The sequence below is a fragment of the Pipistrellus hanaki genome (assembly GCF_964339955.1).
Source record: "Pipistrellus hanaki genome assembly, chromosome: 19".
NCBI classification, from domain to species: Eukaryota; Metazoa; Chordata; class Mammalia; order Chiroptera; family Vespertilionidae; genus Pipistrellus; species Pipistrellus hanaki.
Window position 1 is genome coordinate 644297 of NC_140521.1, and position 105217 is coordinate 749513.

General features: G+C 64.8%; 4 protein-coding genes across 9 annotated transcripts; 2 read left to right on the forward strand and 2 right to left on the reverse strand.

The window, feature by feature from the left end:
* Positions 1-2593: 2593 nt before the first annotated feature.
* On the forward strand, positions 2594-27905 carry TMEM132C (transmembrane protein 132C; the record flags this gene model as incomplete). Its single annotated transcript, XM_084868454.1, has 9 exons — positions 2594-2687; positions 4925-5951; positions 9212-9382; positions 14846-15026; positions 21142-21285; positions 23688-23893; positions 24316-24595; positions 25401-25592; positions 26613-27905. The coding sequence occupies 9 exons, from the start codon at positions 2594-2596 to the stop codon at positions 27837-27839; spliced, it is 3522 nt and encodes a 1173-aa protein (XP_084724580.1). The 3' UTR covers positions 27840-27905.
* A 6173-nt stretch (positions 27906-34078) lies between these two features.
* SLC15A4 (solute carrier family 15 member 4) lies at positions 34079-43484 on the reverse strand (the record flags this gene model as incomplete). Its single annotated transcript, XM_084867436.1, has 8 exons — positions 34079-35030; positions 35638-35796; positions 36284-36439; positions 36569-36737; positions 37260-37337; positions 37584-37749; positions 38568-38869; positions 42951-43484. The coding sequence occupies 8 exons, from the start codon at positions 43482-43484 to the stop codon at positions 34876-34878; spliced, it is 1719 nt and encodes a 572-aa protein (XP_084723562.1). The 3' UTR covers positions 34079-34875.
* On the forward strand, positions 43483-58155 carry GLT1D1 (glycosyltransferase 1 domain containing 1; the record flags this gene model as incomplete). 6 transcript variants are annotated; one of them, XM_084867440.1, is made up of 12 exons in its annotated part: positions 43483-44018; positions 51367-51515; positions 52182-52287; positions 53173-53224; positions 53409-53445; positions 54333-54389; positions 54628-54723; positions 55720-55769; positions 56504-56547; positions 56685-56805; positions 57215-57313; positions 57699-58155. In XM_084867440.1, 12 exons carry the CDS (start codon positions 43483-43485, stop codon positions 57867-57869), a joined length of 1518 nt encoding a protein of 505 aa, XP_084723566.1. In that variant the 3' UTR covers positions 57870-58155. The 6 variants fall into 6 exon arrangements, with proteins under 6 accessions (XP_084723566.1, XP_084723570.1, XP_084723569.1 ...); XM_084867444.1 differs by having other exon boundaries at positions 43835-43945; positions 53068-53224; XM_084867443.1 differs by lacking the exon at positions 43483-44018 and adding an exon at positions 47263-47337 and having other exon boundaries at positions 53068-53224.
* An 8399-nt stretch (positions 58156-66554) lies between these two features.
* Positions 66555-101877, reverse strand: LOC311613506 (transmembrane protein 132D-like). Its single transcript, XM_084867478.1, has 8 exons — positions 100965-101877; positions 97514-97660; positions 81704-81887; positions 72750-72893; positions 70781-70986; positions 69945-70218; positions 69241-69432; positions 66555-67967 (listed from the first exon to the last, which is right to left on the reverse strand). Exons 1-8 carry the CDS (start codon positions 101750-101752, stop codon positions 66759-66761), a joined length of 3144 nt encoding a protein of 1047 aa, XP_084723604.1. The 5' UTR covers positions 101753-101877; the 3' UTR covers positions 66555-66758.
* Between the last annotated feature and the right edge of the window lie 3340 nt (positions 101878-105217).

The following is a 105217-nucleotide window of genomic DNA, read 5'->3' on the forward strand; positions in this document are numbered from 1 at the left end:
TTATTGTGCCGAGTCCTCAGCACGTGGCCCGGCCGGTGGCGGTAATTGCGTGGATACATCATCGGGGCACCTGTCACCCAGCCTCACCTTCCTCCCGCCCCTGAGCCTCGCACCCTGCGCACTCGCTCCTCCGAGATCCTTTTTCATCCTTGATCTCTCTCCCTCTCTCTCTCTCTCTCTCTCTCTCTCTCTCTCTCTCTCTCTCTCTCCCCCTTTCTCTCTCTGAAATCAATAAAAACATATTTTAAAATAAATCAATAGAGCCCTAACTGGTTTGGCTCAGTGGGTAGAGCGTCGGCCTGCGGACTGAAGGGCCCCACGTTCGATTCCAGTCAAGGGCATGTACTGTGGCTGATCAATGTTTCTCTCTCATCAATGTTTCTGGCTCTCTGTCCCTCTCCCTTCCTCTCTGTAAAAAATCAATAAAGTATATGGTTGTTGTTTTTTTTAAAATAAGTAAATAGAAAAAATAACCTTGGGTGAGGATTAGCCAAAGAGAAATACAACGTGTGTGCAGGGTGTGTGTGTGTGGGGGGGAGGGGGGGTTAAGGGTGGATTGGAGGTGACCCCTCGAGTGTGTCCAGGGCAGAAGCAATGGCACCGGGTCTGGGTGTCAGGACCAGGAGCCACAGGGGAGGGTGGGGGTCTGGGTGCAGGGGGTGTGGGGACCTGGGTGCAGGGACCGGGAGCCGCAGGGGGGTGCGGGCCTGGGTGCAGGGAGTGTGCCAGCCTGGGTGCCGGGACTGGGGAGCCGCAGGGGAGGTGGGGAGCCGCAGGGGGGGTGGGGAGCCGCAGGGGAGGGTGGGGGTCTGGGTGCAGAGGGTGTGGGGACCTGGGTGCAGGGACCGGGAGCTGCAGGGGGGTGCGGGCCTGGGCGGCGGCGGCGAGGAGAGGCCGAGGTCTGGGCCGCGTCCGGGGCGGGCGGCTCCGGGCTCCGCTCTCCGGGTTCCCTTCGCGGGAACGGAGACTGGCCGTCACGGCAGCTGCGTCCGGAAGCGCAATCAGGAGAAGCTGCAGTCAGCACGGGGGGCAGAGGGAGCTCGGGAGGAGCCGCTGATGACTCTCTGGCCCGCAGCCAGGTGCTCATTTCCATCCCACGTACACGCACACGCACACACCTGCACACCCACACACGCATGCACGAACAAACACACACACGTGCACGCACACATACACGAACACACATACACATGCACACCCACACACGTGCACACACGCACACACACGTGCACGCACACATGCACGAACACGCACACACATGCACATGTACACACACATACGTACACACACATGCACGGATGCACACACACCTGGGGCACACACGCTATTTTTTATCTGTTGCACAGCCATCGCCACCGCCTCTCATCAGCGCCGCCCCCGCCCGCAGCCGCAGTGTTTGTTCTCGAGAAGCGATTGGCCAGTTTCCTGCCAGCAGCCGGGCCCGCCTGGTCTTGCCCCCAAATCCAATTTCTCCGAAGAAATGAAGGATCCGTGTGTGTGTGTGTGTGTGTGTGTGTGTGTTCGATCTCATTTCAAAGAGTTGCCACCCCTCCCCCTCCACCCCTTTCTTCCCTCTCCCTCTCTCCTCCCCCCCTCCCTGTGCCACAGGCCAGGCTTGGGGCCGAGGTCCAGCGTGAGGCCTCGCTAATGGGCGGACAGCCCCCTCCACGGCCAAGGTCAGGTCTGGGACCGAGGGCACTCGGTGAGATGGACAGAACGTGTTAATGAGTGAGTGAATGAGTGAATGAATGAATGAGTGAGTGATTGAATAAGTGATTGGATGAGTAAATGAGTGAGTGATTGAATGAGTGAGTGAATGAGTGATTGAATGATTGAATGAATGAGTGATTGAATGAATGAATGAGTGATTGAATGAGTGATTGAAGGATTGAATGAATGAATGAGTGAGTGAGTGATTGAATGAGTGAGTGAGTGATTGAATGAGTGAGTGAGTGAGTGATTGAATGAGTGAGTGATTGAATGAGTGATTGAAGGATTGAATGATTGAATGAGTGATTGAAGGATTGAATGATTGAATGAGTGAGTGATTGAATAAAGGAACCATCCTGGCCGACATCGGTGTCCCGGTGGCCCGTGACCATGACCTTGGCCGAAAGGTCACGTCCCCGGAGCCCATCCCGTCCCGGCGACAGGGGCCGTGTCTCCGGCTCCCTATCTCGGGGTCTCAGACTCAATTTCCGGCCGACGGGCCGCGGGCTCCCGGCTGACGGAGGACACAATATCCCACGGACGGCGGCAGATAAGGAAAACGGATGCGGGAGGGAGGCGGCCGGCCGGGCTGTCAGTGACGGGGATGGACGGGCCGCTGTCAGCGAGGGCCGTCCCCTCTCCCGCGGCCGCGGGAAACCGGAATTGACTTTTCCAGATCGATAACCGTTACTCACCGTCTGTCTCCAGGGAGACGGGAGGAGCAGGTGAGCGGGGATGAGTTGGGGGGGGCGGTTGTCAGGGCTGAGCGGGGCCGGAGCCACGATTCCTCCCCGTGGCCGGAGCTAGCGTGTCGGGAGGAAATACGCCGCAGCTGATGACGGCCTCCGCTCCGGCTCTGCGCTCCCGGCTCTGGGCTCCCCCGATGGGGCTCCCAGAACCTGAGCTGAACTCACCGGAGCCGCTCCACGCGGGGCTGGAGGCCGGGTGCGGCCGGGGGTGTGGCCGGTGTGCGGCGGGTGCGTGGCAGGGGGTGTGGCCGGGGTGTGGCCGGGGGTGCGACCAGGGGTGTGGCCGGGGTGCGGCATGGGGTGGGGGTGCGGCCGGGGTGGGGGGTGCGGCCGGGGGTGTGGCCGGGGGGTGCGGCCGGGTGTGGCCGGGGGGTGCGGCGGGGGTGGGGGGGTGCGGCCGGGGTGTGGCCGGGGGTGTGGCGGGGTGCGGCCGGGGGTGTGGCCGGGGGTGGGTGCGGCGGGGGGTGGGGGGGTGCGGCCGGGGTGTGGCCGGGTGCGGCTGGGGGTGCGCCCGGGGGTGCGGACGGGCCTCCTGCAGCTCCTGGGGGCGCCGTCCGTGTGGACAGCCACGGGGTCGGGGTCGGAGGCACGTGGACGAGGCGGCAGTGACCCGGGCCTCGCTGAGGAGGAAGCTGGGCCGCAGGGGGCTGGGCCGGGTGACAGATTGTGGGAAAGGCGGAGGCGGGGGCCCTGGAGACGGGGCTCGGGGCCACCTGCTGGTGGGTCCGCCATCTCCCGCGGCGGATCCCGAGGCCGGCCTGGCCGCGAGGAGGGCCGAGCCTCCGGGAAGAGAGGGTGTGAGGTCATGCAGAGGCGGGAGGAGGCGGGGCCATTCTGTCATCGCTGGGCAGAGCTCCCAGCGGGTCCTGTACGTGCAGCCGTCTGCCTGCCAGCCTTTCCGTCTGCACGTGGACCCGTCTGCCCACCCAGTCATCTGTCCGGCCACCCATTGTTTCATTTACTCATCCCCTCACCATCCATCCATCCCATCATGCATCTGTGCATCCGTCCACCCATCCATCGTCCATCGTCTATTCATTCCTCCATTAATCACCTCTTCAACCATCCGTCCCTCCAGCCATCGATCACCTTGTGTGAGCATCCATTCATCACCCATCTGTTCATCCACTTATCCATCCATCTGTCCATCCATCATCCATCCGCCCATGTATCTACCATCTTCCTCTCATCCATTTATTCATCTATTCGTTATCTACCTATCTATCATCTATCTACCCATCATCCATCTGCCCACGTCTCTTTCCATCCTTCTCTCATCCATTTATTCATCTATTCGTTATCTATCATCTATCTATCTATCCATCATCCATCCACCCATGTATCTACCATCCTTCTCTCATCCATTTATTCATCTATTCATTATCTATCTATCTACCTACCTACCTATCATCTATCTATCTGCCCATCATCCATCTATCCATCCATCCACCCATCCATGGAAACTCAAGCTCCAAGGAGATAAATTCTTGCCAAACATCACGTGATTAGACCAGCCCTAGACCCCCCTGTGGCCACACTTCCCATCCAAAACCGGCGGTGGCAGACCACACTGCCTCCTGGATAATGTCCGTCCGTGTTAGCTCCCACCAGCAGGTCAGCGGCCGCTGGCTCCGTTTCCGGTCAGACACAGGCTGGGGCCGCGGGCTCACTCCCCAGTCCGGGGCGAGCAGAAGGAAGTCCGTGGATGTGTGGCTCTCACGTCGATGTGTCTGCCTCCCCCTCTCTCTAAAGCTCAGTGAAATAAAAGACTTTGGCAAAGAAAAAAAAACACAAAAAACACGCACCCCCCTCCCGCAGGTTCTGAGTGTGTTCACCTCACACGCCTCCGTCACCCCCTGCATGCCCGATCTCAGGTCGGCCGCGTGGCATTGCCTCCCATGGAGCCTCGGCTTCCCGTGTTTCCGTCTGAGGCACATACGTGTTTGGGAGCATGCGGGGTCCCGGAGGGGCTGGTTCCGGAAGGATCCTGAAAACGCTGCCCACGTGGACCCCAGCGTGTTCCCCCCTCGTTCCTAAAGCACGTACGGAACCCCACTGTGCGGCTCAGGGGCTGAGCAGCGACCTACGACCCAGGAGGTCAGGGGTCGGTCCCCGGTCAGGGCACAGGCCCAGGTGGCGGCTCGATTCCCAGTGGGGGGCGTGCAGGAGGCAGCCGGTCCATGACCCTCTCCCATCATGGATGTTTCTCTCTCTCCCTCTCCCTTCCTCTATGACATCAATAAAGACATAGATCATCACAGCTGAAATCGGTTTGGCTCAGCGGATAGGGCGTTTGGCCTGCGGACTGAAAGGTCCCGGGTTCGATTCCAGTCAAGGGCATGGACCTTGGCTGCGGGCACATCCCCGGTAGGGGGTGTGCAGGAAGCAGCTGATCGATGGCTCTTTCTCATCGATGTTTCTGGCTCTCTCTCCCTCTCCCTTCCCCTCTGTAAAAAATCAATAAGACATTAAAAATGATTTCTATGAAACCAGGACTCCTCGGCGCGATGACCGTCCTGTCTCTCTCTCCTCTCTCTCTCCCTCTCTGCTGCCCGCAGGGACCGAGGGCCGCGGGACCCCGGACGCCGGCCCCGGGTTCTCCTCGCCGCTGTCCTACCTGCCCGTGAGCCTCCGCGTCCTCGGGGCGGACGCCGCCTTCCTCCTGAAGGGGGCGCCCCCGGGCCCCGCGCCCAACGCCAGCCTGCAGGCCCGCGTGGAGTCCTTCTTCGCCTTCCGCGCCCGGCGGCCCCCGCTCCTGCGCGCCAGCCTCGGGCCCTTCTCCGCGGAGCGGGCGCTGCCCCTGGGCCCAGCCTCGACCTCGACCTTGACCCCTGGAGGCCCCAGCGAGACGGCCCCGCTGGGCTGGCGGCTGCGCGCCCACGTCCTGCAGGACAAGGTCTACCCGGGCCGGCCGGTGGCGCAGGTCCTGTTCCAGGTGCTGGGCCGGGACTGGGCGGAGCCGGAGCCCTCGGACCCGGAGCCGCTGCCCTGCCTGCGGGTCTTCGCCTTCCGGGAGGCGCGCGAGGTGCGGGCCGGCTGCCGGCCGCGGGGCGCGCTGGCGCTGTGCGTGGCGGAGCTGCGGCTGCCGCCCGGCTGGTTCGGGGCCCCGGCCGCGGTGCCCGGGCGGCGGCGGCCGGCGGGCCCGGAGGCGGGGAGCCCGGTGGAGCTGTACTACACGGTGCACGCGGCGGACGGCGGGCCCGGGGGCTGCGCCGGCGGCGGCGGCCTCAGGACGGGCAACGCCGTCCGCGCTGGGAGGGACGGCCGGGGGGACGGCCGGGGGGGCGGCCCGGAGGACGCGGCGCGCCCCCTGCGCAGGGCCGGCACCGTCCGCCTCTTCCGCGCCCCGGACCGCGGCGACCGGCTCCACGAGCTGCGCCTGGACGGCCACGTGGCCGTGTGGCTGCCCGCCCGGCCGGCCAAGCCCGGGGACGTGGTCACCGCCTCCGTCACCGTGGCCGGCAACTCCACCGTGGACCGCTTTTCCCTGAGGTAGGTGTGCGGGCGGGCGGATGGGCGGGCGGGCGGACGGGCGGGCGGACGGATGCACGGCCCGGGGCTGCGGGGTGAGCTGAAGCGCGCACCCGGTTAAGATCCGGCCGAAAGATAGAGACGACCCAGATGGGGGCCGTGCCCCTGGCCTGAGGGCCGTGGTCGGCAGACTCATCCGCCCACAGAGCCGGATACCAGCAGCACAGCGATGGGCGTTTTTTGGAGAGCCCCGTTCTTTACACGTAAACTGTGCAGGCGGGTGCGATTGCTGTTGACGTCATCAGGGTCCTCCTAAGCCGGCCTTTGCTGAACACTCCAGGGGCCGAGGAGCCGCGGGCGGGCTCGGAGAGGGAGGCGGCCGGCGTGTCTCCAGCTGTGGGCTCCGTGGGGCCGGGCAGACGCCGGGGCGGGCCCAGCGCCCGTGGGCGGGGGGAGGAGTGAGGAGGGGGGAGAAGAGCCCGCTCGCTCCGGGGCGCGCGTGAGAAAAGCCGGGGTTCGCCCTCTCGGGGTCCCCGGCATGGGTCCCGTACTGCCAGGCAGGGGGCGCCCCAGGCTGGTGAGCGCGGATCGCCATGCCGGAGGCACGGGCCCGGCATGAAGGCAGTCACAGGGGTGTCCGTCACAGGAGCAGAGAAAGACCCCGGCCGGCGTGGCTCCCTGGTGACCTATGAACCCGGAGGTCAGGGTTCGATTCCGGTCAGGTCAGGGCACAGGCCCGCGTGGCGGGCTCCATCCCCAGTGCAAGGCGTGCGGGAGGCAGCGGGTCCGTGATTCTCTCTCATCACGGATGTTCCTCTCTCTCCCTCTCCCTTCCTCCCTGACATCAGTGAAAAAAATATATTTAAGAAATCAGACTGAGTCCATTTCCAGAAAAAAAAAAAAAACCACAGCAAACGGGTCAGTGGGTCCCCAGGCCCCTCGGCCACGGCCACGGCCACGGCCACGGCCACGGCTGCTCGGGGACAGAAATCACCGAGACGCGGGAAATGCTGGTGCCGCCACTGCCGGCTTCACGCCCCAGTTACTTCCCGCTTCTATCGGCTTCCCTTTCCTTCCCTTCCACACATATGTGTCCAACACAGAACACGTATGTGTCCAACGCACAGCATTTCATCCCACAGACTCTGCGCTGCCTGGCGGGGCCCCCTCCCTCCCCCGAGCTCGGTCCCTCTCGCTCCCCTCCACCTGCCCGCCCTCCCGCCGCCGGGGGCATGAATAGGCAGGACTCTGCGGAACAAGATTTTTATTGAAAACAAAAGCGGATGCGAAGGCTCCGTCTGCGGCTCCTGGGGCCGCCTGAAAGGGCCATTGAGCTCCGTCAGGGGCATGTACGGCAGTGGCAGGCCCCTTCCCAGCGGGCCCGGCCGGGGTGCGTGTAGGAGGCAACCCCTCGATGAGTTTCTGTCTTTCCCTCTAAAACTCAATAGGGAACTGTCCTCAGGCGAGGATTTTTTTAAAAAGAAAAAAAAATTCACAGTTTTGGGAGAGAGGGGGACAAAGGTACAGGGAGCCACAGAGAGGGGAGGGGGAGAGAAGAGGGAGAGAGAGAGGAGAGGGAGAGAGAGAGAGAGAGAGAGAGAGAGAGAGGGAGAGAGGGGGGAGGGAGAGAAGAGAGAGAGAGAGAGAGAGAGGGAGAGAGAGAGGAGAGAGGAGAGGGAGAGAGGGAGAGAGAGAGAGGAGAGAGAGAGAGGGAGAGGGAGAGAGAAAGGAGAGGGAGAGAGAGAGAGAGAGAGAGAGAGGAGAGAGAGAGAGGGAGAGGGAGAGAGAGGGAGAGGGAGAGAGAGAGGAGAGGGAGAGAGAGAGGGAGGGAGGTCGCCCAGGTCCTGGTGGCCCCTGGCCCCGGTGAATTTAAATGTCTGCTTCCTCACTTCCTCCCGGCAGCGGGCTGTGCGGAACCTCTGATGCTCACACCCACAATTCCCGCCGAGGCAGGGAGCCGCCGCCCGGGCCCCCCCATCCATCACTGCGGAGGCTCCGGGCCGGCGGCCGCTCTGCAGAGGGAGGTGATAATGGGATTTTAGAATCCGGGAGGAGGGAGAGGAGGGGGACACCCGCTCCCGCCCGGAGCCGCCGCCTCTCTGCGCGACCAGCCCGGCCCTCGGCGCTCAGAGGATCACCCGGGACAGGGTCCTCCGCCCCCCCCCCCCAGCTCCATTCCCCTCTGTCCTTCCCCTCCCCGGCGGGGGGGGGGACAGCTTGGCGATGGTTTTCAGGGAGTGAAAGGGGGGGGAGGGGGAGAGAGAGATCAGTTGGTTGCCTCCCTCGCTCTCCCCGAAGTGGTTACTGAGGTGCATGCCCTTGACGCCACATTGAACCCCAGACCCCTGTTGGCAGGCCACCGTTCTAACCCCTGGGCCACACCGGCCAGGGCCAGACTGTCTTTTAAAGAAGGCTCCAGGGCCCCGGCCGGTCTGGCTCAGTGGACAGAGCGTCGGCCTGTGGACCGAAGGGTCCCGGGTTCGATTCCAGTCAAGGGCACTCACCCCGGTTGCAGGCTCCCTTCCCACCCCCTTTCCCTGAGGGACACAGAGGGGCTGACTGTCGGGCAGAGGGCACGGGTCCCCGGGGGACAGGACCGGACCTCAGACACAGGACTGAGCCACGGCTGAGACACCGGGGAAATTAAAAATATACATCATCCTGTGTTAATTATGCAACAATACGGCAGCAACACCTTTTATTAAAATGTTTATTTTAGCACAGCCGGCGTGGCTCTGTGGTTGAGCGTTGACCTATGAACCAGGAGGTCAGGGTTCCATACCAGTCAGGGCACAGGCCCGGGTTGTGGGCTCCATCCCCAGTAGGGGGCGTGCAGGAGGCAGCTGGTCCATTATCCTCTCTCATCTTGGATGTTTCTCTCTCCCTCCCTCCCTCCCTCTCCCTTCCTCTCTGAAATCAATACAAATATATATTTTTAAATAAAGAAACAGCTGAAACCGGTTTGGCTCAGTTGATAGAGCGTTGGTCTGCCGACTGAACGGTCCCGGGTTCGAATCCGGTCAAGGGCATGGACCTTGGCTGGGGGCACATCCCCGGTCGGGGGTGTGCAGGAGGCAGCTGATGGATGTTTCTCTCTCATCGATGTTTCTAACTCTCCCTTCCTCTCCCTTCCTCTCTGTAAAAAATCAGTAAAATGTATTTTTTTTAAGTAAAGAAGCGGGAGGAGATGGTGGCAGGGGCAGGCGGCCCGGGGAAGGCGGGCCCTCACCCGGCTCTCTCTCTCTCTCTCTCTCTCTCTCTCTCTCTCTCGCTGTCCCCAGGGCCAGGGTGAAGAAGGGGGTGACGGTGCTGGGCGCGCGGCCCAGCGAGCCCGGCCAGTGGGCGGTGCGGCAGGAGCGGGCGGCCGGCGGCGAGCTCGGCACCGGCACCGGCACCGGCACCGGCACCAGCACCAGCACCGTGGTCTGCCAGCGCCTGGGGCCCGGCAACAGGTAGGCGAGCACCAGGTAAGCGCCGCCCGCCCCTCCGGTCCCCGGGCTGCCTGCCCCCACCCCACCCCACCCCTACGTCAGGGGCCGGACCGCTGCCATGACGGTCCCCGGGGGCAGGGCGCGGGTTCGGAGCAGAGAGCGTCAGCGAGGTCCTACTGGGCATCGCCCAGCTCAGGAGTTAACATACATTACCAATGCTGAAACCGGCATGGCTCAGTGGATAGTGTCGGCCTGCGGACGGAAAGGTTCCGGGTTCGAGTCCGGTCAAGGGCATGTGCCTGGGTTGCGGGCACATCCCCAGTGGGGGTGTGCAGGAAGCGGCTGATGGATGTTTCTCTCTCATCGATGTTCCTAACTCTCTACCCCGCTCCCTTCCTCTCTGTGAAAATCAATAAGATGTATTTTAAATATATACGTTAACCAGAAAAGAACAGAGCAGGTATCGGGAGAGCAGAGGGCCCCCACGCGGGGCAGGCGGGAGGGAAGCCGTAGGAGCAGGTTTTCATCCTCTGGCGGTTCCCTGTCGGCCCGGCGTCACCGCAGACACGGCCAGGCCGGGCGGGGGGAGCGGACAGGCGGCGGGGCGGCCGGGCGCCCGTCTGGGGACGATAACATTCACGCCCGTCTGAGCGCCTCCTCCCCGTGGACGCGTGGCCGGACCCCGTTCACCCTCATTGTCTCCGGGCGGCGAGCACGCTCCCTCCGCCGCCCGAAATAGAACCGTGGCTGCCCGGCGTCTCCTGCCAGCGCCGCCGGAGAGACAAAGGAGAGAGGGAGCCGGGCGTAGAGAGACCGCTGCCCCGAGCCCAGGCCTCCTTCCTGAGCCGCGTTCCTGTCGGACCCGTCCCCTCCTGCCTCCATTCCGAGTCCCCGTCCGCAGGGAGAGGGAGCCGGGCGCAGAGCGGGAGCCGGGCGCAGAGAGCCTGCATCTTTTTTTTCTTCCATGAAAAGAAACGCATTTCAGGAGGAAACACTGTGTTCTCCCCGAACATACACGCCCGGGGCCGGCCCGGGGGCTCCGGGGCTGAGCATCGACCGAGGACCCAGGGGCCCCTGCCCGGGTGGCGGCTCCATCCCCCGCGGGGGGCGCGCAGGAGGAGCCGGTCCAGGATGCTCTCTCGTCGTGGATGCTTCTCTCTCCCCCCCCTCTCTCTTCGAAATCAATTTTAAAAATAAGGAGAAATGAAAAAAGTATAAAACAAAACAAACAGACAAAACCCCAGCGTCCGAAGCCCAGAGAAGAGGCCGACAGCAGAACGCCGTCCCAGCGCCGGCCGCCAGGGGCGCTCTCCCCCTCGGAGCGGCCCCTCCCGCGGAAGCCCCCCGGAGCCCGGCTGATCCGAGTCTTTGTGGGAGCAGAGGCTGCGTTTGGGATGGAATGTAGGTCACGCCTGGAAGCCAGACAGCTGCCTGCCGCCTGCTCCCGCGCGGGCGTCGCTGATAGTCATCGGGGGGCTCCCCGCGCCCCGCACGCGCCTGCCCCCACCCCAAAGGCCTGGCCAGCTGGGGCGGCGTCTGGCCGGTGTTCAAGGCCGCGCTGAAAGGTCCCTGTCAACGGGAATCATCAGCTTCTTCCTCGGCCAGCCCTCCCTCCCTCCTCTCCCCTCCGCCCCAGACCCGCTCTCTCCCCATTGCCCCCCCCCCCCATTCTTTCTCTCCCCTCCAGAACATTCTGCCTCCCAGGCCTCCTCCTCCTCTGATGATGGGTTATCAGGTGAAAGCAGTCCCAAACCCATCCCTTCCTCCTGGAGGGAAATGTTACGTTTCTTTTCATTTTTTTTTTTTAAATAATTGAGACAGCTATTTTTATGTACGATATCATGCCATCTGCAAATAAGGATAACTTTACTTCTTCTCTTCCAATTCGGATGCCTTTTATTTCCTCTTCTTGTCTAATTGCAATGGAGACCGCTATTTTTAAATCCAAACCGTGTCCTAAAAGCACTGCTCTGAAATGGGATTTCTTTTTTGCGCATGAACCCTGCGGGGGCGGGAATCGAACCTGCAACCCGGCTACGCGCCCTCTAGTGCCCGGGCCAATGCCCTGGCCGCGGAGATCACCGGCCGGGCAATGACAGGAACCTCCAAACGCCCCGAACCCATGGCCACGCGGGTCCGCGTGAGAGAACGCAGCTCGAAGTCCGTGTTGACGCGCTGACACGTTTAAGATCTTGCCTTGGGAGCATGAACCCGCCTGCCGTGTTCACCAGCCCTCGCTCCTTCGATGACCACGTGTTCCGATTGACGGCACACGCCCTGTCTGAGCGGCACTTCCACACGGATGCAGACGTGGACAGTGGGGTCTCTGAATGGTCTGCCCAAACAAGAACAGTTCTACTGGGACGGTACCCACCAGTGACCTGACAGATGGGGGAATGTGTGGCTAGCGACGGACATCGCTTTGAAGGAAGCACTTTTGAGGTTCCTTTGATCAGAAAATCTGCGTTATGAACAGTCTAGCCATTTAAAATGAGCTCTAGCTGCCTCTGCTGAGCTGGGAAGTTCTCTAGGAAATATTGCAAAGAGAAGAAAAACAGAAAAGAGAAAACAGCCAGGCCCCAGCCCAGCCGCGCGTGTGGCCTGCTCACGCTCCAGGTTAAAAACGGGAAGAACCCCGGCCGGTGTGGCAGACTGGAGGGTCCCGGGTTCGATTCCCGGTCAAGGGCACAGGCCTGAGTTGGGAGCTCTATCCCCAGTGGGGGTTGTGCAGGAGGCAGCCAAGCCATGATTCTCTCTCATTATGTCTCTCTCTCTCTCTCTCTCTCTCTCTCTCTCTCCCTTCCTCTCGGAAATCAATAAAAAGTATATTTTTAAAATGGGAAGAGATGCTGCCCCATCCAATTTCATGGTTGAGCCTTGAGGACATTATGCTCAGTGACATGAGGCAGACACAATAGGACACACTCTGCGCGATTCCACCTCCGCGAGGTGCCCGGAGCCATCAAACCCGCAGAGACAGGACGCGGTGGAGGGGGGCGGGCGGGGGGAGGGGGCGGAGTTTAAATGAGACCAGACGGAGCCGGTTCTGGAGGGGGACGGCGGAGCTGTGGCTTTGGTGGCTGAACCGGCCACCTTCCTGTCACGTGTGCTCGGCCACAATTAAAAGTAAAACACAGGCACGCGGTGCACATGGACAGCCCTGGGGTGGGAGGGCCGGATGGGGGCGGGGGAGAAACTTTGTATCCTTCTCTGCAGCTGTGACTGTTGCTCCTGTGTGTGCGTGCAGGGTAACAAAGCACCTTTTTAAGCGTCAAGAAATTGCAAGCGAACCGTGACAGTAATCACACCCGCGGGCAGCAGCTGCTGCGGGTGCACCCTGCGTGCTCGCGTGTCCTCGCAGCGTGGAGGCGCAGGCCCGCGTGGCCGGCGGACACGGGGAGGGGTGTGCGCCGCAGGCCTGTGGAGGGGCGTCTGTGGGGCAGGCGCGGGCCCGGCGCTCCGAGGTTAACGGCTAACGGCTAACGGCGCTGCGGCTGCGGGGAGAGGGGACCCGCTCCACTCCTCCTCTCTCTCCGCAGCAGGCAGAGCTGCCCGCCCCCCCACCCCCACCCCTTTGTGCTGCGTCTTTCCTGGCTGTTCCCTCCCCCTCTCCCATCCCCTCCTCTTCCTTTTAAGAGAAACAATCACGGCTCTGGTGGCAGGAAGATTGCGGCCGATATTAACCAGGCGCCCGAGTGACAGAGGAAGGAGATGGAGAGCCGGGGAAGGCGCGTGACCGTGAACCCCTGTGTCCCGCACACACACACACACACACCCCGGCGCCGCCCCGAGGGCCTCTCTGGAGCCACGTTCAGGTGGCCGGGCCGCGGCTGTCCCTCCCCGTGGGCGCAGGGACATGAGGTTGGGGAGGGGGTGCAGGGCCAGGGACCGGGAGACCCCGAGTCCAAGTCTCTGCGCCACGTTTTCCTCCCGCAGCGCGGCGCGCAGGGATCCGTTAGGCCTCGGAGGGATCCCGGTTCGATTCCCGGTCAGAGCACCGTCCCGGGGTGCGGGCTCCATCCCCAGTGGGGGGCGTGCAGGAGGCAGCCGGTCCATGGTTCTCTCTCATCATGGATGTTCTTCTTCTTCTTCTTCTTCTTCTTCTTCTTCTTCTTCTTCTTCTCTCTCTCTCTCTCTCTCTCTCTCTCTCTCTCAATATATTCCTTTTAAAAATAAAAAGTAGCCGAAACCGGTTTGGCTCAGTGGATGGAAGGATCTGAAGGGTCCCGGGTTCGATTCTGGTCAAGGGCATGCACCTTGGTTGCGGGCACATCCCCAGTAGGGGGTGTGCAGGAGGCAGCTGGTCGATGATTCTCTCTCGTCCATGTTTCTGACTCTCTCTCCCTGTCCCTTCCTCTCTGTGGAAAATTAATAAAATATATTTTAAAAATAAATAAAAAGTAGAGGTGCCCTCCGGACTCGGGTCCCTGCAGTCCCGGATGCGGCCGGACACGTGAGCCGGACTACCCTTGGCGTCCCCAGCCCGGCCTCCCGGCCACGCGCCCGGCCCCGGGGTCTCCGCAGCCAGCGGCCACGGGCGGCTGGGCGCCGCTCCAGACGCGTCTGTCTCCGGTGACGCGCGGGGTCCCCGGAGCGCGTCCCTCCTGGCAGGTCTCCCGTGGACTCCGCGCTCCGCGCCCTCCTGGCAGGTCTCCGTGCGCTCCTGTCCGCCTGGGCAGGGCTGATAGCGCCGCAGGCTGCCTCCGCCTCCCCCCCTGCTCTGGGGAGACGGATGCGCACCTGCCTGGGGGGGGGCGGGGGGACAAGCGGGCCTGGCGGGGAGCCACCTGGTCCCCAGGCAGCTGTGCGGCGCCTCCTAGCGGCCAGCCCTGCGATGCGCAAAGGACAGACCTGAGCCCAGGGACCCGCTCTGGAGCAGGAGGAGGCGGGTGTGGCGGCCGGGGAGGCGGGGATGTGAGGGGAACGCGGGTTAGAAGGCAAGGGGGGGAGCGCGGGGTCTGTGCCCGAGGGGCCCGGGGGGTGGACTGGAGAGGAGGGAGGGCCGCCTCGGGGAGGAGGGACGTGGAGGAGCGACGTGGCTTTCCGGCTCCGGGGGCCGGCTGGGGGGGGGGGTGTGGTTAGGAGCCGACTGGGGCGCACAGAGCCGGGCTGGGGGAGACGGGGGGGGGGGGGGCGGGAGGGGAGGGGGTTAGGAGCCGGCTGGGGCGCACAGAGCCTGGCTGGGGCAGCAGACCCTCCCCCGGGCACACGGCACTCCCCTGAGCCTCACAGACACCAGGTGCGCCCGGCTGCCCGGCTCCGTGGGGAGCGGCGGCCTCTGAACCCGGAGGTCCCGGTTCGATCCCTGTCAGGGCGCAGGCCGGGGTGGGGCCTGCAGGTGCTGCCCCAGCGGGCGTGTCCTTCCTCCCAGATCCTGTCCCGGGAGGCCGGGGGGGGGGGGCAGAGGGGGAGCAGGCGCCTCCAGAACCCCTCACGCCCTCCCCATCCCCCCGTCTCCCCCCCCCCCCCCCCCCCCCCCGCCAGGAGCAGCAGCGCCCCGTTCCGCGAGGTCGCGCAGCTGAGCCTGGAGGTGGCCGGTGGCCTGTCGGGCCCGCAGCCGGTGGCCTGGCAGCTGGAGTACCCGGGCGTGGGCGCCGCGGGCAGCGCCCTGTCCCAGATCTTCGTCAGCGCGCGGGACCTGGCGGGCATCGTGCCGCTGGCCACGGTAAGGCGCGCGCGGGGGCGGGCGGGCAGGCGGGCGGGCAGGGGTGTGGCCGGTGGCCTCCGGGGCGACTGGAGACTCACAGGCCCAAGGGTCACGGCCCGCCTGGAGGGGCGCCCTGTCCCGTCCAGCCTTCCCAGGCGGCGCTCCGGGGAGAACAGGCCCGGCTCGGCCTGCGGGAACCCCCCCCCTCCCCCCAGCGGGCAGGCAGAGACAGGCGGCCAGGCCTGGGGTGCTGCCTGAAGAGGCGGAAACTGGTTAGTTCTGTGCCTCAGGGTCTCTCTCCAGAGTTTATCGTTAAAATGTATTGGTATTGGCTTCAGGGAGGGAGAGGGAGAGAAGCATCCGTGATGAGAGAGAACCATGGACCGGCTGCCTCCTGCACGCCCCCCATGGGGAGGGAGCCCGCCACCCGGGCCTGTGCCCTGACCGGGATCGAACCCTGACCGCCTGGTTCCTAGGTCGATGCTCTACCCCGGAGCCATGCGGGTTCGGTTCTGGTCTTAACGGTGATGGAGCCTGACGGGAGGGGAGAAGCCCTGAGGCTGGCGGGGGCCAAAGGCTTGCGTTCATCCAGGAGGCCAGCAGGGGGCAGCAGGGAGCCCGGCTGGTGACCGCGCTGGCTGGGGAGAGGGCTGCCGCCTGGCCCACTGCCTGGGCGCCCAGCCATCTCATTACTCAGACCGGCGTTGGCTGGTGCGGACCGGAGGCCATTCTGCATTTTTCCGTCCCGCTTTTACAAGGAGAGGCGGCCGGGGAGCGGCAGGCCCCCCTGATTGCATGTAAGTCAGTAATTAACGGGCCGCCGGCGGCATGCATCGCGGGGTGCGCGCTCCGCCGCCGCCTCCGGTGACCCCTGTCATTTTCTTCAGATTTTTCTTCTTCTCCCTTCTCCCCCCTCCTGTTGGGCATGAGCCAGCGCGCCTCCTCCTGACCGGCCTGTGCTTCGGTCCCGTTTTAAATTCTCGCAGCGTCCGGATGAGATGCGATGTCTGAGCCGCGTCTCCGTGGCTCGGAGCCAGGACGCACCAGAGGCATTTATTTAAATCCGGGATGTTAGCGGCCTCACGATGCTCAGCGGCGCGGCGCTGGGAAATGCCAATTAAAGGGCGTGGAGCCCGGCCGGCGGGGCTCAGGGGCTGAGCGGCGACCTAGAAACCAGGAGGTCAGGGTTCAAGTCCCCGTCAGGGCACAGGCCCCGGCTGCAGGCTCCATCCCCAGCAGGGGGCGTGCAGGGGGCAGCTGACCCATGATTCTCTCTCACATCCATGTTCCTCCCCCCCCCCCCATTCTCCCTTCCCCTCTCTCTAAAATCAATGGGGGAATGTTCTCAGGGGAGGGGGAGAGGAAACCTTACTGATCCAGCCAAGCACGGTGCCGAAGGCGGCTGGCCTTCCATGGAGAACTTGCAGGAAGGATCCGTTTATGAAATGTATTCAAAGGCAAACCGGTGGCGACGGAGGTCAGCCGGGCGCGGGCCTGGACCCCGGGCGGAGCAGAGCTGAGCTTCCGAGGGAGCCAGCCCGTTAGAATGGTTGCCTTGTACCATGGGGCTGTGTTCCCCCAAAGGCGCCCTGGACCGGCCAGGGTGTCGGGGGCGGGGCTGTGACTGGTGTGGATTCAAAGAAATCAGGGCGGTGGCGCATCGCCCGCCTCCGCCACGAGGGGGCAGCGTCCTCCATCCCTTCTGCGGCGGACGGTGCATTTTACTCTATAATTTTGCCCGCGGAGGATTCCTAGGGGTTTCGGGTGGATCTGGGGAGGCCGTGATGAAGGGCAGCGTGAACCCCGTGCCAGCAGCTAGCGTGGAATTCATCAGGCGCCGGAAGTGGGAAGTCACCGGCCTTCATTCCTTAGCATCTCTCAGACCCCATGCCCCATGCCCCATGCCCAGGCCTAACCTCAGCGCCCGCCCCTCTCCCGGCCCGACCCTCAGACATCCCAAGTCCCGGTGGCCACTCTCCCCTTGGCCCGCATTACCCAGAATTCATTCCTGGGCCCACAATCCCCAACGCCCCTGGATAAAAGCTGAGTGGGGCCGCAACCGGTTTGGCTCAGTGGATAGAGCGTCGGCCTGCGGACTCAAGGGTCCCGGGTTCGATTCCGGTCAAGGGCGTGTACCTTGGTTGTGGGCACATCCCCAGTGGGGGGCGTGCAGGAGGCAGCTGATGGATGTTTCTCTCTCATCGATGTTTCTGACTCTCTATCCCTCTCCCTTCCTCTCTGTAAAAATCAATAAAAGTAAAAAAGAAAAAAGCTGGGTGGGGACCAAGCGATGCCGCCCCCTTCCTCCCGGAAGTGAGTGCAGATGCCCTCTGAGGCGGTGGCAGCGCCGCCAGGACACTGTTTCCCGGGAACACAACTGTCACGGCTCCCGCCGCCCTGCGGCCTGCAGGTCTCCGCCTTCCCGGCGGGCGAGGCTGCAGAACAAATACGATAAAGGACGTGTCTCCGGGCCCCGGTGCCCCTGCTCGGCGCCCTCCCGGCGGGGGCTGCTGGGTAATGGCCCCGCCGCCGCGGCCGCGCGGGGAATTGCTTTCTTTGTCTTAAATGAGCGCCGCCGCCCGGCATCTCCATCCCGCATTAGCGGCAAATTGACGGGTAAGTGAGCCGGGCTCCCGCGCCCCCGATGGCGCTGCGAGCGAATTGGAAGTAAATGAGGTGGGAGCCGCGGCTCCCGGCCCTGCGGAGCCTGGAGGATGGGTCGGGCCGGAGCCGCAGAGCTGAGCGCGGGGGGGTCCTCAGGAGGGGGCGGGGGGCCTCAGGATGGATCCGCTAAATGGTGGACGGACGGCGGGAACGGCCCGCAGGGAAGTGGGGGTTGAGGCTGGATTGTAACTTCCTGTGAGCGAGGCGCTGAGCAGGGTCCTGGGCGGTGGACACCCACGGGCCTGGCCCTCCCAAGGTCACCTCGGCCAGACCCACGACCTTGGCGGTCTGGCCGGCCCAGCACCCCCGCAGAGACCCGCGGAAGAGCCGCATGAAAAAGTAATTGCTTCGCTGGAAAGCCATGTCCTTGTAAGAGCCATGTCATCCCGTGCATTTATTTTTTAAAAAGTAAAAATAAGCCCGCAAAGAAACCAGGAGGTCAGGGTTCGATTCCCGGTCGGGGCACAGGCCCCGGTTGCAGGCTCCATCCCCCATGGGGGTCATGCAGGAGGCAGCTGATCCCTGATTCTCTCCCATCATGGATGTTTCTATCTCTCCCTCCCTCTCTGGCATCAATAAAATATATATTTAAAAATGAAATAAAAAAACGAAAAGGGACATTTGGACACAGAGAAGGATGGATCTGCCAGCGGCGACACCAGGGAGGTCCCCGTCCACCCCCCACCCCCCAGCCAGAGGCGGCGAGGGGAGCCGTGTCCTGCGGGTCCGGAGGGAGGCAGGCCCGCCCACACCCCAAGTCCCGCTCCAGCCCCAGCGCGGAGCGGGGATAACCCTCCGCGCTGAGCCGGTGTGTGAGGTTCACGGCAGCCGCAGTGGAGGGGGGAGCGGCGGGAGCATCCGTGATGGTGATGACGGCTCTGACCTGCGGGAGCGGAGCCGGGCCGCCGTGATGCGCTCCGGGCGGCGGCTGCTGGGCCGAGGCGCGGGGCGCGGGGGGCGGGGGGCGGGCTCTCCACGTCCCATCAGGACGCTGCCCGCCGGCGGCTCCCCGCGGCTCCTCCTCACGCACTGCTCACCCTGCGAGCTTCTGGGAGGCTCTGCAGAGAGCCGGCCCCCCGGGGAGCCGGGCCGGGGCGGCTCAGTGGACAGAGCCTCGGCCTGCGGACTGAAGGGTCCCGGGTTCGATTCCCGGTCAGGGCACAGGCCCGGGTTTCAGACTTGACCCCTGCTAGGGGGCGTGCAGGAGACAGCACTCCGGGGCTGGAGGAAGGTGGTCTGAGGCCGCTGCCGGGATCCTGGCGCGGGCAGCCGGCCGGGGAGTGCGATCCTGCGACACGGGGCTCCCCGTGTCCGTGTCCGGCGTGGCTCCCCGTGTCCAGCGTGGCTCCCCGTGTCCGGCGTGCCTCCCCGTGTCCGGCGTGGCTCCCCGTGTCCGGCGTGGCTGTCCGTGTCCGGCGTGGCTGTCCGTGTCCGGCGTGGCTGTCCGTGTCCGGCGTGGCTGTCCGTGTCCGTGTCCAGCGTGGCTCCCCGTGTCCGGCGTGGCTCTCCGTGTCTGGCGTGGCTGTCCGTGTCCGGCGTGGCTCTCCGGCAGCAGTTCTCAGCGTCCTCCGGGTCAGAGCCGGCGCCCGGGCTTCCCTCCTGTTCGGGGCTGCAATATTCCTCCGCGGGCGCCCAATGCCTTTCCATCCGTCTCTTCTCCTGAGAAGCCGAGGGCGGTCACGCCCTCTCCCGGTCTGACATCTCTGTGGTCCCTCCGCCTGCCTCAGGCGTCTCAGGCTCGGGATGTAAGCCTGCTCTTTAAAAAAAAAAATGTTTTATTGATTTTTTATAGAGAGGAATTGAGAGGGATAGAGAGCTAGAAAAATCGATGAGAGAGAAACCTCGATCAGCTGCCTCCTGCAAGCCACTGGGGATGTGCCCGCCACCAAGGTCCATGCCCCTGACTAGAATCGAACCTGGGACCCTTCTGTCCGCAGGCCGATGCTCCATCCACTGAGCCACACCGGTTTCGGCTCAGCCCGCTCTTTATCCGTTTAAAGACGCGTTTGTGCCAAGACCGGTTTGGCTCAGTGGATAGAGCATCGGCCTGCGGACTGAAAGGTCCCTGGTTCGATTCCGGTCAAGGGCATGTACCTTGGTTGCGGGCATATCCCTGGAAGGGGGTGTGCAAGAGGCAACTGATCGATGATTCTCTCTCATCAATGTTTCTGACTCTCTATCCCTCTCTCTTCCTCTCTGTGAAAAATCAATAAAATATATTAAAAAAATAAATAAATAAAGACGCGTTTGTGCCACCACAGAAGACGCACAGCCGGTTTGCATGTCCGAGGGAGAATCCAATAACAAGGCTGTTTGCTCAGAGCCCCGGTCTCCCTGCAAATTGGAAACGACGGAGATTGAAAGGCCGGGCTCCCGCGGACTCTCTCCGGCGGAGCACGGCGCCCCCTGGGGGTCGTGGGAGGGGGAGGCGCCGCCGGAGCGGAGAGAAGCCGCTTAGTCACGCAGGGGGCCCCCTGAGCGGGTCGGGGAGGCCCTGAGCGGGTCCTCCGGTGTCTGGGCTCCGGCTCAGAGGGCCGCAGGGAGCAGGGGCCGGGCGCCCCCTGCAGCGCCCCCTGCAGGTCAGTACAGGGTGTTCGCGCCCTGCCTGCCCCGCACCCGGCTTCCTCCGAACAGGCTGGGGCCCGGCCCAAAGCCAATGCAACCTCATACCTTTAAAGTGTGCGCTGGGCCCGGCCTGTGCGGTTCCGGGGCTGAGCGCCGACCTAGGAACCAGGAGTTCAGGGTTCGATTCCTGGTCAGGGCCCAGGCCCGGGTTGCGGGTCCATCCCCGGTGGGGGGCGTGCAGGAGGCAGCCGGTCCATGTGTCTCTCTCACATGTGTTACTCTCTGTCTCTCCCTCTCCCTTCCCCTCGCTCTAAAAACCAACGGGAAATGTCCTCGGGTGAGGATTTTAAAAAATAATAAATATTTTCAGAAATATCCCCGGGTCCCTCCAGGCCGTCTCTGAGGGCAAGAGGCCTTCGGCTGTGCTCTGCGCAGTCTTCCCCGGAGCAGGAGCCGCAGCTTCCCCGCCTCCCCCCCTCCTTCCCCCTCTGCCCCCCTCTGCCCCCCTCTGCTCCCCCCATGGGCACCGGCTGCCCCAGGTCTGAGCGCGGCGGACGGCGCTGCCGCGAACCGGTGAACCCGGTGCCCAGAGAGCTCGCGGTTCTACGGTCTTGGGCGTCTGTCCCCGGACGGCGCGGTCCCCGCTCCGGAGCTGGGGAGGAGGGGGGAGGGGGAGGAGGAGGGGGGAGGGGGAGGAGGAGGGGGGAGGGGGAGGAGGAGGGGGGAGGGGGCCTGGGCGCCCCGCCCCCCGCAGCCCCGGACCTGGCCTCTGTCCCCCAGATGGCGCGGTCCCCGCTCCGGAGGTAGGGGGGAGGGGGAGGAGGAGGGGGGAGGGGGAGGAGGAGGGGGGAGGGGGCCTGGGCGCCCCGCCCCCCGCAGCCCCGGACCTGGCGTCTGCCCCCAGGACACGGAGCTGCTGAACACGGCCGTGCTCACGGGGCAGCCGGTCGCCCTGCCGGTCCGGGTCGTGTCCGTGGAGGAGAGCGGCGCCGTCACCGACGTCTCCGAGGCCGTGGAGTGCCGGGCCGCCGACCCGGCCGTCCTCAGGGTGAGGCTCTGCGGGGGCGGTCCGCCCGGGGCGTTCCCGCCTGCGAGGGAGGGAGGGAAGGAGGGAGGGAGGAGGAGAGAGGGGGAGGGAGGGAGGGAAGCATTGATGAGAGAGAGAGAGAGAGACATTGATGAGAGGGGGGGAGAGAGAAGCATTGATGAGAATCATTGATGTGAGAGACACAGCCATCAGTTGCCTGCACACACCCTGGCTGTGACCTAGGATGGAACCTGCAACTGGTCCGTGCCCTTGATCAGGAATCGAGCCCGTGACCTTCCAGTGCATGGGCGATGCTCTGACCGCTGAGCCACACTGGCCAGGGTTCACGTGTGTTGGACGTGGAGCACGCCACCATGGCGGCCCCGGCGGGGGCCCTGGACCGCGTGTGGCGAGGGGCGGCCGTGCCGGACGGCAAAGGGCTGACCTCTGAGCCTGGCTCTGCCCCCTCGGCCCCCGGTGGCTGCTCCGTGCCGCCCTGAGCTCCGTGGGGAGCCGGGGAGCGCTCCTGCCTTCTGCCCGCCCACGCCCACAGCCCACCCCTGTGTCCGGTGCACTACAGGCCGGGGCCGGGGTCGGGGGACATCGCCCGCGGAGGACCCTGCCCGGCTGCCCCACCCCACCCCCGTCACCGGGGAAGCCCGGGTGCGGGGACCTGGGCCCACACTCGCGTGCGCCGGGCGGGCCGAGGGGCGGCGTGGGGAGCCCCGCCCGCACCTGCTCTCCGCCAGCCTCTCCGCCAGCCGCTGCGGTTGCCTTGACAACACGCCGCCCTGGGGATGCTGGGACCGTTTCTGGCCACTTAATTCTCCATCGAGGCCGCGGTGGTTTGTTTGTGTTGTTATCGGGAGGAATCAGCGCCCGCGGGCTCCGGCCGTGTGTGTGTGTGTGTGTGTGTGTGTGTGTGTGCGCGCGTGTGTGTGTGTGTGCGTGTGTGTGTGAGTGTGTGTGTGTGTGCGTGTGTGTGTGTGTGTGCGCGTGTGTGTGCGTGTGCGTGTGTGTGTGCGTGTGTGTGTGTGTGTGTGTGTGTGGAGGGGAGTCCCCCAGCAACCCCTGCAGCCTGCGCCCTGAGGGAGCTCCGGCTGGCTGCTGGCCCCTGACCCCTGGCCCCTGACCCCTGACCCATGGCCCCTGACCCATGGCCCCTGACCCCTGACTGGCGGGGTGTACGCTCTGCACACTGTCAGCAAAACTGAAACCAAAGAGGAAGATAACAAGATCCACCCGGGGAGGCCCACGGGGCAAAGCAGACGCCGAGGCAGCCGGTTGGGGGTGGGTGGGGGCTGGATGGGGGCGTCTCAGGGGCTGGATGGCTGCCCATCGCTCCAGCCCCCCAGCCCCCAGCCCCCGGCCCCCGGCCCCAGCCCCTGGCCCCCAGCCCCCGGCCCCGGCCCCCACCCCCAGCCCCTGGCCCCCAGGCTGGCCTCTGCACCAGCAGGACCCGGCAGAGAACTCAGATCTGAGGGCTCAGGCGTCCGGCCAGTAACAAAGCGGAGTGCCAGGTCCCCAGCACCACGGTCCCTGCAGACGTGTGTGTACGTGTGTATGAGTGTGTGTGTGTGTGTGAGTGTGTGTGTGAGTGTGTGAGTGTGAGAGTGTGTGTGAGTGTGTGTGTGAGTGAGTGTGAGTGCGTGTGTGAGTGTGTGTGTGTGTGTGTGTATGTGTGTGTGTGAGTGTGTGTGTGAGTGAGTGTGTGTGTGTGAGTGTGAGTGCGTGTGTGAGTGTGTGTGTGTGTGTGTGTGTGTGTGTGTGTATGTGTGTGTGTGAGTGTGTGTGTGAGTGTGTGTGTGTGCTGATCCCAGCCCTCCCGGAGCCCTGCAAACGCAAGTGCGGGGGGCATGGGGCCCAGAGCCGCTGTCCATGGTCCTGGGAGCCGGGGGATAGGAGGGGAGGGGGAGATGGATGGGGGAGGGGGAGATGGATGGGGGAGGGGGAGATGGATGGGGGAGGGGGAGATGGATGGGGGAGGGGGAGATGGATGGGGGAGGGGGAGATGGATGGGGGGAGGGAGGAGAGGGCAGGGGAGGGGGAGGGGGAGACGGATGGGGGAGAGGAGAGAGGGGAGGGGAGGGCAGGGGGAGATGGATGGGGAGGGGGATGGGAGATGGATGGGGCCGGGCGGGGGGGGGGGGGGGGGGAGCTCCCGGCTCTGCACCGCGGCTGCCCGGCCAGGGGGCGGACAGACACATCAGCAGCGTGGCCTTGGCGGTGGGGCTCAGGGTGGAGCGCCCGGGGCGGCTCAGGACCGGCCTCATTAACCCAGAAGCCTTTGCTGCAGGGCGAGCGTTTCCGCCTCAGGAACCGAGGTCCCTGCCCCTGAGGAGGAGGCCGGCCGGAGGGAGCGGACTCCAGAAGTGCGCCCAGCCGTCTCCACGTTCACTCCCCATCCCCGCTCTGTCCCCCAGGTGTCCGACCGCTGCGACCAGGTCTTCGTCAGCGGGAGGGAGGTGAAGGGCCAGGTGGACGCCGCGGTGACCTTCGCCTACCAGCACCTGAGCGCGCCCCTGCACCTCACCGTGTGGGCGCCCCGCCTGCCGCTGCACATCGAGGTCTCCGACCCCGAGCTCAACCAGATCAAGGGCTGGCGGGTGCCCGTCGCGGACAGTAAGAGGTGAGCCCCGCTGGGGGCAGGGGGGGGGCGGGGGGAGTGCGGGAGACACACCGGAGCATGGCCGTGGCTTTGATTGTCCATCATCACATGAGAGCCGCCTGCGCACAGTAGGTGCTGCTGTTGTCATGGTGATCGCATGTCCTCGGCCTAACCTCAGCCCTCTGAGGAGACCAAGGCCAGGGGACCCAGCTGGCAGGAGGGCCACCGGCGGCAGGGTCAGCGTCGGACCCGGGCCCTGAGCGTGCCTCCCCAGGAGGAACGAGAGGCGAGTTACACGTCTGTTAGCCCCGTGGCCCCCGGGGAACTGGGGTTTGGGGTTCATTTTCTCCTCCTCCTGGGGGTGGGAGTAGCTGGGAGCTGGACAAGCTCTGTGACGGTCCAGTGATTGGATAAAACTCAATTGCGCCCCCTCCTGCCCGCAGGCCCACGCCCGCCCGGGAGGAGCAGGAGGAGGACGAGGAGGCGCCGCGGGGCCGGGGCTGCGCCCTGCAGTACCAGCGCGCCTCCGTGCGCGTGCTCACCCGCTTCCTGGCCGAGGCCGCGGGGCCCTGGGCCCCGCCCCGCCTCCTGCTGGGCCCCGACTGGCAGGTGGACGTCACCGCCCTGGTGGCCGCCTCCATGAAGCTGGAGGCGCCCCGCGTGGCCTCGCTGCTGGACGGCCGGGTGCTGGTCGGGCGGGAGCCCGGGATGACCGCCATCCAGGTAGGCGGCCGCCCGCCCGCGGGCGTGGGGGGCGCTGGGTGGGGGTGCCGGCGAGGCGGGCGGGGCCCTGTGGCCAATGCTTGTCCCCTTGGCAGCTTCATCCCCACCCCTCCCTCTCGGGACCCCGCCCCACCCCGACACCCCCACTGAGCACCCGTGTCCCCGCACTGCACCCCCGAGTCTCTCTGTCCTGCTGTCACTCACCCCACAAGCTCCCTCAGCGCCCCGCGGCCCCTGACCTCCAGGGGTGTCCACAGGTTGGGGTTCCAGGACAGAGCACAGAGCCAGGGGGGGTCTTTGCTCTCAACTCCCACCTTACCCACTCTCCCTTTTTATTTTGTTTTAAAATATATATATTTCTATTGACTTCAGAGAGGAAGGGAGAGGGAGAGGGAGAGAAACATCCAGGATGAGAATTATCCCTCCGCTGCCTCCTGCACGCCCCCTACTGGGGATGGTGCCCTGATCAGGACTCTAACCACGGCCTCCCTGTTCACAGGTCAATGCTCCACCGCCGAGCCACGCCGGCCAGGCCAGAATGGGGTTTTTTAAATATATCTTATTGATTTTTACAGAGAGGAAGGGAGAGGGTTAGAGAGCTAGAAACATCCATGAGAAAGAAACATCGATCAGCTGCCTCCAGCACACCCCCCCGACTGGGGATGTGCCCGCAACCAAGGTCCATGCCCCTGACCGGAATCGAACCCGGGACCCTTCAGTCCGCAGGCCAACGCTCTAGCCACTGAGCCACATGGGCCAGGGCGATGGATCTGTCTTGTGTCCTGCCCTTCCCCCGCCCCTCCAGGTACTGTCCCCTCTGTCCGACTCCATCCTGGGAGAGAAGACGGTGACGGTGTCTGAGGACAGAGTGTCGCTGACGGAGCTGGCCGTCCAGCTGGTGGCCGGGCTGTCGGTCAGCCTGCACCCCAGCCCGGAGAGCCCCCAGGTGGTCACCGCCGTGGCCCAGGCGGACGAGCTGCTGCGGGCGCCCAAGCAGGTGGGAGCCCGGAGGGGGGGGAGGGGCGGGCGGCTCCCGGGCCTGGTTCGGGGGGAGGGGGAGCGGGTGGGGGCGGGGTGGGGTCTCAGAACCCCCTCCTAGAATGCAGGCCGAGGCCCCGCAGGCAAAGGCACCGTCTCACCCACGGGGACTTGGGGTGGACATGGGCCACAGCGTCCCCATCTGCCTCTTTTATTTATTTTATTTATTCTAAATAAATTTCTATTGAAGTCAGAGAGGAAGGAAGAGAGAGAGAAACATCAATGAGGACGGAGAATCATGGACTGGCTGCCTCCTGCACGCCCCCTGCTGGTGGGGATCGAGCCTGCAACCAGGGCCTGTGCCCTGACCGGGGATCAAACCGTGACCTCCTGGTTCCTAGGTCCACGCTCAGCCCCTGAGCCAGGCAGGCGGGCCTCTGGGTTCTGTTTGAGGGTGTCTGTTTGCAGGGTGACCGGAGGAGCAGGTGCTGGTAAGTAAAGGCCATCGCTGACCTTCTCCTGTGGGCCAGGCCCCTCAGCCAAGCCCTTCCGGGTCAGCAAAGTGAGGGCAGGAGTTTCTCTTGAGCCTGAAGCTAAAACTGCCTTCAGCTCCCCCAGCTGGTGTGGCTCAGGGGCTGAGTGTCGACCTAGGAAGCAGGAGGTCAGGGTTCGATTCCCGGTCAGGGCACAAGGCTGGGTTGGGGGCTCCATCCCCAGTGGGGGGCGTGCAGGAGGCAGCCGTTCCATGATTCTCTCTCATCAGGGATGTTTCTCTCTCTCTCTCTCTCTCTCTCTCTCTCTCTCTCTCTCTCTCTCTCCCTCCCCCTTCCTCTCTGAAATCAATAATTTTTGTTTCAAAAGTTGCCTTTAGCTCAAAACAGTCTGCATCCCACGGAGGCACATCTTGGGGTGACTCTTTAGTGCTGTGGTCTGGAACTGGAGGGGCTGTAAGAGGGGGTGGGTGTCTAAGAGCGGAGCCCCCCCCCTGTCCCCTAACGGGTTGTCATCTCCCCTCCCGCCTCCCCCCCCCCCCCCGCAGGAAGCCGTGGTCAGCACGTGGCTGCGGTTCAGCGACGGCTCGGTGGCGCCGCTGGACGTGTACGACCGCCGGGACTTCGCTCTGAGCGCCTCCTCCCTGGACGAGGCCGTGGTGTCCGCGCCCCCGGCCCGCGCCCCGGGGTGGCCGGCGGTGGCAGCGGCGGGGGAGGGCCAGGGCCCGCTGGTGCGTGTGGACCTCAGCATCGCGGGCACCTGCCAGAAGACCCGGCGCCGCAGCGTCCTGGCCAGCGGCGTGGGCGGCGTCAGGGTCCGGTTCGGACCGAAGGACTCGGAGGAGGACGCGGAGGGAGAGCCTGGGAACCGCGCCAGCGGCCGGCGGCCCCAGGGCGCGGAGGTGGCGGAGCGCGGGGGCCCGGAGGCGCGAGAGGAGGGCGCGGCGCGCCGGGACGGTCCCACGGCCGGGCCGCGGCTGGACCCCCAGACGGCGAGGAGCAGCCGGACGGACGGGGCGCGGCCGCCCGCCGCGGGGCAGGCGCACCGCATCCCGCTGGACCTGAGCCGCTTCCCCGCGCAGGAGGCGCCGGGGGCGGCCGGGGCGGCCGGGGCGGGGGCGGCGGGCGGCGGCCCGGCCCCCGGGGGGCCCCGCGGCCTCAGCGACCTGGAGATCGGCATGTACGCGCTGCTGGCCGCCTTCTGCCTGGCCATCCTGGTTTTCCTGGCCAACTGCGCCGCCTTCGCGCTCCGGTTCCGGCGGCGCAAGCAGCTGCCCCCAGAGGGCGCCGCCGCCTCCGCGGGGACCGCCGGGGGCACCCACTCCCACGACTGGGTGTGGCTGGGCCACGCGGCGGAGCTGCTGGACGGCGCGGGCCGGGGGTCCCCTCCTCTGCCCCTGCCACCAGCTCCACCCTCACCGGCCCCCCAGGGGCGCACCGCCACCCTGGACCTCGGGCCCGCGCGCGGCGAGGACCCCAGCCGCCTCCTGCGGACCGGGGGCGGCTCCCCGAGGCGGGCCCAGGGCCAGGCGCCCCGCGCCGCTGCCCACCCGGGGGGCAGGCCGGGCCCGGACCCCCGGCCGGAGCCCCCGCCCTCGCCCAGCTCCGGGCGGAGGAAGGTCCAGTTCACCAGCTTCCCCGGCGTCTCCCCCGAGACCGCTTCCCCCTCCGCCCCCAGCGGCCCCGAGGACGCCCCGTGGGTGTGCCCGGACCGGGGCCTGGGCGCCCCCCGCGAGCTGAGGGCCCACCTGGACCGGTTCCGGGACGCCGTGTAGGACCCGCTGGCCAAGGGCCCGGGCCCGGCCCGCACCTCGTCCCCGGAGGCCGCCTAGGTGCTGGGGGGGGGGGGCCGGGGGGGGGACCAGGGGCGCACAGGGGGGGGGGGGGCGCAGGGGGCGCGCTATGGCCCATTGGACGCCGGGAAGGGGCTTTGGTTCTGTAACCGGGGTTTGTAGCCGCGGAGGGCTGGGGCAGCGCCAAAGCCGCGGGAGGAACTCTGGGGGCGCGTGTGCCATGAATCCCCACGGACAACACAGTCAAGCTACCAAAAATGATTTGTTTAAAAAAATGCAAAAAGGCAAATAAAAAGGGACGAAAAGAGCCACCTGTGGATGTTTCTGAGAAAGGAGCGTGGTCTACGCCAGGGCGCGCCCAGAGGAGCTCCGTGTCATTCGGCGCCCCTCCCCCCGTGGGTGTGGGCGCGGGCCAGGCCCTCCCGGTGGGGCGGCTGCACCAGGAGCCCCCGAGACCTTGAGAAATGGAGACTGAGCGCGTGCTTGTTAAACACGTTTTCTCTCAATCCGCATTCCGCTGAGAAGTGCGGACCTTGCCATCAAAGAAAACGCGGTAATCTCAAGAGAAACATCAAAAGTGCTTTATCCAAAGCAATGTCCATCGCCAGCCACACATTCCCCCATCTGTCAGGTCACTGGTGGGTACCGTCCCAATAGAACTGTTCTTGTTTGGGGCAGACCATCCAGAGACCCCATTGTCCACGTCCGCGTCCGTGTGGAAGTGCCGCTCAGACAGGGCGTGTGCTGTCGATCGGAACACATGGTCCTCTGAAGGAGCGATACAGCAACACAGCACACACACCACATCGCATGGATATCAGCATGTGTGTGACTCTATGTATTGGGGAAATCCGCATTAGTAAGCAGTACACCTGGTAGGTTGCCAATCCACTATATTTTTTAAAAATATATTTTATTGATTTTTTACAGAGAGGAAGGGAGAGGGATAGAGAGTTAGAAACATCGATGAGAGAGAAACATCCATCAGCTGCCTCCTGCACACCCCCTACCGGGGATGTGCCTGCAACCGAGGTCCTGCCCTTGACCGGAAACGAACCCAGGACCCTTTGCTCCTCAGGCCGACGCTCTATTCACGGAGCCACACCGGCCAGGGCTATTCAGATTTTTTATTTTTTATTTATTTATTTATTTTTTTTAAGAAAAAGGAAAAGAACAGCTGTTGGGGAAGCCCTGCTCCGGGCAGAAACCCGTCGTGTTTCAGGGAAGAGAGGCAGGTGACGGCTTGGAGGGGAAGGGGGAAGGATACATCCGGGAAGGGGGCGTGGCCGAGGGTTCGAAGGTAACACGGTATCAGCGACGCCAAACAGTGTTTCCGGCGGTTCCTTCCGAGAGCGCCGGCGGGTGGTTACCCTGTCCGCGTCCCGGTTACCTTGGTTACAGCGTCCGCGTCCCGTTACCTTGTTACCGAGCGGATGCTCCCGGATACAACGTAGCTTTGCGCCCCGCACAGCGGTTTCCGTTTTAACAGCCGCGTTTCCAAGCGGCTCCATCTCCGTATTTCACAGGCCCCCGAGCGCAGTTCTGACCGGCCCGGCGCCTGTCCGACCTGCCGACCGGCCGACCGGCCGACCTGCGCCCGGGACCTGGGAGCTGCCGTCTCCCCCGAAGGAAGTCCTGGACCTGGAGCGGCCGCCGGGCGGCCCTCGGCCCCGGGAAAGGTTTCTGCGGTTCGTGCTGTGTGCGCTCCTGCTGTGTGCGCTCCTGCTGCTCGGAGGTTCCGGGCTCAGCGGTCGCGCAGGGGGGCTGGGGGGGGCGGGTTGTGGGGAGGGTTGGGGCAGAAGGTCGGACGGGGCTGTTTTGGGTGAAGCTCGGGTTGTGGGGATGCCGCTCACGTGCGTAATGCTGGCCCGTGGGGGGCGCTCCGGGCGATGGGGGCGGGGTGTTCACAGAGCCGGGTGGCCTTCCTCACAGGACCGTTAGACTCAGGTGATCCCGCTTTTGGCCGGACAGTCCCGATTTTTTACAATTTGTCCCGCGTCCCCGGCGTTTTAAAGAAGTCCCGATCGGCCGCCTCCTGCACGCCCCCTCCTGGGGATGGAGCCCGCTACCTGCCCCTGTGCCCTGACCAGGTTCATACCGGGGACCCTTCAGTCCACAGTCCGACGCTCTATCCACTGAGCCACACCGGCCGGGATGTTTCATTTCTGCCCCGAGTTACACGGAAACCGCCCGCGGCTGGCCTCGGGCAGGGACCTCAGGGTCCCCTCGGACCCGCCGAGCTGCTCAGTTTGGAGACCCGACCCCACGTGACAGACGGGGCCGCGGGCTGGGAGCATCCTTCTCAAGGTCACGGCGGGGAGGTCACAGGGTCAGGCTCAGGCCCCTGCCCGCGTCTCCGGAGACCGTGGGCTCGGTTATTACACGGATACAGGCTTTTCTCATCGACTTTCCTGCGGTTAAATTTTTTAAAAATGTAACGACACAGACACACAGGACGCAGGTCCAGTTGTTGCCCCGGAAGGCGGACGGGGCCGGGGAAATCGCGGGGGAGGGACCTGGCCTGGTCCCGGAGACGGCAGAGGCGCCGCCGGCTGTGAGGGGCCGTGGCTTACTCCAGGCCGCAGCCCATCTGGACAGGAAGCAGCTGGAAATATGACTTTTAAATGATTTTTCCAATTTTAAAGGCAGCCCGCAAGCACTGTGAGGTTTTATTAAACGGCCGGCGTCACCTCTGCGGGCGCCGCGGATCCGTCCTGCTGGGCTCTGCCCTCCGCGGTCTCTGTCCCCCACAGCGGAGGCCGAGAGCTGTAATTAATTTAAGCGTAATTAACCCGACGTTTTCCTCAACAGAAGGTGATCGGATGCCTCGTGTGTGTGTGTGTGTGTGTGTGTGTGTGTGTGTGTGTGTGTCGGGGGGGGGGGCGCGTGGTGGAGCCCCCTGGAGGGGCCCCACAGGGCCGGGAGGTGAAGGATGACAATGCAGCCCAGCCAGGCCAGTGTGGCTCAGTGGGTAGAGCGCCCGCCCGCAGACCGAAGGGTCTCAGGTTTGATTGCAGTCAAGGGCGTGTCCCTCCGTTGCAGGCCGGATGCCCCGTCGGGGTGCATCCCGGGCCGGGTGCGTGCAGGAGGCAACCATGGATGTGTCTCCCTCCCATCCCTGTTTCTCTCTCTCGGTGTCCATCCCCCTCCGTTCCACTCGCTTCTAAGAAAACCAGTGGGAAACTGTCCTTGGGTGAGGACTCGGGAAAAATAAAATCACTCAAGGAATCCAGGCCAGCCCTGGCGCCTGGAGGGAGGGAAGGCCCGGGCGGCCGCACGGACTCAGCAGCAGCGCCACCTGCTGGCCCAGGAGGGCCTGGCGGCAGCTCCCAGCGGGAGGCCCGGGGCAGGGGGCGCGGCAGGGGAGGGGCAGGTGTCGGGAAGCCCTGTGTTCAGCCCGGCCTGGGCCTGGCGATGGCGGACCGCCCCCCGCCTTCCCCCTCCCCCGGAGGCTCATGGCACGGGGTGTCCAGCAGACGCGTGACCTTCCCGGTGACCTTGGCCGGGGACTCCGCGGGGCTCCGCGCTCCGCCAGCGGGGCCTTTGCGTCCTCAGGAGGGAGCCTCCGCGTCCTCATTCCGGGGACGACGGGCCGCTGGCGCCGAGACCCGGAGGTCTGCGCCCGATGGAGCCATCTGCTTTTTATTGAACGCGGCTCGGTTTGCGGCGACCGGGACGTGTGGATGTTTTAGCCATTTTTATCTTTGTTTTTTCCTTCTGTCAGGGACAGTGGGAGGTTTGTTGGGCCCCGGCTGGTGTGGCTCAGTGGACAGAGCGTTGGCCTGCGGGCTGAAGGGTCCCGGGTAGGAATCCGGTCAAAAGCCACAGGCTGCAGGCTTGATCCCCAGTGGGGGGCGTGCAGGAGACAGCTGGCCTATGACTCTCTCTCCTCACGGATGTTTCTCTCTCTTCCTCTCCTCCTTTCCTCTCTGACAGCAATGAAAATCCTCCTAGCTCATACAGAGGGAACAGGCTAACTGACCATCACCCATCGCAGAGACGCTGCGCCCACAGCTGAGGCCAAGTTCTCATCAGGAGCCTTAAAGCCATCAGCAGGGACCTGAGACCACGCCCTCCCCCGCCCCCTGGGGCTTCACAGGGGACCTCGGGCCATGCCCCCCATCCTGGCGCCGGGCCGGGGCACCTGAGGCCACGCCCCCCACCCTGCAGGGCTTGACGAGGGTGGGACTGGCCGGGTCTGGATCTAGCCCGATAGCCCAATTGGGGGGGGGGGCGGTATGGCCGGGTCTGGGTCTCAGGCGATTTTGAGGTGCGTGTGGGCGGGCGGGGACTTGACTCTGGGCCCCGTGGTGAGCCCCCGACTCTGACCGGAGGAAGCTTTTCATATGCATTTTACTCATGTCCTTTCACCTCCGACACTTCTGTTATAGAGGGCAAATGGCAACATTAAATTATTTCCTCCGGTGAACCCCTTTTAACGTGCACGGATCTCGGGCACCGGGTCACTGGTGTTTAAAATAAAAACTCGGCACCCGTGGGTGTCGGAGCGCCGGTTCGGAGCCCTGCCCGCCCCCGTCCCCAGGGGCTTTCTCAGCTGCGTCTCCGGCTGTAGCACTTCCTCTGAGCCCACCCCCAGGCGGCTGCGGACGGTGCTGGTTCTGTGGTTCAGCTGTCATTCTGATGTGGTTGAGGGAGCGGCGAGAACTGGCAATCCCCTAGGCCTGCGGCCGGCAAACCGCGGCTCTCTGGCCCCTGGAGTGCGGCTCTTCCACAAAACACCACGGCCCGGGCCAGTCTGTGTGGAAGACGTGGCGTTAGAAGTAGTTTTAGTTTAAAAAAATATGGCTCTCCGAAGACACGTCTATTGTGGTGCTGCTGCTGTTTGGCTCTGCGGACGGCTGAGTCTGCGACCACATCTTGGTTCCCCTTTTCGAGGGGAAAGAAGGCCCCGCCCGCTCTGCCCACCGGGGAGCCCCGCCGTCCCCCGCGGGCCCCGCAGACGGTGCGAGCTCAGCGTGTGGCCGCGGGGAGCTGGCGGAGGGCGGGGAGCGCCGGTCAGCCGCGCCATCAGCCGCGCAGTCTGGCCTGGCCAGTGAGCGGGTCCCGGGCGGGGGAGGTGAGCCGATCGGCTTCTCCGTCAGCCGCCGCGTTCCAAAGCCGCCAGCTGCTCCCGGGCAGAGATCGATGGCGGGTAATGAAGGATCAGAGCATGGAGATGATTAGGGGGAGCGGGACCCGAGGCTGTTCTCAGGAGCTGAGAGCTTCCTGATGCACAGGATTCCTGCGTGGGAGGAGGCGAGAGCGAAGGAATTCCAGAGGCGTGTGTGAGTGTGTGTGTGTGAGTGTGTGTGTGAGGTGTGACCGTTACAGACAGCAGCCGGCCTTGTGTGTGTGTGTGTGTGAGGTGTGACCGTTACAGACAGCAGCTGGCCGTGTGTGTGTGTGTGTGTGTGTGTGTGTGAGGTGTGACCGTTACAGACAGCAGCCGGCCTTCCCGCCCACGGAGCACAGCTGGGCGGGCAGTGAGGCTGGGGTCGGGTTTAGAAGAACCGAATGTGGAGGGAAAACAGCCTACTATGTGCTGAGCTCGCCTCCTGGGCTCCAGAGCCCGGCTGAGCCCTGCCGTTCTTCACAGGTTAGACTGACCCCAAATGTTTGTGTTTTTTTTTTATATGTTCCTATGGATTTTTATAGAGACAGAGGGAAACAATAATGAGAATCACGGACAGGCCGCCTGCACCCCCCTCCACTGGGGATGGAGCCCCAAACCTGTGCCTGTGCCTGTGCCCTGACCGGAATGGAACCGGGACCTCCTGGTTCCGGGGTGGGTGCTCAGCCTGAGCCCCACGGCCGGCCGAACTGGTGCCTCCGTGTGTCTGCTGCTCCGGCCCAACAGCCAGGTTCCTGCACTCTTTGCTCCAAATGCCCGTCTTCCCAGGAGCTCGGCGTCCACACGGACATTTAGAACATGGCTCAGACGCCGCGGTGCGAGCAGGAGGGCCCGTTGCCCACCGGCTCTGCCGGTGTCCCCGCCTGGCCCCCCAGGGCTCTGGTTCGGGGACGGGCTGGGCTGCACCATCGCCGCCCTGGGGCCTGGAGCTGAGCCGTGGGCGGGCTCCCAATGGGCGGTCGTTTCCGGGCGCCCTCTTGCGCCCTCCGGTGCAGCTGGGAAAGGCGGACCCTGAGGCCGGGGTTCAGGGACCGGGACCCCCACGTGGCAATGCCGGTGGGCGGGGCCGCGCACAGACCACGCAGGGACCGGGTCCTGGGCCTCGGGAGGAGGCATTTTAATAACAAGCTTTTACCAAAGTCCAGCTCAGAGGGAGTTAACAAAGTCAGGCCCAGAGGCGCGAAAAACAGACAGACGCAGCCGCCCACGGGCCAGGGTCACTGTAAACTGTCCGCGGCTCCTAACTACACAGATTTTGTTCAAAAGATCGGCTCCTTCCGGCCCGCGACGGCCTTCAGTCCTGCGGCACCACCGCCAGCACCACCGCCAGCACCACCGCCAGCCGGGCGGCTCGGCCTGGCCTCACTCAGCGTTCGCCGCCGGCTGGGCCGGGCCGGACACACGGTGTAACGGTTTCCTGGTTCGCCTCTTACTCCACTGGAAAAGCAGCGCCCACAGCTCACACACAGGGCGTGAAGCTGCAGGTGAACGGCCTCCGTGCCCCGCGCCGGAGGCCAGAGGAGCGGCTGGCGACCGCAACCGGGCCCGGCGAGTCCCCCGGCGTCCGCCCGCCACCGGGCCCTCCGCCCTCCACCACGAGGGGGGTTCGCTCCTCAGAAAGAACAGTCACGTCACACGCAAACACGCGTGCGAACCACGAGGAGCCCGGCTGTGCACTCGTGGGGGCCTGGCCCGGCGGCTGCGGGAGGGCGCGTCCCGAGGAGGCCCCTGCGCTTCGGCTCCGGAGGCCCCGCGGCAGGTGCGCGCAGCAGCACGCGCCCGTCCGCCGGCAGGGGGCGCGCCGGTGGTCAGGGGGCGCGCCGGTCGGCGAGGACGGCGGACGCTCGCGCCCGGTCCGCCCGGGTCAGGCTGGCACCGCAGCTCCGGTCAGGCCCTGCGGCTGCCGGGCGTCCCGGGCGCGGAGGCCCTGGCGCGCTGGCGGTCGTACCGGACGGACACGAGCAGGAAGAGCAGCAGCGTGGCGGCCTGCACCGCGGCCAGCAGGAAGAAGTAGTAGTTGAGGTGGCAGTCGTTGATGTTGCCTGGAAGGCAGGGGGGTCAGCTGGCCCGGGCGTCAGCGGGGCTATGTTTCAGGGGGCCCCCGCCTCGGCCGGAGCCACCTGGCGGCACCCAGGCCCAGGGCGTCTGCGGCCCGCCCCCCAGGACAACACCCCTGGGACCATGCAGGCCGGGCTCCGGGCCGGTGCCCCTGCCCAGGAGGCCGGGCGTGAGCCCAGGACCCGGTGTGCCTGCCCGGAGCCGACGGGCAGTGAGTGGGCCTCCCTGTCCACTGAGTCCGGGGGCACTGGCATCTGAGGCCAGGCATGTCCTGCAGGGGGCGCCCTCTCTCTCTCAGACCCACAGAGCAGGGAGCCAGCTCAAAGCCTGCTCCCAGCGCCAGGGAGAGCCAGGCCCAGGCGGGGAGCAGCAGCCTCTCCTCTGAGTGTGTTTACCCCAGGACGCCACCTGCTGGTGGGAGGGGGAAGCCCTCCCGTGGACAGAGCAGCAGGTGCAGCCAGGCCGTGGGGAGGAGGCCGCCAGGACAGCCAGGGTCCGGGCTCAGGAAGTGCCCCGAGGAGACCCTGCCCGTCCGGCGTTCCGTGGCAGCCGCCGGGGACCCTGCCCGCCCGCCCGCCCGCCGGTCCTCACCGAAGTCCGTGTGGCTGCTCATCCAGCCGATGGCCCGGGTGGACACGAGGGCCAGCAGCCCCGAGCCCACGAAGGAGCCGACGCCCGAGAAGAAGAAGAAGAGGCCCATGATGGCGCTCTGCATGGCCTTGGGCGCCGCCGCGTACGCGAACTCCAGGCCTGGGGGCGGGGGCGGGGCGGGGCGGTGTTTAAGTGCAGGGGGGCGGGGCTCCGTGCAGCAGGCGCCGCGGTCACTCCTCCGGGCTGGCCCCGCCCCCAGCAGCCCCCCAGAGGCCCCCGAGGAGCTGGGCCGGCGAACAGGCTTATGGGAGGCAGCTGCGCCGGGGCACTGAGCCGGCACCACGCCCTCAGGCGGCACCACGGCAGCCTGAACGGTGCCCGGCGAGCGGACCAGAGGAGCCGCTCCCCTGGGGCCCCGAGGGGGCAGCGCCGCCGGGCGGACAGGCTGCCGCCGCTGCTCTCAGCCGGACCCTGAACCACAGCCGCTCCACCCGTCCCCCCGGCCCTCAGGCAAGAAACCAACCATGGGTTTATCCTTAGGACCAGACGTGCGGCAGCCCCACGCCTCCCCGCCCCAGGCCTCCCCGCCCCAGGCCTCGCCGCCCCAGGCCTCCCCGTCCCCAGGCCTCCCCGCCCCAGGCCTCACCGGCTATGCTGGCGAAGATCTCGCTGACGCCGATGAGCACGTACTGGGGCACCTGCCACCAGATGGGCAGGTCGGCCGCGAAGTACACGACGTTGCCGATGGTCTGGTTCACGGTGCCCTCCCGCACCAGGTCCAGCCGCTTGCTCTCCAGGATCCCTGCCAGGACGGGGGGCGGGATTCCGTGACCGTGCGGAGGGCCGGAGCCCGCCGAGCCCCCACGCCCGCGCTGAGGGCCAGCACCGCCCGGACCCCCGACCCTGCTGGCCGCGCCGGGCGGCCCCTCACCGGCGGCGAAGGCGGAGCACATGACGAAGAACATGCCCACGGCGATGCGCTTGAGGGAGGAGGGCAGCAGCCCGTGCCGGCGCAGCACCGGGTCCACCAGCTTGTCCTTGAGCGGGATCAGCAGCAGGATGAGCACCGCGTCGAACATGGTGAGCCAGGCGGCCGGCACCTGGGAGGGGGCGCTCGGTCACCATCACGGCCCGGCGAGCGGCTGTGGGGGGGGGGCGGGGGGCTGTGCGGCGGGTTGTGCCGGGGGCGGGGGGGCCTGTGCCAGGGGGGCAGGGGGCAGTGCCGGGGGTGGGGGGCTGTGCGGGGGGGAGGGGGCTGTGCGGGGGCGGGGAAGCTGTGCTGGGGGACGGGGAGGCTGTGCGGGGGGACGGGGGGCTGTGCGGGGGGGCGGGGGACTGTGCGGGGGACGGGGGACTGTGCCGGGGGCTGGGGGGGCTGTGCAGGGGGTGAGGGGGCTGTGGGGGGGCGGGGAAGCTGTGCGGGGGTGGTCCCACAGGCCCCCCCCTCCAGGGAGAGGCTCAGTCCGCCCTGAACAGACACGGGACCCGGTCCGGACGGCCCTGCAGTTCCTGTCCGGGACGTGTGGGGAGAGGGACCAGCTGGGCAGCCATTAGCGGGTGGTGACACCGGCAGCTCATTAACGACTGACCCGGGAGCTCCTCCTGGGGTCCCCGCCGCTCACCGTGTGCGCCCTGCCCGCGAGGCTGGGGATCTCCGGGATCCGCAGGTGGAGACTCTGCAGGACGTACGTGGTCTGCATCTGGGGGCACAGGCAGCGTTGGGTGCACCGGCTCGGCCCCTCCCCACCCCCTGCAGCCTCTCCCGCCGGCTTGAAAGCAGCGGACAGTCTGTCAGCCCATCACCCCGAACCCGTCCGGAGACCGACCGACGGAGTCACCCCCAGGAGGAACCGGGGGAGGGGCCCGGGACCACAGAGGGAAACAGCAAAGCCTTCCGTCAGCAGAGGCCGCCCAGGAGCCCGCAGCCTGGCCCCCGGACCACCCACCTGGAAGTACACCGTCCAGTAGGGGATCAGGGCCAGGAACACGGGCACCACCTTGACCAGGGCCCGTACGTCCTCCACGGTGTCCTCCGGGAAGGGCCCGCCCCGGGACAGCTTACAGGAATCAAACAGACCGTGTTTAGAGGGCGGCCGGGGGGCGCTGCCTCCGCTTGGGAACAAAAGGCAGGCGTTAGTGTCTGCCCGGAGCCCGCACGCTGCCTGGACCCCGCCGAGCCCCGCCCACGCCCCCCCTCCGGCAGAGCCCCCAGCAGCAGGCAGGCAGACTGGCCGGGGAGGCGGCTGGGGCGGCCGAGAGCGTGCCCGGGGTCACCTCGGCCTGCCCTTCCCCGGGGCCCACGAGCAGGCCCCGCCCGCTGGGTGAGGACGGCCCAGCCTGCCCGCAGCTCCGTGTCCCAGCGAGCACCGGCTCCGAGCGCCCAGAGGGGGGCTCTCCTGCCGGGCCTCCCCGTCAGCGAACCAGGAGAGGACACTGAGTCTGGGGACCCAGGACGGGGGCTCTGGGGCTGCACGGGGAAGCCCTGCACCCCTCTTCTGCTGCGCCCACCCCCTGCCCGAGCCCACAGGGAGCTCTGGGTCACGCCCGTGCTGACCCTCGGGGGCCACTCTCCGTGGGGCACAGGGAGGCGCCCTGTGAGCCGAGGCCAGGCCTCCCGTTCGGATGAGTTCGATGCTTCTTATTGGACGGGAACCGCCCAGAGCCCGCTGCCCCCGCCACGTCTCCCTCCCTCACGGCCACGTGGCCGGGCAGGCAGAGCCGTGTCCACCGGGAAGCTCACGTGCAGGCTGTGGCCAGCCGTGGTCCGTCTTTAAGACGGGGGACACCCGCCCCCCTCCCTGCACGGACAGGAGGGTGAGGGCACAGACACCCCCACCCGCACCCCCACCGGCCCCGCTCAGCCAGCACCCAGCCCCCCGCCGGCGTGAAAGGTGCTCAGACCGCGGTGCCCGGGCCGGGGGCCGGCTCACCCGCCGGGGCCGGGGTCCGCGGGCGGCGGCCGGCGGCGGCGGCGGCAGGAGTAGGCCAGGACCTTGGCCACGTCGGTGAAGGCGCTGCCGTCGGGCGGCTTGGTGACGAAGACGCTCAGGCCGGCCAGGAAGGTGAGGAAGGCCACGCCGATGCAGACGGCGGGGATGGCGTAGCCCGTCACGAAGCTCACGTTCTGCTGCACGTAGGCCACGCCGCCCAGCGCCACCAGCGCGCCCAGGTTGATGCTCCAGTAGAACCAGTTGAAGAAGCGGCGGGTGGCCTCGGGGCCGCGGTCCTTCACCTGCGGGAGCGGGGGAGGAGGGGGCTGAGAGGCACACTCAGCGGGGGTTCTGCTGTTTGTTTAAACATTTCTTTTTATTTTTTTAATATATATTTTTTTGATTTTTTTACAGAGAGGAAGGGAGAGAGAGAGCTAGAAACATCGATGTGAGAGAAACATCGACCAGCTGCCTCCTGCACTGGGGATGTGCCCGCAACCAAGGTCCATGCCCTTGACCAGAATCGAACCTGGGACCCTTCCGTCCACAGACCAACGCTCTATCCACTGAGCCACACCGGTTTCGGCTAGGGCATTTCTTATGTGATTACTGTCGTCACAGCTCCATTGGAAGGCTTACAACCCACCAGGGCCTCACAAAGGGCACCTGCACCCCATCACCACCCCATCCCCCAGGTCTGCGCTCTGCGGCTCTTAATTACGCTTCAACCCAGCCCGTCCGTCCAGGTCAGGAGACGGCTCAGCGCCGCCTCTGACACCTGCGGGGACACCTGGCTGCCCTTAAAGGCGCCGGCTCACAGCCGCTGCAGACCGCCCCTCACCGCCCTGACCACAGCCCGGAGAAACCTGGGGCAAAGAGGAAGCTGCGGCTGGAGCCAGAGCCAGAGCCGGAGCCGGAGCCGGAGCCGGCGCGGGGAGGCAGGCTCTCCTTGGGCCCGAGAGGCTCCGACAGGGAGAGGGGGTCCCGGGAGACTCCGCCCCGATCCCTGGGCCCGGCACACGCAGGCCCCGGGGAAGAGGCGGCGGTTTCTGAGGTGCACCCTCCCCTCGACAGACGCCGGAGCCCAAGGCGCAGGCCCACGGCTTCCCTCCCACGTGGTTTCCACGTCTCCACGGACACGCAGGGTGAGCCCTCCACCGGAGTCGCTCTGGCCAGTTTCACTTCGTAAACTCAGAATCAGGAGCTGGAGGCCGGGCTGGGCTCACCCCGGGACTGGCCAGGCTGCCGTCCACGTTCAGGGTACGAAACGCCGGGCAATCTCTGCTCCAGGACCAGATCGGAACCCTGATCCACGTTACAAGCTCCTCAGTAACAGGCGAGGCTCCTCACGGAGCCCGGACGGCCAGGGACGGTCCCCACAAAAGCATCCTCTAAGCCAGCGGTCGGCAAACTCACCCGTCCACAGAGCCAAACACCAACAATACAGCAGCTGAAATTTTTTGACCCACATTTTTTAACGTAAACTTCTAACGCAAGCCACTTCTTTAACCTAGACTGGTCCAGGCCGTGGTATTTTGTGGAAGAGCCACACTCAAGGGGCCAAAGAGCCACACGTGGCTCAAAAGCTGCAGTTTGCCGACCCAGCTTTAAGTATCCTTGAATGGATACTCGAACCCGGACTGTTCACAGGGCTGGGAAGTATCTGCCAGCTGCACTCACACAGCGGCCACCGTCTCGAACCGAAATTCCACTTTTTAAGTAAACGCTCCCCCTCCCGGGTCAGGACTGGACCCGGGCCCCAGACCGGATGCCGGCATGGCGACCGCGTCAGCCATCTGGAGGGACGTGCTATCCTCTGAGACAGCTGTTCTGGAGACACGTTCATTTCAGCGTCACAGGCTGGACTCAAACACGCTGCCTGGAGACGGCGAGGAAAGAGGAACTGTGAGCAGAGAAGTGGCCACAAAGACAGAACTCAGACGTACAGAAAGCCTTTTTGGGGGATAGGGATGGGGGGAGCTTAAAGGGGAAGGGCCAGCCAGCGTGAAGCCACAAGGAATGCAGGACGATTCGTGGATCCAGTGGCACTCGGTCCCACGGACACGCTCAGAGCCTCTCGCCGGCGTGAGGAGCGAGCTCCCGTGGCCCCCGCCCGCCGGCCAGGCTGCTCCAGCCTCCGAGCGCCCCTCGCCGGAGAGGGCTTGGGAAGCTCGGCCTGGCGAGGCCCCAAATAACCCGTGATTTCTGGGGCGCACGTGGGGCGCCCGGGGTCACATGCCTCGGCCTCGGAGCCCCGGGCGGAGGGCCCGGCGTCACTCCACATTAGTCACATTACATCACCGGCCCTGCCTCAGCTGTCACATGACCGCTGGGAAGCCGCCCCAGGACCAGGCAGGCAGGCAGAGAAAGATGGGGGGGCGGAGTGAGCCGGACAGCTGGCTGCTTTGGGAGAATTCCTGACAATGCCCGAGTGCCGCTGCCTTCCCCGCCGGGAAAATAAAGTCTTTACGGGTAAAAGGAGCTTTTCTTCTCTCCGGCCACGATGCCAGGCCCCGTCCATCCGGGGGAATGTGTGACCTCCGGGGAGGTCGGCGTGGGGAGCACACGGGCGGGCCGTCTGCACAGCAACCACTCACCCCGGCTCCCACACCCCCCCCCCCCCCGCCCGCCCCGGCGTCTCCAGGGCAAAGACGTGCCGGACGCCACGGGCAGCTTCCCGCAGAGGAGAAGGGCCAGGACGTGACAGACGGGCCGTCCCAGACCGACCTGGCTGCTTCTCCCCAACCCCATCCCGTCCCCACGCAGCCAGCCGGGGCGCAGAGCAAGGCCTGGCACAGGCCCTGCTCCTGCTCCTCCTGCTCCTCCCCCTCCTCCGTGTTTGTTAGGAATCGTGACTCACAAAAAGGCACAAACAAAAACAGCTCTGCCCTGGGGAACGGCCAGCCGAGCTGCTGCTCGCAGAGCCGTGGAGCCATCTGCACCTTCACGCCCACAGCCACGTCCCACCGACCAGGACCCCGCGTCCCTCCGCAGCCACCGGCCACCCCGTCCCCTCCCGGGCCCTGGCGCCATGAGGCCACTTCGTCCACTTCTGTCCTCCCAGGCCGCCTGCTCTGGGCGTTTCCCACGAGGGAGCTAGCCGGGGACCATGGGCCTCTGGGCCGGCTCCCCGCAGGCAGCATCGCGGTGTCAGCCCACCCCCCCACCCTCCCCTAGCAGGCGCGGGGCTTCCCTCCTGTTCGGAGCTGCATACTATTCCACCGTCCATCAACATCGCCTTAACTTTTTTTTTTTTAAATATATTTTATTGATTTCACACAGAGAGGAATTGAGAGGGACAGAGAGTTAGAAACGTCGATGAGAGAGAAACATCGACCAGCTGCCTCTTGCACCCCCCCAACTGGAGATGTGCCCGCAGCCAAGGTACATGCCCTTGACCGGAATCGAACCCGGGACCTTTCAGTCCGCAGGCAGACGCTCTATCCACTGAGCCAAACCGGTCCCGGCCGCCTTGACTTTTTATTAAAAAAAAAACCTCTCACTCGGAGAGAACAGTTTACAGAACAAGCCTTTGTACCAGCTTCCTGCCGTCCTCACACCACCCGCCCGCTCTGGCCGCCAGAGGCCTCCAGCTGGTCTGAGCAGGGGCGGCAGGGACACTGTGAGCTGAGGGGCCTTCCGTCTGGTCAGGGCTCCCGATTCTGCTCCTCGGCGGGGCGGGGGGGAGGGCCAGGGCGTAGCCCACACTCCGCTCTCCGCCATGGAGACTGAGCCAGGATTTCACATCACTTTCGCTCTCACGAAACGTTTCTTTTCCTTCCCTTTTCCTTCCCCCTGAAGCCCGAGCCCCGTGCGTATTCTTAGCTCCGAAAACGGGAAGTGCCCTGATTTGCCTGGCAGGCGGCAGAGGCCCCATCTCTGAGAAACGCAAATCAGATCGGATCACTCCCCGAACGGAAACCCACACACGCTCCCCCCTGCACTGAGCACAGACCTCAAACTCTGTGCCCAGCCGTCCCCCTACAGCCCCGGGCCCGCCGGCCACCTCTCCTTCCACGTTTCTTTTCAAAGCGTTTGATGCGTAACCTCGTGTAACTTCAGGAGGCAGAAATGGTGAAGGATGGGTACATGGACGTGTTGCGAGGCGACCTACTGTAGCCACAGCAGCAGCAGCAAGGGCTCCTTCCCTTCCCGGCCCCAGGGCCTTTGCACCGGCTGATGTCCCACCTGGAAAGCTCCCAGGATGCCCCGCAGGCGCCCAGGCCGAGGGCCCCGCTGTCAAAGGGGGCGCCCCGTCCTTGCAGCTCCGCTTTGCCACCCATCCCCGTGCGGACCCCCCTCCCCAGGCCCCGCCTCCACTTGCCCCGGTTCCCCTGGGCCTTGGCAGGCCTGTGTCCCCCGCCTGCGTGCACCCGCGCTCACCTGGTCGGCGCCGAAGGGCGTGATGTTGGCCTTGACGGCGCCCACGCCCAGGCCCACGACCACCAGCGCGCCGAGCGCGGCGGGCGCGCAGTAGCGGGCGGGCGCGTCGGCGCAGGGCGGCGCGGAGCAGTTGCGGCCGCCCGGGGGGCGCGGGGCCCCGCAGAGCGCGGCGCGCGTGGCGGGCGCGGCCAGCAGCGGGAAGGCCAGCATGCCCAGCAGGTAGAGCGCCAGGCTGAGCAGGATGGCGCGCGCCCGGCCGAGCAGCGCGTCGGCGAGCCAGCCGCCGAAGGGCGACACCAGGTAGGTGAGGCCCATGAAGAGCAGCAGCGCCTGGCTGGCCTGCGCGCCCTCCCAGCCGAAGCGCGTGCCGTTCAGGAACAGCACCAGGTTGGCCGTGACGCCGTAGAAGGCGGCGCGCTCCAGCAGCTCCGTCAGCAGCACCGCGGCGCACGCCAGCCGCCGGCCCGCGAACGCCGCCCGCCGCGCGCCCAGCAGCGGCGCCCGCTCCTCCGCGCGCCCGCCCGCGCCCTCCATGCGCCCACCCGCCGGCTCGCTCCCCTCCGCGGCTCTGCCCGGCCCCGCCCGCGCCCTTCTCGCGAGACCGGCTTTCCCCAGTCCCCTCCTGGGCCCGCCCCTCGAGCGTTCTCATTGGGCCGGCTCGCCACTCACCGCTCAGCCCGCCGGGAATTTCCGGCGCCGCCCCGGAAGTTTTCCAGAGCGGAGCCCCACTTCCGCCGCCGGTGGGGCCGCGGGGCGGAGGCAGTTCCGGGGCTCGGGCTTTGCGGGCGGCGGCTGGGCTGGAGGTCCCGGAGCCCCGCCGCGGGGAACCCAGGCTGCGCGCGGTGGCCCGGGGGGGGGGGGGGTGTGCATCGGCCGTCCGGGTTCGGGTGCCAAGGCCGGGCCATGCCCAGGGCCCCCTGCTGGCGCTCCTGCCCGGGGACAGGGGGCGCTGCCGGGGGAGCAGATTCTGCGGGGACGTGAGCGCCTGGTGCCAGGTGAGCGCCGCTCTGGCCTCTGCCCTCCACTGGATGCCACCTCCACCCCAGCTCCTGGGTTGTCACCAGAAAGGTCAGGGTTCGATTCCCCGTCAGGGCCCATGCCTAGATTGTGAGCTCCATCCCCAGTAGGGGGCGTGCAGGAGGCAGCCCATTGATGTTTCTCTCTATACCTCTCCCTTTCTCTCTCAAAGCCATAAAAACTTTTTTTTAATGTCCTCAGACATCCCCATGTGGCCCCGGGCTGCAAAGTCGACCCCACGGAGAACCAGGGTTCTGGAACAAGCCACGCCCAGAGTCGGTGTCCTTGTCACGTGGTTGGCATCCTGCTTGCCTCCAGCTTTCAGCTTCTTAGAAGCCTTTCTTCTTTTAAACATTTATTTTATTGATTTTATACAGAGAGGAAGGGAGAGGGATAGAGAGTTAGAAACATCGATGAGAGAGAAACACCGATCAGCTGCCTCCTGCACGCCCCCTACTGGGGATGTGCCCGCAACCAAGGTACATGCCCTTCAGTCAGCAGGGCCGGCGCTCTGTCCACTGAACTACACTGGCTAGGGCAGTGGTCGGCAAACTCATTCGTCAGAGCCAAATATCAACAGGACGATTGGAATTACTTTGGAGAGCCACATTTTTTTTAAAAAAAAAAACTTAAAATTCTTCTAACGCCACTTCTTCAAAACAGACTCACCCAGGCCGTGGTATTTTGTGGAAGAGCCATGCTCAAGGGGCCAACCGCGGTTTGTCCACCACGGGGCTAGGGCGTAAGTTCTGTTCATTTCAAAGCATCCCTGTTGCAGCACAGCTCCCTGGCTGCAGACGGCCGAGGCGGAGGGGGAGCGGGGGCAGAGCCAGCCCGTGCAGTGGGGCCTGGCGTTCCCGGCCCAGACCACAGCCCAGGAGCCTGCCTGCGGGCGGGTTTCGGGTTCACGGGGGATGTGAGAGCCTGGCTGGGGCGGTGAGGGGTGTGGACCCGCCCTCTTCTCAGGCTCTTATCTGGCCTGTGAACAGCGCCCTCTTCTGGATCCGCTCCCTCCTGGGTCCGCAGGAGGCCGGCTTTGGCCAATAGGGAGGGCGGAGGGCGGGGAGAGGGCGGACTGGGAGAAGTGCAGCTGTTCTAGTTCACGGATGTGGGACCACACCCAAGAGGTCTATATATATATTTTAATGTCTTTATGGATTTCCGAGAGAGGAAGGGGGAGAGAAACATCCATCGGCTGCCTCCTGCACCGCCCCTCCCCATTGAGCATGGAGCCTGAAACCCAGGCCTGTGCCCTGACCGGGAATCCACCGTGACCTCCTGGTTCATTGAGGGCGCTCAACCACTGAGCCACACCGGCCGGGCATCTATCTTAATGACCCCGATTCCTTACAGGAGTCTGAATCCACGTGGAAAGGTCACCGGCAGTTACAAGTGAACTTGTGTTTCGGGTCAGGCCTTTCAGAAAAGATCAAAGGAAGGAAAAGAATTGGAAGCCAAACCCAGTATAATTCAGATGATAACGGCACGTACAGCCCCTGGGGGAAAGAGTGGGGCCGAAGAAAACCCCCCGGATTGGGCGTCCATAAGAGTGTTGAGAGGAAGGGCCGGCGCTGAGGACACAGTGTAGACCACACTGTCCAGTTCATGGACTGCAAAGGCAGCCGTTCTCGTCCCTGAGCCAGAAGCGCCCCGCGGGGACTGTGATCCGGGAACCGCCTCCGTGAAAAGCCCGCCGTGTCCCGTGTGTTCCTGCGGGGCCGTCCGTCACTCGTGTGGAAACCCCGGGGCCTGCCCCTGGCCCAGTTCCTCTTCCGGGAACCTAGGGCGCTGCGCGCAGACCTGGCTACCAGCCGCTCGTTACAATGTTGCCTGAAGCAGCAAAACGCCGCACACGGCAACCTTGTGCAATTAGAGCGCAGTGATTGCATCCGGATGGAGGTGTGCGGGATATTATGTAGCTGTTCACGGGGCCCTGCGGGGAGCGGCGGCTGATGGATGGCTCTGTGCTTCCTGTGCGGGGGACAGATCTCAGCTCCCGGACTGCAGCCCCCATACATCAGCTCCCGGCGGGCCGCGGTGGGCGGGGCCCATCCGGTGCTCAGCTCAGGGTCTTGCAAAACGGAGATCTCACCCGGGCTCCTTCCAGCCCCTGCGGTTGTAGGGAGTCTCGTTCTTTTAAGGTGAGGGTTTGAGGCGCCCATTTCCTGCTGGCTGTCGGGGGGGGGGGGGTGTCCCCAGCCTTTGGGTCCCCCAGTGTCCTTCCCACGTCGCCCCATCATCCCAGAGCCACCAGCAGGGACGTGCTCTGACGTCAGTGCCTGCCGTGCACTAACATTGGGAAATGCCGTCCCTCAAAAGGAACCATCCGCCGGGACCGGTTTGGCTCAGTGGATAGAGCGTCGGCCTGCAGACTGAAAGGTCCGGGGTTCAATTCCCGGCAAGGACATGTACCTTGGTTGCGGGCACAGTAGGGGGTGTGCAAGAGGCAGCTGGTCGTTGATTCTCTCTCATCGATGTTTCTAACTCTCTATCCCTCTCTTCCTCTTTGTGAAAAATCAATAAAATAAAATAAAAAAGGAACCAGGTAAAGAGCCGGTGAGGAGTTCACTCCTGTGCAGAGCGGCCAGCACAAGCCCTCTCGATGGGGGGACACTGCCCAGTGCCTGGGACAGCGCCGGGCACGGGTGCGTCACGTCGGGGGAACCTGAGGTCCGGGTGTTCCCGGAGCCTGGGCCCCGGGCAGGGGGGGGCGGGGCCGGGGAGGGGGGCTGTCCTGATCTCCTGCTGACCACAGACGGGATACCGTTACGCAATCCGGTGAGTTAACGATTTATGAGAAGGAGCGTGGCTGTGCAGGGCTGTACCGAAGCGGTTAGGGCGCCTGCCCTCTGCGGACCGGTGTCCTGCCGCCCAGACACCCGGCCTTGGGCAGCCCCTGCGTCCAGGCGGGGAGAGGACCGTCTTTGGGGGAACTGGTCCGCCCGCCTCAGGGCAGAGCGCACCCCAGCCCGGCGTTCCTGCCCCAGCCCCGGGGCAGTTACCTGGGTCCGGAAACCCCGGTTCCTGTTGAAACCCTAGAAGCTGTGCTTCCTCACACCCACGAGTCTTTTTAAAAAAATTTTTTTTTGGTCGCTCTCAGGGGCCCGGGTGAAAGCCAGGGTTTGGAGACCACAGCTCTGTCCAAACCTCCTTTCCTCTGAGCAGACAGCGAGGCCCCCGCTCCCCGCCTCACTCTCTCTCCTCCCCCCTCCGCCCCAGCCAGCATCTGCCGCTCTCACCCCACAGGGAGGGGGGGCAGAGGCCAAACCTCTGACAGACACAGAGGAGCCGCCGCAGGGGAGGCCCAGGCCAGAGGGAAAGGAAGGAGGTGGTGACCCCGGAGCCGGTTCTGAGGTCCCGTCGCCCAAAGGTCCAGAGTGCACCCCGTCATCACCCGGGGAGACCCCGCTCTGTGTGCGCTGTTATTATAAACACATCCCCGTGGGTTCTCCGAGGAGGGAGGAGAGAACCGTCCCTGAGGAGAAGCAGGATGGGCCGCCTCCTCCCCGCCCCACGGGGGATGGAGCCCGCGACCCGGGCATGTGCCCCGGACCTTACGGAACCGTGACCCCCGGTTCCTGGGTGGGCGCTCCGGGCATGGTTCACAAGGTGGGGGCCGCCCACCCCGTCCCCACGGGAGCAGTCCGGAGCCACCCAGGTCCCGGGGGGGCGTGGCCACATCCCGTGGGAAGGGCCCCACACCCCGGTGCAGCCACACCGGGTCGCCTCGGACGCCCGGGGAGGCCCAGGTTCCTCCTGGTTCCCCGCTCCCCCCCCCCAGCGCCCCGCGGCCCCGCGCGCCCGGAGCCCCGGCGCTGAAACCGGCGAGTCGGGCGCGGCTCCGAGCTTCGGGCGGTTCTCCCCGACCCCGCGGCGCCGCCCGGTGAGCCGCCCGCCCCGCCCGGCCCGCCCCGCGGGCGGTGGATGGCCCGGCGGCGGCGGCATGCGGCTCCTGTTCCTGGCGGTGCTGCGGCCGCACACGGGCAACGCGGTCACGGCGCGGCGGGTGCGGTAGGTGCGGGCGGGCCGGGGCCGGGCTGGATGCGGGGCGGGGCGGGGGCGGGGGCGCCCGCTCTCCTCCGGCTCCGTGATCCGCGCGCGCAAACGGCCGGCGGGGCCCGCGGGGGCGCAGAGCGCGGGGAGCGGCGCGCGGCCCGGTCCGGCTCTGGTCCCGCCCAGGTCCCGGCCCAGGTCCCGGCCCAGGTCCCGGCCCCGGCTCCGGCCCCGGCTCCGGCTCTGGCTCTGGCTCCGGCTCTGGCTCCGGCTCCGGCCCCGGCTCCGGCTCTGGCTCTGGCTCCGGCTCTGGCTCCGGCTCCGGCCCCGGCTCCGGCTCTGGCTCTGGCTCCGGGCCGCTGGGCCGGGCGGGACCCTCTGGGCTGGCGGCCGGGACGCGCACCCACCCGCGGGCCTGCGCGCGGCTCCCCCGCGGGCGTTGGTGCTTCGGGGCGCCGGGTCTGGGGGGGCCCTGGTCGGGGGGGGGGGGAGTCGGAAAGCGGCGTCGGACTCCGCGGCCTTGACCTCCCGCGGGGCCCGGGAGGCGGCGGAGACACGCGGACGGGACGGAGGCGGAGGCGCGCGCCCTGAGCCGCCCGGGGCGCGTGCGCAGGTGCCATTCCGGCCGGACGAGCGGCCTCCAGGAGCAGCGTGTGCGCAGAATCGGGGGGAGGGGGGGCAGGCGGGGAGGGGAGGGGCAGCGAGGCGAAGACCTCCGGGGCCTTGGGGTGCGCTCTGTACCCCTGATCAGGGCCCTGCTCGCCAAAGGGCCCTCCCTCCTCCCTTCTCTCTCCTCCCACCCCTTTCTCCTCCCCCCTCTCTTCTCCTCCTCCCTCCTCCTCCTCCCCTCTCCCCCTTCCTCCTCCCTCCTCCCTCCTCCCTCCTCCCTGCACTCAGTTCATCTTTGGTTGCTGTTCACCCTGAACTGAGGGTCTTTTCCCGTTGATTTTGGGGGAGGTGAGGAGAGGGAGGGGCAGAAAGAAACCTCAAGGGGAGGGAGGCACGTGGATGGGTTGTCTCCCGCGGGAGCCGGGACCAGGGCTGGGATCCCGCAACCGAGGGACTTGCCCCTGACTGGAATCGAACCCGGGACCCTTCGGTCCGCAGGCCGGCGCTCTACCCACTGAGCAACACGGGCCAAGGCTGTCTTCTTTTTAAAAATTTTTCCCCATTGCAGTTGACATTCTATTTTATGTCAATTTCAGGGGAGCAGCTGGGTGGTCCGAGGGGCCCTCGCCGTCCTGACCCCGGCTCTGTCTCGCGGGAGGGGAAGGGGCTTGGGGAGGGGGAGGGTACTAATTTGTGTGCTGAGCCCAGGGACAGGGAGGGGGCGGGGGCTGCCCCACGCTTAATAGAAGCTCCTTTTTTTATTTTTATTTTTTAACAAATTGAATTACTCCTTCAAGTTTCTCGTTTACTTCCGGCCGAGGGTCTGCTTCCTCCTCATTAAGACGAACAGTCCTGCTCGGCTTGTGTGGCTGGTGCTGAGCATCGACCTACAAACCAGGAGGTCAGGGTTCGATTCCCGGTCAAGGGCACGATCCAGGCCAAGGGCCAGGCCCGAGTTGCGGGCTCAGTCCCCAGTGTGGGGCGTGCAGGAGGCAGCCGGTCCGTGATTCTCTCTCATCATGGACGTTTCTCTCTCACTCTCTCTCTCTCTTCCTCTCTGAAACCAATAAAAATATGTTTTAAAAAGGAAAAAGAAAAGCAGTCTGGTGAGTTACAAATCGAGGTCAGAGGCCAGGGTCAAAGTTCATCTGACAGGCGGGGGGAGAGGTGGCAGGGGGCCCGGCAGGCACCGGGATGTGCGTGCCACGGGGAGGGGTGCACGTGGCGTCAGAGGGAGCCCGGCCGGAGCTGACCTGGGGCCGGGCCTCAGAGAGCTGGACAGACAGACAGACCTAAGGGCTCAGGCTCCGCTCCGGCGTGAACGAAAGAGACGGGCACCTACGTCTGTATCCGATCGGCAGCCACACGCACACGCTGTGGGGCGCGCGGCAGTGTGGCTGTGGTGGCTGTGCGCCCTGAGACGTGAGGGCTGAGCCTCGGCTGGCCGGACCCGGGGGAGCTGCCCAGACCCCGGACCCCGCCCGGCGGAGGGGACGGGGCCTCTGTCCACATCCCAAAGGTGTTTACTCTCCGGCCACTGCAAGGGCAGGTTTTCCATCCTCTGTTCTATATCTTCTTATAGATCTACTTTTATTGGTTTCAGAGAGGAAGGGGGAGGGAGAGACAGACAGACAGACGGACATGATGAGAGAGAATCACTGATTGGCTGCCTCCTGCACGCCCCCTACTGGGGAAGGAGCCCACGAACAGGGTATGGAACAGTGACCTCTGACCCGCGACCGCCTGGTTCAGAGGTCGCCGGCGGCTGCCCCTGCCCCGGCCGCACTGCCAGAGGCTCTGCAGGTGCCAGGGCTGCCGGACTCGGCTCTGCCAGCTCCTCGGCCCCGGGCAGCGGCTGGGGCTCTGCCTTCCATGTCCGGAGTCCCGGGGGCCCCTCAGCCCGTGGGCGTCAGGGTTGAGGGGTGCCAGGTGGCCGGGAGCTGGGCTCGGTGCTGTGGGCGGGACCCGGTTCTCGGTCACCACCTGGGACACCACCTGGGACATGGTGTTCTTATCGGAGAGGAAACACTTCAGATAAAGGAGGGCAAACAAGCCTGAGGGCACAGCGGGAGGGAGGGGTGGGGAGGGGGGAGGGAGAGGGGAGGGAGATGGAGGGGGAGGAGGGGGGAGGGTGCGCAGGAGGGGGAAGGAGAGCGGGAGCCGGAGGGGAAGGGAGGAGCCTGAGGACCGGGTGGCAGAAAAGGCAACCTCCCCCCCCCCCCAGCCGCCCCGGTCCTGCCCCCTGTGGAGGTAGATCCTCCTGGAATTGCCTGTGGGGAAGCTTTCCAGTTTTCTTTCTTTATTTCTAACATATTTTATTGGTTTCAGAGGGACAGGGGAAGGGAGAGGGAGAGGGGAGAGAAACAGCCACGAGGAGAGACAATCATGGACCGGCTGCCTCCTGCACGCCCCCCACTGGGGATGGAGCCCACAACCCGGGCCTGTGCCCTGACCCAGGATCGAACCCTGACCGCCTGGTTCCTAGGTGGACGCTAAGCCCCTGAGCCACGCCAGCCGGGCTGATTTGAAATCTTAATTCTGCCCTGACCACGTGGCTCAGTGGATGGAGCATCAGCCTGCGGACTGAAGGGTCCCAGGTTCGATTCCGGCCAAGGGCATGGACCTTGGTTGCGGGCTCATGGGTGTTTCTCTCTCATCGTTGTTTCTAGCTCTCTCTCCCTCTTCCTTCCTCTCTGTAAAAATTCAATAAAATATATTTAAAAAAATAACAATCCCGATCTGGCGGCAGCCTGGGCGCGTCCCCGCCCCCATCGCGCTCTCCGTCCCCTCCGCGCAGGGCCCACCTGGAGGCCGAGGGCCACGTGTGCCTCCTGCGGGACGCCTCCGACTTCGCGGGCCCCGAGCACGTCGCCGAGCTGGTCCGGGCCGAGGCCGTGCAGGCGGCCCTGGCACTGCACCTCTACCGGGCCGGCCGGCTCCTGCAGGGTGAGCCCCGCCCCCGCCCCCGCCCGGGGCCCCGGAGCCCCAGCACCCGCCTCATCCCTGAGCACCCACCTCGTCCCCCCAGCACCCACCGCGTCCCCCCCCCCCGGCATCCACCTCGTCCCCAGCACCCACCTCGTCCCTGAGCACCCACCTCATCCCCAGCACCCGCCTCATCCCTGAGCACCCACCTCGTTCCCCCAGCACCCACCGCGTGTCCCCCCCCCCCCGCATCCACCTCGTCCCCAGCACCCACCTCGTCCCCTGAGCACCCACCTCGTCCCCTGAGCACCCACCTGTCCAGGAACACACCCACGCAGCCCCTCGGCCTGGCTGGGCGGCTGAGCGCCGACCTATGAACCCAGAGGTCTCAGTTCGATTCCTGGTCAGGGCACGGGCCCGGGGTGGGGGCTCCATTCCCACTAGGGGGCGTGCAGGAGGCAGCCGATCCGTGGTTCTCTTCTCATCGACATTTCTCTCTCCCTCCCCCCCCTCCCTTTCCTCTCTGAAACGAATAGAAACGTCTTTTTAAAAATAAAATAAACGTAAACCAACCCCGGCCCCCACTCCCGGGTTGCTGGATGTGGGGTTCGGGCCGGGGCGGGGTGTGGGCGGGGCGGGGGCGGGGCCGGTCACTGTCGGGGCCCCTCGCCCCCTCCCTCCCCGCAGGCCACGGCATCCCGTTCGGGGTGGTCTTCGGCGGCACGGACCTGAATGAAGACGTGCGCCAGGGGGACAAGCACCGCGCGATGGGGGCGGTGCTGGAGGAGGCCAGGTGCGTGGCGCCCGCGGGCGGGGGGCGGGGGGCGGGGGGGGGGGGGGGCTGGAGACGCGGAGACCGAGGAAGGCACACGTCCTCTCTGCAAAGCCGCCTCTTCCTTTCTTCTGGCACTTTTTTACAAGATGTGTTCTTACCGATGTCAGAGAGGAAGGGAGAGGGAGAGAGAGAAACATCCACGGGGAGAGAGAGTCCCGGACCGGCTGCCTCCTGCACGCCCCCCACTGGGCATGGAGCCCGCAATCCCGGGCCTGTGCCCCGACCGGGAATCAATGTTCCTAGGTTGATGCTCAACTCCCGAGCCACACCAGCCAGGCTTATTTCTGTAATTCTTTTTTTTTTTTTTTTAATATATTTTATTGATTTTGTACAGAGAGGAAGGGAGAGAGATAGAAAGTTAGAAACATCGATGAGAGAGTCATCGATTAGCTGCCTCTTGCACACCCCCTACTGGGGATATGCCCGCAACCAAGGTACATGCCCTTGACCGGAATCGAACCCGGGACCTTTCAGTCCCCAAGCCGACACTCTATCCACTGAGCCAAACCGGTCTTGGCATATTTTTATTTTTTTAAATATATTTTTATTGATGTCAGAGAGGAAGGGAGAGGGGGAGAGAGAGAAACATCCGTGATGAGAGAGGATCATGGATCGGCTGCCTCCTGGGGACAGAGCCTGCAACCCCGGCCTGTGCCCTGACCGGGGATCGAACCCTGCCCTCCTGGTTCCTCAGCCGCTGAGGTTTTTGTCTTAAAAGCTTTATTCTGTCATGAGCAGGCGCTCTGTGCTTCCCGCCTTGGCTCCCGGTCCGTCTGTCCGTCTCCTCGGGCGGCTCGGGTACGAGCGGGGCTTCCCCCTGACCGGCTCCTCCTGCCCCCCCAGGTTCGCCGTGGCGTTCACCGAGGCCATGCGGGCGGCGGCGTGCCGGCAGTGGGTACGTGTCCGGCCGCCCAGGCTCCCGGGGTCCTCCCCGCGCCCTCCGGCCCCGGGCGGAGTCCCTGAGGCCGCTTCCCCGTCTCCACGGATTTCCCGCTTCCACGGCCGCCGTCCTGTTTCTGGAAGCCATAGCTGTGGCCTCCGCGTTCACTGTTTCTCTCCTTCCTTCTCTCCTCCCACAGCCTCACGCCAAGGACAAGATCTGTGTCCAGGGCCAAGGTGAGAATTTCTAAACGTATTTGGGGGGGGGGGGGAATATTCTTACCGTTGAGAGACAAGGACTGAAAGGTCCCGGGTTCGATTCCGGTCAAGGGCATGGACCTTGGCTGCGGGCACATCCCCAGGGGGGGCGTGCAGGAGGCAGCCGGTGGATGTTTCTCTCTCATCGATGTTTCTGACTCTCTCTCTCCCTCTCTGTGAAGATCAACGAAATATATTAAAATACAAAGAAGAGAAAAGATAGTCTGGGCGGTGCTGCCAGGCGATGCAGTGTGCCTGTCCACGTTCCGTTTCCCGGAGACGGTGGGGGCGGCCTGTCTGCGTGGGTGACCCCGAGGGCAGACACCGGTCTGGAGAAGCGGGGGTCGGGGACGGAAATAAGGACTAGGTTTCTACCCGGACTGTCCGAGTGCGGTTGTCAATGTTTTAGAAGCCTGCCACTTACACACATTTAAACACACACACACACACACAAACCAGCCTTGTTACTGCATCGCTTAGCATTAAAAAAACACACGCTTAGTGATTTTTATAGAGAGAGGAAGGGAGAGGGAGCGAGAAAGAAACATCCATGATGAGAGAGAACCATGCATCGGCTGCCTCCTGCACACACACACACACATACACACACACCCGCTGGGGATGGAGCCGGCAGCCCAGGCCTGGGCCCTGACTGGGTATCGAACCCTGACCTCCTGGTTCCTAGGCTGATGCTCGGCCCCTGAGCCACGCCCCCTGGCCCTTACACAGGATTTTAAGGAAACAAACCTAGTGGCCCCGAGGCGCTCTGGCCCAGAGGTGAACTAATTCATTCTCTCTCGCTCCCTCCCTCCCTCCCTCTCTCTCTTTCTCTCTCTCTCTCCCTCCTCCCCCCCTCCGTGGCCCAGGAATCGCCACGGCTCCCAACGCCGCCTTCGCCTGGGGCACCTTCCTCCAGCGCGCAGGTGAGGGCCTGCAGGGCAGGGCCCCGGAGCGGCTGTGGAGTCCGCGGGTCCCAGAGGCTCCCGGTCCGGGCGGGCGGGGGGACAGGAACGGCTGGAGGCAGAGGAGATGGGGACACGGTTCCATCCGTTCTGGTGCCGCCACGGCGCCTCCTCCCGGCGGGCAGAGCCCCTGGCAGAGGAGGCGGCGCTGTAGCCACTGAGCCACACTGGCCGCGCCCTCCGACCTCTCGCCCCGCAGGCATTCCCCAGAGCGCGGACGCCCTGCACGTGTTCCTGCTCATCTGCGGGCTGCGGCCCGTCAAGGACCCGCTGTTCCTGGTGGACGCCTTCGCGGGTACGTGGCCGCGGGCTGCGCAAGGTCCCGGCTCCGAGTCCCGGCTCCGAGTCCCGGCTCCGAGTCCCGGCTCGGCCTCCGCATGGCGGGCAGCGCCGCTCCGGCCCGGCCTGTGGGGAAACCGGAAAGCGATGCTCCGTGGGCCCCCCCGTGGCTCCTCCCTCACGGTCTGTGCCGGCCCTGAGGAGCGTTAACCTGGGAACCCGGAGGTCACAGGTTCGATTCCCGGTCCGGGCATAGGCCCGGCTGAAGGGCTCCATCCCCAGCAGGGGGCGTGCAGGAGGCAGCCGGTCCATGGTTCTCTCTCCTCATGGATGTTCCTCTCTCCTCTCTCTCTCTCTCTCTCTCTCTTTCTCTCTCCCTCCCTCCCTCCCTCCCTCCCTTCCTCTCACTTCCTCTCTGAGATCCATAAAAATATATTTTTTAAAAAATCGCCGGGAGTTCTGAGGCCGCACGGACGTCCGGGCACGCGCGTGCGCGCTGGGCGTGGCGTCCGCGGCTCCCGGTGCCCGGCTCTGAGTCCGGCGCCCGTTACTCCTCACAGCCCGGTGAGCGAGGTGTGAGGCTCCAGGACCATCCTACTTACCCAAGAGCAAGAAACGTCAACGTTTTTACCTTCCATTTATTTTTACTTTTTAAATATATTTTTATTGATTGCAGAGAGAAGGGAAGAAGGAGAGAGAGAGAGAAACATCCCTGATGAGAGAGAATCATCGATTGGCTGCCTCCCGCACCCCCCCCCCCAGTGGGGACGGAACCCACAACCTGGGCCTGTGCCCTGGACCGGAATCGAACCCGGGACCTTTCAGTCCACAGGTCGACGCTCTGTCCACTGAGCCACACCGGCCAGGGCCAGTTTTTGCCTTTTAAACCACCTCGTTTACACGGCCGCCGGGGGGTGACCCCGGAAGGTGAAATGGCTCACAGACTAGGCCTGTGTGTCCCGCTGGGACGGGACCGTCTCTAACGTGTCTCCCCACTTCCCTTCCCCCCCAGAATGGCACCGGGAGGAGCCCGGCGTGTACCTGGTGATCGTGGGCCCCGAGGTGAGCGGAGCCCACGGCCGGTGTGAGGGGGACGGAGACAGGAACGGCTCCGCCTTCACGCTCCCCCCTCCCCCTTCCCCTCCCTTAGCCCCTCCCCCAACCTCCCAGCCCCTCCCCTTCCCCAGCTTCCCCCTCCCCCAGCTCTCCCCTCCCCCAGGTCCTCCCCTCCCCCAGCTCCCCCTCCCCCTCCCCTCCCCCAGCCCCCTCTCCCCCGGCTCCCCCCTCCCCCAGCCCCCTCTCCCCCAGCCCCCTCTCCCCCGGCTCTCCCCTCCCCCGGCTCCCCCCTCCCCCGGCCCCCGTAGTAACAGGAAGCTGCCGTGTTGGTCCCGGTGTTTCACGCCTTGTGTCACACTCACACAGACAAAGAACATTCTGTCAGTTCCCGTTCAAATTACATTCGCTGTTAATAACACCGCAGCGTGTGGGGGAGGAGGGAAGGGGGAGAAGCAGGGGCAGAGGCAGGGGGAGGAGGGAGAGGGAGGAGGGGGGTGGGGGGCTGGGCAGCAGAACCAGCCTCTTGGTGACAAGTACACGCTGCAGCCTCCCCCTGACAGGCCCTGGTCCCTGCCCCCCCCCCAGCTGACACAGGGTCCCAGAGGCAGCCCCAGACTCGGACCCACAGCCCACCGGAGGGTGTGTTTCTCCCCGGTGTTTGGGGGCAGAGCCGGCCGGGGCCCCCGGGCGCCCTCAGGAGGCGGGCTCTCCCGGCTCCCCTCACTGTCCCGTCTCTGCAGGTGGACCCCGTGTTCACGAGGGAGGTCAAGGCCAAGGTGGAGAGGTGAGCGTCGGGAGGGGGTTAGCGGGAGGGGGACCCTGTGGCCAGCACTCCCCCGTCCCCCCGTCCCCCCGTCCCCACGGCAACGAGTCCAGCATTCCACACGGCTCCTCCTCCACCCCCGCCGGCCGGTGCTGCAGGGCGGCGGGCGTGCGGCTGCTCCCCGAGATGCCCCAGGCCGACCTGCACGCGGCCGAGAAGAACTGCCTGGCGCTGGTCAACAGCTCGCTCTCTGAGGGCATGTCGGCGGCCATTCTGGAGGTAAGGCTCCCGGGCCCCCTCCTCCCCTCCCTCCCTCCCTCCCTCCCTCCCTTCTCACCCTCCGCCCCTCCCAGGCCAGGCCGCGTTTCCCTCACGTCTCCCCAGGAGCTCGGGGCGGACAGCACCGATGTCTTGATTCATTTAGTTTATTTTCCCAGATGCGTTTTTTAAATTGGTTTCAGGGAGGAAGGGAGAGGGAGAGAGAGAAACATCCATGATGCGAGAGAATCCCGGACCGGCTGCCTCCTGCACGCCCCCTACTGGTGGGGATGGAGCCTGCAGCCTGAGCCTGGGCCCTGACCGGGAATTGAACCTGGGACCCTGCAGTGCTCGGGCCCATGCCCTAACCGCTGAGCCACGCAGCCAGGCGGGGCCCACACGGTCTCCTCGCTCACCCGCCCGCCCGCAGGCCATGGACCTGGAGGTGCCGGTGCTGGCCAGGAACATCCCGGGCAACGCGGCCGTGGTGCAGCACGGGGTCACCGGGCTGCTGTTCTCCGACCCTCAGGTAACGGGTTCGAGGGGCGGGGCGGTGTCATGTGTCTCCACACCGTGCACGTCAGCGCTCAGCATCCGGGTCACGGTCAGGGTCATCCCCACACACGGCGGCTCTGCTGTGACCACAGGGGCCCCTGGACACCCCTCCAGAGACAACCTGGGGACGTGTGGGAAACGGGGGGCGGAGGGGCCCTCGGGGTCCTGCCCCAGCGGCCATCTGCTGGGCCAACGAGGGAGGACACCACGGGCAGCCACTTGGCATCTAGCCCCAGGTTTGCATGGCGGCCGCCCCTCCTGCAGGCCCCTGTCCTCCCCGGGAAAGGCGAGGCGCTGACGTGGGCCCTGGCCGCCCCCTCCTTCCCCGGTGACCCCGTTTCTCGCTTCCTCCGGGGCAGGAGTTCGTGCAGCTGGCCCGGAGGCTGGTCCAGGACCCCGAGCTGGGCGCCGAGCTGGTGGCGCGGGGCAGGGAGTACGTGAGGACGCGGCACTGCTGGCGGGCGGAGCGGGACACCTACCAGCGCCTCGTCCGCTCGCTGGAGGGGGGCGCGGCCCGGCCGGCCTGCTGACCAGCGCCCCGCCCCCCTTTTAACGCGTCTGCCGGGCGCCGGGGCCAGGGGCCCCTGTCCAGGCCTCCAGAGGCGAGGACGGGCCGCGGAGTCTGGAAGGAGGAGACTCTGGGCCTCGGCCCCGATGGGCAGGAAGCTGGACGCTGTCTCTGGTGCTGACCGCCCAGATCCCGGCTCCGTGGCACCGCGTGGCCCCCGACACACGTCTTCCTATCCACGCGCACCCCGGCCTCGTGTCCGGGGTGCGAGCATGTTTTTAGGAGAATAAAGTGTGTGGTCAGCAGCCTGCTAAGCTCCCCTCTCTGTGGTTAATGAGCAGGTAAGGCCCCACCCACGGCCGGAACCCGCCCCCTGCCAGGGTCCCGCCCACCGCCCGGTCCCCAGGGTTTTAAAAGGCGACGGAAGACCTGAGCATCTAATACAGAGAGATTTAAACCCAAACCACTAGTCTAAGGCCCACGGAGAGGTGTATGCAAATGCTTTTCTTTCTTTTTTTTCCCCTAATATATATGTATTTTTATTGATTTCAGAGAAAAAGGAGAGGGAGAGAAAGAGAGAGGAACATCCATGATGAGAGAGAACCATGGATCGGCTGCCTCCTGCACGCCCCCTGCTGGTGGGGATGGAGCCTGCCAGCCGGGGCCTGTGCCCTGGCCTCCTGGTTCCCCGGTGGAGGCCCCACCCGGAGCCAGGCCGGCGGGGCTGACCAGGCCCATGTTGAAGGTGACGGTGTGGCATGGTCCGTGGGTGATGTTCTAACTGTGCCAGGGGCCCCGCCTTAGCTGAGGAGCCAGGCTGCCTGGGCGCCAAGGCTGCGGGGGCCGCGGTCTGTCGCGTGGAGACACCACCCCCTCCAGCCGTCACGCCGTGTCTCTCTCATCCGGGAACAGGAGCTTCGTTGCCGGCGCGGTGAGTCACCGGCCGCAGCGGTGCATCCGCCAATAAAGCGTCTCTCGCCGTCTGGCTCCCCGGGAGCGGGGAGAGAGCAGAGCCCCCACCCCCGGCTGTCAATCCAGGGAGCATCCTGCTCCTTCCCAGGAGCCGGGGCCCCTCGGGCCCGTTATCTGCAGGAAGCAGACGCCGGCCTAGGGGGGAGGAGGACACGGCCGGCCCTTGGAGCATGGGCGGCGGAGCGGCTCCGAGGCCTGTGCCGGAGTGAGGGACGTGGTCAGTGCGGGCCCTGGTCTCTGGGCTTCTCTCCGCCAGGATCACCCCCCCACCAGGCCGCCACCCCGCCAGGAACATCCCGGGAACATGGCCGGGTCTGGAGGGGCCGCTGGAACCCGTCACGCCCCGGCAGCCAGCAGGCGGCCCCCGGGGCCACAGGGCATTGCCGTCCGTCCTCCTGGGAGCCCAGAGCTGGGGGGAGGCGGGGGCGGAGAGGGGAGGACGGCCCTTTGGCTTGGGTTCCATCAGCCAGCGGAAAGCGGGCCGGGGGGGGGGGGGTCACTCCTGTGGCTCCGAGGATGGGTGGCCCGCGGGGCTGCTGTTGTGGGAATGGCATTGCTCAGAGGTGAGGGGCTCCCCTGAGGTCGGCTCTTGCCATGTCGTGGCTGTCCAACCCGTGACGCTTTGGGGGAAGCCCTGGGGTGTCTTCGGAAGCCCTCGGGTGTCCTCGGAAGCCCTCGGGTACCCACGGAAGCCCTCGGGTGTCCAGGGGAGCCCTCGGGTGTCCTCGGAAGCCTTCGGGTTCCCACGGAAGCCCTCGGGTGTCCAAGGGAGCCCTCGGGTGTCCACGGAAGCCCTCGGGTTCCCACGGAAGCCCTCGGGTGTCCAGGGGAGCCCTCGGGTGTCCAGGGGAGCCCTCGGGTGTCCAGGGGAGCCCTCGGGTGTCCAGGGAAGCCCTCGGGTGTCCTCGGAAGCCCTCGGGTGTCCTCGGAAGCCCTCGGGTTCCCACGGAAGCCCTCGGGTGCCCACGGAAGCCCTCGGGTGTCCAGGGAAGCCCTCGGGTATTGAGTCTCTGCTGGGAAGGGGGGTGAGGTTCTCTCTCTCGCCGCTAGGGGACAGCACGTGGCTGGGCTTGGTCCAGGGGATTCTTGGTGCAGGGATTTTGAATCTGCGGCCCCAGTGGCAGGGCCGCGGGCGGCTTTGGTGTCTTGGCGGTGGCAGCTCCTTGCCCAGGCCTTTCCGGCTGCCGTGGACTCTCGGAGCTCCTCGTGCCTCCCCGACAGCGGGTCCGTTCCTGCTGCTTGTGACCAAGAAACCCGCCCGCCCGCCCCCAACAAGCTTCTCAGAAGAACACGCCACGGGCTCTGCCTCGGGAGAAAGCTTGGTCCACACCCTCCCTCCATGGCGCCTGAGCCTGGGTTCACACCTGGCCACCGGGAAGCAGACCTGCCCCCAGGGACGGAGCTCAGAGAGGATGCAGAGGGAACCCCCCCGGGGGGCCCCCGCATTCAGCCAGAGGCCCCCAAACCCACCGCTGCTCTGCTGGCCCCACAGGAAGAGACCTCCGGACCTGCGGGCACAGCGTGCGTCTGACTGAGCAGCTGCCCGTGGCCCGGGAAAGGCAGACACTGGGGTCAGGTGCCGCGCCGGCTTGCACGCCCAGCTCTGACCCTAAACTCTCCCGTGCTTCACCCTCTCTCTGCTTTATTTTATTTTTAAAAATATATATCTTATTGGTTTTTTTACAGAGAGGAAAGGAGAAGGATAGTTAGAAACATTGACGAGAGAGAAACATCCATCAGCTGCCTCCTGCACACCCCTTACTGGGGATGTGCCCTCAACCAAGGCACATGCCCTTGACTCTGGAATCGAACCCGGGACTCTTCAGTCTGCAGGCCGACACTCTATCCACTGAGCCACACCGGTTAGGGCCTCTCTGCTTTGGTGTCTAATCTGTAACCAGGGACTGATGATTAGCGCTGCCGGGTGGGGCTAATGATACATTGTATCTGTGAACGAAGGGATACAAACTTGCAGCCGCTCCAGACAGGTGGTTGGGCTGTTCGGAGTCTCACAGCTGGGGTTTGGAGCTGGGCATTTGAGCTCAGGGGCCCCCTGAGTCCTGGGCAGGCAGAGCGCCCCGCCCTCCCACCCTTCCACCCTCCCCCGTTTCCCTAGGGGGGAGAGGAACCTGGACAGACTCACCTGCCTGGGTGTCTCCCGGGCCTGGTCCCCGCAGGACACCTGGTGGCTGTTACTGCGAGCGGGACCTGTTCTCCAGCTGGCTCACCGCTGGGGCTTGTGAGTCTGGAGGCAGGGAGTCCCCAAGAGGGGGAGCAGGGGCAGGGCTCTCTTGCACGCCCCCTGCTGGCGGGGAACGGGAACCCCAGCCCGAGGTGCACCTGACCCAGTGCCACGTGGACTAACGCAGGTGATGAAGCTGCCTGCATCCCAGGGTCAGGTCAGAGGAGGAGCCGAAACCGGTGTGGCTCAGTGGATAGAGAGTCGGCCTGCGGACTCAAGGGTCCCAGGTTCGATTCCAGTCAAGGGCGTGCACCTTGACCATGGGCACATCCCCAGTAGGGGTGTGCAGGAGCAGCTGATCGATGTTTCTAACTCTCTCTCCCGCTCCCGTCCTCTCTGTAAAAAATCAATAAAATAAAATAAAAAAGAGGAGGTGTTGACATCCTATTGAAGGTGGTGCTCGCAGGAGACACAGCTCGCCGTTTGCCCAGCCTGTCCCACCAGCGACACAGGGACTGAGACACACTCTGGGGCCCCACCAGCCTGGCCTCACCACTCAGGGCCCGAGAAGCTGGCCTGAGCCCGGAGATGGGCCCGTGGACCGCGCCCAGGCTCCATTCCGCTCCTCGGGGCCGCCTCCCGTGTCCCAGCACTCCGGAGCCCGGCAGGACACGCGTGTGCCCCCCTGCACTCCTGCCACCAACACGCAGGTTCCCCCGTAGCCCGTGTCCCCCAGCGTGCTGCCACGAGGGGGGTCCGTCTCTCTGGGGACCCCTGAGCGAGGGGGCGAAGGCGCTACGTGTCGACCCCACAGGAGACAGAGCAAGCCTGGGCTTCGGCTCCGTGTCCGGAGGCCCCAGTGTCCGGCCAGTGGTGTCCGCACTGGCCCCGCCGCTCACACCCCTCTGCGGCCGGCCGGCCGGCGGTCAGCGTGGGTCTTTGCGGCGGCGTGGCGCCCGCGGGCTCCCGGGGGCCCAGGGCCCGGGGCTGTGTCCGGGCTCCTGGGCTGAGGGCTCGGTGACGCAGACCCGGAGCCCCGGCCCGCAGGCCGCTGAGTCCTCCCGGAAGCTGCCTTGCCCGGAGCTGACCTTGGGCGGCCGCGCAGCAGACACAGAGGGTGCCAGACGCTGCGAGGACGGCGATCGATCAGGCCTGCAGGGAGGCGGCGGCGGAGTCGTAAATGCTTATTAATGGCCTGCGACGCGGGGGGATGCTGGGCTTCTGGCAGGAAGAGAAGGGCGGGGAGGGAGTTACAGACTCAGAATCCACAGCCTCCGCCCCGGGGTGGCCGGCTGCCCGGCCCGGCTGCGGGTCGGGATCAAGGGTGGTGGGGGGAGGGGGCTCTTATTACTATTTTTAAAATATATATTTTTATTGACTGCAGAGAGGAAGGCAGAGGGAGAGAAAGAAACATTGAGAATGAGAGAATCATGGATCGGCTGCCTCCTGCGCCATCCCCCCCCCCCCCCCCCCTCCTGGTGGGGATGGAGCCTGCAACCCGGGCCTGTGCCCTGACCGGGAATTGAACCCTGACCTCCTGGTTCCTAGGTGGATGCTCAACCCCTGAGCCACACCTGCAGGTCCCTTTGACTTTGGGGCCTGAGACTAAAGGCTCTGAGGGACCAGGGCCTCTAGGGACCTGCCTCCTGCTGCGGTTACCCGGCTGCAGTGAGGGACGCAGGGTGGGGGCGGATTGCGCTCGGGCCGGATCTATATATCAGCCTGCGCGCCGCAGGCTACGGGTCCGCCCCATCGCCATCAGCGGGCGGAGAATCCCCATGGCTCCTATTGACCATGTCTGTGCTCGGACCGGCCTGGAGGCCACCTGGGAACTGTTTGCAAAGCCCGCAGGGTGTTCAGTCCTAAGTGCTGGGGGGAGAGGGAAGGCCCCTGGGCTGGGAGCGCCCCACCTGGCGGGGGACGCGGGACAGCACCTCCCCTCCCTCCCCTCCCCCCAACCCTGCATCCCACGCGCCACCTCCCCGAGGAGTGCGGGCAGGGGCCCCGCAGGTCACCCGCGGCCCTGCCTCCGGGGAGCCCCTCTCCGGCCTGGAGGGGCGCTGAGACCCAAGGGGTGGCCAGGGCTGTGTGGAGGCTGATGGGTCTGCCCTGCTCTCTCTCTCTCTCTCTGTCTCTCTCTGTCTGTACTGGGGACGGTCAGGGAAGGGGCTGGTGCGCACGGCCTGGGTGTGTTACGGTTTCGAGTTGGTTACATGTTGTGACGGGGGGGGGGGTGGGGGGGGTGTCAGTCACCTCTTTAGCAGCCCAGCGCCCGCCGGTCCCCTTGTAGTTTTATTATTATTGTTGTTATTGTTGTTGAGAGACACATGGAGGTGAGAGACATATGACAGGTTCCTCCTCGCGTGCAGAGTTAAACCTGCAACCGAGGTCAGTGCCCTTGACTGGACTCGAACCCTGGACCCTTCAGTCCGTGGGCCATCGCTCTAGCCCCTGAGCCACATGGCTAGGGCTCCCCTTGTAAGTTTAGCTGCCCCGGGCCTTCACCCAGAGGCTGTGGCCCTGGGGTCCCCGGCGCCCCCAAATCCTCATGCGGAAGGCCCAGCCCCAGCTCCAGGGGGACCTTCTTTGGAAGCGGGGCCTCCGATGGCGCCGCACTGGCCCTCGCCCCCCGACTTGCAGCCTCCAAGGGGGTGGTGGTGGCTATGGGCCAAGCCCCGGGGCGAGGGCCTGGGTGGGGCGCCCAGGGAAGCGATGCCTGTGGGGGGCCAGGGTGTGGGCAGCTCAGGGCAAGGAGAGGCCGCGGGAAGCTGGGGCCGCCACTGGGGGGCGCTGACGGCCTCCTTCCCGCCGGCTCCGGGCCTGGTCCCAGGTGACCGGTGCACCTCGCCTCCAGGCAGGAGGCCCCAGGTGGCAGCAATGAGGGCCCGAGGCAGGTGGGGAGACAGCGGAGCGCCGGCTTTATCGGCGGGGAGGGGCGCCCTGTCTCTCCCCTCCTTCCCTCCTCCCCTTCGGGCACAGGCTGCGGGCAGGGAGGTCCTCCCCCACACCCCTGACTGTCCTGGGGACACACCGCGGCCCCCGCCCGCCCCCCGGAGACGCGGCCGGGAGAATTATCCCCCCAGTTTAAGAAAAGGGGCGGGGCTTGCGCTCTGGGTCAGGGGTGGGGGCAATCCGGGCGTCCTGCCTGGAGGTGGCGGCAGCAAACCCGCTGTCTTCCGTCAGGGACGCTCCGGCGGGAGCGCCCTTTGGCTGGAGTGTCTGAATGTTACAGAGGCTCCCACGTCCAGATTTTATTTTATTTTTTGGGGGGTGAAATGGGGGTGAAATGCTCGATATTGGCTCGTCCTTTCTGAAATTCACAGCGACGGCCCGGGAGGGACCTCCTGCACAGTGACTCCCCCTCGCCGCCCCCTCCTGGCTGCAGGTGCAGCGCGCAGGCCCGGGCCTGTCCCGGCCACAGAGGGGCACACAGTAGGTGGTCAGGCAGCGCCCCCGGGAAGACGCGGTGCCGCCCGCACCTGGAGGGCATTGGGCGCAGCTGCCTGTTCTGTGGCACCGCCCGGGCCGCGCTGCCAGAGGAACCTGAGGTCTGGGTCTCCGCCCGGACCAGCACCCGGCCAGGTGCACACACAGGAAGCCGCCCTCTGAGAGGGCGCGAGGGCCCAAGGCAGGACAGCACCGCGTCCCCGCCTGCCGGGCCGCAGGGAGGCCGGGGCCGCCCGCCATGGCTCTCCGCCGTGGCTCTCCGAGCCCCGTCCCTCAGCCGGCGCGGAGCGGACTGATCCGAGAGCCCGCAGGTCCCGCCGGAGAGAGGCTGGGGCGGGAGGATGTGGCCTGGTTCGGGGGTAATTGCATGGCGCGCAGGGACCCTCCGGCTGGAGGTCGGGCCGCGGAAGCCGCAGCGTGGCCACCCTGGGGACCGCCTGCCCGACGCCGGCCCCGCAGGGTCAGCCGCAAACCCGCGGGGGCGGACTCGCCTGCCAGCGGAGGTTTATAAATAAATACATGTGAGCCCTGCGACCTGCCGGATACACTGTGTCTGCTCCCAGATGGGGGGGGGGGGGGCCGAAAGCACAGGGGTGAGCCCGGAGGAGCAGGGGGACCAGGACACCCAAAGGGCCACAGTGAACCCCCAGGCGGAGGAGTGAGGCAGCTGGGAGAGGGCCTGTGGCTGCGGGGGGGGGGCTAAGGGGCAAGTCCAGAGCTCAGCTACAGGCAGAGAGCGAGGGAGGTGGGGGTGGGAGGGAGATGGGAAGTCAGGGAGGGAGATGGGGGGGCAGGGGGGAGGTGGGGGGCGGGAGGGAGATGGGGGGGCAGGGAGGGAGATGGGGGCGGGGAGGGAGATGGGGGTGGGAGGGAGATGGGGGTCAGGAATAGAGATGGGGGGGCGGGAGGGAGATGGGGGGTCAGGGAGGGAGATGGGGGTGGGAAGGAGATGGGGGGTCAGGGAGGGAGATGGGGGGCGGGGAGGGAGATGGGGGGCGGGAAGGAGATGGGGGGCGGGGAGGGAGACTCACATAGAGACACTGAGGAGAGGCGGGAGGAACTGGAGAGGGAATTAGAGAGAGCCAGCGACAGAGGAGGGAGGGAGACGGCACTGGTGTGAGGTGTGGCCGGACCTGCTGCGCCCCCTCCCCCCCTTCGCCCGCCGAGTCCCTCTCCCCTCGGTGGGCACCGGCCTGGCCTCTGAGGGACGCACAGGCGTCCGGGGCCACCCCCGCCTCGCAGGCTCACGGGCGCACAGACCCACCCAGGCTCTGCGGTCGCCCCGCCCGCTCTCCCTGCCTGACCACCCTGCACACCCAGAGTCCCAGCCCTCCTCCCCCTGCCCACGCCCCAGGGAAGCCCGTGTCCACAGCCCCGGCCGGGGACCCGCGTCACTGTCCGACATCGCTGTCCGCTCTTCCTTCCGGGGAATTTGGGATCGAGGTCAGCATGGATCCTCGCGACCACTGTCCATGCTCAGACCAGCTCCTTCCGGGGCAGCCGGCCTGGAGTGCGGCCGGGGGCCTCCTCCGGGACCCCACCTGGGAGCCCGCAGAGACCCCGGGAGACCGGTGCATGCTGGGAGCTGCCCGCGGCCCACAGGGACCAGCCCCTGGAGCGGCGTGGGCGGGAGGGCGCCTCTGAACACGGTGCAGCTGCTGCAGGGAAACCTCTGTTCTCAGGGTCTGAGTGAGGTCTGGGCCCGCGCCCCGGTGGGCAGGGGAGGACACTCTGTCCGTCTGTGTGTCTGTGTGTCCTGGGCGCCGGCTACGAAGGTGCCGTGGCCGCCACGCGCCCTGGGGCGCCTCTGCCTGGCTCTGCCGACCCGCCGGCCCCGCTGGCCCTGCCTTCGGGAGATCATGGCCCCTGACCTCGCCTCCCAGGGCCGGCGGGGCCCCTCTCCTAGCAAGACGTGCCCCCCGGGTCCCGCCACCCACGTCCCCAGCGACCCCTTCCGCTCGGCCCCAGGTCTGCGTTCCGCCCTCGTCCACACACGGAGCGGCGGGCCGCGCGGATTTCACACCCGAGAGGGGGCGCTCATCCCTGGAGGCTCCCAGCCGCTCGGAGATCCAGGATGCTTTTCTCTCCCCCGTTTCCACCATCCCGCCACGCTTGCGCCTCACCGCGGACGGGACGCTGGACGGGGGGACCCGGGCGTCCGGAGGGACCAGGCCTCTGGACTCATGGCCCGGGTCTGGTCCTGTCGGTCCTTCCTCCCGCTGGCGGGGCACCCCGGCCGCCCGCCCGTCCCCCCATTAAAGGCGAAAAGGTGAGTGAGAACCGCTGTCCGCGAAAGCACATGCGTGTGGGCTATGCGTCCTCCCGGAGGGTCCCGTCCACGGGGCCGCCTGCGTCCCGCTCCGCAGCGTCCAGGGCCCGGCAGACCCAGGCCGCGCCTTCCTCACTGCCCGTCCCCGGGGCGCCCGCGGGACCCCTGTCCTCCGGGGAGGCGGCGACGGAGGAGAAGGTGGTGAAGGTCACCCTCCTCCTCTTGGACGTGGGGGACGCGGGCGGCCCGCTCTCCCCGTCGTCGCCCCCGTGGGTGCGGCCCGCGGGCCCGGGCCCGCCCAGCAGCGGGCCGTTGGCGCTGTCCAGGGTGCTGAGCAGGAGCCGGCTCTCCTCGGCCTCCAGGCCCCTGTCCGCGGCGCTGACCAGCGGCGCGTCCGGGGCGAAGGGGAAGCTGCTCTCCAGCAGCCCCGCGCCCGCGCCCAGCCCCACCCAATCGTGCGCGTGGCTCAGCCCCTCCTGCTCCTCCAGCGGCAGCTGCTTGCGCCGCCGGAACTTGAGGGCGAAGGCGGCGCAGTTGGCCAGGAAGACTAGGATGGCCAGGCAGAAGGCGGCCAGCAGCGCGTACATGCCGATCTCCAGGTCGCCCAGCCCCTTGGAGACCTGCGCCGGGTCGCTAGCGTCCGTGTCCGTGTCGCCGAGGCTCCCGGGGGGCTCGGCCTGGGCCGGGGAGCCGGGGAGGTGGGTGGGGGCGGTCAGCAGGCTGCCCAGGCCCTCCGAGAGGCCCTCCCAGCCCTGGTCCCTCCGCAAGGCCGACCTCTCCGTGGTCGCGGGCCCTCTCCCTCCTGCGGGACCCACGGAGGCAGACGCGCTGCCGGGCGCCTGGCCCCCCGGCCCGTCCGGCTCCTGCGGGGGCCCGCGGGGCCGCCTGTCCGCCGGTCCGTGGTTGTCCAGGGGCGCGCCGGCCCCCGCGTGTCCGCCGCGGCTGGCGTTGGGGCGGGCGGCGTCCGTCTGGCCGAAGCTCACCCGGACGGCGGCGGTGCCCGCGGCCAGCACGCCCCTCCGCGTGGCCCGCTGGCAGGACTCGCTGACGGACAGCTCCACCCGGATCAGCGCGCCCTGGCCCTCGGACTCCGCGACGACCACGGGCCACTGGGCTCCGGGCTCTTGGCGGATGGAGACCACGCGGGGGTCCGCGGAGGTGGCCGTCAGCGCGAAGTCTCCCGCCGCGTAGATGTCCAGCGGCGAGACCGCCCCGTCGCTGAACTGCAGCCAGCAGCTGAGGGCCGCCTCCTGGGGAAGGCAGTCCGTTAGCTGGGCCCGGGCTCCGCGGGCACCGCGTCTCACACAGACACCACACATACACACACACCACACCTATACATACACACACACCCCCACACCCCCCCCCACACACACCCCACACACACACACCCCCCACACACACACCCCACACACCACACACACACACACACACCACACCTATACATACACACACACCCCCACACCCCCCCACACACACACCCCCCCCACACACACCCCACACCCCACACACACACACACACACCACACCTATACATACACACACCCCCCCACACACACACACCACACACACCTATACATACACACACACACACCCCACACACCACACACACACACTCTCTCTCTCTCTCTCTCTCTCTCTCTCACACACACACACACACACACACTCACACACACACACACACACACACACGGTGCACAGACAACCTGACAGCAAAGGGGAGGCGTGTGAGCCGTGAGAAGCAGATGTAAGAGCAGGAAAAAAAATCCACTCCCACACGAGGTCACTGAACTGGCAGCGACGGCCCGGGGCCCCGGGAACACCCCACACCATGAGGCCACCACCTGCGTGCACAGGGAGAGTCACCCAAACTCCATGTTCTCCCAGGAGGCAATGGGTCTCACCTCTGAGGAGAGAGGGCTCTCACGTGTGCAAACCCCTGTTAACTGTGTGACCCCACCTGCACTCTGACCCCACCTGCATTCTGACCTCATCTGCACTCTGACCTCACCTGGGGATGACCTCACCTGGATGTGACCTCACCTGGAGGTGACGTCACCTGGGGAATGACCTCACCTGGGTGTGACCTCACCTGGAGGTGACGTCACCTGGGGAATGACCTCACCTGGGCGTGACCTCACCTGGAGGTGACGTCACCTGGGGAATGACCTCACCTGGGCGTGACCTCACCTGGGGATGACCTCACCTGGAGGTGACGTCACCTGGGGATGACCTCACCTGGAGGTGACGTCACCTGGGGATGACCTCACCTGGGTGTGACCTCACCTGGGTGTGACCTCACCTGGGGATGACCTCACCTGGAGGTGACATCACCTGGGGATGACCTCACCTGGGCGTGACCGCACCTGGGGGTGACCTCACCTGGGTGTGACCTCACCTGGGTGTGACCTCACCTGGGCGTGACCTCACCTGGATGTGACCTCACCTGGGGAATGACCTCACCTGGGGGTGACGTCCCCTGGGGTGGCCTGCCCGTGGACCCCCGGCGTCCTGCCCCGGTACCTGGTGGGGCCGCTGCAGCAGCTCCTGGGCGGTGGCCGTGGCGAGGATGGCTCTGTTGCTGCCCGGGCTGAGCTGCAGGGAGAGCGCCAGGCCGGCCACCACCTGCACCCCCAGGTCCGTGACGGCCACCTTCTCGTCCAGCACGCTGACGGTCTTCTCCGCCAGGATGGCGTCCGACAGGGGCGACAGGACCTGGGAGGGGAGCCGTGGCGGGAGGAGCCTCTGGCCCCGCAGCTGCCCAGCGGCCGGAGGACGGGGCGGGGCCAGAGCGGGACGCGGGGATCGGCGCTTTCTGGGTCTGCTCCCCCAAACCGCCCCGCCTGGGACACCCCCGTCTTTGTAAATACCAGCAGGATGGGAGGACTGGACGGGGGGACATGCTCCCCACCAGGAGAGGACCTGCCGGCATGAAGGAGGCGGGAGGCCCGGCCGGCGGGGCCCAGGGGGTGAGCATCCCACGCACCAGGAGGCCAGGCTTCCATTCCCCACTCACAGGCCCTGCTGCAGGCTCAGTCCCCGGTAGGGGGCGTGCAGGAGGCTCGATGTTTCTCCCTCCTTGTTCTCTCTCTCTCTCTCTCTCTCTCTCGCTCTCGCTCTCGCTCTCGCTCTCGCTCTCGCTCTCGCTCTTGCTCTCTCTCTCCAATACAAACGTAATATTTAAAACACAGGGAAGGGAGAAGCGCCTGGCCCGGGGGCCGTCTCACCTGCAGGGTGGTCATGCCGAGCTCCTGGCCCACCAGCACCCGCCCGCCCTGCAGCCGGGCGATGCGGGGCTCCTCCACCTGCATGAACTCCCGCACCAGCTCCGTGACGTCCACCTGCCAGTCGGAGCCCAGCAGGTGGGCCAGGGGGCCCCCAGGCTCAGCCGGTTCGGCCACGAACTGAGTCAGGACGCGCACCATGGCGTGCTGGTACTGCAGGGTGCAGCCCCGGCCCCGCCTCTCCTCCTCTTCCTCCTCCTCGCTGTCCCGAGCTGGCCTGGCAAAGGGTCCGCTCAGTTTAGTGGGTCCGGACTCCATGGGCCAGTGGTCAGGGCTGCGTGAAGGGCGGGGCTGTGTGTGGGGGCGGGGCTGCGTGAGGCGGGGCTGTGTGTGGGCGGGGCTGTGCCTGGGGGCGGGGCTGTATGGAGGGCGGGGTTTGCAGGAGGCAGGGCTGTGCATGGGGGCAGGGCCGTGCATGGAGGCGGGGCTGTGGAGGGCGGGGCTATGGAGGGCGGGGCTTGTGTGGGCAGGGCTGTGGGGACGGGCTGTAGGGGGGCGGTCTGTGCCTGGGGCAGGTCTGTGTGTGGTCAGGGCTGTGCAGGGGGTGGGGCGGTGTGGAGGGCGGGGCTGTGTGGGAAGGGGTGCGGAGGGCGGGGCTGTGTCTGGGGCGGGGCTGTGTCTGGGGCGGGGCTGTGTGGAGGGCGGGGCTGTGGGGCAGAGGAGCTTGTGTGGAAGGTGGAGGGACTCAGGGGCGCCCAAAGTCGCCCCCTTCCCGCTGTCCCCCTCCGCCTGCTCCCATCAGCCCCTAGCAACTGACTTGGGGTCCTGACGGGGCCCACCTGCTGTTGGGGGCGACGGGCACCCTCCAGCCCTTGATCTGGTTGAGCTCCGGGTCCGAGACCTCGATGTGCAGCGGCAAGCGGGGCGCCCACACGGTGAGGTGCAGGGGCGCGCTCAGGTGCTGGTAGGTGAAGGTCACCACGGCGTCCACCTGGCCCTTCATCTCCCTCCCGTTCACGAAGACCTGGTCGCAGCGGTCCGACACCTGAGGGGGGCCGTCCGGGAGGCCGTGAGTCCCCGTCCCACGGCCACGGCCACGGTCCACGGCCACGAGGGAGGCGCTGCTGTGGTCTCTGCTGGGGCCTGTCCGCAGGGAGCCGCCGCCGGGGCGGGGACGGGCCCCAGCACATCCTAGCGGACAGACAGCGAAGTGGTCCCCGCGGAAGCCGCGGGCAGAACACCAGTCCAGGCCCCACCCCTCCTCCTCCAGCCCCTGGCCACCCTTTCATTCCCGGGTTCAAGGGAGGAGATGGAGAAACACAAGGTCTGGGGGAGCCTCTGAAGCCAGCTCCTCTCTTGTTCCGATGTGACCAGCTGTGGTCAGGCTGGCGTGGCTCAGTGGTGAGCATCGTCCTAGAAACCAGAAGGTCAGGGTTCCGTTCCCGGTCCCGGCACAGGCCCGGGTTGTGGGCTCAGTGCCCAGTGTGGGGCGTGCAGGAGGCAGCCGGTCCATGATTCTCTCTCCTCATGGATATCTCTCTCTCTCCCTTCCTCTCAGAAACAAATATGAACGTCTCTTAAAGGAATAGGCCCGGTGTGGGAGCCAAGGGTCTCCTCGCCCCCACGTCGCCATGACGACGGTGGGAAGGGACCGTCCCTCCCAGCTCCCGCCCGTCCCAGGCCCGAGCCAGAACCGCGGCCAACGTTTCTGACTCCGACGTGCAGGGCCGGCACTTATGAGAATTTAACGCCATCTCCTTTCTTCTGCGTGAATGCCGCACGAGTGTAAATCTTCGTTAAATATCGCCAACACTTGTGGGGAAATTTATGTTCTCATGTTCTGCTCTTTTTTTTTTTTTTTTTTTTTTTTGAGCTAGAGCTAAGGATATTGAAATGCGTCCCGCCCTCCCCCCACGTCACCGCAGCCTCCGGGAATATTTATGTGCGTCCGTCTCGGCGTCGCCTCTTCGGAATCAGTTTTTACCCGGGGCCAAACGCGTAACGGCACCAACGTGGCGGCGAGGAACGCCGGCTGCGAAGCACCTGGTGCCCACCCACGGCCCCACTCGGCACCCGCTCAGACGCCTCGCCCGCCGAGTCCTCGCCGGGAGTCTGGGGGGAGGCGCCATGACCCCATTTTCCAGACGACAAGCTGAGGCATAAGGTCCCTCCCTGTCAGGGACGTGTCCCGCCGGCTAAGGAACGAGACCACTTTGCCCCCCTCTGTGGCGTCTGCGAACGTTTGTGTGTATACGAGGGGGCGTGTCTAGCTCTCTCTCCCTCTCAGCTCCTCTCTGAGGTCAATAAAATAGCCTCCTAGTGAATAAAGAGGTAATACACAAATCAACCATCATGCCCTCTCACAAGATGGCCTCCCCCATGTGGTCAAAGATGGCTGCCACAAGATGGCCGGCAGGGGTGGGTAGTTTTGGGCCATGAGGCCAGCAAGGGAGGGTAATTGGTGTGTGTGGGGGGAACCAGGCCTGCAGGGGAGGGTTAGGAGGGTTAGGGTAGGGTTAGGGGTAGGGTTAGGGTAGGGTTAGGGGTAGGGTTAGTATAGGGTTAGGGTAGGGTTAGTATAGGGTTAGGGGTAGGGTTAGGGTGAGGTTAGGGATAGGGTTAGTATAGAGTTAGGGGTTAGGGTTAGGGTAGGGTTAGGGGTAGGATTAGGGTAGGGTTAGGGTAGGGTTAAGGGTCAGGGTTAGGGTAGGGTTAAGGGTCAGGGTTAGGGTAGGGTTAGGGGTAGGATTAGGGGTCAGGGTCAGGGTCAGGGTCACGGCTCCGAGCGGACCGGGAGGCGGAACTTGCCTTGAGGATGCCTTCATCGGCCGAGCGGCACTCCACGGCCCGCGGCAGGGGGGTGACGGTGCCATTCTGCTCCACGGAGACCACCGTCACCGGCAGGGCCACCGCCCGCCCCGTGAGGCCCGCCGTGTTCAGGATCTCCGCCTCCTGGAAAACCAAGAACAGGACCGGCCGTGAACCCTGACCCCCGCCGTGAACCCTGACCCCGGTTCCTGGTTCGAAGCTCCATCACTGGGCCCTGCCAGCCAGCGCTCTCCCCTTCCGACGGGAATGGACTGCCTTACCACGGTCACAGCGCCCGCGGAGAGCAGGTGACACCGGAGAGAGGGCCGGTCACAAATGCACACGAGGTCACCCCCTGCCCCCGTGGCCACCGGTTCCACTCAGGCCACACTTCCTACGCGGCTGACGATGCCCCGAGGGTCCCCGTGACCCTGCAGACCATGCCATCAGACACCTCGTGGGACGTTAGGGTTCAACAGCGCCCCCTGGTGTTCCGGGAGGACAGGTGACCCCTGGCCCCTCACTGGGGGCCACTTTCTCTCATCTCAGCCAGTATGACTAGGTCCTGGCTTGGAGTTCTCTCTCTCTCTCTCTCTCTCTCCCTCCTCTCTTTTTTTTAAATTTCTTTATTGATTAAGGTATCACATATCTGTGGAGTCCTCTTTCGGCGACTGATCATTTTCACAGACATTCCTCTCCTCAGGAGACAGCGCGCTGACCCTGAGTGGCTGAAAGGTGTGAGAGAACCACTGACCGGCCGCCTCCCGCACGCCCCTGCTGGGGATGGAGCCGGCCCCCGGGCCTGTGCCCTGACCGGGATCGAACCTGGTTTCTAACTGGATGCTCAGCCCCTGAGCCCCGCCGGCCGGGCTGTGCGCATTTTCCAAACTCCTCCCTCGTGTCGGGAGCGGCAGGCCCCGTGCTCCGTGCCCGTGACCAGTGACACGCACGCGTGTGCGTGCCCTCGGCGTGTGCCGGGACCGGACAGGACCGCGCTGACACGGCGCTGACACGCAGCGGTGCCTCCCACCCGCCCGCCCCGCGGCGGGAGTATGTGAGCGGCGTGGGCATGTGGGGGCGTCTGCACGTCCTGGGTGTTTCCTCTTTGGGTGAAATTTTTTAAAAATATATATATATTTTATTGATTATTTTTACAGAGAGGAAGGGAGAGGGATAGAGAGCCAGAAACACCGATAAGAGAGAATCATCGACCAGCTGCCTCCTGCACCCCCCTCCCCCGCACTTGGGATGTGCCCGCCACCAAGGTCCATGCCCCTGACCGGAATTGAACCCGGGACCCTTCCGTCCGCAGGCCGACGCTCTATCCACTGAGCCACACCGGTCTCGGCGGTGTTTGCTCTTTGAAACCGGGGTGTGGAGGGGGGTGTCCTGCCTGTCTCTTCCCCTACATGGCTGCCCCCCTGTCCTGTCACCGCAGCACAGGCATGTCCAATTGTCAGAGGAGACAGAACCGGCCCCGGCGGGGAGCAGCCGGGAGCCGCCGGCTTTCCGGGCACGGAAATGAGAAATTAACTCAGCTGGACCGGAACCGACATCAAAGGGCTGCTCCTCCTGCATGGAGCGGAGTGTGTGGGCCCCGGAGGGGGTGTCCTCCTGGTTCGCACCCCCTCACCGCCCCCCCCCCCCGCCCCGCAGAGGGACTGCTGGGTGCCGAGCCCTCTCCTGACCCGAGGCCTCAGCCGGGAGCCCCTGATTATCTATGCTGGCAGCCGGCCCGCGCCTCGGACCCGGGCCCCGGAGAGTCGCCTCGGAATGCAGGATGAGTTCTTTCTCTCCTCCGCCAGACAACTTCTTAATTATGTTGTCCTCGGGCTAATGCGAGGGCGGATTTGCATGCCCGGAGTTCACGCTAATGAGGAGGGGGGCGGGATGCGTGCAGACTGCTCTGGGAGGCGGGGCGTCCCCCGGGGCGTTCAGCCGGATGCGGCCGCCCTGGGTGACCCCGGCCCAGCACGCCTGGTCAGGGACGTGCTCGGTGTCTGTCCTCCGCCTCCTGGGGGTGGGGGGACGGGTGCCACCCCGCAGGGGGCAGGTCGGCGTGGTGGCCGCTCCCCGGCCACAGCTTGTCCGTCTCGGCCGGCGGTCAGGGCCGCGTCTCCAGGGTCCCAGCGGGCTGGCCCCTGAGGCTGGGTCCTGACCTCGCTGAGTCGGGCGGAGAGGGGTCGCGGGAGCTCGGCGGGAAGGGAAACCCTGCCAGGCCCCGCCGAGGGGCCGCGCTCAGGGGCCGGACCTCTCCCTCCGGTGAAGCTGGAGGAGCGTGTGCCCAGCAGAGCAGCGGGTGACCAGGGCGTGCGGGGGCCACGCCCCGGGAGATCGCCCCCAGCAGCTCGGTCTCTCCCCGGAGCTCCCCGGCGCCCCGCCCGCCTGGCCTCTCCGCGGGGCTCCTCCCGCCACGGGCTTCGCTCTCAGCGCCCCGAACCGTAACCAGCGCCGTGGGTGCCCTGGGGCCGCGGACAGGACCTCGGGCGCCATCATTCACGTGTCCTTCCGGGTCCCCATGGCGCACCCCAGCGTCCCGTCCCGTCAGCACCATGGACAGCGCGCTGCCATTTCCTCCTCCACCTCCTCTGCTGTCACCTAGTCAGCCCCGTGTCCCGGGGCCACGGGACCCCCCCCCCACCCCCCCGCCTTGCTCCTGCTCCCGGAGTTCTGTTCCCCGCAGCCTACTGCCCGCCTGGGCACCGGGGGTGCCAGCCTCAGGGGCGGGGCTTGTGCTGCCCACGCCCAGCCCAGTGCTGACTATGGCACCTGCAGCTCTGACGTCAGCACGCCATGTGCGTCATGCCCAGCCCAGGGCTGAATACAGGGCACCTGCAGCTCTGACGTCAGCACGTCACGTGCGTCACGCCCAGGGCTCCCTGGCGCCCCCTGGAGTCGGCGTGAGGCCCTTTCCACCACTTCTGTGTCAGCAGGTCACCCGCCTGCGGCCGTGTCCCCGCGGACCCTCCGTTCACCGGGAAGCTCAGCTCCCCCCGGGGCCTCCCGGCGTCTCCAGGAGACACATCCGGGCTCGCCGGGGATGGGCAGAGCGGGCGCCTTGAAAAGCCTCCGTTTCTCCAACGTGTGATGGATCACGACCTGCGGCCCATCCGTCCCCTCCGGCCCGGTCCCACCGCATCCGTCCTGCTTTACGGCTTCCTCTCCGGATCGCAGCCCATTTCACTGAAGACATGTCCCATCTTCTCCGAATCCCTGTGGCAGGCTGGCCGCACCGGGTCACAAACGCATGGAGAGTGCCAGGAGCGGCGATGGAATAGGTGTTTTGTTTTTTTTTAATTTATTGATTTTTTTACAGAGAGGGAGAGAGAGAGAGAGAATTACCGTAGAAACATCGATGAGAGAGAAACATCCATCAGCTGCCTCCTGCACCCCCCCTCCCCCCCACCACTGGGGATGTGCCCGCAACCAAGGTCCATGCCCTTGACTGGAATCAAACCCGGGACCCTTCAGTCTGCAGGCCGAGGCTCTATCCACTGAGCCACACCGACAAGGGCTGAAAGAGGTTTTTCACCCCAGACAGACCCTGCAAGGACAGCGCGTAGGGTGGGCGAGCAGAATGGTTTTCATTCACAGTGGCAGTGGGTGTGGGAGAAGCCCATTGCGGGGCCTGGTGTGAGCAGGCAGAAACGCCGTGGAATATTCTGGAAAGATGGTCTCTGTGTCGCCTGGAAGGGCTCTGTGGACGCCTGCCACGGTTCAGGCCCATTACGCGGGCTCAGTCATTAGTGGGCCGGGGAACCTCGTTAGACGCACATTAAGTGTGTGTTTAAGCCGTAGTGGAGACACTTGATGTTAATGACATGCTCGGTCCAATTAAGACTCAAATTGATGGCCACTCTCTCTTTCCCTGAGAGCGGAACTGGGTACTGAGTTCCTGTTTTCCCTCCTCCTCCGCCAAAGAACAGTCCTGGCCACACTACACCCCTCTCAGCTGCTTCGTTAGGTGTGATCTGCATAAAACAGAGTCACTATTTTATTCACACCTCGATGAGTTTGAATGAATTTAGATGGCTGTGCCGACAGCCCCACCGCCCCAGGTCGGGCCATCCCAGCAGCCCCTCCCAGCCCCGCCTGCCCGCCGCCCGCCGCCCGCCCCGTGGCTTGTGGCTCTCGACCCCTCGCCCTTCCCGGACGAGGCGGGTTCGGTGTGACCAGATGCTGTGAGCTGCTTCTGCACGGCCGTCCCTGAGGAAAGCTGGCCGGCCGTGTCCCATCTTTAAGAATTGAAACAGACAGCCCTGGCCTGTGTGGCTCGGTGGGTGGAGCATCGGCCTGCAGACTGAAGGGTCCCAGGTTGGATTCCGGGTCAAGGGCACAGGCCCGGGTTGCGGGCTCCATCCCCAGCAGGGGGCGTGCAGGAGGTAGCCGGTCGGTGATTCTCTCTCTCGTCGTGGATGTTCCTCTCTCCCTCTGCCTTCCCCTTGTAATCGATAAAGATGTATTTTAAAAAACAAATTCAGGACGACGTTTACAAGGCGCGTCTGGGCGGCCCGGGCGTCTCCCGCATCGGCATGCTCCCCCGGGCGATGCCCTCAGCCCGGACGCCCGCAGCCAGCCCGCGCCCTGGGTCTGGGACGGAAGGACACAGGTGCCCGCGGCCTCCGAGTCCGGGGGCTTCCTCTGCGGGCCTGTGCTCTGTGGTGTCTGGTCCTCTTCCCAGAGACAGGAACCAGCCGGCCGCAGGCTCAGGGGCTGAGCGCCGACCCAGGAACCAGGAGGCCGGGGTTCGATTCCCGCTCAGGGCACAGGCCCGGGCTGTGGGCTCCATCCCCGGTGGCAGCCGATCCGTGATCTCTCTGGTCATGGATGTTTCTCTCTCTCTCTCTCTCTCTCTCTCTCCCTCTCTCCCTTCCTCTCGGAAATCAATCAGTCAATCAATCAATCAATATAAAAAGACAGGAAACAAAACTCAGGCCATCATGGGAGCATTTGGGCATCCATCAGGCAGGCAGGCAGAAGCAGCCAGGGGCCATCAGGCAGGCAGGCAGGCGGTGTTAGGAGCCGGCAGTCCTGGATTGTGAGCGGGGTCCCAGACTGGAGAGGGTGCGGGCTGGGCTGAGGGACACACACCCCACCCCCCACCCCCACCCTGTGCACGGACCTCATGCCCCAGACCTCCAGCGGCCATCTAAAGCAGGACTGTGCCCTCCCCCGTCTCCGCGGCTGGATCTGGAACACCCGTCCCAGGTCCGCGCTGAAGGATGACCCGCCTGGCAGGCCCCGCGCGTGGGGGAGGGTCCCGTTCGCGGAGCCGATGGGTGTTCCCGGCTTGGACGCGAGCCAGGCCTGGCTCTCCGGAGAGGGATGTCCGCGGGCCCCCAGGGCGGCGCGGATTGGCCTCCAGACGCCGCTAATTGCCTCCCCCATTAGCCGGCGGTAATCGCCGCTCGGCGCCCCGTAAGGAAACCCCGCCGGCGCCATAAGGCGGGCGGGCGGCGTGTTTAACGATCTCATTAGGACGCGGCGAGGCAGCCGCAGACCCCGGAGGAAGGAAACGCCCATGACACCCTCCCCAGCCCCGGGTTTACGAGGACGCGGTTGGCCAAAACCGGTGTGGCTCAGTGGATAGAGCGTCGGCCTGCGGACTGAAGGGTCCCGGGTTCGATTCCGGTCAAGGGCATGTACCTTGGTTGCGGGCACATCCCCGGTGGGGGGTGTGCAAGAGGCAGCTGATCGATGACTCTCTCTCATCGATGCTTCTAACTCTCTATCTCTCTCCCTTCCTCTCTGTAAAAATCAATAATATATATATATATATATATATATATATATATATATATATATACTTTTAAAACCCATTCTGGCCCAGCCAGCATGGCTCAGTGGTGGAGCATTGACCTGTAAACTGTCATGGTTAGATTCCTGATCAGGGCACCATCCCCAGTAGGAGGCGTGCAGGAGGCAGCGGGTGGATGTTTCTCTCGCATCGATGTTTCCAGCTCTCTATCCCTCTCCCTTCCTCTCTGTAAAAAAAAAAAAATCAATAAAATATATTTTTTAAGAATTAAAAAATAAAATGAAACGAGTCCCTTTCACAAGAAGCCCTCCTCGAGGCGACGTGGGGGTGACCTTGGGGAGCGCCCGGCCGGCTCCCTCCCCGCGGGGAGCAGGGCTCTCCCCGGAACCGGTCCATCTGGCGGCGGCTCTCGGAGGAAATAAGTAAACCGTGTCATGTTGGAGAGACACAGCAGAGCGCGAGGTCACGATCAGGGCTGCCAGCCGGCACCGTTACAGCTCCCCGCGGGCCCTCGGGCACCAGGCCCTCTGTGAATCCCTCCGCGAGCCCCGGGCGCACCACGGCCCGGCCAGCTGTCGGCGGCCTGGCCCTCAGACCGGCTTCTGCTCGGCCCTGGCCGCCCCTGGACAAAGCCGGCTCAGGGCCGCCCCGCGGGGAGCTGCCCCACGTGGGTCCCTCCGGGCCTGGGGTGGACAGGGCCCGGCTGAGTCTGCCTGCCTCTGCCTCCGGGACCTGCTGGCCGCACCGGGAGCGCGGGCTGCCATCCCCTCCGGGCGGGGAGATGATGGAGGAAGAAGTTACCTTGGGGATCGCCCCGTCGGGGAAAGTCCTGCAGCTGAAAAGAGGTCGGGACACGGCTCCACGGTGGAGCATAGGCCTCTGAGCCAGGAGGTCAGGGTTCGATTCCCAGTCAGGGCCCAGGCCTGGGCTGCGGGCTCCCTCCCCAGTGGGGGGCGTGCAGGAGGCAGCTGATCCATGATTCTCTCTCCCCCTAAATATTTCCATTTCTCTCTCCTCCTGGATATTTCCATTTCTCTCTCCCTCTTCCTCCCTGACATCAATTTAAAAAAAAAAAAAAAAAAAGTATTTAAAAACAATTGGGATCTCCTGTGTAGGGAACCCGGAAGTAGATAGAGGGCAGCTGCGGAGGGCGGGGCTGGGCCGGGCGGGGCTTCCCCGCCGGAGACAGAGAAGGTTCTGGAGCGGTGATGGCGCGGCGGTGCGGGCGCATCTAACGTGAAGGAGCCGCTCAGTGAAGAGCGGGGACACGGCCGCCGTCCCTCCTCGCACGGCTGTCAGTGCAGCGCGAAATAACAGGCTTCGTACGACAACGTAATGGGAATGTGCATCCCCCGGAGAAGGAAGCGGGCTCGGAACAAACGCTGAAGAAGGAAACTTAAGGGCATATAATGGGACGGAGAAGGGGGGAGGGGGGAAGAGGGGGGAACCGCGGCCGCGCTCCGATGTGAATTGTGGGTAATAGCCCACTCTGCAGCGGAGTGCGTCTCGCATTGTCCACAGCGGGCGGGCCGGGCGCGGGGAGACCGTTACCAACCACCGCTCCAGCATCGCCATCCTGAGACCACCTCCCTGGATTCAAACGCACAAGCTCCCCTCCCACCCACCAGGGACGCGTGCACCGGTGTCTGTGCTGAAATGCCAATCTCGCCCGGACCGGGGTGCCCAGAGGAGCAGGCTGGGGGCCTTCCTCCTTCGAAACAGGCCCGCCTCGCGGTGGAGGACCCACCGCGGCCTCCACAGCGGGCGCCACCGTCCCCGGGAGAGGAGGGACGGGAGGCGCCTCTGCCGGGAAAGGACAGAGCGGGAGCCCCGGTCCACGGACTTCCCCCCTCCCGCCTTCCCCCTCCCCCGTCCCCCTCCCCTCTCCCCCTCCCCCCCTACCGGCGCGGGAGCGCACCTGCCGTCACTAGGCAACCATCGCGGCCCCTGGCACTGAGACGAACTCCCGGCGACCCCTCGCCCCTGAGGGTCACCCCCGTCGGCATTCCCAGCGGACACACCGGGCGGGGCCCACAGGTCACGGGAAACGGGCAGAGATTGGAGGAAGCGCTGGCCGATCGGGCGCCGGGAGAGGTCACTCCAGCCGTCCATCGCCCCTCGTGCCGCTCCCGCCCATGGGGAAGGCGGGGCCCACGCTGCGCGGGCTGCGAGGAGGCCGGAGCGTGCTGTCCGCACAGACACCGCGGTGTGGGCCCCGGGGGGCGAGCCCGTCCGTAGGGCACAAACACCCCAGGCAGACAGACCGACGGCCGGAGCCTCCAGAGGAGACACACGCGCACACGGATGACCGGGAACCCAAGGAGAAAAGGAGTTCTCACAGGAATAAGATGACATTCCCCCTGAAATCAATGCGCGGAGTTGCCGGATGCTGATGGTCTCTGGACGCATAATCATCTGGCCGCTGTGTGTGTGTGTGTGTGTGTGTGTGTGTGTGTGTGTGTGTTAGAGGCCCGGTGCATGAATGCGTGCGTGGGCGGGGTCCGGCCAGCCTGGCGGGGGAGGGGACGTGGGCGGTCGGCCGGCCGAACTCCTGGTCGAGGGGACCATTGGCATATGAGCCTTTTATTCTATAGGACAGACACGGAGTGGCCAGGTGATTATGAATTCAGAGAACACAATAGTCTGGCTTCTCTTGAAACAACAGGAGATCCTAGGAATTCAGAGCATGGGTTTCCTGCATGGCGACCCCTGGCTGGTGTCTGCCACGCCTCCTGCCACGGCAGGCCACGCCTCCGGCCACGCCAGGCCACGCCAGGCCACGCCTCCTGCCACGCCAGGCCACGCCCTGCCACGCCTCCTGCCAGGCCAGGCCACGCCCTGCCACACAAGACCACGCCCGGCCACGCCTCCTGCCACGCCTCCTGCCACGCCAGGCCACGCCTCCTGCGAGTGTCATTCACAGGGTACATGGCCTCTACGGGTGCATGTGTGTGAGGCCCCTATGGAGTCACGTGGCGTGATGCAGACATCCTCTCATTATCGATCCTTCCCACGCCACAGGAGGCCCAGCCCTCACCCCTGGAGTCTGGTCACCTCCCTCACAAGGCAGAGAAAGCGTTTCTGATTGGCTCCCCGTGGCCCCGCCCCCCGTTTCCCACGGATGCCTCCGCCCCCGCCCGGTCGCCGTGGAGCCTCCCTGACCCGAGTCCCGCGGCCCGGCCCGGGACGCGCTCACCGTGGCCAGGGGCACGATGCCCGCCAGGTCCTGGCGGCTCACGTAGATCTTGGAGACGCCCAGGTCCGACACCACGTCGCCCGGATACTCCACCTGCCACGTGACCAGCTGCGTGGCCGGCGGGTCGCCGGGCGCTTCGATCTCCACGTCCACCTGCATGACCTCCTGGGGGGCGCCGGCGGCCCTGGGGAAAGGGGGGGGGGCTCTTAGGGGCGGGCAGGCGGCCCTGGGGAGAGGGGGAGCTCTTAGGGGCGGGCAGGCGGCGGCTGGTCCAGGTTCCCTCACCTCAGATATGCTCCTTTCTCCCCCTCCCTTCCTCTCTGGAATGAGAATAAAAAAGAGGGGTTCCCTCCTGACCCCCCTCACTATCACTGCTCCGATGCCGGCCTCCAGCCTGCCTCACACGGACGGCGCCAGTGACCTCTGAAAGAGGGGGTGTTCTCCTCCGTGAGACAGGCCCAGCATTTCGGGGTAACGGAGGGAAGGGAGGAACGTGGGGGGAGGGGTGCAGAATCAGGAGACACACAAGGCCTTTGTGCTGGGGCCGGGGATAGGGCACAATTCTGTTCCCCTGGCTGCCCCTCCCCCTGGGATCCTGTCCCCCTCCCCCCTGGGATCTTGTCCCCCTCCCCCCGGGATCCTGTCCCCCTCCCCCCGGGACCGTGCCTCCCGCTCGGGAGCCGGAGCGGCTGTGGGGATGAAAATAAGAAGGAGATGAAGCTGCTCTCTCAGCCCCACGCCCTGACATTTCCCTAAACCTGTTCCCGTGGACCTGAGAGCGACTTTATTTTAAAACATTTCTTTCTGTTGGGAGTTTTTTGGCTTGTTTTCCTCTTTAAAAGGGATTCCATCTGCGCACCACAGACACACTGGCTTTCCTGCCAGGGCTGCCGGCGGCCCCTCCTCCTGCCTGCCCACAGGCGCCGGCCCTCCTCCTGTCTGCCCACAGGTGACGGCCCTCCGCCTGTCTGCCCACAGGTGCCGGCCCTCCGCCTGTCTGACCACAGGTGCCGGCCCTCCTCCTGCCTGCCCACAGGTGACAGGGGGGAGGGGGGGCTCAGAGGCTCCTGCGTGTCTCCCCGTGGGCCCTCCCACCTCCGAGCGGATCAGCTGCAGGTGGAGCGCGTTCCCGTGGGCTCTGCTGGAGAATCCCGCACTCAGAGCGCCCCCTCCGGGCCCGGGGGCAGCTCCGCTGCTGGAGTGTCGTTCCGACACACCCAAGCTGTGGGTTCGACCCAGTCAGAAGCCATCAGTGGATGCAGACATAAAGAGGCAACCGATCGATGTTTCTCTACCACCCCCCCTTCTCCCTCCCTCTCTCAAATCAATTGTTAAAAAACATCTCAGGCCCTAGCTGGTGTGGCTCAGTGGATAGAGCACCAGCCTGCAGAGTGAAAGGTCCCAGGTTCGATTCCAGCCAAGGGCACAGGCCTGGTTGTGAGCTCCATCCACAGTAGGGGGCATGCAGGAGGCATCTAATCCATGATTCTCTCTCATCGTGGATGTTTCTATCTCCCTCTCCTCCTTTCCTCTCTAAAGTCAATAAAATATATATATATATATATATATATATATATATATATATATATAAAAGTCTGAGGGCCAGCCGGAGTGGCTCAGCCGCTGAGTATGGACCCGTGAACCAGAGGCTCCCGGTTCGATTCCCGGCCAGGGCCCACGCCCGGGCTGCTGGCTCGGTCCCTGGCAAGGGGCGCGCAGCCCACGCACCCATGTTTCCATCTCCCCGTCCTTCTCCCTTCCGCTCTCTAACACCAATGTTTAAAATGTATTTTTAAAAAATCCCTGCTACACCTGGCAGCCCGGGGCCTCTCCTCGGGCCGCCCCCTCCGTCTCCATTCGGTTTTAAGAGCGAAGGCTGAGCGGTGTTGGTCCATGAAGGCTCCCTCGCGGTCGGACGCGCGGGCGGGCAGCTCCCAGGGCGGGGGCTGGCGGCGGGCTCCGCGGCCTGTGGACAGGGATGCGCCGCGGCACCTGGGCCCCCCCGGGCGTCCCCACGGACAGCGAAGCTGCCGGTGAGGCCTCGCTGCCTGCCCGGGACCCCCCTCGGCGCGGGCGCACACGGGGGCGAGGGGAGGGTGTCTGTGAGCGGCAGAGCCGCCGCAGGAGCGAGCGGTTCCACACTCGCTTGAAGACGCAATCAGGATGACTCATCCATCGATCCTGCTGATAATTGCCGAGTCTCCTGGCGGCTCTCTCCTCTCCCTCCTGACGTGACAAATGGGAGGCCCGGGAGGAGGCTCCGGCGCTGAGTTCTTCCCCGATGAAGCGTAATTCCGATGTGTCTGTGGGGAGCCCTCCCGCCGGGGCGGGCTCTGCGTCCGTGGGCGGGGCGGGGAGCGCCCGCGTGAGCGAGCCCCGGCCTCCGGTCCGCACACCGGTGCGCGCCCGCCCCCAGGGCTGCGGGTTCGAGGCGGGAGAGCCAAACAGCTGTTCGCCTGACGCCGTCTCCGCCTTCGGACGTCCGCCCGCGGGCCTCGGGGGCTGTGTCGCCCATCCGAGGTGTTACGGCGTGGAAGGCCCTCCGGCCCACTCCGCTCCCTCCGGGAGACGCCGGCTGAAGGCAGCGGGACGTCTGGCGGGGAGGACGGGCTGTGGGTGAGCCGCCGCCGGGGAGAACCCTGAGCAGGGAACCCGCTACGTGGCCTCATGGTCCCCGGGAGCCTCTGGTTTCTCCACCTGAACGCGCGGCTCCGTGGCTGAGCGCCGTCCCGTGCGCCAGGAGGTCACAGTTCGATTCCATGGTGAAGGGTTGTGGGCTCCACCCCCAGTGGGGGGCGTGCAGGAGGCAGCCGGTGGATGGTTCTCTCTCATCATGGGTGCTTCTCTCTCTCTCAAAGGCAATAAAAACGGGTTTAAACAAACAAAAAAAAAGCTTTGAAAATGGTCAATCATTGCATCTCCTAGAAATGTGGTCAGGCCTCTGAGAATTGTCCGAGGTGCTGAGGTCACAGTGGCCTCGGGGCGCTGTCCGAGGTGCTGGGGTCACAGCGGCTGTGGCGCTGTCCGAAGTGCTGAGGTCACAGTGGCCTCGGGGCGCTGTCCGAGGTGCTGGGGTCACCGTGGCTGCAGGGGCGCTGTCCGCGGTGCTGAAGACACTGTGTCCCAGCCCCGCAGAGTCTGGGCTGGAGAAAGGGCGTCCCATGCCTCAGGGGGCACTTTCATGAAAGATGCAAGAGCGCCCCAACCGGTGTGGCTCCGTGGGTAGAGCGTCGGCCTGCAGACCAAAGGGTCCTGGGTTCGAGTCCGGTGCAGGGCACGTACCTCGGTTGCAGGCTCCTTTACATCCCAGACCCTGGTGTAAACCCATCCATGTGTCTCTCTCCCATCAATGTTTTTATCTCTCCCCTTCTCCCTTCCTCTCTGAAATCCACCGAGCCAAAGCGGCGAGGGCGAGCTGAGCTGTTTTCAGCACAGCCCTCGCCAACGCCACTCCCGGTGGCCGGGAACCGTCGGGGAGTGCAGGTGACGGGCACGGCCACGTCCACAGGGTGAGCTCTGAGACGGAGCACCCGTGGGCGCCGAGCGGGATCATTGCTCATGGAGGGGCTCGGGCACCAGCAGGAGGAAACCGCCCTGAGCAGCGGGCGCACTCCTCACTCCGGCCTCCGGGGCCCGCCTTTAGTTCAACCAGCGGCTCCGCTCGCCGAGCCTGGTGACGGTAATAAACGGCAAACAGCGCCGTCCTGGGAGGCGGCCGCTCTGGCTGAGATTTCACGCCCTGGAAACACAGGGCGGCCCCGTCTGGCCGGCACCCGAATGCGGCCATAGCTCGGCTGCCAATCCCACAGACACAGACACACACACACGGGCGGTGATGGCGGAGGCTGAGTGTGCGCTCCGGAGGCACGGGAACACGGAAACGGTCCCTGCGGTGTTGTCAGAGCTGCACCGCCAGCTGGAGGGCGGCCATGACTCCGGGAGGGAGGGAGTGAATGATCCACTTGATGATGAGTGAACTGAATGAATGAATGAATGAATGGATAAATGACAAGGCACTTGGATTAACAAGAGGAGAACACAGCCGAAACCGGTTTGGCTCAGCAGTAGAGCATTGGCCTGCAGACTCTAGGGTCCCAGGTTCGATTCCAGTCAAGGGCATGGACCTGGGTTGCGGGCACATTCCCAGTAGTAGGTGTGCAGGAGGCAGCTGGTCGATGTTTCTCTCTCATCGATGTTTCTAACTCTCTATTCCTCTCAATTCCTCTCTGTGTAAAATCAATAAAATATCTTAAAAAAATAAAAATAAAACAAGAGGAGAACACAACAGCTGAACCTGCGAATGACTCACCAAACCCACATTCCCGGAAACACCTGTGGCCGCACAGACACACGCCGATTCCGATTCCTGCGGGGCCCCGGCAAGCCTCTGTGTAAGAACACCCCGGGGAGCACCGGGTCCGAGAGGCAGCCGGCGGCCGGCTTTACCCAGAAAGGGAGGCACCGGCGAGAGAGAAGCGTGTCATGTGTGCAGCCGCTCACGTGACATCCGCCTTCTGGAATCTGTGTAAGCAGGAAGACGTGCCCCCCCCCCACATACACACACATACACACACAGACACACACACACACACACACACACACACCACCCCGGTCAGGGGCGCACACGACAGCACACGCCGATCACGCGTGGCCTGTGCAGGCGCCGCTGCATCCTCTCAGAGGGGCTGTGAATGCTCCCCGTCTTCAGCCACTTCAGTTCCAGCGACAAGCGCCCGGGCGAGAGGCCCCGCCGCCCGCGGGGGCCAGGCCCGGGGGTGGCTCACCGCGGGAACTGGGGATCACCCTCCCAGCACCTCGCGAAGCTAATGTGTCGCCAGCAGCGGGCGGCGCTCCCACGCGGCGGCGTCTATAACATAAGCATATGGCGCGAGAAGAGCTGCGAGCCCAGAAATAGCCACAGACTGGAGGCCGAGGGGCTTCCCATTCGGATGTGAGGGAGCTCCGCCCGGGAGCTCGGGGACGTACAGAGCAGGTAAACACCACGCAGGCACACGCCTCGGCGCACACGGGAACACGCCGGCCGGCCGGTGCCGGGCGCTGAGGGTGCCCGTGAACACACGGACAGCACCCGGCGGCTGGAACACCGGTTTACCTCCGTCACACTGTGGGCGGCTTCTAGGACACCTATTTGGCTTTTGTACTTTTTTGTTTTCAAACTAGAGGCCCGGTGCATGAAATTTGTGCACTGGGGGGGGGTGTTGTCCCCCAGCCCAGCCTGCACCCTCTCCAATCTGGGACTCCTTGGGGGATTGGGCCTAAACCGGCAGTTGGACATCCTTCTCACAATCCGGGATGGCTGGCTCCCCCAACAGCTCGCCTGCCTGCCAGCCTGATCACCCCCTAACCACTCCCCTGCCAGCCTGATCACCCCCTAACCACTCCCCTGCCAGCCTGATCACCCCCTAACCACTCCCCTGCCAGCCTGATCACCCCCTAACCACTCCCCTGCCAGCCTAATCACCCCCTGACCACTCCCCTGCCAGCCTAATCACCCCCTGACCACTCCCCTGCCAGCCTGATCACCCCCTAACCACTCCCCTGCCAGCCTGATCACCCCCTAAACACCCCCCTGCCAGCCTAACTGATCGACGCCTAACTGCTCCCCTCCCGCCCGATCGCCCCTAACTGCCCTCCATCTTGTGGCGGCCATCTTTGACCACACGGGGGAGGCCATCTTGTGCGAGGGCAGGAGGATCAGCTTGCACATTACCTCTTTATTAGATCGGACACTTTTTAAAAATGTATTTTCATTGATTTCAGAGCGGAAGGGAGAGGGAGAGAGAAACATCCCTGATAAAAGAATGATGATCGGCTGCCTCCTGCACGCCCCCCACTGGGGATCGAGCCCGCAGCCCGGCCTGTGCCCCGGCCGGGACCTCCAACTTCCCAGGTCGACGCCCAGCCACGGAGCCCCGCGGGCCGGGCCGGCTCGCTTCTGGTGCGGAACGGTCGCGCGGTCGTTGGCTCAGGAATGAGGACGGAGCTTTAGCTCCGCCCCCCCCCCCCCATCTGTTGGGAATGCCTGGGTTCCCGCTCCGGCCACGCCCCGTGTCCCCGCGAGGGCGGCGGGTGCACGATGCTCGCTCCTCCCCACGCGCTCGCCGCACCCGCCCAGCAGCCTTTCCTCCGGATTCTCCGTCCTCCCCGCTCACAGGAGCGGCCAGACTCGGCGTGACGTAACTCTCCCCTCCCCCCGCACTGCCGTCTCAGGCGTTATGCATTTAAAAAACAAAAAAAAACACACAAAACACATTTTGGTACGTGTTCAAACTCAAATGTCACAATGCAGAGAGAATGTCTTAAGGACTTCAATACAAGAATTCTCTCTCTCTCTCTCTCTCTCTCTCTCTCTCTCTCTCTCTCTCTTTTCAACCTAGGAAGCAGGAGGTCACCATTCAGTTCCCAGGTCAGGGCACATCTCCAAGGTGTGGGCTCCATCCCCAGTGTGGGGCGTGCAGGAGGCAACCGATCCATGATTCTCTCTCATCATCTCCCTCTCTCTCTCTCTCTCTCTCTCTCTCTCTCTCTCTCTCTCTCTCTCTCCCCGCCTCTCCCTCTCCCTCTCTCCCTCTCCCTTCCTCCCTGAAATCAATAAAAAGATATTTTTTAAAATGTGGCCAGTGCAGCCGAGAGGCAGGATCTTAAATTTAATTGTAATTTAGTCTTCAGCGGCCCCCGGTGTCCATCGGCATCCACACTGGACAGCACAGGATGAGTGGGGGTTTTCTTTGTTTGTTTGTTTTGGTTAATTCTCACCTGAGGGCATTTTCCCATTGATTAGAGAGAGAGTGGGAGAGAGAGGGAGAGACCGAGAGAAACATCGACGTAACAGAAACACATCGATGGGCTGCCTCCTGCATGTGCCCGACCAGGGCCTGGGCCAGGGAGGAGCCTGCCACCGAGGCCCGTGCCCTTGACCGGAATCCACCCGGGACCCTTCGGTCGGCAGGCCGACGCCCTATCCATTGAGCCACCCGGCCAGGCCACAGGCGGAGTGTGGGCTCCCAGCCACACCGGCGAGACGCCAGGGGAGGCGTTAAAATACCGGGTTATTTATGCCGCCCCACCGCCCCCGGAGGGCGCCCACGGCCGCCAGCGAGCGGGCGCAGCTGTTCCCCGCGTGCCGCCGGCTCCTCCCGACCGTTCCCCACCCCCTCCCACCCCACCCCCTCCACCCTCCCATCCTCCTCCCCGTCCCAGGGCCGGCCGCCGCTGTCCTCACCGCACCCGCACCTGTGAGCCTGGCTCACTCCCACCGCCTCACCAGGGACCCCCGCCCAGCACCCCCTCCCCCAATCCCTGCCTCCAACCCCCAATCCCGGCCTTCGACCCCCAACCCCCGGCCTCCGACCCCCAACCCCCGGCCTCCGACCCCCAACCCCCGGCCTCCAACCCCCAACCCCCGGCCTCCGACCCCCAACCCCCGGCCTCCAACCCCCAACCCCCAGCCTCCGACCCCCAACCCCCGGCCTCCGACCCCCAACCCCCGGCCTCCGACCCCTAACCCCCGGCCTCCGACCCCCAACCCCCGGCCTCCGACCCCCAACCCCCGGCCTCCGACCCCCAACCCCCGGCCTCCGACCCCTAACCCCCAGCCTCCGACCCCCAACCCCCGGCCTCCGACCCCTAACCCCCGGCCTCTGACCCCTAACTCCCGGCCTCCTACTCCCAACCACCGGCCTCTGACCCCCAACCCCTGACCTCCACCCCCAACCCCGGCCTCCAACCCCTAACCCCCGGCCTCCGACCCCCGGCCTCCGACCCCCAACCCCCGGCCTCTGACCCCCAACCCCCGGCCTCCGACCCCTAACCCCCGGCCTCCGACCCCCAACCCCCAGCCTCCAACCCCCAACCCCCGGCTCCGACCCCTGGCCTCGCTAGTGGAAACCCAGTGGAGCCTCTTCTTCCTCCCGATGCCATAACATTTGTTCCGATTGGAAACGGCGTCTTTGCCTTGTGCTTGGGCTTATTTATTTATTTGTTTATTAAAATCCCAGAGGCGCGGTGCACAAAATTCATGCACTCGGGGCAGCGGGGCGGTCCCTCAGCCCGGCCTCTGCCCTCTCCCAGCCCGGGGCCCCTCCGGGAGCAGGCCTAAGCTGCCGTCGGGCATCCTGAGCATCACCACGGAGACGGGAAAGGCTCCCATCACCTCCGTGCTCCTCCGCTGTGAGCCTGGCTTCTGACCGCCAGGGGGCAGCTCCTGCCTTGAGCCTCTGCCCCCTGGTGGTCAGTGTGCATCCTAGCGACCGGTTGGTCAGCCATTCAGTCCATTTGCATATTAGCCTTGTATTATATAGGATATTTTTATTGATTTTTTTTTAGAGGGAGAAGGAGAGGCAGATAGAAACATCAGTGATGAGAGAGAATCACGGATGGGCTGCCTCCTGCACGCCCCCTGCTGGGGATCGAGCCCACAGCCCGGGCCTGTGCCCTGACCGGAAGTCGAAGCCTGACCTCCTGGTTCCTAGGCCGACGCTCCGCCCCTGAGCCCCGCCGTTGGGCTGAACGGGCCCCACGTCCGGGAAATGAATCCGGGCGTCCGTCGTAAAACTCGCCCCGTCCTCCGCCCGTAAATCCCACGTGGGAATCCGTCTCCGGGCAGAAAGCCTCCGCGTCGGAGGGTGTGTGTGCGGAATTATTCATGGCCACGGCAATGTTTGCGAGGCGCTGTCCGCTCTGGCGGAATAAATTATGGTAAAACCGGCCGGTTGGTTGTTATGCAGATATTTAACAAAGAAAGCTTCCGATCGATAGGCATTGATCTGGAAGAAAATACAGGACGTGTCTTCAAGATTAAAAAAAAAATGAAAGTGAATCTCAGTTTATTCTTTTTTTCTAACGCCCCGCCCTGCAGACATTGGGCAGGCGTGGCTGTCACTCCCCTTCTCCCTCTTTTGCGTGAGAAAGTGCTGTGAGGAGAGTCAGCCTGGCCGGCGTGGCTCAGGGGTTGAGCGTCGACCTATGACCCCGGAGGTCAGGGTTCGATTCCTGCTCAGGGGATATGCCTGGGTTGTGGGCCCGGTCCCCAGTAGGGGGCGTGCGGGAGGCAGCCGATCCATGATGCATCTTTCATCATTGATGTCTTTCTTTCTCTCCCCATCTCCCTTCCTCTCTGAAATCAATAAAATAAAATAAAAATGTGTGTTTTTAAAAAATAAAATAAAATAGAGAATCAAGCCACGGGCGGGAGAGCCACAGGTACAGAGTGACGGCTGTGCTGTAGTCTGTCCGCCGGTGAAGCCAGGAGTGCCTGCCCCCTCTGGTCACAGGAGGCGCTGTCCCCCCTCGCCTTCGGTGGCTTGCTCGTTAGGTAAGGTGAGCAGATGTTCCGCTTTTGGCAGGACAGTCCCGATTTTTAACAATTTGTCCCGTGTCCTGCGGCGTTTTAAAAAGTCGATGCTCAACCACTGAGCCATGCTGGCCAGGCTCTGAGACCCTTATTTCATTTTTTATTTTTTTTAAATATATTTTATTGATTTTTTTTTTTTTACAGAGAGGAAGGGAGAAGGATAGAGAGCTAGAAACATTGATGAGAAAGAAACATCGATCAGCTGCCTCCGGCACACCCCCTACAGATGCCTTGACTGGAATCGAACCTGGGATGCTTCAGTCCGCAGACAGAAGCTCCATCCACTGAGCCACACCGGTTTTGGCCTGAGATCCTTCATTTAAAGGGAAACCGGGTTCAGCTGTGCCACCTTTTCCCAAGATGGTGGGTCGGGCTGGGCGAGAGCCCTGGACAGAGAGTCCTGCCTGGCACCGGCCTCTGAGTGAGCCGGGCCCCTCCAGCCGAGGGGACCTGGTCAGGGCGCCCACCCCTCCACCCTCGGCCCTCCGGGCGGACACGGGGTGTCCACGGGACCCGTATCAGTGGCTGACACGTGGGAGGGATGGCTCAGCACCGTCCCCAGCACCGAGGGCCCCCCTGCTGCCCCCCCGGCCTCGTTTCCCCACGCCCGCCCCCTCGATGGCAAGGACTGACGTGTCCCCCCGCCCCCCAGCCTGTCAGCGGAGAGCGGCTCGGCGGGCCGCCTGGTCCAGCGAGATGTTCTCCTCTCTAACAACAATTTATCTGGCCGCGCCGCCATCCAGCACCCTCCCGTGGCAGCCGCTACGCATCCGTAACCTCCTGCGACAGCTCCCGCGGGCGACGTCCATTCATCACCTCCCTCATCCGCAAACACCCTCCATCACCGCCCCGGGGCCGCGGGCGCCATCCCAGCTCTGCAGGGAGCGCGGGCGGCCGTCCAGCCGATGAGTTAGGAGCGCCCGCCCCACCCCCGGCCCTAAGGCCCTGTGCTCGCTCTCACTCCTCCTCACACGTTATTCCCGAGCCTGGAGCGCTCGCCAACCCTCCCCGCCGCCCCTTGTGGCTTGTGGAGGAAACTCCCTCCTTCCACACCGCCTCCGGGCAGTCCGCCCAGATACGCCCAGTGCACACCTCCCGCTGGAGTTGGCGAAAACGCCCTTCGAGGCTGGGAGCTGTCCCGGGTGCTGAAGGGGAGACCGGACAGGGTCTCAGTACGACCTAAAAACGCGCATTCAGTGAACAAGTGAGGATTCGCATGAAAAGATGCGCCCGTGGTTATAATCCAACACAGAAAGCAAGCAGCGATGCCCCAGCTGGTGTGGCTCAGTGGATAGAGCGTCGGCCTGCGGACTGAGAGGTCCCAGGTTTGATTCCGGTCAAGGGCACAGGCCTGGGTTGCTGGCTCCATCCCCAGTGGGAGGTGTGCAGGAGGCAGCCGATCAATGGTTCTCTCTCATCATGGATGTTGCTATCTCTCTCTCTACCTCTTCCTTCCTCTGTGAAATCAATATATATATATATATATATATATATATATATATATATATATATATATAAAATATATTTTATTGATCTTTTACAGAAAGGAAGGGAAAAGCTAGAAACATCGATGAGAGAAAAACATTGACCAGCTGCCCCCTACACACCCCCACACCGGGGATGTGCCAGCAACCAATGTACATGCCCTTGACCGGAATCGAACCCGGGACCCTTCAGTCCGCAGGCCGACGCTCTATCCACTGAGCCACACCGGTTTTGGCTAAAAATATATATTTTTTTATGATTTCAGAGAGGAAGGGAGAGAGAGAGAGAAACATCCATGGTGAGAGAGAATCATGGACCGGCTGCCTCCTGCACGCCCCACACCGGGGATCGAGCCTGCAACCGGGGCCTGTGCCCCGACCAGGAATCGAACCCTGACCTCTAGGTTCACAGGCTGACGCTCAACCTCAGAGCCACACCGGCTGGGCTCGGTTCTTGGTCTTTAAAAGCAAAGTCCTGAGCACTTTGCTGCCACAACTGCCCGCCGTGTGTTGCCCGGACCAGCCCGTCTCCGGGGGCGGGAGGTTTGCCGTGTCCCCCGGCGCCAGGCGCATGCCACGGCCACCCAACGCCTCCTCCCTGATTAGCATTTCCGCGCGACAGTTCTGTTTGCTGTAAAATGTCACCCGAGAGCCGGAAAGGTCGCCGAGACTTCGGCCTGCCGGGGGACCAGGTACCCGGCTCGTCGGGGGTGTGACAAGCAGGGTGTTCACTTGGGTGGTCGGCAGGCTGCCTGTTGCCTTTCTCAAAGGCTCCCACGTGGTTGCTTGCAACTTTGTATCTGAGCCGGTGGTTTGCAACTTTGTATCTGAGCTGGTGGTTTGCAACTTTGTATCTGAGCCGGTGGTTTGCAACTTTGTATCTGAGCCGGTGGTTTGCAGCTTTGTATCTGAGCCGGTGGTTTTCAGCTTTGTATCTGAGCTGGTAACAAAGTGGTTAGCTCCCGCCCAGGAGACCGCTCCCCACGGCGGAGGGTTGGGAACTAGCTCGCGTGATGCTTGACCCACAAAGTTCTTTTCCTGCCACTCACCCAGCTGCATACTGTCCGCCGGTGCCTGTCGGGGGGCTATGAGTCATCACTCAAAATAAAAAAATAAAAAGGAAAACAGCCGGAGCTAGGAGGAGGCCCAGGCCCTGTCGCTCATTTCTCCAACGATGTCCAAGGTCAACGAGGGCCCGTGGGAGAGCAGCTGGGCCGGGCCGGCTGGCGACAAGGTCCGCCACGGGGCTCGGGGACCAGGAAGTCGCGGGGAAACCTCGTGGGCTCACCGCGCGGCGTGGCGGCCGGGAGCGGCCGGAGGAGCTTTCAGAAACAAAGGGGCAGCCGCGCGGGGCCGCCTGGGAACGCGAGGCGCTGGCGGGAAGAGCAACGCCGAGCGAAGCCACGAGGAACCTCAGAAGCCGCATCGCGGCTCCAGTGGGACCGTAAATCCCGCCTCCCGGGGGGACCTGCCGTTTCTCTTCCGCTTCTGTTTTTAATGTTCCGTGAAACACCGCTCTCCGCCCAGCTGCTCCCGGGGCGTCTGAGAGACAGACGATCCCGCACAGCCCGGCCCGGGGGACGGGAGCCCGGGAGGCCGGCGGGGCCCGCCGTCGAGGCGGGGGCGGAGAAGGGAGGCTGAGGGCGGGACAGCGATACATATGTGTCATGGTTACCTGTGTACATGTGTGTCATGGTTACCTGTGTACATGTGTGTCATGGTTACCTGTGTACATGTGTGTCGTTATTACCTATGTACATGTGTGTCATGGTTACCTGTGTACATGTGTGTGTCGTGATTACCTGTGTACATGTGTGTGTCGTGAGTACCTGTGTACATGTGAACACAGACCTGCTCTGATGTGGAGGCGGTCAGGGCGACAGAGATAAAGCTACGGGACGGCTACATAGATGCGGACATCTTTCCCGGCAGGGCTTTTACTGTTGTTTCCATGTTTGCCGGGGTCTCTAGGGCTACGCATATGTGTGCACCCATGCATACTCTTGTGACACACGCACACACGTGAGCACATGCCTGCATGATCTCACACACGCGCACACAGTCACCGAAGTTGCTGGTCCAGAAATCCACGTGAGACGCACAGCAGCCTGGTCCGCTCAGGGCCATGCCGGGTCCCACCGGCTGCTGGCTCCCGCGGACTGCTGGGTAACCGCGAGGAATGACGGGCTTTCTCTCTCCCTGCTCCTCCGTGACGTCATGGCCTCGGCCACGCCCACAGGCGCTCGGGGCAGGCGCGGCTGAGGCTGCGTCCACGCCGCCGTGTCCGCAGCTGCAGCGGGGAAGCCGCGCTGGGGGCCGCTCAGCAGCCAGGCCTCGCGCAGGGGAGCCGCGGGCAGTAACTCACCCAGCCCGCGAGGGCCGAGGGCGGCTGCGCCGTAATTCCACCCTAAACACGGACATAATTCCTTCCTAAGCGGCTCGCCGGAGACGGAGCTAAGCACCTGATAGATGAGGCGATAGAAGCGGAGCAGCGCGGGGAGACCAGGCAGGCCCTCGCCCTCCCTCCCCCGGCGCCGGGCTGCGGGCTGCAGGGCCGTCGGACGCGGTAACGAGGCCGCCCGAGGGGCGGTTTCCGCGGAATTGGCTCATAATTCCCGTCACTGCGCTGCCGCCGCCTCCCGGCTCCGTCCCGTTTCTACCGGAGGCGGGACCGCGAGCAGCGGGCACAACACGCGGGCTCCGGGGGGAGCCAGCCTGGCCCCTCGCCGCCTGCACCCCCTCCTCACCCCCGGCCATCCCGGGCCTCTGGGCAGCGGGGAAGGCGGGAAGGCGGCTCTGGCCGGAGCGAAGGCGGTGCGGGCAGCCGGGGGAGGAAGGCCCGTTCTGGCATGAATCTTCGCGCACCGGGCCTCTGGTGTGCATGGAAACTAGCAAAAATGCACGCACGCTCGCTCACTCTCCACGTCTGTGTTGAAGCGTTTAGCGGAGGAGACGCCCCCCAGACCCGTGACCTCAGGGTCACGTGCAGGCAGGTGTGTGAGGGTCACGCGCAGGCAGGGGTGAGGGTCACGCGCAGGCAGGGGTGAGGGTCACGCGCAGGCAGGGGTGAGGGTCACGCGCAGGCAGGGGTGAGGGTCACGCGCAGGCAGGGGTGAGGGTCACGCGCAGGCAGGGGTGAGACCCATCGGCCAGATGCCCACGGACACAGCTCCACGGGGAGCGAGCCTCCCCAGCCCCCGCCCCGCCCCGCAGGGCACCAGCGGCCCCGCAGCCCCTCCTTCCCGGGACGACGTCCATTGTCTGCATCTTTGTTTGTGCCCCTCGGAGGAGAGAAACGCATGGGAGCCGGTGGCGCCGGGTCTGCCGCGGCCCTGACGCGGGAGTCATTGAAACGCGCTGAGGGAAAGCGCTCCTGGCAGATCGTAACTCCACCAACAACGAGGAAACCCCGAGCGGCTCCCGGCAGCCGCCGCGGCTCTCCCGCGCCCGGGGGGCCGCCGCTGCGACGCGGGCGGTAAAGTTTCCTCCCGAGCCCGGCAGGCGAGGCCGGGGGGCCACCTGTGCCACCGGGAACACCGCCTTTTTTTTTTTTTTTTTTTAATTGATTTTGTACAGAGAGGAAGAGAGAGGGATAGAGAGTTAGAAACATCGATGAGAGAGAGTCATTGATCAGCTGCCTCTTGCACACCCCCTACTGGGGATGTGCCCGCAACCAAGGTACATGCCCTTGACCGGAATTGAACCCGGGACCCTTCAGTCCCCAAGCCGACGCTCTATCCATTGAGCCAAACCGGTTTTGGCACGGCCGTCGTTTTAATCACCCGAAAGCTGCTCGCAGACGGAGGCCGCGATTCCACACGTGTGTCTGCCCGCTCGCCGGTCCCCGTGGGTCCTCACAGCCAGCGTCCATGGAGGCCGACGCCGGGCCGAGGGACAGAAGACGGGGTTTCCCTCTCGTCACCGCTCGGCGGAGGGAGACGGAGGCACGCAGGCGAGAAGGAAGCGCGAGGCTCCCTGAACCTACAGGGCCTCCCTCCGCGGGGAGGACCATTCCGACGCAGCGTCACGCGTTGTAATCCACGAGAGCATCTTTTTTTAATTATTATTATTTTTTAAAAATATGTTTTATTGATTTTTTACAGAGAGGAAGAGGGAGGGATAGAGAGTTAGAAAGATCAATGAGAGAGAGTCATTGATCAGCTGCCTCCTGCACACCTCCTACTGGGGATGTGCCCGCAACCAAGGTACATGCCCTTGACCTGAACCAAATCTGGGACCTTTCAGTCCACAAGCCGACGCTCTATCCACTGAGCCAAACCGGTATCGGCGAGAGCATCTCTTTTAAAACATATATTTGTATTGATTTCACAGAGGAAGGGAGAGGGAGAGAGAGAGAGAGAGAGAGAGAGAGAAACATCCATGATGAGGGAGAATCATGGACCGGCTGCCTCCTGCACGCCCCACACTGAGGATGGAGCCCACAACCCGGGCCTGTGCCCTGACCCGGAATCGAACCGGGACCTCCTGGCTCCTAGGTCAATGCTCACCCCCTGAGCCACGCCGGCCGGGCAGATCTGAACATCCTTAAACACTTGGTCACATCCCCGTGACAAGTCCCTTCTGCCTGATGCCAGGCCGGCCTTGCCGGCCCCACTCAGGTTATGGGGGCCACGCCCGGTCTCTGCTGAGCCGCCAGCCCAGCGTGGGGCTGGGGGGGGGGCACCGCTTGCCTCCTGCCTCCCAGGTCTCTCTTCCCAGCTCCACTCGGACCCACGCTCACGAGGGAGACTTTCAGGGACACGGAGCCCACGCGGGGAGAACACCGACCGCAGACACCCGGCCCCGAACTCGGGTGGGTCCCGGCGGGGAGACCCAGAGGGAGAAGGCTCCATCCACCTGCCCCTCCGTCTTCCCCGGGCCCGCCCCCAAGACCGTGGCACCCACCTCGGACCCGCGTGGACCTGGGGCGGGAGCCCAGGGAGGGGGACTCACCCGTGGGCCGGGCCGGGGGCCTTCCTGCGGCAGACGACGACGGCGGGGGCCACCTTGCCGGCCCGGTCCGCGCTCGCCTGGACCTCCCAGATGGCCGGGCTGCTGGCTCGGACCGCGGCGATGCGCACGCCCCGCTTGGCCTTGGCCCTGCGGAGGGAGACAGGGCGGGGCTGAGGCCCAGGAGCCGGGGAGACATTGTTGCCCCGCAGCTGGGAGCTCCCGTTGGATACAATGTAACTGCGATCGGATACAATGTAGCTGCGATTGGATACAGTGTAACTGCGATTGGATACAATGTAACCGCGATTGGATACAACGTAACCGCATCCCAACCGACCGCGGGGTCGCCTCCCAGTGCCCCTGCCCTGTCCCCCGCCTTCCCCCACTTTTCACGGAGGCGCCAGGACAGCGCGTGACCCGAGCAAGCACCGCGGACACGCCTAGACGTGCAGCAATGCGCCTGCTGGAGGGCTTTCGTGTGTGTTTGTTTTGTTTTGTTATTTTTTCAATGTGATGTTTCCCCATTTTTTAATTAAGGCACTACATGTGTACATCTCTCCCCATTGCCCCCCTCCCCCGCCCCCACACACGCCCTCACCCCCCAGAGTTTTGCATCGGTTGGGTGTGCTCACATGCACGCTCACCAGTCCTCCGGTGGATCTCCCATCGCCCCCTCCTCTCCCCGGCCTTCCCGCCGTAATCTGACAGTCTGTTCCATGCTTTGCTGCCTCTGGGTCTATCTTTTTGTTCATCAGGTTGTAATGCTCTTTATTATCCACAAATGAGTGAGATCAGGTGGTGCTTTTCTTTCATTGATTGGCTTGTTTCGCTTAGCATACTGCTCTCCAATTTGTTTTTTGTTTTTTTAAATTATTTTTTCTGTGTTTGTTTTTTTAAACATGAACACCTGGAAGGCCCCAGACTATGAAGACCAGATAGAAAAGGGAAATGACTTAAACATGTGAAGGTGCAGCCCTGGCCGGTGTGGCTCAGTGGATAGAGCACCGGCCTGCAGACCGCAGGATCCTGGGTTCGATTCCGGCCCAGAGCACATGCCCGGGCTGCAGGCTTCTCCCCCGCCCCCGCCCTGGTCAGGGCTTGTGCAGGAGGCAGCCCATCTATGTGCTTCTCTCACATCAGTGTTTCTGTCTCTCCCCTCTCTCTTCCACTTTCTCTAAAAACCAAGGGAAAAAAATAACCTCGGGGGAGGATTAAAAATAATAATAATAATTTAAAGAAGAAGAAGAAGAACGCAGTTGCTTATGGGGCCCTTGGCGATAATTCCAGGGCAGTTGAGCAGGGCACCGGAGGCTGCGAAGGCTCCGGACGGAAGCCAGCCAGCCCCGCCGCCTGAGCCCGCTACAATGTACCGGGGATGAGCTAAAAGCGGAGCGGGATCCGGAGTGTGGGGCCAGCAAGGCCGGCCTCAGCGTCAGGCAGAAGGGATTGTCATGGGGATATGACCACGTGTTTAAAGATGTTCAGCTGTGCCCGGACAGCGTGGCTCAGTGGATAGAATGCGGCCTGCGGACTGAAAGGTCTCGGGTTCGATTCCCGTCAAGGGCACGTACCTAGTTGGGGGGGGGGGGGGTGCAGGAGGCAGCTGATGGATGTTTCTCATCGATGTTTCTAACTCTCTATCCCTCTCCCTTCCCGGCTCCTGGGGCCCCGCACCCGCAGGACCTAACGCCGCGGCCCGGGCGGCCCCTCGGACCCCGCAGGCCCGGACCACGCCGTCTCCGCGGAGGATTTCTCCAGCAGTTGACGCTCCGGAGTAATTTCCCGGAAGTCCGCATCCCCGGGCGCATTTTAAGGATGACATTTAAAGCCCGCCCTCCCAAGCGGCAAAGGTTGCGTTTTCGGCTCCCTGTAACTATTGACATTTTAAAATTAAACTGTTCTGTCGCTCTCCTAAAAGTTCCGCCGGAGTCTAAATACCAGCGCGGGCCGGCCCCCTCCGTGGCGCGTCTTTAAAACATTCAGACGCAGCCCCTTCCGCGCCGGGCGCGGGCTGTGCGCTTATTTATCCATTTATCTGCCGCTGTTAGCTCGCAGGTCCGCTGGGGGCCTTCCTCAGAATTTTTCCCCAACGCCCCCTGTTTTGGGGTCAGACAGTCTCTCATCGATCGCTCTGCCGCCCTCCTCTGTTAACTAAGACACGCACACAATTCGATTTTAGCTTTCCCTGTGCCCAGAAGCCTGTACGTGCAATTACATATTTTTATTTTTTAAATGTTTTTTTTTTATTTTATTATTTTTCAGAGAGGAAGGGAGAGGGAGAGAGCGAGAAACATAAATGATGAGAGAGAATCATGGACCGGCTGCCTCCTGCACACCCCCCGCTGGGGGTCGAGCTCACAGCCCGGGCCTGTGCCCTGACCGGGAATCGAACCCTGACCTTCTGGGTCCTAGGTCAATGCTCAGCCACGGAGCCCCGCCGGCGGGCCAGCGAACACCTGCGATCAGCAAGTGTCTCGCGTGGGGCCCAGGGCCTGCGGAGGGAGACCGGATGTCCGGCGGGGACATCCCTCCGGCGGAGGCCGGTCACCTCGGTGAACACGGGCGCCGCCGCCGGCCGCTCCGCCAATTCCCCGAAGCGCTCCCTTCCCGAGGCGCCGTCTGTCTCCGCCACCCTCCCCGCCCGTGTGTGTGATGTGTTAACGCCGCCAAATGGCTTCATTTAAACCCAATTAACTCGGGGAAGGCAGGCATCCCGGAATGAATGCCCCCCGCTGGACGGCTCCTCCCCCGGCGCCCTCGCCAGCTCCGGGCGGGCGTGCGAGGCGCGGGGCCGTGGAACGCGGCTCCGAGGGCTCCGTGGGCGGGCGGTGGAGAGACCCGCTCCCCCCTTCCTTGGCCGCGGAGGGGTTTCAGCCACGGGTTCCTTCCTCATGGAGACACCGCGGGGATCTGGCGGGAGGTCATTCCATTTTACAACGGAATGCACGGCCCTCCGGAGAGAGGGACGCGTCGGGTATGAAAAGCTGGCCTCGCCCCGGCCGGTGTGGGTCAGTAGATAGAGCGCCGGCCCACGAACGTAAGGGTCCCCAAGTTCCATTCCAGGTCAGGGCACAGGCCCAGGTTGCGGGCTGGATCCCCAGGAGGGAGTGTGCAGGAGGCAGCTGATCGATGTTTCTGACTATTCCTCTCCCTTTCTCTCTGTAAAAAATCAATAAATATATGTGTTTTTTGCTTGTTTTTTGGTTTTTTTAAAGTAGAAGTTTGTTTTAAAAATGTGGCTCTCCAAAGAAATGTCCATCGTGGTCCTGTTGGTGTCTGGCTCTGTGGACGGATGAGTTTGCAGATCCCGGGCCTAGACGGCGGATGGATCGGAACTCCTCCGCCAAAGGGACAGCCCGCTCCACTCGGATGGAACCGGCCTGGTTTGCAGGGAAAACGGGGAGCCCGGGAGCACACAGCCCCCCCAAACCTCCTCCCCCAGCTCACTCACCTCAGCGTGAACTGGTCCTGCGTGCAGTTGGCAGAGACGGAGACAGGGAAGGTGAGCACCTCGCCGGGCCGCGCGCTCCGCGGCGGGTAGTGCACGGCCACGTGGTCGTCCAGGCGCAGCGCCCGCAGCGGCGGCCGGCGGGGCGCGGGCAGCAGGAACACGCGGCCGATCCTCCGCAGCGGCGGCCCCGCCTCGTCCGCCTCGTCCGCCTCGTCCGCGTCTACGCGCCCCGCGCCGCCCGCCCGGGCCCCCGGCTCCGCCCGCACGCAGTCCCCGCGGCCCCCGGGCCCGCCGTCCGCCGCGTGCACGGTGTAGTACAGCTCCACGGGGCTGCCCCCCTCCGGGCCCGCGGGCCGCCGCCGCCCGGGCACCGCGGCCGGGGCCCCGAACCAGCCGGGCGGCAGCCGCAGCTCCGCCACGCACAGCGCCAGCGCGCCCCGCGGCCGGCAGCCGGCCCGCACCTCGCGCGTCTCCCGGAAGGCGAAGACCCGCAGGCAGGGCAGCGGCTCCGGGTCCGAGGTCTCCGGCTCCGCCCAGTCCCGGCCCAGCACCTGGAACAGGACCTGCGCCACCGGCCGGCCCGGGTCCAGCTGGTCCCGCAGGACGTGGGCGCGCAGCCGCCAGCCCAGCGGGGGCCCCGGGGGCCCGGGGCGGCCGGGCAGCAGCAGGTCGCGGGGCACCGGCCGCCGCACCGAGAAGGGCCCGTAGTGCGCGCGGAGCGTGGGCGGCCGCCGGGCGCGCAGCACCAGGAAGGCCTCGGCGCGCGCCCGCAGGCTGGCGTTGCGCATCTCGTCCTGGTGGGCCTCGCGCAGGAGGAAGGCGGCGTCGGCGTCCACGCGGAGGCTCACCGGCAGGAAGGTGGGCGGCGAGGGGCGCGGGGCGCCGTCCGCGAGGCCGCGGGCCTCCGTCACTGCGGGGAACGCAGGGCGTTAGAGGGGGCACCTGTGCCCCAGGCCATCCCACCTGTCCCCCCGGCCACCGCCCCCCACGCTGTGCCCCAGGCCACCGCTCCCCCACACGCTGCACCCAAAAACCGGCTGTGGGCCACCATCCCGCAAGCATGGTAATGCGGTCCTATAATAACGTTGTGATTTCCTGTTGTAAGCAGCAATGCTGTTACAAAGTTGCAATAATGTTATAAGTTGCAACATTTGTTACAAAGTCGCGATGTTTGTTACAAAGTCGCGATGTTGTTACAAGTTGCGATGCTGTTACAAGTCGCAATACTGTAGCCTCGTCCTGCGGTAGCGCCATGCCGTAGCCATGCCATAGCGCTGTGGTGTCCGACGCTGTCATGTCTGTCTTAGGTAAGGTGACCAGACGTCCCGCTTTTGGCGGGACAGTCCCGATTTCTAACAATCTGTCCCGCGTCCCGCGGCGTTTTAAAAAAGTCCCGGGGCTGTCCCGCCAAAAGCGGGGCGTCTGGTCACCTTAGTCTCAGGGCAACGCACCACTGTTCTCTGGACGGCAACGCCATCGGCTAGAACCGCTGGCACTCCCCTGGGCAGGTGAGCTCTCCCCCCTCCCCTGCCCCCCCTAAACCAGGGACAACTGGGCCAACCGCGATGGCTTTCATTACGACCGTAAGACGCCCTTCGGCGCTAACCACTGGGCAGCGCTGAGAGGAGAGGGTGCATGGCTCACGGGCCCTGCAGCACGCGGGCCTGGAGCCTGCTATTCCTGGGATGGAGGGTGGGAGCCAGGGTCTCGGGCTCACTGTGCGGGAATTTACAACGTCAGAGGGCGTTCAAGACACGTCGCCCCAACGGTCAGTGACGGAAATGAGCACGCCCACCCGGCCTGGCTCAGGGGCTCAGCCTGGACCCAGGAACCAGGAGGCCCGGGTTCGATTCCCCATCAGGGCACAGGCCTGGGATTCAGGCTTCAGCCCAGCCCCAGTGTGGGGCGTGCAGGAGGCAGCCGATCCATGACTCTCTCTCATCATGGATGTTTCTATCTCTCTCTCCCTCTCCCTTCCTCTCTGACATCAATAACACACACACACACACACACACACACACGTACACACATGCACACACACACACACACACACACTGAGTGGCCAGGACACATAACAATCTGGCGACTCCGTGTCTGTCCTATATTATAACAAAAGGCTAATATGCAAACGGTCCCCTTGACCAGGAGTTGGACCAGCAGGCAGGCCGGCCAACCGCCCATGTCCCCTCCCCTGGCCAGGCTGGCCGCCCCCCGCACACACACACACGCATTCATGCACCGGGCCTCCAATATGTACGCACACTGAGCGGCCAGAATATGACGCGTTCAGAGATCACCATCGTCTGGCCGCTCCGTGTATTTCATGCGACTTATTCAGTCCCAAGATGGCCTCCCTCCACCAGCGACAGGGCCCTGTGGCTACAAGGAGGGTCTTCCGAGGGGAACCCTGCCCCCCAAGCCCCGATCCCAGGGCACCCCCCGGGCCACGGTGGCAGAGGGCCCCCTCCGTGGTCTCCCTCTCTGCTGCTTCTATTTCCGAAAACCCACCAGCTGCCCACAGCAGCTGCTGCCGACCGCGGGCCCAGAGGCAGCTCTGGCCCCGGAGCTGGTTTCCCTGCCTCTGCAGACATTATTTAGAATCATAATCAGGTCTCGATGCCAATGTTTAGCAAACAGATTCCACACGGAAAGCTGGGCTCCGGGCTCTGTGCACACGCTGGGAGATGGGAGAAGTCAGTGAGTCCATCGCCGTGTGGGACCCGGCCGGAGCTGTGCCCCTGGGGGGGGGGGGGACACACAGGCACTCACTCCTTGGCCACAGTCCCCACCCGGCCCCAATGCCTGGCTCACGCCCCACGCTTCCTCTGCAGGCACTGGCTCTCTCGAGGCTGTGGGGTGGTGCACATGGCTGAGATGTTTAAAACAATCTCCATGGCCCGGCTGGTGTGGCTCAGTGGTTGAGCGTCCACCTACAAACCAGGAGGTCAGGGTTCAATTCCGGGTCAGGGCACAGGCCCGGGTTGTGGGCTCCATCCCCAGTGTGGGGCGTGCAGGAGGCAGCCGGTCCATGATTCTCTCTCCCCATGGATGTTTCTATCTCTCTCTCTCCCTCTCCCTTCCTCTCTGACATCAATAATAATAATAATTTTAAAAAACAAAAACAAAGCCCTAACCAGTTTGGCTCGGTGAATAGAGCATTGGCTTGGGGACTGAAGGGTCCTGGGTTCGATTCCCGGCCAGGGCACAGGCCCGGGTTACCAGCTCCATCCCCAGTGCGGGGCGTGCAGGAGGCAGCCGGCCCACGATTCTCTCGCATCACAGATGCTTCTCTCTCTCTCTCCCCCTCCCTTCCTCTCGACATCAATAAAAACGTATTCATGTTACAAAGAGGCATTTTTAAGAAAGCGATGGCCGTCCCCTGATATAACCCACGAGGTAACCTCCCTGGTGAAATCAGGCCTGCGGCACGTCCCCGGCCAGCAGCGCGCGGTATCGATCGGCTGTTACGGAACCAGCAGGGAGATTAAATGGCTCCTGTATTCGTTTAAAAACCTACTTCACAGGCCGCGCAGTAACATCCTTCCCAGGGCCCCGAGACCGATGGAGCCAGGTTCCCCCGCTCGTCCTAAGTGGGCCCGTTAGGCCGGGAGGAGTAAATGGAATTAAAATATCTATTGTCTGCCTCGGAGCAGACACCCCGCCTAGAGGGAGGACTCCTTCTCAGGAGAAGAGGAGGGGGGTGAGAGAGGAGGAGGGAGGGGATGGAGAGGGGAGGAGGGAGGGGGATGGAGAGGGGAGGAGGGGGGGGATGGAGGGGGGAGGGGGGAGGGGGGATGGAGAGGGGAGGAGGGAGGGGGGATGGAGGGGGAGGAGGGAGGGGGGATGGAGAGGGGAGGAGGGAGGGGATGGAGAGGGGAGGAGGGGGGGGAGGGAGAGGGGAGGAGGGAGGGGGGTGAGAGGGGAGGAGGGGGGATGGAGAGGGGAGGAGGGAGGGGGATGGAGAGGGGAGGAGGGGGATGGAGGGGGGAGGAGGGAGGGGGGATGGAGAGGGGAGGAGGGAGGGGGATGGAGAGGGGAGGAGGGAGGGGGAGGGAGGGGGAGGAGGGAGGGGGGATGGAGAGGGGAGGAGGGAGGGGGGATGGAGGGGGGAGGAGGGAGGGGGGATGGAGAGGGGAGGAGGGAGGGGGATGGAGAGGGGAGGAGGGAGGGGGGATGGAGGGGGAGGAGGGAGGGGGGAGGAGAGGGAGAGGGGGGGGGGGGGATGGTGGGGGAGGAGGGGGATGGAGAGGGGA

Coding starts and splice junctions, on each gene's coding strand:
- LOC311613506 (XM_084867478.1), bottom strand. CDS start 101,752: ATGCGCAACGCCAGCCTGCGGGCGCGCGCCGAGGCCTTCCTGGTGCTG. Junction 97,661..100,964: donor CAGGACCAGTTCACGCTGAG/GTGAGTGAGCTG, acceptor CTCCCTCCGCAG/GGCCAAGGCCAAGCGGGGCG. Junction 81,888..97,513: donor GCCCCCGGCCCGGCCCACGG/GTGAGTCCCCCT, acceptor CCCTTTCCCCAG/GGCCGCCGGCGCCCCCCAGG.